The sequence below is a fragment of the Suncus etruscus genome, chromosome 4, assembly GCF_024139225.1.
Source record: "Suncus etruscus isolate mSunEtr1 chromosome 4, mSunEtr1.pri.cur, whole genome shotgun sequence".
Classification (NCBI taxonomy): domain Eukaryota; kingdom Metazoa; phylum Chordata; class Mammalia; order Eulipotyphla; family Soricidae; genus Suncus; species Suncus etruscus.
The window spans coordinates 80,720,954-80,822,827 of record NC_064851.1 but is presented as its reverse complement, the minus strand read 5'-3'; the positions used below and the strand labels follow the sequence as shown (position 1 = coordinate 80,822,827).

Here is a 101,874-nt window from a genome sequence, read left to right as displayed (position 1 = left end):
AAGCCAGGTTCAAAGTATCAAGAAATAAGAGCGTCAACTGCCAGATATACTTCCTCTCTGTAACTATGTAACTCCAACCTAGGCCAGAAATTCTCTTCAAATAACAATGGTTGGTTCTGAAAAGCCTTCCTTAGGTGCTTTGCAAATAAAATAGGTTTCCTTGAGGGAAGATCTAGGGAGAAACATTTATGTTCTTTAGTTGTTGTGAGTCACCCTCCAGCTCAGGAGTCTGTAGCTACAGGAATCTAATGCAGGACTATGCTCCAGCCAATCATTTTCAAAGTGTGACACAGCGAAGGAGAGATGGAATGGTAACAGCCTCAACACAGCTCAGGGTGGGAATAGGGGAAAGCACAATCTCTGTTTGCTTTTTAGCAAACAGTGGATTTTCAGGGACCTAGAGCAATAATTCTTCTTAAAAGATGGTAGTTAAGAGAATAAGTTTGAGCCAAAGTGGTAGCACAGCGTAAGGTGTTTGCCTTGCACAAGGCCAACCAAGGACAGAACCAGGTTCAATTCCCAGCATCCCATATGGTCCCCCGAGCCTGCCAGGAGTAACCCCTGAGTACCGCTGGGTGTGGCAAAGAAAGAAAAGAAAAGGGGCTGGAGACTTAGCATGAAGGTAATGTGTTTGCCTTTCATGCAGGAGGTCATCGGTTCGAATCCCGGTGTCCCATATGGTCCCCCGTGCCTGCCAGGAGCAATTTCTGAGCCTGGAGCCAGGAATAACCCCTGAGTACTGCCGGGTGTGACCCAAAAACCACAAAAGAAAAGAAAAGAAAAGAAAAGAAAAGAAAAGAAAAGAAAAGAAAAGAAAAGAAGAAAAGAAGGAAGGAAGGAAGGAAGGAAGGAAGGAAGGAAGGAAGGAAGGAAGGAAGGAAGGAAGGAAGGAAGGAAGGAAGGGTTTGAGGACCTCTGGTTCCCACAATTTGTGTTAGCCTCTAAGAAGTGAAATAACTTACCATAGTGAAAATAATGACACTCGAGGGGATAATAACTCAGAAATTTACTTTCAACTGGGTATTATAATGCTATTTATAGTTTATACAAATTAGAAAATGTTTGTGTAAGAAATTCTGAAATGACTGATGTGTGATAATTCTGTTAAATAACCAGAGTATAATAAAAAAGGCAGCTATTGGTTAAGTTCCATCAGTTTTGTTTAATTCGCTTTGACTTATTCTCCAGGTCTTCTGTTATCTTTTCTGCAGGTCGCTTCTTCAACCCTTTCATTTTCCTGGTTTGTAGTTTGCTTAGGTCTTGTTTCTGCATGTGAATCCTTCCGTAAGTTGTACCAAAAGTATCATGGGAGATATTTTTCTTCTTCTTTGGCTATGAAAAAAACAAGTCTCTATGATCATAAACTGGTAAAAAAAAAAACCCTAATATACAATTATCTTACTAAAAGTCTTCATTAATGAGCACCCCCCTTAAAGCTATCTAGCCTGTATGCAATAAAAGCCTTTCTTCTCAAGCTTAGTGTGCAAATGTATCACTTGCAACCTTTTAAAAGTAGGCTCTAATTCAATGAGTGGAGAATGGGACTGGAGATTCAGCATATTTAAGAATTCCCAGGCATACTGTCTGAGCATTTCTCAGAAGCAGCACCACCACTGCCATGAATGGAGAACAGTTCTGTGTTTAGTATAAAAAAAACTGTGGCTGTCATTTTCATCTCTATTGTCCCCCCCCCCCCCCCCCGTTTTTTGGCTACACCCAAGGGCGCTCAGGGGTTACTCCAGGCTCTTTGCTCAGAAATTGCTCATGGCAAGTCAGGGACTATGTGGGATACCAGGAATTGAACCTGGATCCATCCCGGGTTGGCCGAGTGTAAGGCAAATGCTCCAGTCCCAATCTCTGTTGGTATTTCCACTTGCTTTATAAAAGCCATTCAAAAGTTAAAACAACTTTTCTGTCAGTTATGAGTTATATATTCTTTGCTCAAAATCACTAGTGTTCACAATAATCAAGAAGATTCTTTTTTTTTTTTTTGGCTGAAAATTGGTAGCCTAGCTACCAGAAAGTTCTCACTTTAAGTCACACTTAAAGCCTGCCAGGTATCATGACTTTTATTGTCCTCTGCTACTGGCTCATTTGTTTCTTCCTCCTATTCATGGCTCCAAGAATCTAATTTTATCTATTCTTTTTATCTTTTTATATGTATGACCTTTAATGCAGTATACTGTATATCCTTTTTAGAAAGAAAAAAGGATATACAAGTAATATATACAAATAATATAAAAAAAATATACAAGTAACCATGGCACCAATCTGCATGTTACATACCTTGAGGGCTTTGGGGACTTTCATAGCTAATTTATAAAGGTCATCTGAAGCCAAATGTGTCCTCCTCAGAACTAAATCTAATGAGGGTCCCATCTCTTCTAGTTCAATTCGTGGTGTTTTGCATCCGGATTTCTTCAACAGCAACCTTTATGAAAGTGAAAAAGAAATGCTGCATTGACTTAGATAAAAGCCTTATCAACCAAAACATTTTATTTGCGTTAGGGCTATACCCAGCGGTGCTCAGATGCTCAGAAATCACTCCTGGCAGGCTCAGGGGACCATATGGGATGCCAGGAATCAAACCCGGATCCGTCCTGGGTTGGCTTCGTGCAAGGCAAATGCTGCATACAATACTATCACCCACTCTACTGTATCTCTGGCCCAACACATTCTACTTTCTGAGAAAGCTACTGATGATCAACCTTTTTCCATAGTACAGACATTAGCAGATCTCTATAGACTGGAATTAATTTAAAATCATAATAAAACCACAACTTTCTGGATACCATATGTCAAATTAGCTCTGAATATGGTAAATATATAAAGGATAGAATAGAGACAATGGAACCCTAACCCTAACCAAAAAAAAAAAAAGAATAGAGACAATGGCAAACTTGTTTGTGAGTGATACGACAAAACAGCTGGAAAGTCTAATGAGCTGAAAGACTCATTTATTTGAGTTGAAATTGTGTCAAAGTGGCTTGACAGTCAAATGGAAAAGGAAAAAAAAAAAAAAACCCGGGCGGAGCGGTGGCGCAGGCAGTAAGGCATTTGCCTTGCACGTGCTAATCTAAGACAGAGTTTGATCCCCCAGTGTCCCATATGGTCCTCTAAGCCAGGAGTGATTTCTGAGCGCATAGCCAGAAGTAACCCCTGAGCCTCACTGGGTGTGGCTCAAAAACAAAACAAAACAAAACAAACAAACCCCAAACAAAAACAACTGAACACTGAGCAAACAGTGTTTATAAAAGATCTGCCTTTCACACAAAACCTGAAGAGTGAGAGAGGTAACTGGTGATAAGAGAAGAGAAAGCAAAGTATGAAATACTTAAGAGCAACAAATACCAGAAAGCGGAAGTGAAAGGTATGCAAAAGCGCACTAATAGCTCTTTGGTGCCTGAGCATTTCACAGGCGGGTGGAAACCAACATGACTTTATCCACAGGATATAACCATACTGGTTGCAGAAAAGGCAGAGCAACAGACAGGCCATGAGACACATATACACAAATGAATAAAAGTTAAAAAAAAAAAAAGTAAAAGAAGTTTAATTTTTTTTGTTAGTTTGTTTGTTTTGAGTCACACCCGGCAGTGCTCAAGGGTTACTACTTCTGGCTCTACGCTCAGAAATAGCTCCTGGCAGGCTTGGGGGACCATGTGGGATCCCGGGATTCGAATCACGATCCTTCTGCATGCAAGGCAAACACCCTACCTTCATGCTATCTCGCCGGCCCCAGAAGTTTAATAATTTTTTAAGAAGTATTTCATTGGGGCCGAAGAGATAGCATGGAGGTAAGGCGTTTGCCTTTCATGCAGAAGGTCATCAGTTCGAATCCAGTGTCCCATATGGTCCACTGAGCCTGCCAGGAGCAATTTCTGAGCATGGAGCCAGGAGTTTCCCCTGAGCACTGCCGGGTGTGACCCAAAAACCACACACACAAAAAACCAAAACAAAGAAGTATTTCATTTGGGGGGGGGGGGGGTCGTCACACCCGGCAGCACTCAGGGCTTACTCCTGGCTCTATGCTCAGAAATCACTCCTGGCAGGCTCAGGGGACCTGCTCAGGGGATGCAGGGATTTTAACCACCGACCTTATGCATGAAAGGCAAATGCCTTACCTCCATGCTATCTTGCCGGCCTCAGTATTTCATTGTTTTAAATGCTAAAATAACAAAAAATAAGGGGTGGGGGGGGGCGATAGCACAGCGGTAGGGCATTTGCCTTGCACTTGGCCAAAGCAGGGCAGACCCTGGTTTTATTCCCAGCAACTCATGTGATCCCCCAAGCCTGATAGGAGCGATTTCTAAGCACAGAGCCAGGAGTAACCCCTGATCACTGCCAGGTGTGACCCAAACCAAGAAAGAAAAGAAAAGAAAACGAAGTGAAAGAAAGAAAAAAGAAAGAGGAAGGAAGGAAGGAAGGAAGGAAGGAAGGAAGGAAGGAAGGAAGGAAGGAAGGAAGGAAGGAAGGAAGGAAGGAAGGAAGGAAGGAAGGAAGGAAGGAAGGAAGGAAGGAAGGAAGGAAGGAAGGAGGGAAGGAAGGAAGGAGGGAAGGAGGAAAGGAGGGGAGGAGGGAAGGAGGGAAGGAGGGAGGGAGGGAAGGAGGGAGGGAGGGAGGGAGGAGGGAAGGAGGGAGGGAGGGAGGGAGGCTGGGGCTGGAGCCATAATAGTAGCTTGCCTTGTATGGAGCCAACCTGAATTCAATCCATGGTACCATATAATGTCCCCCAAGCCTACCAGGAGCGATTCCCTTGTATATAAGCAGGAGTAAGCCCTGATCACTGCTGGATGTGGCAAAAAAAAAAAAAAAATAGATAAGAGCCCTTTTGCGTCATATAGGAGGTATATGATTAAAGCACAAGCTTTTTTAGGGGTCTCCAGGCTGCCCCCCCTCCCTACTCTAGGGAGGAGGAGCAGAGGGAGGGGCCGGGCAGATAGCTGGCTTCCGGTGCTTTGATCCTGGAGGCTGGCTCTTCCCAGGTATGGGGTTAGGGGACACCCCAGACCGCAGGCATTTTCCCTAGCTTGGGGGGTGCTGGGAGGCTTGGCAGGCCTCCAGCTGTTCCCCTATTTCCTCCCCTACTCCAGGTCTTCCCTGGTTGCCGGCCCAGGCTTTCCCCCTTTCTCTCCCGACACTAAGTGGGGGACACATGGGGTGGATGGCGGGCCAATGCAGCACTGGTGTATGTCAGGACATTACGTTGTGACATTCACTGGTATTTTTTTTCTCATTGGTCTCCATTTCAAAAACCGCACAGGGGCACTGTACCACATATATTTAAAATAACATGGGAAGATGGACTTTTAGTTTGGGAAGAGACCATTTCAGGTGGGGGTACCATATATTTTCAAAATAAAAATGAGAGAATGGACTCTCAGGCTGGGAAGAGGCCAGTACTCTTTACCTACTTGTTTATTCTCAACGGCCTCTTGGCCTCTTCCTTCTTTTATTGTGTAACTGTTGTTGCTACCATACTAGGTTTCTGATTAGTTCCTATAAACGGTGATAATTGAGTCCACTGTCTTAAGCTAGATTGTTTATTTTCCCCACTCTTTATCTTTTCTACTCTTTGTGAACTGTTCAATAAGGTGTTTTTTTTTGGGGGGGGGGCCACACCCGGCGGTGCTCAGGGGTTACTTCTGGCTGTCTGCTCAGAAATAGCTCCTGGCAGGCACGGGGGACCATATGGGACATGGGACACCGGGATTTGAACCAACCACCTTTGGTCCTGGATCGGCTGCTTGCAAGGCAAACACCGCTGTGCTATCTCCCCGGGCCCTCAATAAGGTATTTTGGTGAAAGAGTCCCTCTCCATCTTTCCTTCCCTTTGTTATTTGTTAAATAAGGACGTTTGTAGAAGTGTCCCTCCATTTAATGTTTATATAAGAACCAAGTCAATTGGATTGTTGGACTTGTTCTAGCATCCCCATAGGCACCAATCTTGCCATGTGATACTGTTCTTCCTTTGCATAGGCACATTAAAATGGGAAATTATATATACAAATACGTTCTTATAGAGATGGGAACACACAAATTTTCTTAAACGGTGACAATTGTGTCCACTGTCTTAAGTTAGATTGTTTATTTTCCCCACTTTTTATCTTTTTTTCTCTTTGCTAACTGTTCAATAAGGAATGTTGGTGAAAGAGTACCTCAGTTTAATGCTTATGTTTGAACCAGGTCACGGGGATTGTTGGACTTGTTCCTGCGGCCCCCTTATGCGCTGGTAATGCCAGGTGGCATTATTCCTTGTTTGCATGGGCATATTAAAATGGAAAATACTATACATACAAATAAGTTCTTATCTAATAGAGATAGGAACACACAAATCTAGTGGTGCAATGGAACCTTACACCCTGAACATTGACATGATGACCTGGCACAGGTCTCAGAGGTTTGGGCATTTTCCAGTCACCCCTGAACCAGGGAAGCCATCTACGAAACACCCAAAGTTGTCTATGTCATCACCTGGAAGCAATTCTCTACCAGGGAAGACCCTAATGCTGCTCTGACATCGATTTACTCAAAAGAGTCTTCCCTTAACACTGAGAAGATTTATACAACAACAATGACCTGCGTACTGGACAGGGCTTTCTGCGTTGCCCTTTAATTCTGAGTTGAAATTAGATGCCACTCCGCACCATCCTGACTTCATTGTAGGATATACAGATTCCAGGACCTTCAATACAGAAACAGGATACCAACAACAGAGACTGTGAAGAATATAACTGTATGGGCACTACAGACAATGACCAGGATTGGACAAACTAGTTTGCCTGGAGCCTAGAAATGGTCTTATGTCAGGAAACTTCAGGGGTAAGGTCTCCTTGTAGTCAGGCCAAAAGTTATTCCTTTCCATGATCCCCATACTTTGGTGGGCCCATGCAAACGATAATTGCCACTCTAACATTGTTTATACAGTGCTCCTTTGACTCTAAACCTTTAAGAAACCACTAGTAAAAATATCTGGAACTGCAAAAAAAAAAAAAGGTTTACATTAGTGTTAACATATGCTCCTTTTAGTTAAACTAGCATTCTGGGGGATAAAGGAGGAATAAAGGGATATATGCTTGGGAACAGGGATGAAGGGAGGACAACACTGGGGGTGATGGATAGTCCCCCGATTCAATGTTAATATGTACCTAAATACTACTGTGAAAGATATGTAAGTCATTATGATAAAAAAAAAAATTGTGTTTTGGGCCCAGAGAGATAGCACAGCAGTGTTTGCCTTGCAAGCAGCTGATCCAGGACCAAAGGTGGTTGGTTCGAATCAAGATGTCCCATATGGTCCCCTGTGCCTGCCAGGAGCTATTTCTGAGCAGACAGCCAGGAGTGACCCCTGAGCACTGCCGGGTGTGGCCCAAAAACAAAACAAAAAAAATTGTGTTTTATTTAGAAATGTTCTTTGACTTACATGTATTATTATATTATATTAATTATATGTTGTTATGTTACTATATTATGTCAGTTTACCTCAATATGTTAATCAATTTTGTCTCTTGAATAAATTCTTACAACAAAAAAATAAACAAAAAAAAAGGAAAAATATGCATAAAACAAAAACAAAAACAAAAAACCAAAAAAAACACAAGCTTTGCACAAAGAAAGCCGGAGTTCAATTCCTGGAACCACATGGTCCCCCTGAACACCAGCAAGAACAACCCCCAGCAGAGTTGAAATAGCCCCTGAAAACTACTAGGTATGGTAAAAATCAAAATAAAACAAAGAACCCTAAGGATACTTTTTTTCACAGGGTGGGGGCACACTCGGCGGCACTCAGGGGTTGCTCCTAGTTCTGCTCTCAGAAATCGCTCCTGGCAGGCTCGGGGACCATATGGGGATGCTGGAAATCAAAACTGGGTCCATCCCAGGCAGGCTGCATGTAGGGCAAATGCCTTACTACTGTGCTACTGCTCCGGCCCCAAGGATACTCTTTTAATAGTGATAAGACTGACCTCTCACTCTATTTTAGAAGTTCAAGTTGGCTGTTATCAGGGTAGCTTCCCAAGAAGCTAACTGATGTTTTGATATGGGGACAGAGACCAACCGTCATATTAAGTGGTTGTACCCACATTTTCAAAACCTCCAAGTAAATTATAATGCTGAACTATATCAGGATCAATATTTTGAAAACACATTTAAAAATGTGTCTGAGAGTTCAGAGAAATAACCAAGTGGTATGTAACCATTTGGTTATGCTATAGGTTCAGGTCCCCAGCATCCTTCATGTGGCAACTATAATTCTAGCATCTCCATTCTGAGTGAGACTACCATCACAGGCAAATTCTGGCTGACCACAGCTCTGCATGCAAAAACTAAAGTCCAGTCCCTAGTACCACATGGTTCCCCAAAACACTACCTATAGTAAAACCTGAGCACTGAGCCAAGAGTGACTCCCCAAAAGGGGAGCATGGGGAGAGGAGAGGATGGATGAAAAAGTAATTTGGGTCCAAGCAGGATCCGAGCAGGACTTATTCCTTAAGGTGCTCAGGCATCATGTGGGGTGCCAGGTTCCAACTTGAGTTGACCAGCCACATAAAACAGTTTCTGGTGTACAATATGATTTAATACCTGTATACACTAGAAAACTATCAATATTTCTAGATACCATCCACACCATGAGTAATGGAGCTTGCTCAAAGGACCAGAACTCATACTTTACACATGCAATCCCCAGCACCATTAGGAGTGATGCCTGAGCACTAGCAGTATGACTCCAGATCCAAAAAATTCTGTCACCATGCTCATAAAATGCTTTTTTTGGGATATGTGGAGTGTCTCCCAAGACAGGCTCAGGAGTTATAGAGCCCCACAGTGGCCAGAGATACAGCACAGGAGTGCACTGGACCTACCCCAGTTGATCCTCAACACCACATAGGGAGAAAGCAACTCCAGGAATAATTCCGAGTAGAGAGCCAGGAGTAAGCCCCAAGCAACACCAGGTGTGGCCCCAAACAAACAAACAAACAACAACAAAATGATACATTTTGGCCCCACAAAATGCTGTTTGTTTGTTTGCTGTTTGGGGGCCAACAGAGCAGAGCTCAGGGGTTATTCCTGGCTTTGTACTCAGAAATCGCTCCTGGCAAACTCGGGGGACAATATGGGATGCTGGGGATCAAATCCAGGTCCATCCCAGATTGGCAAAGCAAAAGCCCTACATTGTACTATCACTCCCAGCCCCACAAAATGTTATTGTGATGAGAACATTTTTTGTTCTGTTTCTGATTATACCCTTTAGTGCTAGGAGTCAGTTGCTCATGGGATCAAGCATTACTAATCAACAAATCCGAAACTCTGGCACATGCAAAGCATGCACCACAAACCACTGAGCTATTCACTGTTTCCACATGATAAGAACTTTTTTTTTTTTTTGTTTTGTTTTGTTTTGTTTTGTTTTTTGTTTTTGGGGGGCCACACCCGGTAACGCTCAGGGGTTACTCCTGGCTATGCGCTCAGAAGTTGCTCCTGGCTTGGGGGACCATATGGGACGCCGGGGGATCGAACTGTGGTCCGTCCAAGGCTAGCGCAGGCAAGGCAGGCACCTTACCTCTTGCGCCACCGCCCGGCCCCATGATAAGAACTTTTAAGTTACTAGCTTAGTAACATTCAAATGTCTAATACAGTATTATTGGGAAGGGGGCACACCCAGCAGTGCTCAAGGCTTACTCCTGACCTCTATTCTCAGGGATCACTTCTAGAGGTCCTCAGGAGAACATATGAGGTATTGGAGCTCAAACCCAGATTGACCACATGCATGACAAGTGTCTTACCTGAAATACAATCTCTCTTGCCCTAAAATATTATATTATTAATTAAAGTTACCACGCTGTGTTTCCATGATATATGACATTTGTTTCTTTCTTTTTCTTTTCTTTTTTGTTTTTGGGTCACATTCGGTGGCGCTCACCTTGGCTCTGTGCTCCTGGCTCAGGGGACCAAATGAGACACTAGGGATTGAATCCAGGTCCGTCCTGGGTTAGCTGCATGCAAGGCAAATACCCTACCACTGTGCTATCACTCCAACTAAGACATTCGTTTTCTATCTGGGAATTTATGTCTTCTGACCAATTTGTATTACTCCCCATAAAAATTATGATTCATTTTATTTCTTGTTCTCTAATAGGGATCACTTATTTGGGAATATATTTTCCCCTCCCAGTGTCATACTGTAGCCCAGATTTCTACACCGTCACATATCAGGTATGTGCTTTATTACTGGAACCATGTCCTTAGCCCTCTAAGACATTCTTAAAGTTCCTACAAATGGGGCTGGAAGAGAAATTTCAATGGGCCGAGTATGTGGGAAGAAAAAGCCCAATATCAAGTTTGAAAATTCAAACAGACTAAAGAAGGAACTTTTTTATTTTTTTTGGGGGGGGGGGGTTTGGGCCACACCCGGCGGTGCTCAGGGATTACTCCTGGCTGTCTGCTCAGAAATAGCTCCTGGCAGGCACGGGGGACCATATGGGACACCAGGATTCGAACCAACCACCTTTGGTCCTGGATCGGCTGCTTGCAAGGCAAACGCCGCTGTGCTATCTCTCCGGGCCCCTAAAGAAGGAACTTTTATTTGTTCCATGGATAATGCTCTCACAAGCATGTAAACTGTTCTTAAAAAACTGCCAGATTTTTTGTTTGTTTTTGTTTTCATGTTTTGGGGCCACACTGGTGACACTCAGGGGTTACTCCTAGATATGCGCTCAGAAATCGCTCCTGGCTCAGGGAACCATATGGGACACCGGGGATTGAACCCAGGTCAGTCCTGGGTCACCTATGTGCAAGGCAAATGCCCTACTACTATGCTATTGCTCCATCCCCTAACCTGCCAGACTTTTTAAAATGGGGAGCGAGGGGTTGGTAATGGGTAACTATACGTGGTTGAACCTAGGTTGGCTGCGTGCTACCACTGTACTATCTCTCTAGCCCTGGCAGACTTTCTTTCTTTTCTATTTGGTTTTTGGTTCACACCTGGCAGTGCTCAGGGGTTACTCCTGGCTCTACACTCAGAAGTCATTCCTGGCAGGTTTGGTGGCCAATATGGGAGGCCAGGATTCGAACCAGGATCTGTCCTGTATTGGTGGTGTGCAAGGCAAATGCTCTACCACCGTGCTATAGCTCTGGTCCAACTGGCAGACTTTCTATAAGAAACGTGGCAACTGTTAACCCTCACAAAGGGGCACACAAAAAAAACAAAACAAAACAAAACAAAAAACAAAACAAAAAAAACACCAAGAATTCACTGTATGTACAAGGAAAGTGGACTCATAACAGGATATAAATGGTTATGGAGGTCAGACTATGCCAATTTTCCAGAAAGGGCTGAAACTGCAAATATTGTGCTGAGGCTAGGATGTGTTGAGCTCAATTGCTATTTTTAAGAGAATGCTGATGATGAAAAGATGTAAGCAGGGGCCAAAGAGATAATACAGAGGTTAACATATTTGCCTTACATCCATCCATCCATCCATCCAGCAGACTCTGGTTCAATTCCTAGAACTTCTTGATCCTCCCAAACACAGAGCCAGGAGTAGCCTAAGAGAACTGCTAAGTGTGGTCAAACATCGCCCCACCTCCAACACTAAAAAAAAAAAACCCAAACCACAGTGGGAGGGCTGGAGTGGTGGCGCAAGCATTAAGGCATCTGCTTGCTTTACAAATGCCTTACTTGAGTTCAACCCCCAGTGTCCCATATAATCCCCTGAGTAGAGCCAGAAATAAACCCTGAGTATGATTGGTTATAACTATAAAAGCAAACACCCCCCTCAAAGGGTACTTTGTGAGAGTCACAAAATCCTAGGAAAAAAAGATATATATATTTCCTAGAAAAGTGCAGGTTCTAGTGGCCAGAAGATAGTACAGAGGTTAAGGCACTTGTCTTGCACGCCACCAAACAGAACTGAGTACCCGATACCACATATGTATCCTGAACACTGCCAGGGGTCACTACTGAACACAGAGCCATGAACGGACCCTGAGTACCCAGATGTGACCCTAACCAACCCCCTCAAAAAATAAAGAAGACAGGCTCTAGCAATAGAATACTTTTTGGAGTTTTTTGTGGGGGAGGGGGCACACCAAGCACTGCTTAAGGGGTAACCCAGCTTGGTATTACAGGGTCACTCCCAAAGATGACTATGAGTTACTGGGGATTAAACCCATGGTGCTTGCATACAACAGTTTTAGATTTGCGCAGGACAGGGGACAGATCCAGAGGTGCTCAGGTGACACTTCCAGTGACTCAGGGGATTTTGTGGTGCAGAATCAAGATTCCTACATGCAAAGCATGCCAGTACAGCTCAGTGAGCTATCCCTGCAGTCCAATACTTTTATTTCTAAGAAGAAAAAAGCTATGCTTACCTCAAAAGACACAATTCTACCATGTGATTAGTAATGCTTTTAAAATCAACACAAATCAGCTGGTTTGACTTAACATTAGGCTGTGGTGAGGTATAGCTAGAAATCTTAGGTTGGAGCAAGAGACTTGTAAAAGGAATCTAGTTACTGAATCTTCTTCCTCCTTTCAGATTAAAGATTCTTAGAGCCTTGAAATTTGCTTCGGCTAACCTAATTAAAACTTGTGGCTTGGTGCTCAAAATCTAGTCAAGAAAAGTAAGGATCTACTCTATGAAAACAGGGAAAGTGAAGCCAAAAGCAGTGTCACAGCTCAGAAGGCGGCGGTGGCACTCACCGACATAGTAAAGCAGGGCTTTCAAAGCAGAGTCAGCAGAGGAATTATGACAGACTTGAGGACTGGCATAAAGCTGCTGCCACTACAATCCTGCAAACCCTACAAACAACTGTTGGCCAAACACCAATTCTGAGTCTGAATCCTATACAAAGTCACAATGAAGTGCTAGCCCAGAGGATTATCAAAAACATGCCAAGAAATGCACTTACTTATAGCTTCGAAAGTAAATCTTTCCATTCAGCGCAGTGAAGTGCAGAACATACTCTAAACCAGCCAGCCGGATATTTGAAACAGTGGGGCCTCTGAAGAAATCTAAAAGCACATATGAGATGGTTTAAAAAAAAAAAAGTCTTGTAAGCCTTAAAATTCAATACACAGAAAATTTAAGCTGGAAAAAAAACATTTACAGAAGTCATATTCTATATGTTCCCATTATGTACCAAAACTTGTCTGAAGAGTGAAATAACCCAAGATCTATGACCGAGAACTGTATGAAAGCTGTATTTCCACATCATTTAATCTGTGATCTTATTACTAGGGTTTTTATTATTATTATTATTATTATTATTATTATGGTTCCCACCATAATGCTTAGCAAAGATACACCATGTTCTCAGGGAATAAAATTTTAAACTCAAAGACAGGTGTTTTATCTATCTATCTATCTATCTATCTATCTATCTATCTATCTATCTATCTATCTATCTATCTATCTATCAATCTTGGGCCACACCAGGCCGTGCTCAGAGGTCACTCCTGGTTCTGTGCTCAGAAATCATTCCTGGCAGACTCGGGGACCAAATGGGATGCTGAGACTTGAACCCGGGTCTGTCCTGGGTCGGCTGCATGCGAGGCAAATGCCCTACCGCTGTGCTATCACTCTGGTTCCTCAAAGACAGGTTTAGATGCAAATATCAAAAAAAAAAAAAGTGGGCCAGAGAGATAGTACAATGGGTAGGGCTCTTGCCTTGCAAATTGGTGACCCAGGTTTGATCCCCAATATCCAATAAGGCCCCCCTAAACTCTACCAGTACAGGTGTCAGAATTAGGCGTAACCCCTGAGCATTACCAGATGTGACCCAAAAACTACCCCCCAAAAGGAGTTGTTCAAGTTAGAAAACTGGGGGTAGTAGAATGAGAGGCAGCAAACCTGGCAATTCTCAGGGATCACTCATTCTTGGTGGGGCTTATAGGATGTGGCACAGGGATGGAACAAAAAGTAAAGCACATGCAAGGTAAGTGCTTACCTGTACTGTCTTTCCATCCTGAAGCTTAGACTATTTAACCAAACTACCTTTGTTTTATGGGAAGGTTAACAATGCAAGAAAATTTTACAAGAAATCTTAAGTATCTAAGTAAAAAATAACAAGCTTTATAAATTAATAAAGAATGGAATCACTGAAGTGATTAAGTAGACTATTTACCCAGTATGCAAACCATACCCTAGCGACAAAAAATTTTAAATTATATGCAGTCATGATTACTGTGTCCTTTTTAACGTTTTTATACACTATTTTCCACAAGACATAGTTTCCTTGTAAAAATGAGTCAACTTAGGAACTGAAAGGGATAAAGATCATGCATGTTATAGACGCTGGCTCAATCCCAGCATTACAGGGTCCCCCAAGAATCACCAGGAACAACCCTAGAACCCCCTGTCCCCAGCACCCCCAGGGTGACCTAGGTAAATGACACCATGGGGCCCAAGCAACAGAGGATCCTTGAGCACCAGCACTGAAATGTTGGCCAAGCTGGCCAAGGATCAGTGGGAAGGGACCCTGGGTCTCTGAGGACCACTTAACGATTTCCCAAGCCCAAGGAGTCAAGAGAAAAATCTTGTGATCAACACTATGATTACTAAATAAACTTGCTTAAAATTAGGAAGACAACCCCCCCCCCCCACACACACACACAAAAAGCAGGGAACTAATGAAGTTAAGGACTTGCTTTGCTTATGGCTGCAAGCTCTAGTGGGAGCAACCCCCAAGCACAGAACCAAAAGTAGCTCCTGAGCACTGCCTAGTGTAGTCCAATTGTCCAAAGAAAAATAACAAGTGAAATCAGTTTGAGGATGCAGCAATTGAGTTTGAGCCCCTCAATCTGTAACTAAAAAATATGAACCCCAATGAGACAAGTGGAAATACAAGAATACTTGGCTGAGAAAAAGGGCCGGAGTGAAGTACAACGGGTAGGCCATTTTTATGCCTTGCATGTGGCCAACTAGGATCTATCCCTGGCATCAATATGGCCCCAAACCTACCAGGAGTAACCCCTGAGTTCTGCTGAGTGTGGTCCAAAAAACAAAACCAAAAACCGAAAAGGGTACATGATACCAGAGCAATAGCATAGTTGGTAGGGTACTTGTCTTGAATGCAGCTCACTCAAGTTAGATTCCCCAGTACCCCATAAGGACCTCCAAGCCCCAACAAGAGTATCTCTAACTTTCAAGTAAGATTTGAACACTACTAGATGGAACAAAAAAACAGAAGCAAAAATAAAAATTGAAAAATTAAGTAAACCTGCATACTGAGCTGGAGACATAATCATACCAAAAAAAGAACTGTTTGAAGTCACTTCAAAGCAGTCATTTCTATCCTAACAGGATATAACTACAAAGAACTACAAGAACAAATTATGTTGAGAGTCATGGAGGAAAAGAGCCTTTGTCATAAGTCTGAATTAATAGTTCAATAGGAGCCCAAGAAATAATATGATGTTGAATTTAAGTATGTCCATCAAGTATGCTATGTCACTGAGTACAGTACTACCTGGAAATAAGTATTAAGATCAGGCTAATAGTGGCAAAGAAAGAAACTTATATCATATCCTGATATTGATATTATCAGTCCCTCCTATAAGCAAGTTATTTAATGGAAATCAATTTCTTTATTAACAACATCTTTATTAACAACGTCTTTATTATTTCCTATAACACAGGAATATTATCACAGTATTGTAAATGTTAGTGCCCTCCACATTTCTTTTTTTCTTTTTTTTTTTTTTCTTTTTGGCTTTTGGGTCACACCTGGCTGCGCTCTGGGGCTCCTCCTGGCTCTATGCTCAAAAATCGCTTCTGGCAGGCTTGGGGGACCATATGGGATGCTGGGATTCGAACCACTGTACTTCTGCATGCAAGGCAAACACCCTACTTCCATGCTATCTCTCCAGCCCCCTCCTTTCACATTTCTCAAATTCCTATGTTAACAAGGCCTATAGTCCCTAGTAAGTCTTTGTTTGAGATAATACCTCCTAAAAAAAATTACAGTTAAATGAGATGCTATAAGGATGAGTCCTCTAATCCCATAGAATTAAAGGGCTGTGTTGGAAGAGATACTACTGGGGCTGGAGAGAAAGCACAGATGAAGGCATTGAAGGTGGGCCAATCTAGATTCAATCCCTTGCATCCCACTCGATCTTCCTGAGTCCTGCCAAGAATAAACTCTGAGCCTTACCAGCCTTACCATAATCAAACTATTAGAAAAAAATCTTTTTTTTTTTTTTTGATCCCTCTACTTCTACTTGAAAAAGAAAAGCCTTATGTGCACACAGAAAAAAGAGAAGAGCCTTCTTGGTTAACTGGGCCTCGTCTTGCAATTCAAGTACCCAAGAATGCAGTGCTGTTTGGGCCCTGTGATGGCAGGAATTACCCAGTGCAACCCAACAGTGCTGGGAGTATCCAAAGCCATACTCTAGGGTACTTTGGCGGTCTCCAGAACTGCACTCGAGAATGCTGAGGAAGACCAGTTGGTGCCAAGAACCAAATCCAGGTCAACTTGCCTCACATGAACTCTAACTGCCATACTATCTCCTAGCCTCTTCACCAGAAAACTTAATCTTGGGATTTAAACCATCAAATCAGTAACAAAATAAGTTTGTTATTTAAGCTATCTGATATTTTGATATGACAACCCAAGAAGACTAATGTAATTGACTTTGTAGAGCTCTAGAAGGGATTGATTTAATATTATACAACCTAATCTAGGAGTTATTTTTATTAATTTATATATATATTTTTGGTTTTTGGTTCACACCCAACAGCACTCAGGGGTCACTCCTGGCAGGCTCGGGGGACCATATGGGATGCCGGGATTCAAACCACCGTCCTTCTGCATGCAAGGCAAATGCCCTACCACTGTGTATCTCTCCAGCCTATTTTATATTTCTTTTTTTTTTTTTTTTAATTTTTTTTTTTGGTTTTTGGGTCACACCCGGCGGTGCTCAGAGGTCACTCCTCGCTGTCTGCTCAGAATAGCTCCTGGCAGGCACGGGGGACCATATGGGACACCGGGATTCGAACCAACCACCTTTGGTCCTGGATCAGCTGCTTGCAAGGCAAACACCGCTGTGCTGTCTCTCCGGGCCCTATTTTATATATCTTAAGAAGAGTAAGAATTAGGGACCAGAGGGTGATGCAAGCAGTAAAGTGGCTGCTTGCCCACGCTAGCCTAGGACAGACCACAGTTCGATCCCCTGGCGTCCCATATGGTCCCCCAAGCCAGGAGAGATTTCTGAGCGCATAGTCAGGAGTAACCCCTTAGCATCACCAGGTGTGTGGACCAAAATCCAAAAAAAAAAAAAAGAGTAAGAATTAGAAAGTAAGGTTTAAAAAAGTAAAGCAATGAGGTTGGGGAGACCACAGAAGGGTCAGGACACCCTGATTCATTTAGCAGCACTGCACAGTACAAGGACTAAGATAGAATTATGGAGGCTGGTGTGAATCTGGTGGTGAATTTGTTGGTGGGTCCTAATATGGCAGTAAACAAGAATCATATATTGACTGTCTGGAGTGTTCCTCCTAACCCCTACTTCCTGATGCATTCTTGAGAGACCTACCCACTGCCCAAATAAAGAACAATGACCGCTACCATTAATAAAAGTCGTGGAGAAAATAACCCTGTGGACAGTTAAATTTTGGGCAGGCCTTAAAAGGAATATTTACAACTAATCTATAACTGACTAGTAACTTGGTCATATAAGATAATGTATATAAATATGTATAAAATATAAATATAAAATATAAAATATGTGGGGCCGGAGAGGTGGCGCTAGAGGTAAGGTGTCTGCCTTACAAGCGCTAGCCAAGGAAGGACCGCGGTTGGATCCCCCGGCGTCCCATAATGTCCCCCCAAGCCAGGGGCAATTTCTGAGTGCTTAGCCAGGAGTAACCCCTGAGCATCAAATGGGTGTGGTCCAAAAAACCAAAAAAAAAAAAAAATATATATATATATATGTATGTATCTGGCAATAAATACAGAAGTAAAGGAAACTAACTTTTCTTTTAGATCTTGAGGGTATTTTGTTAGTTTTGGGGCCACACCTGGTAGTGCTTAAAGATTACTCCCGGCTCTGTTCTCAGGGGACAGATGGAATGCTGAAGATCGAACCTGAGTTGGTCATATCCAAGGCAAATGTCCTAACCACTCTGAGCCCTTTCTGATGAATGTAAAAGAAAAACCTTTCTAGAAGAAAAAATTGTCCCTGTTGTTTAAATTCTCTTTCCTGGGGCCATAGAAATTAATTGTACAGTGGTTAGTGTGTATGTCTTGCATGCAGTCTACTGTTAAAAATCTCTTTCCCAGGCGGGAGAGATAGCATGGAGTAACCCCTGAGCGCTGCCAGGTGTGACCCCCCCCCCCAAAAAAAATTTTTTTCTTTCCCGATGAACAGACATGTCCTAAAATAAAAGAAATACAGATGGCCAAAAGGCACATAAAATTTTTTTCACATCATTAATCATAAGGAATATGCAAACCAAAACTACGAGGGGCTGGAGCAATACACACTGGGTAGAGTGTTTGCCTCCAATGTGTCTGACCCAAATTCAATCCCAGACATCTCATATGCCTGCCAGAGTAATTTCTTTTTTTTGTTTGTTTTGGTATGTAAAAGCCTACCTGGAGTAAAGGACCTACCCCCACCCTAGTGGGTGGGGTTATGGCCTTGGAGCTGGAGATTGAGCACTTGGCAGAGAATGAGCACAGGGCAGAGAAACGCCATAAGGCAAAGAGCAGACAAATGAAACTTTAACTGGGCAGCCTTATCCAACTCATGGATTATATATTTTTATTTTTATTTTACAGAGCGTCATGGATGTGGCCCCCAAAACACACAAACAAAAAACCTACAAAGGGAAAAAAAAAACATAATGAGATATCAATTCACACCAGTGATTGTCACACATCAAGAAGAATAAGATAGGGGCCGGAGAGATAGCATGGAGAATGCATGCAGAATGTTGATGGTTAGAATCCTGGCACACCATATGGTCCCCTGAGCCTGCCAGGAGCGATTTCTGAGCATTGAGCCAGGAGTAACCCCTGAGCACTGCCGGGTGTGACTCAAAAAAAAAAAAGAAGATAGGTGCTGGCATGGATGAAGGGAGAAAGGGACTCTCATTCACTGTGCGTAGGAATTTAGACTGGTCCAACCCTTTTGGAAAATAATTATGGATATTCTTCAAAAAACTGAAACTGGGCCAGAGAGATAGCACAGTGGTAGGGCATTTGCCTTGCACGCAGCCAACCTGAGATGGTCCCCAGGACCCCACATGGTCCCCCAAGCCTGTCATGAGTGATTTCTGAACCCAGAGGCAAGAGTAACCCCTGAGCACTGCTGGATGTGACCAAAACAAAAACAAAAACAAAAAAAACCTAGAAACTGAACTTCTATATAACCCAGTAATAATGCTCCTGGAAATATACCCTAGGGGCCTAAAAATGTAGAAAAGGCATCTGCACTCCTATGTTCACTACAGCACTATTCACACAGAATCTGAAAACAACCAAAGCACCTGAAAATAGATGAATGGATAAAGAAATTGATACATCTACACAATGGAACATCATAAGCTAGTAGGAAAAATAAAGTCATGAAATTAGCTTATACATGGATGAATATGAAGAATATTATATTGAATGAAATGAATCAAAGGATCAGGATAGAGAATTCTTGTGGAATATATATAAAAATATGTTAATATTACCCAAAGACAATAAAGATGATGACCAGGGAGACTGGTCCATGATAGAAAGCCTGCCACAAAAATTAGGGAGTGCAATTAGGACAGAGAAGGGACCACTATGAGAGTAATAGTTAGGAATAATCTATCACACTGGAAAGAATTGGGGGCTGAAAGAAGGTAAATTGATAAACATGATACTCCCTCAGTAACCATATTGCAAACCAGTGTTTAAAAAGGAAAAAAAGGAGAGGGAGAGAGGGAGAGGGAAAGGGGGAGGGAGAGGGGGACAGAGAGAGAGAGAGAGAGAGAGAGAGAGAGAGAGAGAGAGAGAGAGAGAGAGAGAGAGAGAGAGAGAGAGAGAGAGAGAGAGAGAGAGAGAGAGAGAGAGAGAGAGAGAGAGAGGGAGAGGGAGAGAGAGAGAGAGAAGAAAAATATCTGCCATATGTAAGAGGGGGAAAGAAGCAAACTGGAGACACTGGAGGCAGGAAATATAACTAGTGAAGGAATGGGTGTTGGATACTGTATGACTGAAACTCAAGCATGAACAACTTTGTAACTATCTCACAATGATTCAAAATTCAAAAAGAAAAAAGAAAGATTCTCAGGGCCAGAGTAATAGCACAGGGAATAGGGCATTTGCCTTGCATGCAGCTGATTTGGGTTAGATCCCTCGCATTCTATATAATACTCCAAGCCTGCCAGGTATGATTTTTGAGAACAGAGCCAGGAGTAAGGCCTCAGCACTACCAGATGTGGACCAAAAACAAACAAAAAATTTATCTTTTCCTGGGACTAGAGACATAGTATAGTGGATAGGGCATTTGCTTTACATATGGCTAACCTAGGTTTGATCATCAGCAGCCCATATAGACCCCTGAGCCTTCCAGGAATGATTCCTGGATACAAAGCTAGGAGTAATCCCTGAGCACTGCTAGGTGTGGCTCCAAAACAAAACAATAAAAATTTTCTATTTTACTACATTTCAAGACATCATGGGAATTAAAAAGCCTGCCACTAAATTTATAATGAGAAGATTAGGCTTCTTTTGCTGTCCAACAATCTCTATTTTTCTTTTGTCCCTAAACTGCTTTTTCCTTTTTCACTACTTTACTCCTCATTATTGCATTATGTGGTTATACTGCCATCTAGTGGAAGCAAAATAAATAAAATGAAAATATAATAATAAAAACTGTTCAGATGGTGCTCGCTTTGGCAGCACATATACTAAAATTTGGACCGATACAGAGATTAGCATGGCCCCTGTGCAAGGATGACACGCAAATTCATGAAGCGTTCCATATTTAAAAAAAAAAAAAATAACTGGGGCCGAGAGGTGGCGCCTGAGATAAGACGTCTGCCTTGCCTGTACTAGCCGAAGATGGACCGCGGTTCAATCCCCCGGCATCCCATATGGTCCCCCAAGCCAGAAGTGATTTCTGAGTGCGTAGCCAGGAGTAACTCCTGAGCGTCACTGGGTATGGCCCAAAAAAATCAAAGGGGGAAAAAAAACTGTTCAGATGGAGCATTAGTACAGCAGGTAGGTTGCCTTGCATGCAGCTAACTCAGGTTCAATCCCTGAAATCCCTGAAATATGGTCTCTCGAGCCTGCCAGGAGTAACCCTGAGCACAGCAGGGTTTGGCCCCAAACCCAAAAAAATCAAACAAACCAACATTTACGTTTTGGAGTCACAGTACAGTGGGTAGGGCACTTGCCTCACACATAGCTAACCCATGGTCCACTAAGCACCATTAGGACTAACTAAGCACCATCACTGCTGACTGCAAAGCCAGGAGTAACCCCTGAGTAAGACCAGGTGTGTTTCAAACTCCCCAAATTTTAGCTTTTTGTCTCTTCAAGATGTCAAAGCATTGACAAGGTAAGTCCTCTGGTACAAAATTCCAGATTTCCTTGGGTCGTGATCAACTATGCAGACAACACAAGAGCTAAAGATCTGTACATTATCTCTGTGCAAGGGACCCAGGAACAGACTTCCTGCAGCCAGTGTGGGTGACATGGATTGATGGCTATGGTCAAGAAAGGTAGGAAGAAGATTCATCCACCAGTGATAATTCAATAAGAAAGTCAAACCACAAAAAAGATAGCATCTTGTTCTGAAATAATATGGAGTCATAGTAAGAAATAAAAATGAAACGAGAGGTTCTGTTGTCACTGGAACAGTTAGTTGCAAAGAAGTGGGCCACGACTGTTTCCAAAATGAGTATCGTTGCATGATTCTTTAGTGTTTGTACTTGTTAAAAAGAATCCACTAAAAAAAAAAAAAAAAATAGTTTCCAGGCCAGGTATTTGGTTCAAGAGATTCAATCCCTATTACTAAAAAATAAGATAAAATAAAAATGCTGCCCATTCCCAAAAAAGTATGTAAAGGCCCAAAACATATGAGAGCTGGACTTACCCTCCAAATTTCTTGAATAGAATCATTAAATAATGTATGAATACCTCTCTCACTAACAGTAACTATGTGGAATAAATAAGGAGTAAGAGACAGGACATCTGGGGCCGGTCCGGTGGTGCAGGCGGTAGGGCATTTGCCTTGCATGCGCTAAACTAGGATGGACCGTTATTCGATCCCCCGGTGTCCCATGTGGTCTCCCAAGTCAGAGGCAATTTCTGAGCGCATAGCCAGCAGTAATTAACCCCTAAGTGTCACTGAGTATGGCCTACCCCCCCAAATAATTATAATTATAATAAAAAAAAAAAAGACAGGACATCTGGGTCAATGGAATACAATAAAAATCACAGGCCAGAGAGATAGCACAGCGATAGGGCATTTGCCTTGCATGCGGCTGACCCGGGAGGAACCTGGTTCGATTCCCAACATCCAGTGTGGTCCCCAGCCTGCCAGGGGTGATTTCTTTTTTTTTTTTTTGGTTTTTGGGCCATACCCGGCGGTGCTCAGGGGTTACTCCTGGCTGTGTGCTCAGAAATAGCTCCTGGCAGGCACGGGGGACCATATGGGACACCGGGATTCGAACCAACCACCTTTGGTCCTGGATCGGCTGCTTGCAAGGCAAATGCCGCTGTGCTATCTCTCTGGGCCCCCAGGGGTGATTTCTAAGTGCAGAGTCAGGAGTAACCCCTGAGCACGACTGGCGGTGCCCCCCCAAAAAATCAAAAAACAACAACAAAAGAGAGATGGGGGGGGCTATAGCGATAGCACAGTGGATAGGGTTTTTGCCTTGCACTTGGTTGACACAGGTTTGATCCACACATCCTATATGGTCCCCAAGTCTGCCAGGAGTAATTTCTGAGCAGAGTCAAGAGTAACCGGAATGTTGCCGGTGTGGTCTAAAAACATAAACAAACACTGGGGACTAGAGAGTATAGTAGGTAATGTGTTTGCCTTGCATGTAACTGGCCTGGATTCAATCTCCAGTATCCTTCATGGTCCCCCGAGCACAGCCAAGAGTTGAATAGCCCCCAACATAAAGGAAAGAAGTTGTTGATTCATTAGCTTCTAAGGAATTTGTTTGTTTGGTAAATATTCTTTTTTTTGGGGGGTGGGGTCTCTTTTTTTAACCATACCCAGCGGTGCTCAGGGGCTACTCCTAACTTTTTTCAGTCAGCCTTCCTGGCATGTGCAGGGGACCATATGGGATGTTGGTGACTGAACTCACGTCAAGCGTGTGCAAGGCAAGTGCCCTACCCACTGTTCTATCACTCCGGCCCCTGTCTGGTATTCTATCTATAAAACCTTCAGAGCAGACATGGGTGATTTCTGTGTTTTGGGGCGTTTTTCTGCTGATCTAGAGATAGCGCAAGGGTTATATCATAGACAAATTTTGGGTCAGGTCAGATTTATGATACATATATATTATAAAATGTTTTACATATATTATAAATTAATGTTTAACACATACATTACTAATGGGGTTGGGCATCTGGAACTCTATCCAGCAGTGCTTAGGAATCACTCCTGAAAGTGCTCATGGAACCACATAGAGTACTGGCAGTCAAGGCATGATATGTAAGGCAAGCACCCGAACCCCTGGAAATTATGTAAGCACCATGGCTTACAACTAAGGAATCTGATATCTCAGCAGACATAGCTGCACCTGACCAGCTTCATACTCACTCTGTTTGCAAGGAAATGTAAACCAAACCATGAAAAATTAAGGGTACAAAGGCCACAGATGAAAACTAGCAATCTGCACTGGTGAAGGGGGGTGTTCTTTACATGACTGTAATCATACAACTACAATTTATATTTGTAATCACAGTGTTTAAATAAAGATAATTTATAAAAAGAAAAGAAAAGAAAACTAGCAATCTAGGGAGAGCAGGTCAAGTCCTCACCCTGCCAAAACCATTTCTGAGCATCCATCACCCACAATTGATGCTTCTCCATCAATCTGACCAAAAACTCCAGGTATTTGGGCTGATATCACCAAGACTTTTTTTTTGAGTGAGTGTGGGTACCCTTCCCCTGCCTTCTCTTACCTCTGAAAGACCTACGGCCAAAATATTGCCCCACAAAAGCCACAGTATCAGTAACAGTGCTTTGAATTCCTGGACCACAGGGCCACATTCCCAGCTATGCAACAACTATTTTTAATACTGCCATCACTGTAGGAACATAATTTAAATGCCAATATGTTTCTAAAGCCACGTAATATTTAGAAACAAATGAAGTAACAGAACAGTCAACTAGCAACAAGAGCTCACTAAACCTGACAATGACTCAATGACCTCACTGGAGATACAATAATTGTCACAAATTTGGTTGTTGCTATACCCTCACTTTCTTCCTTCCTGGCAGAAATAGGGATAATATGCGATGCCGGGATTTGAACCACCATCTGTCCTGGATTAGCCCTACCACTATGCTATCTCTCTGGACCTCTTTTTTAATAATTTCTCTCCCACTTGGAAACAAATATATTATGATATATGCAAGCACTGAAACTTAAGAAGTGCAATACCCATGAGCAAAGTGACATATATGTAAGCACCACTTGCTATAAACCCCACCCCCCAGAACAACTCAACAAATATCTGTATGACTCTCACATCCAAGGTAATAAGAAATGAGACCAGAGAGAAAGCTTGCCTTGTATCCGAGCAACCTTGATTCAATCCCTCACACTTCCAGGCAAGATAACCATGTACAGAACCAGCTATAACCCAGAGCACCACTGGGTATGCACTGACTTGGGTATTGGGTATACCCCCCAGATTTTCTGAAATAAGGATCTATACTAAAGAGTGTAACATCCTCTTTTTTTTTTTTGGTTTTGGGCCACACCCATTTGATGCTCAGGGGTTACTCCTGGGTATGAGCTCAGAAATCGCTCCTGGCTTGGGGGAACCATATGGGACGCTGGGGAGATTGAACCGCGGTCCTTCCTACGCTAGCGCTTGCAAGACAGACACCTTACCTCTAGTGCCACCTTCCCGGCCCCAGTGTAACATTCTTTTGACTTACTCCATTGCAATAGGAAATAAAGAAAATAATAGAAAGGGAAAAAATGAAAGTGGAGAATTATACACCTGGAATGCCATGACAAAGTAGCACAAATAGCTATGTTCTATTATCTATCTAAGTTACCCCACTAGTAAGAAGTATTAACATTAAACTAAGAAGCTTCCTCTTTGCAAAAGAAACAAACAGAATAAAAAGACATGCTACAGACTGGGAGAAAATATTTTCCTTTTTTTTTTTTTTTTTTTTTTTGGTTTTGGTTTTTGGGTCACACCTGCAGCGCTCAGGGGTTACTCCTGGCCCTATGCTCAGAAATCACTCCTGCCAGGCTTGGGGGACCATATGTGATGCCAGAACTCGAACCATCGACATTCTGCATGCAAGGCAAATGCCTTACCTCCATGCTATCTCTCCAGCCCCGAGAAAATATTTTCATATCACTAATCTGACAAAGGGTTAATATCCAAAACACATAAAGCACTTTTAAAATATAACAGGAAAAAGTAAAAGTCAAATTGGGGAGAGGTAATGAGCAGACACTTTGTCAAAGAAAATACACAGGGGCTGGAGCAATAGCACAATGGGTAGGGTATTTGCCTTGCACACAGTCAACCCAGATTTGATCTGTTATCCCATGTGGTTCCGAGTCTGGTGGGAGTGATTTCTGAGCACAGAGCCAGGAGTAACCCCTGAGCACAGCCATCTGTGACACAGAAAAACAAAGAAAAAGAAGAAGAAACATAGATGGCCTTAAGTATATAAAAAATATACACTGGGCAAAAACCAAAACCAAAAAATAAAATAAAAAATTTAAAATAATCTGTATCACTGATAAGCAAGGAAATACAAATCAAAACAAGGGACTATCACCTCACACTAGTAAGACTGGAAGACATCCCAAAGAACAAAAACTACCAGTTTGGGGGTAGATGTGGGAAAAACTACCAGTGTTTGACTGCTAGTGAGAATTTGAATGGTCCAATCTTTCAGAAAACAAAATGGACAATTCTCAAATTGAGCCTCAAATTCCAGTTCTTGGGGGCCGGGCGGTGGCGCTAAAGGTAAGGTGCCTGCCTTGCCAGCACTAGCCTTGGACGGACCGCGGTTCGATCCCCCGGTGTCCCATATGGTCCCCCAAGCCAGGAGCAACTTCTGAGCGCACAGCCAGGAGTAACCCCTGAGCGTTACCGGGTGTAGCCCAAAAACCAAAAAAAAAAAAAAAAAAAAAAAAAAAATTCCAGTTCTTAGCTTCTATGCCAAGGGCCCCAAAATTCTATTCAGAAAAGACATTTACCACGTAGCCAAAATCTGGAAAAAAACCAAGGGTTGAAAAATAGTTAACTGGATAAAGAAATGGATATACATATAGATATATAGATATATATAGGCTTTATATATTTATATATGTATGTATGTATGTATATATATATATAAGTTTGATCCCCAGCATCCTGTATGGTCCTCTGAGCCTACCAGGAGCAATTTCTCAGTGCAGAGCTAGGAGTAATTTCCTCAGCACTTCTGGGTGTGTTCCGCACCCCACCCCCAAAATAAACAGATAAAATCATGCAAACTGCTGCTATGTAGGTGGATCTAGAGAATATCAGTCTGAATAAAAATTTCTGAAGGAGAAGGACAGATACAGAATAATCTTTCCTATTTGTGGATATAAAGAAATGAAAAAAGGTACTGAAAAACACAACCCAAGAACTGGTCTTAGGAAGGAAATAAGATGAGGGGGAGAAGAACACTGGAAAAATGGGAAAGGGAAGCAAACACTGGTGGTGCAGGAACCTGTGGTGCTAAGACATTATGCACTTGCCTTGCATACTATTAACTATTTTTTTTTTTTTTGGGCCACACCCGGTAACGCTCAGGGGTTACTCCTGGCTATGCGCTCAGAAGTCGCTCCTGGCTTGGGGGACCATATGGGACGCCGGGGGATCGAACCGCGGTCCGTCTCCTAGGCTAGCGCAGGTAAGGCAGGCACCTTACCTCCAGCGCCACCGCCCGGCCCCATACTATTAACTATTAACTGTACTTTAAGTCAGGTATCTAAAGTTAAAAAAGTACTTTAAAAAAATAAACTTTCAATGCTCTTACCAGTAAGCAGATTTTTTAACCTTCGGTAGTCTTCTGTTACATCAAAATCATCACCAGCAAATATTAGCATGGGCTTTGTTCCTTCAGGACATTTACTATTCTACAAAGTGAAAATATCAAAATATAATGATCAAGAATGAAAACTGTTCATAAGCTAATTTTTAAATATTCAATACTTAATATACACGTACTTGTTTTTGTTGTTTCTGGGTCACATTGAACAGTACTTAGCTGGTGGTACTCAAGAGTGTACAAAATGCTGAGGGCTGAACCAGATCAGTTGTGTGCAAGACAAGCATTCTACCCACTTTCATATTTTTCTCATAGCGCAAAACTATGTTCGCAAATATTACCTTTAGAGTTAAAACAAAAGTTGTCACTGTCAAATGGGTAAAGTTTTTAGTTTATATTAAAAGTAATTTTGGGGGGCCAGAGCGGTGCACAGCGAGCAGTAGGGCGTTTGCCTTGAACACGGCTGACCTAGGACGAACCACGGTTTGATACCCCAGCGTCCCATATGGTTCCCCAAGCCAGGAGCAATTTCTGAGCGCATAGCCAGGAGTACCAGGTATGGTCCAACCCCCCCAAAGTAATTTTTCATGGATTTCATAAAACAGTACAGTGAGTAGGACACTTGCCTTGTAAGAGGCAAACCAAGGTCTCATCTCCAGAAGCCCAAACGGTCGTCCCAAGCCTCACCAGGAGTGATCAATGAGCACAAGAGTCAGTCAGGTGCAGATGCTGAGCACAGTCAGGTGTAAAAAACAGGCAGCCAAAACCCACCCACCAAAATCTGTTTTTTCATTCCACTTCCTTACATTTCCAGGTTAGATTTCTAGGGTTGCTCAGTGTCTTTTTTGTTCCAGAAAAGAAGACAGAAGGGCTCCTATACAGAGCCAGGGATCAAATCAGGATTGACTATGAGCAAGGCAAGCACTATAAGTTCTGAACTATCTTGCTGGTCCTTAAAATGATGCTTAAATGTAGCTTATCTTTTTTTTTTTTTTTTTTTTTGGTTTTTGGATCACACCTGGCTGCACTTAGGGATTACTCCTGGCTCTATGCTCTGAAATCACTCCTGGCAGCTCAGGGACCATATGGGATGCCGGGATTCGAGCCACTGTCCTTCTGCATGCAAGGCAAATGCCCTACCTTCATGCTATCTCTTTGGCCCCCAAATGTAGCTTATCTTAGGGCTGGAGCAATAGCACAGCAGTAAGGGCATTTACACTGCTCATGGCAAAACCGGTTTTGACCCCCAGCATCCCATATGGTCCCCCGAGCCTGCCAGGAGTGATTTTTGAATGCAGATCCAGGAGTAAACCCTAAAAGCTGCTGGGTGTGACCCCAAAACCAAAAATCAATAAAAGTAGCTTATCTTTCTTTACTTACTTGGTTTTGGGGACATACTCAAGAGTGCTCAGAGCTTCCTCCAGAATTATTCCTCAGGGAATAATTCTTTTTTTTGGTTTTTTTTTTTTTGTTTTTTTGGGGTCACACCTGGCGGTGCTCAGGGGTTACTCCTGGCTGTCTGCTCAGAAATAGCTCCTGGCAGGCACGGGGGACCATATGGGACACCGGGATTCGAACCAACCACCTTTGGTCTTGGATCGGCTGCTTGCAAGGCAAACACCGCTGTGCTATCTCTCCGGGCCCGGAATAATTCTTGGTAGTGTTCAGGGACCCATATGTGGACTTGGGAATCAAACGTGGGTTAGACATGAAAGCAAGAGCCCTATCTACTGTATTATCTCTCTGCCCAAATCCTCAATACTAAAAGTTTTACCAACTACAGTGAGAACGCCTGGCAGATAGGAAGGTGTTTGTCCACTGAATCACATCCTCATATCACAGTTCTTATTTTCACATTGGTTTAGTATCTCTTTGAAATCAGTACAGATTATACAAATCCAGTAAAAGAAAATCCAACATGTATATCCACGATTCAGAACCACACAGCTCACCTAGTTCTCCATGAGTGTCTCACTGATGTTGATACTCTGCCTCCAAACCAGGAATATTGATCTGTCTCCACTTAGGAGACATGCCTAAGATCTATCACCTGACTGTGGACCCAAAAATGGGGCCAGAGCAAAAGCACAACAGATAGGGTATTTGCCTTGCACACAGCCTACCAGAGTTCGATCCCCAAAATTCTATATAGTCTCCAAGCTAGCCAGGAGTAATTTCTGAGCACAGAACCAGGAGTGCCAACAACAACAACAACAAAATGGACCTTCCAAATAATAAGCTTTCCAAATTCAGTAATTCTTCTGTGCTCTCCTGATGCTCATCACTGTACCTCTAGATCTTTATATGCTATTTAAGTACAGCAATTAAGGAAGTGTGAGAAGCCAACTGACTTCAACTGTGGCTCTCAAATAATCCTGACAGGGCTAGGGCTGGGGCTGGGGCTGGGGTGCAACTCAGCAACCAAGGACAGGACTTGCATATGTGGAGGCTTTGGATTCCGTTCCTGGCACTGGAGGAAAGAAAATCCACCCTGAACACAATGCATATAAATAAAAAATACTACTTTAAAGTCATGATCTAGACTGCAAATCAAATACATCAAATTACATAAACGTTCTTAGTATGTAGTCACAATGTTCATTCCAGCAAGATTCAAAATACAATTCAAAATACAGGGCCAGAGCGGTGGCACAGCAGTAGGGCATTTGCCTTGAACGTGGCTGACCCAGGACAAACCCTGGTTCGATCCCCAGGTGTCCCATATGGTCCCCCAAGTCAGGAGAGATTTCTGAACACACAGCCAGGAGTAACTAACCCCTGAACGTCAGCGAGTGTGGCCCCAAAACAAAAACAAACAATAACAAAAAATCAAAATACTCTAGTATGCAGTATATTAAAATATAAACATGTAGATAGCTTAGCCGTGTTTGCCTTGCAAGCAGCCAATCCAGGACCTAAGGTGGTTGGTTCAAATCCCGGCCCCAAAACAAACAAACAAACAAACAAAAAAAAAAATATATATATATATATAAACATGTAGACATCTTCAAGGAGGACACATCACTCTCCAAACAAGTGGAAGCAGAGATAAACAGATGGGACTATATTAAGCTCAGAAGCTTCTGCATCTCAAAGGAAATAGTACCCAGGATACAAGAGTCACCCACAGAATAGGAGAAACTATTTACCCAATACCCATCAGATAAGGGGCTAATTTTGAAGCTACACAAGGTACTGACAGAACTTAACAAGAAAAAAAACATCTAACCCCATCAAAAAATAGAGAAGGGGCCGGAGAGATAGCATGGAGGTAGGGTGTTTGCCTTGCATGCAGAAGTACGGTGGTTCAAATCCCGGCATCCCATATGGTCCCTGAGCCTGCCAGGAGTGATTTCTGAGCAGAGAGCCAGGAATAACCCAAGCACTGCTGGGTGTGAGCCAAAAACAAAAACAACAAAAAAAGGGGGTGGGGGTGGGGAAATGAACAGACACTTCCTCAAAGAAGAAATACAAATGGCCAAAAGGCACACAAATAAATGCTCCACATCACTAATCATCAGGAAGGTGCAAATCAAAACAACTATGAGGTACCATCTCACACCACAGAGACTGGCACACATCACAAAGAACAAGAACAACCTGTGCTAGTAGGGATGTGGGGAGAAAGAAACTCTCATTCACTGTTGGTGGGAATGCTGCCTAGTCCAGCCTTTATGGAAAACAATATGGAGATTCTGCAAAAAAACAAACAAAAAAAACCTGGAAATTAAGCTCCCATACAATCCACCTATACCACTCCTAGGGATATACCTTAGAAACATAAAAATACAATTCAAAAATCCCTTCCTCACACCTATATTCATTGCAGCGCTATTTACAATAGCCAGACTCTGGAAACAACCAAGATGCCCTCTTCAACAGACGAGTGGCTAAAGAAACTGTGGTACATATACACAATAGAATATTATGCAGCCATCAGGAGAGATCAAGTCCTGAAATTTTCCTATACATGGAATCTATTATGTTGAGTGAAATAAGTCAGAGGGAGAGAGATAGACACAGAATAGTCTCATTCATCTATGAGTTTTAAGAAAAATTAAGGCCATTATTGTAATAATCCCCAGAGACAATAGAGATGAGGGCTAGAAGAACCAGCTCACAATATGAAGCTCACCACAAAGAGTAGTTGTGCAGTTAGGGAAAAAAACTACACTAACAACTATCATGATAATCTAGATGAGTGAGAGAAGTTGAATGCCTGTCTCAAATACAGGCAGGGGTTGGGAAGGAAGGATGGGGGGCATTGGTGGTGGGAATGTTGCACTGATGAAGAAGGATGTTCTATTTAGGACTGAACCCTAACTACAATCATGCTTGTAATCATGGTGCTTAATATATATATTATATATATTAAAATATACATATAAACATGTGAAGTAATCTTTACAAGGAGAAAATTTATATATTTATATAACTATATGTGTGTGTATGTATGTGTACATGCAAGGCAAAAGCCTAACCCACTGTACCATTAATAGTCCCTGAACACATTCAGTCTTGCCTGACCCTAGAAGGCTTACTACATAAAGAATGAGATTCCCCAAAGTTTCACTGTCCTAGAAAACAGGCTCCTTAAAATGATCTGTTAAATTTTTTTAAAGCAGAGAATTTATTAAAGCAATAATAAAATCTCTTAATTTTCTGCAAGTCAGTAATTTGCTGCTTAAGAGTTACCAACAATTGGGCCTGGAGAGATAGCACATCGGCGTTTGCCTTGCAAGCAGCCGATCCAGAACCAAAGGTGGTTGGTTCGAATCCCGGTGTCCCATATGGTCCCCCGTGCCTGCCAGGAGCTATTTCTGAGCAGGCAGCTAGGAGTAACCCCTGAGCACTGCCGGGTGTGGCCCAAAAACAAAAAAACAAAAAAACAAAGAGTTACCAACAAAAAGGGAAAATGCTACAGCTTAGCAACAGAGAAACAGAGCCTTGGGAAGGGGGAAAGTGGGAAGGGAAAAAGAAGTGGAAGGTGGGGACGTGAAGAGACAGCACAGAGGTAAAGCATTTGACTTGCACGCAGCCAACACAAGACAGACCTCATTTCCCATATGGTCCTCTGAGACTGCCAGGAGCAACTTCTGAGCGCATAGCCAGGAGTAACCCTTGAGCGCTGCCAGATGTGACCCAAAACTACCATCACCTTCTCCAAAAAAAGAAGTGAAAGGGAAGAAAAAGAAGAAATAGCTATCAGAGAGACAGACAGCTGAAGAAATAGTTCAACCAGCTGAAAGCATGCTCTACATACAAGAGGGGAAAAAAATGAATTTCTGGCACTAGATGGTCTCCTGAGCACTATTAGGGTGGCCTATGAGCTTAGAGTTAGGTAGCCCGTAGCACTGCCAAATGTCCCCAATCTCCACGAAATAAGTAAATAAAAATTTAAAAATAAAAGGGAGGGAGAGCAAGAGGGTTGGTTCAAAGATTGGAGTTGCATGCTTTGTATTCAAGAGTGCCATATTTAAGTCCCAGTACTACAGAGTCCCCTGAGGAGTCAGTATTGCCCTCTATGGGCCAAGTCAGAAGTAGATCCTGAATAAGTCTGAATAGAGCCCAAAACTGAACACCAAATCAAAAAAGGTACCAGAGTAATGAGGCCTGGCAACAGAAGCAGGAAAAAAGTTACATACCTGAGGAAGATGACTTTATAAAGAAAACACTCTCATTTATTTCAGAATATTTCTCAAATATATATATATATATGATTATAACTTTTTTTTCTTTTTTGGTTTTTGGGTCACACCTGGCGGTGCTTAGGTGTTACTCCTAGCTCTGTGCTCAGAAATCGCTCAAGGGACCATATGGGATGCCAGGATTCAAACCACCATCCATCCTGTGTTAGCCATGTGCAAGGCAAACACCTTACCACTGTGCTATGTCTCCAGCCTTGGATTATAACTTTTATTTTGACATTCAAATGAAGATACACTAGGGCCACACCCAGCTGATGTTTAGGGGTTACTACTAGCTCTGCATGCAGGAATCACTTTGGCAGTGCTCAGGGAGCCATATGGAATGCCAAGGATTGAACCTGAGTATATCACATACAAGGCAAGCATCCTGCCCACTGTGCTAATTGCTACAACTCTCCAAATATTTCTTGTATTTATTTATTTTTAGTTTTTGAGTCACACCTGGCATTGCTTGGGGGTTACTCTTGGCTCTATGCTCAGAAATTGCTTCTGGCAGGCTCAGGGGACCATATGGGATGCCGGGATTCAAACCACCGACCTTCTGAATGCGAGGCAAACACCTTACCTCCATGCTATTTATGTTAGGAATCTTTCTTACCTTAATATCATTTAAAGAGGAAAACTTCTCAATTCCTAATTCGATCATATCCAGCACATGGTAGTCATACATACGACCTAGAAGAAAATTACATTTTAAGTTTGTTTTTTTGTTTTTAGGCCACTCCCAGCAGCACTCAGAAATCACTCCTGGGGCCGGAGAAATATCAGGAAGGTAGGGTGTTTGCCTTAGATGCAGAAGGACGGTGGTTCCAATCCCGGCATCCCATATGGTCCCCTGAGCCTGCCAGGAGCGATTTATGAGCATAGAGCCAGGAGTAACCCCTGAACGCTGCCGGGTGTGACCCAAAAACAAAACAAACAAACAAACAAACAAAAAAATCACTCCTCAGGGCTCAGGGGACTATATGGATGCTGGGGATCAAACGTAGGTCTGACCCGGTCAGCAGCATGTAAGGCAAATGGCTACTTAATGTACTATCAGTTTTATCACTACAGCCCTAAACTTTGTTTTGTTTTGGGGGTCACACTCAGCAGTGTTCAGGGCTTACTACTGGCTGTGCTCAGGAATCACTCTTAGTGGGCTCAAAGGAACACATAGACTACTAGGGGTCAAACGCAAGTCAGTCATCTGCAAGGCAAACACCCTACCAGATGTACTATCATTCTAGCCCCAGAAATACATTTTTTAATCATTTATTTTCCACAGATCTAATCTATTTACAAACTAGATCCTACTACGTGGCTCTTTTCTTTTCCCTTCTACTTCCAATTATCAAACCACCTTTCTTAAATTTTATTTGTCTATTTTTCATTTTTGGAGGAAAGTCATACCTGGTAGCTCAGGGCTTCTCTTGATGCAATGGTTGAGGGACTGTGCAATTGAAGCCAGGCAGTTAGCATGCGAAGTGTTCTGTACAGCTCATTCAACTATCGATCTAGTCCTTAATTTTTTTTTTTTTTTTTTTGGTTTTTGGGCCACACCCGGAGGTGCTCAGGGGTTACTCCTGGCCATCTGCTTAGAAATAGCCCCTGGCAGGCACGGGGGACCATATGGGACACAGGGATTCGAACCAACCACCTTAGGTCCTGAGTCGGCTGCTTGCAAGGCAAACGCCACTGTGCTATCTCTCCTGCCCCCTAGTCCTTAAATTTTAAGATGTACTAGAAAAGACTGTTTTAAGATCAATATTGAAAAAATCGTAGAGATCAGGGCCCGGAGAGATAGCACTGTGGCGTTTGCCTTGCAAGCAGCCGATCCAGGACCAAAGGTGGTTGGTTTGAATCCCGGTGTCCCATATGGTCCCCCATGCCTGCCAGGAGCTATTTCTGAGCAGACAGCAAGAAGTAACCCCTGAGCACTGCTGAGTGTGACCCAAAAATAAAAATAAAATTAAAAAAGTACCTACAACTTGAACTAAGATATTTACGTGTCATTATTTACCTGGGGGCAGGTGAATAACATTTTATTCAAATTTACAAGGAAAATAAAGGAAAGAAATAAGCTGAAGGCCAGAACATGGCTCAAATGGCATAGCAACATGCCAAAGGTCTTTGGTTTGATCCTGGCACATAAGAACCCCTGAGCACAGTAACAAAAACCAAAAAAAGATTAATTTGTTTAGAGTTTACTGGTTACTTCTGAATCCTCAACATCACTCCCCCCCCCCCCCAAAAGATGGGGGATAAGGTCTGTGTGTCTTATGGAGCGAATGCTGCTGGAGCTGAAGTCTGAGTGCAGGGGAGGAAAGCATACATATACTAACCATTTGACATCCATCCACAGTGTTACGCCCCTTTATTGTGCAGACATACCACATAGTAAGAGCAATCATCAGGTTAATGCAATTTCACTGACACATATACAGCTTTTGCTTAAGACTATTTGATCACTGCTGCGACTTTTATTTATTTTTGAGGGTTTTTGGTTTTTGGGTCACACCCGGCAGCACTCAGGGGTTACTCCTGGCTCTAAGCTCAGACATTGCTCCTGGTAGGCTCGAGGGATGGGATTCGATGCCACCGTCATTCTGCATGCAAGGCAAATGCCTTACCTCTATGCTATCTTTCTGGCCCTGATTTTTATTTTTTTATATTAACAAAAACGTATTTTAAAAATGTGGGGTTTTTTTTGGGGGGGGCAGCATGGAGGTAGGCTGTTTGCCTTGCATGCAGAAGGGCGGTGGTTCGAATCCCGGCATCCCATACTGTCCCCCGAGCCTGCCAAGAGCGATTTCTGAGTATAGAGCCAGGAGGAACCCCTGAGCGCTGCCGGGTGTGACCCAAAAAAAAAGAAAGAAAAGAGTGTTTTTTGTTTTTTTTTAATTTTCTGATGTAAAAAATAAAATTAGGTAAATCTTTAGCCAGCTGTGGACCAGCACATTGTAAATATACTTCAGCATCGCAGGCTAGTAGTTCCCAGCACTGTAGTCTAATGGCATCTTGTGTTGCACCATTTGCTTTAGAATTTGTTTTGTTTTTTGGGGGGTCACACCCAGTAGCGCTCAGGGGTTACTCCTGGCACTACACTCAGAAATTGCTCCTAGCAGGCTCAGGGGACCATATGGGATTCTGGGATTCGAACCACTGTCCTTGTACATGCAAGGCATGTACCTACCTTCATGCTATCTCTCCAGCCCCTAGAATTTTTTGTGTGTTTTTTTTTCTCGTCTAAAACCTATGTGCGCCTTTTTTTTTTATTATTATATGGAATGCTTCACGAAATTGCGTGTCATCCTTGCGCAGGGGTCATACTAATCTTCTCTGTATCGTTCCAATTTTAGTGTATGTGCTGTCGAAGCAAGCACCAGTGTGCATCTTATAGAGCAAAAAATACGGTAATTTGAATCACAGAGCTGACACCATAAGTAAGTTTTTAATTTTTGATTATGCTGTGCAGAGAACATGATGCTGGGACCAATCCACTGCTCCCACTTACAAAGCATGTGCTCTTACCCTTTGAGCAATATCTCAAGCTCTATAAATAAAAAAGTTTCTGTTTAGGGGCCACACCTGATAGTACTCATGGGTCACTCTTGATTATGCACTGAGGCATCATTCCTGGCAAGGCTTGGGGAACTATACAAGATGCCAGGGATCAAATCCAGGTCGGCACCTCTTGCTCTGCACTCAGTAATGACACCTGGCAGATCTTGAGCTTGGGCGACCATATGTGATGCCAGGGATCAAACCCAGGTCGGCTGGGTACAAGGCAAGTGTCCTACTCACAGTACTATCTCTCCAGACCCTAAATATATTTTCAGAAAGGTGAAACCAGGACAATAGCACAGCTGATAGTGCATTTGCCTTGCACATGAATAACTCAAGTTCAATCCCCTGATCCCATATTTCTGAATGCAGAGCCAGAAGTAACCTGAGTGCCGCTGGGTATAGCTTCCAAACAAAACAGCAACAACAACAAAATATATATATATATTCATTTATTTTTTAAGAAAACAATACATACCTATTACCAGGTTATTTGGTCGCTTCTTATTGTGGGAACCAAACATAAATAAAGAACAATCTGACTTCTTTGAAAAGAATTCCTATAATGCCAAAGAAATTCCATTTAATCATTGCATAAATATAAGAACCATAGAATTATAGCTCTGAATAGTCTGGAGAGATAGTACAGTGGGTAAGGCATTTATCTTGCATTTTACTGACACAAGTTCAAAACCCTGGCACTACACATGGTCACGAGTAGCATCAGGTGTCACTCCATAACACAGTCAGGACAAATCATTAGGTGTGGTTCAACCTCCCATTTGCCAAATAAAATGTCATGGTTCCAGCCTTGCTTTAGTTAGGCCACACCCAGGGATCACTCCTGGTGGACTGGTGGATTAAGGGGACCATATAGAGTACCAGGGATCAAAATGAGGTCTACTGCATACAAGACAAGCACCTTACTATTGTACTATAGCTCCAACCTTACAAATTTTCTACTTTTCTTTTCTTTTTTTTTTTTTTTTTTTTTGGTTTTTGGGTCACACCCAGTAGCGCTCAGGGGTTACTCCTGGCTCTGTGCTCAGAAATTGATCCTGGCAGGCTCAAGGGACCATATGGGATGCCAAGACTCAAACCACTATCCTTCTGCATACAAGACAAACGCCCCACCTCCATGCTATCTCTCCAGACCCTAGATTTTTGTTGTTGTTGTTGTTGTTAATGGCAGTGCTAGGAATTGAATCCAGGGTCTCTCACATACAAGTATGCTACTACAGTGCCACATCCCCAGCCTGATTAACTTTTCCTTTTTAAAATCCATAGGGTGAAGCTGGAGAGATAGCACAGGGGGAAGTGCATTCTCTTTGGATGGTACTAATCTGGGTTCAATCCCCAGAATCCTATATGGTTCCCAAAGACTACCAAGAGTAATCATGAATCACTGATGCTATATTTCCACCCACCCAGAGAAAGCGGGTCTAGAGCAAGGGTCACCACAGGAAATATGAGAGAGAAAGAGAAAGAAGAAGGACAGAAGGCCTATCCTGAGGCAGTCCTACCCAGGTTTGCTTGATTCATGCAAGTCAGGAAAATCTCTGTTTTGGGTAAAACCAAGTTGTAAACAGTTACAAAGAAACCAGGGATGATCTCTGTTTTGGGTGGAACCAAGTTGTAAGCCAATAAATCATATTACAATCACATTGTAATTAAAACCATATGTTCTCGGGACAGAGAGCACAGTATTGCACAGTACAGCAGGTAAGGCACTTGCATTACAAGCCAGTAACCATAGTTCTATCCCTGTTCTCAAGATCCACCAGGAGAGATCCCTGAGTGGGAACTAAGAATAAGTCTTTGAGCAGAGTGGCTCAAAAAACATCCTCCCCATCAAGTAAATAAAAATAATATGCACAAAAAATTTCTTTATACTTACCAGTGATGTCTGATCTTCAAATGGTCTTGTAATATTTTTTCTAAGATATTAAAAGAGATGGATTTAATTTTAATACCAAGTAATACATCCAGGAGCCAGAGAGAGAGCTCAAAGGCCTGAAAATACATACCCACAATTTGTTTCTTAGCACTGAATGGCTAAAAATACTATTATTATGTACCCGACTGCCCATGGCACTGTTGAGAACCTAAAGTAAAAATTAAAATAACTCATCCAATAACAAGTTAAGTAATATACTTAAGATATGTTTATGTCCAGATGATTATCCCAGATGGTCGGAGGATTTTCAACCAAGTATCTATTAGTTTCTAAAATGTGCAAAGAACTGTTCCATGTCTCAAGGATACTTTAATATTATGTCAAACAAGAGCTTTATTTTTAGGGAGCTCATGCTTGAGCGCCACTGGGTATGGCCAAAAACAAAATAAAATAAAACAGAACAAAAAAAAAAGAGGAAGCAGAGGTACAGTCCAGTGGGTAGGGCAGTTGCTGACAAGCTGAGCACCATTAGATGTGGCTCCAAATAAAATAGTTTCAAAAAGAGTAACTGTTGGGGCCGGGTAGGTGGCGCTGGAGGTAAGGTGTCTGCCTTGCAAGCGCTAGCCAAGGAAGGACCGCGGTTCGATCCCCCGGCGTCCCATATGGTCCCCCCCAAGCCAGGGGCGATTTCTGAGCACATAGCCAGGAGTAACCCCTGAGCGTCAAACGGGTGTGGCCCAAAAACCAAAAAAAAAAAAAAAAAAAAAGAGTAACTGTTGGGGCTGGAGCAGTGGCGCCAAGTAGTAGGGCATTTGCCTTTTTACATGCTAACCTAAGTCCCCCAAGTCAGGCGAATTTCTGAGCACATAGCTAGGAGTAACCCCTGAGCATCACCAGGTGAGGCCCAAAAACCAAAAACCCAAAAAAAAAAGAGCAACTGTTATGATAAATAAATATTTTTAAGTGGGGCAAAGAGATTAAGACCTCTGAAGTTAAGGTCTTGGTCAACCCAGGGTTCAATCACTAACGATGCACATGAACCCTGAGCACTGCCAGGACTGATCACTGAGCACAGACCAGAAATATGTTAAGAACCTCCAAAATTTTTTTTTCTTTGAGTTTTGGGACATAGTGGCAGCACTCAGAAATTACTCCTAGAATGCTCAGGGGACCACATTGGATGCCAGGAATCTAACCCAGGTTGGCCAGCCACATGCAAGGCAAACGCCCAATCCATTGTGTTGTTGCTCTGGCCCATCCAACTTTTTTAAAATCATGTATTTTGCTTAATATGAATGGCAGAAAATGAGTAGCTCAGAAAAATCTAGTAAGTTAGTTAGCCAGGGAAAACATTTAAAGTTAGGTATATCCTAAGAGGGAACAGAATAAGCTGGTTCTGCAATTAAAGAGAACATAGACTATACCAAGAAACAAAAAGCAAGTGTCATTGGTGCTTAGAAAATAAAAAGGGGGACCAAAGATAGTATGGAGGTAAGGCATTTGTTTGCCTTTCATGCAGAAAGATGGTGGTTCGAATCCCAGCATACCATATGGTCCTTTGTGCCTGCTGGGGCGATTTCTGAGCCTAGAGCCAGGAGTAACCCCTGAGCACTGCCGGGTGTGGGAGGGAGGGAGGGACGGAAGGGAGGGAAGAAGGGAGGGAGGGAGGGAGGGAGGGAGGGAGGGAGGGAGGGAGGGAGGAAGGAAGGAAGGAAGGAAGGAAGGAAGGAAGGAAGGAAGGAAGGAAGGAAGGAAGGAAGGAAGGAAGGAAGGAAGGAAGGAAGGAAGGAAGGAAGGAAATAAAAAGGGTTTAAGGGCAAACACACAAAAACTAGCTAAGTTATACAGGGCTTCACTGGTCAAGGTAAGGAATATAGAGATTATAAGAGTAGAAAGGGGCCAGAGCCACAGTACAGAGGGTAGGGCGCTTGCCTTGCACACAGCTGACCCAGATTTGATCCTCAGCATCCTATATAGTCCTTGAGCACTGGCAGGAGTAATTCCTAAAGTGCAGAGCCAGAAGTAGTAACTTCTGAGCACCGTTGGGTGTGGTCCAAAAATAAAAATAAAAAAGAGTAGCAGGAAGCACTGTAGTATTTTAAGCATGACAGTGAGAGGATCAGATTTACATTTCCCTTTTTTTTTTGGGGGGGGGGGTTGGGTCACAGCCGGCAGCACTCAGGGATTACCCCAGGCTCTATGCTCAGAAATTGCTCCTGGCAGGCTCGGGGAATCATATAGGATGTCGGGATTTGAACCACCATCCTTCTGCATGCAAGGCAAACACCTTACCTCTATGCTATCTCTCCGGCCCAGATTGAAATTTTCTTTTGAAGGACTGTTCTATGGTTATACAAGGTGTAGCACTAGGAGAAACTGGGTGAAAGAAATTGGAAATACTATTTGGCAACTTCCCTATAGGTTTGTAATCATTCCCAAGTTTTACACACACACACGTTACAATGTGAAAAAAGTTAATATAAATGATTTTAAAATATTATTATATTGGAAACCAGAAAGATGATTCAAACAGACTAGAGTATATGCTTCACATATGGAAGGACTAGTTCAAACTTATGGCACCACATATCCCCTCAAGCAATGTCAGAAGCAACCTCCAAACACTGCAGAGGGAGTAGCCCAAACCAACTCCCCACAAAAATAAAAATTAAATTAAAAATACTAATAGCAGGGCCCGAAGAGATAGCACAACGGCGTTTGCCTTGCAAGCAGCCGATCCAGGACCAAAGGTGGTTGGTTTGAATCCCGGTGTCCCATATGGTCCCCCCTGCTTGCCAGGAGCTATTTCTGAGCAGACAGCCAGGAGTAACCCCTGAGCACCGCCGGGTGTGGGCCCCCCCCCCAAAATACTAATAGCTGGGGCTTGAGTTGTAGCGCAGGCAGAAGGACATTTGACTTGCACATGCTAACCTAGGACAGACCACAGTTAAATCCTAGCATCCCATATGGTCCTGCAAGGCAGGAGTGATTTCTGAGTGCATAGCCAGGAGCCCGAGTGTCAAGGGTATAGCCCAAAAACAAAACAACAACAACAACAACAACAACAAGTGCTTATTTTTTACTTTTAAAATGGAACAGATAATTTAAAGAAAAAAATTTACTTACTTTTTATACAAAACACCATATGGCTTTTTCAGAGCATACTGTAAAACAGAATTTATTATTCCAAAACACATTTTGAAAAGCAGAGTAAAATAAAGCAGTATAGCAGTAATCATACATTACTATGTAAGATTTTAAATCCTATTCTGATCTTAGATTCTTATCAATCACTTTCAACTTGAAACACAAACATAATCATCTAACTTAAAGTGAACTTTCTGGGCCCGAGACATAGCACAGCAGTATGCCGTTTGCCTTGCATGCGGCCAACCTGGGAGGGACTCAGTTGGATTCTCATCCCATATGGTCCCCTGAGCCGACCAGGGGCAACTGCTGAGCACAGAGACAGGAATTAATCCCTGAGCAGTATGGCCCCCAAACCAATCAAATCAATAAAGTTTAAAATAAATAAAATAAAGTGGACTTTCCTAAGCAAAAGTTTTCGGCATGCCCTGAATAACCCAATCAACTTAAATTATTCTCTTCATATTTTTGTTTGTTTTTGTTTTTGGGTCACACCCGGCAGCACTCAGGGGTTACTCCTGGCTCTATGCTCAGAAATAGCTCCTGGTAGGCTCGGGGGACCATATGGGATGCCGGGATTCGAACCACTGTCCTTCTGCATGCAAGGCAAATGCCCTACCTCCATGCTATCTCTCCGGCCCCTCATTCTCTTCAATTCTTCTTTTTTTTTTTTCGTTTTGTTTTATGGGTCACACCCGGCAGAATTTAGGGGTTACTCCTGGCTCTAAGCTCGAAATCGCTCCTGGCAGGCTCAGGGGACCATATGGGATGCTGGGATTCAAACCACCATCCTTCTGCATGCAAGGCAAACACCTTACCTCCGTGCTATCTCTCCAGCCCCGAAAGTTGTTTTTTTCTTTTCTTTTTTTTTTTTTTTTTGGTTTTTGGGTCATACCCAGCAGTGCTCAGGGGTTACTCCTGGCTCTATGCTCAGAAATTGCCCCTGGTAGGCACGGGGGACCATATGGGATGCCAGGATTTGAACCAATGACCTTCTGCATGAAAGGCAAACGCCCCACCTCCATGCTATCTCTCCGGCCCCAAGTTGTCTTTTTCTAATTAAATATTTTAAATAAATAAGAAGCCAAAGTGATAGTACAACAGGAAGGACATTTGCCTTACACGTGGTGAACCTAGGATGCATGGCATCCCATATGGTCACCAAGCACTGCCAGGAATAATTCCTGTGAAGAAACAGAAGTAACCCCTGAGGACTGTTAGTTGTGTCCCCGCAAGCAATGAAAAAATAATTAGAAATAAATAAACAGACAGGGAACAAGAGTGATAATACTGCAGGTATGGTGTTTGCTTGCATGTGGCCAACTGGGGTTCAGCCCCCAGCATCCCATATGATTCCTCTTGCATAACAGAAATAATTCCTAAATGCAGAGACAAGAGTACACCCTGAGCTTCGTCAGGTATGCCCCCCACCCCATACAGTTATAGAAATAGCGCAACAAGCATGGCATTTGCCCTGCCTGGGGCCAACCCAGGTTGAAACCCTTGCACCATTTAAGGTCCCATAAGCACTACCAGGACTGATTCTTGTGCATAGGTGATATGGCCCGGAAAAAAAAAAAATTGTTCTGACATGCTAGAGATGTGAAATGAAACAACACTTGCTTACATGAATGAAGCCCTCAGTTCAATCCTGGTACTGCCAAAAACAAAGCAAAACAATTTAATATAGACCAGGCTGTAGAGATAGTATAGAAGATTGAGCACTTGTCTTGCAATCCCATTTGGGCTTCTGAGCACTATCAAGAATAATTCCTGGGGCCAGAGACATAGCACGGAGGTAGAGCATTTGCCTTTCATGCAGAAGAATGGTGATTCGAATCCCGGCATCCCATATTGTCCCCCAAGCTTGCCAGGAGTGATTTCTGAGCATAGAGCCAGGAGTAGCTAGGAGCACTGCCGGGTGTGACCCAAAAATAAAAACAAAACAAAACAAAAAGAAGAGTAATTCCTGAGGCCGGAGAGATAGCAAAGAGATACCCAGGACCATGGGGCCGGAGAGATAGCATGGAGGTAAGGCGTTTGCCTCTCATGCAGGAGGTCATCGGTTCGAATCCCGGCGTCCCATATATGGTCCTCCCGTGCCTGCCAGGAGCAATTTCTGAGCCTGGAGCCAGGAATAACCCCTGAGCACTGCCGGGTGTGACCCAAAAACCACAAAAAAAAAAAAAAAAAAAAAAAAAAGAGAGATACCCAGGACCAATGGAGGTTCTAATCCAGGCATCCCATATGGTCCCCCATGCTAGCCAGGAGCTATTTCTGAGCATAGAGCCAGGAGTAAGCCATGAGCGCTCTACCAGGTGTGGCCCAAAAACAAACAAAAAACCCCACAGAGTAATTCCTGAGGGCAGAACCAGGAGTTAACCTCTGAGAATCATTGGGTGTAGTACACACAGACACACAGACACAGACACACACAAACAAACAAACAACTCATATTCTGATCCAGAGAAATAGCTCAACAGATCTGAGTTCTTGCTTTATATGCAGGAGACCTGATTCAGGTCCTTATACCACATGGTCCCAGCACCACCAGGAATCTTAGCAAGGCAGTATCGCCAACTTGAGTTCTTCTCTAAGACTGGCCATTCTTTGTTTTTGATTCCCCTCACCTTGGAGTTAGTGGTGTTGGGGCCCTCCAGACACTACCAGCAATTCTCAACCACCAAAACTGAGATTCCAACACAAGGGTCAAAGGATACAGAGCTATTTGGGATCTAATGTGCCAGAGAACACCTGAGATACCCCAGCAGTTATCAGGGCTACAAAATGTTAAGAGCTGAAGACCATGTGGTGCTGGGACTAAAACTCCAACATCCCAGCCACAAAGTTGGCAGTTCTTTTTTTTTTTTTTTTTTGGGGGGGGGCCACACCTGGCGGTTTTCAGGGGTTACTCCTGGCTATCTGCTCAGAAATAGCTCCTGGCAGGCACGGGGGACCATATGGGACACCAGGATTCGAACCAACCACCTTTGGTCCTGGATCGGCTGCTTGTAAGGCAAACACCGCTGTGCTATCTCTCCGGGCCCAAAGTTGGCAGTTCTTAAAGCAAGCTTATTCCTTCGACTACAAAACTTTCCAAAAATGATTCCAGAATCATTTTTATAAATTAGGGACATATATGTATATATACATACCATATCTCTAAGTACTTGGGTTACTGTTAAACTTGCATTTCCTCCTTTAATCAGCATGGCATTTTTAATATTTTCATTGAGCTTTGGTTCTCTCTTCTCAAGAAATCTTTTGGCTCTTTTTGTTTTTGGTTTCCTGGTAAGAAAAATTACAATTCAGAACAACTTAAAACATTCTACTTATATTATACAAATCATGACTTACATGCAATTCTTGAATTTATTTAAAGACATTAATATTTTTCAGTTAGGATGCTACCACAAAATAAATCTCATTTTTATTTATTTATTTATTTTTGGTTTTTGAGTCACACCCCGTGACGTTCAGGGGTTACTCCTGGCTCTGCACTCCGAAATCGGCCCCTGGCAAGTTGGGGGACCATATGGGACGCCGGGGATTGAACAGAGGTTCACCCTGGATCAGCAGCATGAAAGGCAAATGCCCTACCACTGTGCTATTGCTCCGGCCCATAAATCTCATTTTTAAGGATGCTATTAGTTAAGATATATATAACTACTGCATTAAATAAGTGTTCATTTTTTACTAACTTTAGGGTTTAAGGCTTTCATTTAATTCTTAGCATTCTTTTTTGGGGGGTTCACACCCAGTAGCACTCAGGGGATTATTCCTGGTTCTGCACTCAGAAATTATTCCTTATAGGCTCAGGGGACCATATGAAATGCTTTGGAATGAACCCTGGTTGGCTGTGTGCTTTTCTATTGCTCCAGTCCCCCAGCATTCTTTTATTGGCGGTTTCTTTCCCTTTTTATTTTTAGTTTTGGGGCCACACACAATGACACTCAGGGGTTACTCCTGGCTATGCACTCAGAAATTGCTCCTGGCTTGGGGGACCATATAGGATGCCGAGGGATCGTGGTCCGCTCTAGATTAGTGCGCGCAAGGCAAACACTCTACTGCTTACGCCACCGCTCAGGCCCTGTTTTATTGGAGGGTTATTTAAAAAAAAAAGAAAGTTAAGTAGATAAGAGTACTTTCCTTGCTCCTGGTTGTCACAGCAGGTTCAATCCTCAGCACCTAAGCCCAACCAGAGGCAGCCAGCCAGCCTTCCTTCCTTCCTTCCCTCTCTTTTTCTTTCTTTCTCTCTCCCTCCCTCCATCCTTTCTTCTTTCTTTCCTTCCTCTCTTTCTCCCCTCTCCCTTCTCTCCCCTTCTCCCTCTTCTTTTTTTGGTTTTTGGGTCACACCCGGCAGTGCTCAGGTGATACTCCTGGCTCTGCGCTCAGAAGATGCTCCTGGCAGGCACGGGGGACCATATGGGATGCAGGGATTCGAAACACTGTCTATCTTGAATTGGCTGCATGCAAGGTAAACTCCCTTCCACTGTGCTCTCTCCAGCCCAAAAATTATTTTTATCTTTAAAAAAAAAATCATGAGATAGTATAGTAAGTAGGGCACTTGTTTGGCATGCCAAAGCCCTAGCCAAAGCCCTAGCATCCCATATGGTTCTTTGAGCCCACCAGGAGTTATTCCTGAGTGCAGAACCAGGAGAAACCCTTAAGCACAGCTGGTGTGGGTCGGAAACAAAAGCAAAAAATCATAAATGGAGGTTGGGGGAGTTCACATCCTGAAACACATACTTTTTATACACTATCACACAGAACTAGAAATAGCCCCTGAAGACTAAAGAGTGACACCCCCCCCTACACACACACACACACACACACACACACACACAATAAAAAGAGCTTCAATTGGGCCAGAGAAATAGGATAAGTAAGGCATTAGCCTTGACATACCTGATCCCTGAAACCTAATATGATCCCCCGAGCCAGTCAGAAGTGATCCTGGAGCACAAACCCAAAAGTAAGCCCTGAGCATAGCTAGATGTGTCTCTCCCATTCACCCTAAATAATAAAATAGCTCAGTTATGGAACCAAGGAGCTAGCACAAAGGGCTAGGATTAGGTAAATGCACAGCAGGTTGAAGGCCCAGGTTCAATTCCTAGTACCACAGTCTCCTGAGCATCACAGAGGGCAAACCAGGAGCAAAGCTTGAACATATGTGTGATTAAAAAAAAAACAAAACCCTGAAATAATCACTCTAGCTATTTACCCCATTATTTTCCCCTCAATTCTTTCATAAAGCAGGACATTAATACAAGCGTCCACTAACCCAAACAAGTACACAGGAACCGCTGATAAACCTGTGAGCATCTGCTAAACACAAGAGGATATTATGATTATTATCCAGGTGTAAGATGGCAATGCCTGTCAGGAAGCCTGATTTCCCTTTCCCACAGCACTGAGCTCTAGCCAAAATTTTCTGTCCCTAAGGAATGCAGTATGACACTTTTATTATTTTTTGTTGTTGTTGTTTTTGGGTCACACCTGGCAGCGCTCAGGAGTTACTCCTGGCTCTACGGTCAGGAATCGCTCCTGGCAGGCTCGGGGGATCATATGAGATGCAGGGATTCGAACCACCATCATTCTGCATGCAAGGCCAACAGCCTACCTCCATGCTATCTTTCCGGCCCAAAGTCACTCTAATAGAGTGACTTAATGTTAAGGCTTATACAAAGACCCTACAAGACAGGGACAATTTTGTTTTTCCTATAAACATCAAGAAGAACAAATACTGCAAGTAGCAATGTTTCAACCACACAATTTTGCTTCAGTGTTTGGTCCAGACGTGAAAAGACAGGTAGAGTTCTCTTTAGAGCAGAGACAACTGAGGCCAATGAGGAACTTGTCTCTTGCCCAAGGTCATTCAGTTTTTTGTTTTTTGTGTTTTTTTGTTTTGTTTTTGGGCCACACCCGGCGGTGCTCAGGGGTTACTCCAGGCTGTCTGCTCAGAAATAACTCCTGGCAGGCACAGGGGACCATATGGGACGCCGGGATTCGAACCAACCACCTTAGGTCCTGGATCAGCTGTTTGCAAGGCAAACACCGCTGTGCTATCTCTCCAGGCCCAGGTCATTCAGTTTTTAAGCCAATGTTGGAAAAGGGCTATGTTAAACCCATCTATACCAATCACCACACAAAACATAAAGAAAAAGCAAGTCAATCATTCTGATTTTATAATGGGACAGCAGGAGGGACTGTTCCTATTTATTTGTCCAGAAAAGGCTCTTCAGCCCTGTTTCACTGCCTTTCCAAGAGTTCCCAAATGTTGTTTAAATATATATGTTAATGAGTCCTAGAGTTGGTGTGGAAGGTAAACAAAGTATTTAGAAAATTCTCCAAAGTTTAAAAAAAAAAGAGAAAAACTTTCCTTTCAGATAAAATGACAACATTCATATAACTTCAGATCACTGACTGCTACAGATATACATTAAAGTCAAAGCAAGAAAAATGTAGTGTCTATTCCAAGTACTTTGTTACTTTTTACTAAAGAGTAACAAATGCAAACATAAACAATCCCTTTGGTGTTTCATCAATTTCTTTTCTGCCTCTGCCCGACCATACCTCGTTTGCAAGAAATCCCTATACCAAAAGGTTTACAGTTGGAATATATAAATCAGCAGGTGGGTGGGCATCAAAAAACTTAAACCAAGACACATTTTTAACACATTAAAAACAGACATCTCACTAAAATCAGAAGCGCACGTAGCTGAGAGGCCAAGAAAAAGCCAACGAGCCTTTGGTACTTGTTGTCAAAAGACTTGATCACCCATCCTCGAGAATAAATCCCCCCCCACACACACACACACGTTCTGGAAGAAGGTGATGCTGCAGAGTGAGGGGAGACTGGAGGACGAGTCGATCTGTCAGATTTCAGCGACCAGAGCGACGATGCATTTCAGTTTTGGTTTTGGGGTCACACCCGGCGGCGCTCAATTAGGGGTCCCTCCTGGCTTTGCGCTCAGAAATCGCTCCTGGCAGGCTCAGGGGACCATATGGGATGCCGGGAGTCGAACCACCGTCCTCCTGCATGCCAGGCAAACGCCCTGCCGCCATGCTCTCTCCGGGCCCCCTCCTCGCATCTCAACTCCCATCTCAGCAGCCAGGTCGCTTCTACTCGCTCTGATACGGTAAAGCCTCCGCCAGCGGGACACCCAGACTTCCGGGTGCCGGAGCGTGGCATCGCGAATGACAGACAACCAGGAGCAGAAAGCGGAGGGAGACGCTGCCACCCACGCAACTGCCTCCCCTCGAAGCTCCCTCCCCACGGCAGCGGCGACCGGCGAGCGCACTTACACGACTCGGTCCAAAGCGTCCATGGCCGGCAGCAGGCGATGCAGAGTGGCCAGGGGACGAGACACGTGCCTCTCGCGAGCCCGGCGCCGCAGAGGCGGAACCGGAAGTCCCGGACTGACGTCACTTCCTGGCGCCACGGCGCCGTCCCAGCGGCGGGGCCGGCCGCCATTTTGGTGGCGTGCCGCCGTTTCCTGGTTACGGGATCTTTGTTTTCAAGCGTGCTGTCTGATGTTCTCTTGCCAGTTCTGATGAAGGGATCTTTGTCTTGACTACCCGAGATTTACAGAAGTAGCGCCGTCACCTCAAGAAAGCTGCTGTGCAATCCTGTCTGCTGACTCGGAAGCACTGTTCTTCTGAGGTTTCCCCCAGAATGTTAGAGATGTCGCTGGCAGTCACTTGATAGTTTGATCAAGTTTGATCAAGGTGAGACGCCATGCACGGCCATGGAATTGTGAGAGCTCAATGAAGTTAACAGCTGCCACAGCGTTTAGCAAATAAGAGGTGGAGGAAATACAAATTGTCTTGACATTTACCCAACTTTCTTTAAAAAAAAAAAAACAACTTTATATTGTTTTGGGGGCCACACCCAGATCTCAGGGGTTTCTCCTGGCTCTGCACTCCGAAATCGGCCCCTGGCAAGTTGGGGGACCATATGGGATGCCGGGATTCGAACCGGGTCCCTTCCCGGTCGCCTGCTTTCAAGGCAAACGCCCTACCGCTGTGCTATCTCTCCGGCCCCTTATTTCCTCAACTTTAAAACTGCCATATACTTAGCATCATAAATTCTACCCCTCTAAAATGTACCTTTCAAATATTTTTTCAAATGCTTTTCAATGTTTCAAAGACATCAGTAATCTCTTAAACATTTTGTTTGTATCACCCCCAAAGGAAACAGCTCCTAGGAGGCTGAGTGATAGGGTTGGGCATTTTCCTCGCACCCAAATTTGCAAACCAAATCCCAGAGGCTGCCAAGAATAATCACTGGGGGCCGGGGAGATAGCATGGAGGTAGGGCGTTTGCCTTGCATGCAGAAGAATGGTGGTTCGAATCCCAACGTCCCTTATGGTCCCCCAAGCCTGCCAGGAACAATTTCTTGAGTGTAGAGCTAGGAGTAACCCCTGAGGGCTACTGGGTGTGACTCCCCCCCAAAAAAAAACCCAGTATGATCACTGAGTGCAGAACCAAGAGTAAGCCCTGAGCATAGCCAGAGTGCCCCCTGCCCCCCACAAATGGAATGGGAATTTAACTCAATAAGTTGTTTCAATTAGGTAGACTCAGTTAATCCCAGCATTGTAAGATTTCCACAATCACTGCCAGGAATAACTCCAGACACTTTACTGGGAATCATTCACTGAGCAACATGGAGTGTGGCTCAGTAACCAAAAAAATAGAAACTAGAATGGTATATTTGGATTTACCTAGAAATGCCATTTATCAAGATGTTTTCCAGGCCCGGAGAGATAGCACAGTGGCGTTTGTCTTGCAAGCAGCCGATCCAGGACCAAAGGTGGTTGGTTCGAATCCCGGTATCCCATATGGTCCCCCATGCCTGTCAGGAGTAAACCCTGAGCACTGCCGGGTGTGACTCCCCCCCCCCCAAAAAAAAAAAGATGTTTTCCAATAAATAGTAAAACACTGTGAAATGAAGTTTTATAATTGTACATGTTTTAGTTGATTGTTCCATATTATGGGGGGGGGGAAGTCATTGGAATTTTAATGGCTATTGCATTGAGTCCGTGTAGTATTTTGGGTAAGATTTATTTTGGGGTCAGAATATAGCAGGTAAGGCGTTTGCCTGGCCAACCTGGGTTTGATTCCTGACATCCCATATGGTCCCCTGAGCTTGCCAGGAGTAATTTTTTTGAGTACAGAGCCAGCACTGCTGGGGGTGTCCACCCCCACTCCCCAAAGAGTCATTTTATTTTTTTACTTTTCAATATTTGGGTTACATCCAATGCTCAAAGGCTGACTCCTAGCTCTGCACTCATGGACCACTTCTGGTAGGCTCAAGGAAGCATATGGGACCAAACTTGGGTTGACTGTGCAAGGCAAGCATCCTACCCACTCAACTGTCAATCCAGCATTTAACAATGCAGATTCTTCCTATCCATCAACTCAGGAAATGACTTCCCATGTCACTTGAAATTGTGAGACTAACCAGGTGAAGACAATATAGTCCGAACAACATTTTAAAAACAGAATTAAGATGATAAAAAAAAGGCAGGCGATTCAAAGAGCTAGAGTTTGCTGGCCCTGAAGGGGATCATAGCCATGGAAAACAAGAAATGTAGAAGCAGAACATAACCACCAGCCACAGACAAATAAATAGGACTTAGATCCTTTGAGTAAAAAAATTTTAATTCTGTCAAGTAAATGAACAAGGAAATGGGAAACCTGTTACACCAGCCCCTCATACTGCAGAAAAGAATAAAATCCTGCAACACCACATGGCAGCTCAAATGAGACACTACCAAATGCTAGGACAATATTTCAAGATTTATGTTTGAATTTTGTTTTTATTCCCTCCCACGCCCTTTTCATCACAGAAACAAGGTAGGGAATGAAGTTGCTTGCACACTCAGCGCTGGAGTTTGCACAACTGTAGCTGTGGTGCTTATATGCCTGCTTAGAACCCTTGCAGTTGATGCAGTGTTGGCTGTAATGCTCACACCATGCTCACCACAGGTGAGCCTTGGTTCTGATATTCTTAGTTTGGGTTCTTAACAGGGTTATACCTCATTACTCTATTCCTCAAGGCCTGGCACTTGTATTGGTGTAAGTCATTACATCTGTGGTCATTTGTGACAGTTTCAAAAGAAAATATATACCTCCCTCAGTGTTTAAAGAACTCAGAAAGGACTTCTGATAATAAAACATTAATACCTGGGGCCGGAGAGATAGCATGGAGGTAAGGTGTTTGCCTTTCATGCAGAAGGATGGTGGTTCGAATCCCGGCATCCCATATGGTCCCCTGAGTCTGCCAGGGGCGATTTCTGAGCATAGAGCCAGGAGAAACCCCTGAGCACTGCTGGGTGTGACCCAAACACAAAACAAAACAAAACAAACAAAAAAAAGCCAAAAAGCAATACCTATTTATCTGGTCCTTAATGATATAGGTATACTAAGTTGTGCTATAAACAGAAATATGAATATAATCAACAAAACAGTAATGAGAAATTAAGAGAAAGCTACAAGTAATTCTTCTACATAAAAACTAAAAAGGTGGGGCCAGAGGGTGGCGCGGAGCGGTAAGGCATCTGCCTTGCCAGCACTAGCCTAGGACTGTGCTGTTTGATCCCCCAGTGTCCCATATGGTTTCCCCAAGCCAGGAGCAATTTCTGAACGCATAGCCAGGAGTAACCCCTGAGTGTCACCGAGTGTGGGCCCAAAAACAAAAACAAAAAAACTAAAAAGGTGGGCGAGAGCAACAGAAAGTACAATGGGTAGGGAATTTGCCTTGTATGTAGCTGACCCAAGTTCGATCCCTGGCATCCTATTTGGTACCCCAAGCCCTCCAGGAGTAATTACTAAGCACTGCCAGGTGTGGCCTAAAATGAAATCAACACAAAAAACTCTAAAAAGTTATGAGTCTTATGAAAACATTTCATCTTGGGGTGATTTCTAAGGCAGTACCATGAGTTTCCATAGAAACAGAAGCGTCTGTCTCAGAAGACAGAGCAGTAAGAGGACCAGAATCTTCCATTTCCAAGTTCGATGGTTTTCCCTGTTCATAATCCAGGTTTGAATCATCTTTCATTTGAGTCTCTTGCTCCTCCAATTCGAAAGATTTATCTGAGGTGGGAATTACAACTTCTTCAGCTTCATTTTCATGCAAAAAACTACAAATCATATTGGGTCTATAGGAGAAGTTATTTTCCTTGATTTGGAGCCATTCCGCGACACCTAATGGAAGAGAAGTGAAGGTAAACCACAAAGGAGTATCAGTTCCTTTATTCATGTTTGTTTGTTTGGGGCAGGGTTATGGCCCAAATGGTCGAGCACATGCTTAGTATGATCAAGCTCTTAAATTTTGAGCCCTCTACTACATGCACCCTTCCCCTTCTCCAAACTGTCACAACGACTAGGTATAGCACCAGTAAACCTCATTTGTACAGAGACCAAAAATAAAGACTGAGGACCAACTATTGTAGTTCTAGAGTCCTTCCCCCACTTCTCACACATAAACTCAATTTCTTCCAGTTTTGAGCTTCTATGCAGCAGTTGCTACGAGTGCCCAAGACCACCTCTGAGACTATACACCTTGGCCTACTATTATTTTGAAGTTTCTTTGGATTTTGAGCTACACCTGACAGTGCTCAGGGTTTATTCCTGGTTCTACACTCAAGGATGACTCCAGGAGGGCCTTGGAGGGCCAAAAGTGATGGTAGAGATTGAACCCAGGTTGGCTGCATGCAAGGCAAGCACCTCCATTTTACTATTGCTTATTTTTTACTATTACTATTTACTATTTTAAACCTTAAATTTTAAAGTTTTTACTTTAATAAAAAAGTGGCGAGACCGGAGAGATAGCATGGAGGTAAGGCATTTGCCTTGCATGCAGAAGGACGGTGATTCGAATCCTAGCATCCTATATGGTCCCCCGAGCCTGCCAGGAGCGATTTCTGAGTGTCGAGCTGGGAGTAACCCCTGAGCGCTGCCAGGTGTGACCCGAAAACCAAAAAAAAAAGGGGGGGGGGAGGGGACTAAAGAAATAGTACAAGACATTTGCTTAGCAAGCAGTTTATCCTAATTCATTACCTCAAGCACCACTAAGAATGAGTGGCCCTTAAATTCAGAGTGAGGAATAAACCCTGAGCACAGCTGAGTGTGGTACAGAAACAAACAGGAGGGACCGGAGCAATAGCACAGAGGTGGGGAATTTCCTTGCACATGGCTGACCTGGGACAAACTTGGGGTTCCTTCCCTGGTACCCCATATGGTCCCCCAAGCCTTCCAGGAGCAATTGCTGAGTACAGAGCCAGGAGTAACCAGAGTGCTGCAGGTATGGCCCTCCCCCCCCCAAAAAAAAGGGAGGGACTGAAGAGATAACACAGCGGTAGGATGTTAGCCTTGCATGTGGCGATCCAGGACAGACCTTGGTTCGATCCCCGGTGTCCCATATTGTCCCGAGCCAGGAGCGATTTCTGAGCGCATAGCCAGGAGTAACATATGAGCATCACCAAATGTGGCCCAAATTAAAACACACACACACACACACACACACACACACACACACACACACACACACACACAAAGAAACAAACAGGGAAAAAACAAAAACAAAAAAACAGAAAAAAAAGTGCTGACTGAAACTAAGGTTTAGAAGTCATACTAAGTTCCTCTGCAACCCCCCCACACTTAGCTCAAATGCAGAGGAGACAGAGATTCTACTATGTCCTAATACCCTCCACTTATAAGAATGAATAAAATTCCAATTAATTTTAAATTATTTGGTTCTCTTCATAGAGCACTCTCAATTCAACATATTTCACACTTTTAAAAATATATTTTCAATATATTTAACAGTTTTTCTTTCAGAATAAAAGGAAACTCTTAGCAGCGATGCTACTGGTAAAATCAATACTGAATCATCTATTTTCCTTTTTTTTTTTTTTTAGGCCACATCCGGCAGCACTCAAGGGTTACTCCTGGCTCCGCAATCAGAAATCACTCCTGGCAGGCTCAGGGGACCATATGGGATTCCAGGGATTGAACCCGGGTTCTTCCTGGGTTGTCTGCATGTACAAGGCATACACCCTACCACTGTGCTAGCGCTCAGACCCCTGAATCATCTGTTTTCAAAGAATTACATGTTTTCTCACCTATGTTTTCTTCTCCTTCCTTCTTTTCTGTCAGAAGAGTTCTTGTCATGCTGAGCTTCTTCATTGTGTGGCATTTATATTTTAATACTGTTTTATTGCAGCCTTCTGCATCTACTAAAATATAAAATGAAATCCATTATCTTGTGGATTTTTTTTTTTTTTTTGGTTTTTGGGTCACACCCGGTAATGCTCAGGGGTTACTCCTGGCCGTCTGCTCAGAAATAGCTCCTGGCAGGCACGGGGGACCATATGGGACACTGGGATTCGAACCAACCACCTTTGGTCCTGGATTGGCTGCTTGCAAGGCAAACACCGCTTTGCTATCTCTCCGGGCCCATCTTGTGGATTTTTTGTTTTGTTTTGGGCCAGACCCGGCAGCATTCAGGGCTTACTCCTGGCTCTACACTCAGAAATCGCTCCTGGCAGGCTCAGGGATGCTGAGGATCAAACCCAGGTTGGCCACGTGCTATTATAACACAGGCCCCTGAAATCAATTATTATAATGCTTAACACTACAAAATAAAATAATCATGTTAAGTTTCAATAATTCCAGTTTAGTGAGTTAAATTAAACCACTTCCTATCAAGAAAGTATTATTAAAGGCCAAAGCAGATAGGACAGTAGAAAGGACACTTGCCTGGTCACTTGCCAACCTAAGTTAGATCCCTGACACCCATATGGTTCCCTCAGCACCACCAGATTCACCCAACGAAAAATTGTATTAAGTACAAAACTGAACTCTCTCTCCTGCTGCAAATACCATAAATGACAAGCAAAATACATGAGTGAAATGCATATGGACTCAAAACTTCAGAAGAAAGAAATACAAAGTTATGAGTATTCTCAGCTCTGTGCTCAGTAAGGCCAATAACTACAGGACCAGCAATTACTGGTAAAAAAAAAAAATCATGGGCCCGGAGAGATAGCACAGCGGTGTTTGCCTTGTAAGCGGCCGATCCAGGACTAAAGGTGGTTGGTTCGAATCCCGGTGTCCCATATGCCCGTGCCTGCCAGGAGCTATTTCTGAGCAGACAGCCGGGAGTAACCCCTGAGCATCCCCGGGTGTGGCCCAAAAACCAAAACAAAAAAAAAAAAATCATTTCCTGGAGTCAGAGCAAAAGCATAGTGGGTAGGCTGCTTACCTTGTATGCAGCCGACTCAGGTTCACTACCCAGCATCCCATATGGTCCCCAGAGACTGCTATCTCTCCCACCAAAGGGAATAAATTTGAAGAAAGGGAATAAAGATTTGAAATGTATCTGGAATGTTTCATTATATTTCTTTCTTAGGCCACAGCAGGCAGTGCTCAAGGGCTACTCCCAGGATTACAAGGAGCTTTGTAGACCCAAGAACTGAATCCACATCTCCCACACACAGAACACTGGCACTAACCCTTTCCAGTATCTATCCAGCCCTAATATCTGAAATGATTCTTACCTATGTGGCAATCCTAGACAGATAGGTACACAAGATGTTTAACTTTTTTTTGGGGGGAGCACACCTGGTGACACTCAGGGGTTACTCCTGGCTATGCGCTCAGAAATCGCTCCTGGCTTGGAGGACCATATAGGATGCTGAGGATTGAACCGAGGTCCATCCTGGATCAGCCGCGTGCAAGGCAAATGTCCTAAGGCTATACTATCGCTCCAGCCCTGATGTTTAACTTTCTATTCTTTTCGGGTTTTTTTTTTGGGGGGGGGGGGTTTGGGTCACACCTGGCAGTACTCAGGAGTTACTCCTGGCTCTATGCTCAGAAATCCCCCCACCCCGGCAGGCTTGGGCAACCAAATAGGATGCCGGAATTCGAACCACTGACCTGCATGCAAGGCAAATGCCTTACCTCCATGCTATCTCTCCAGCCCCTCTATTCTTTTTTTTTTTTTTTTTTTTTTTTTTACCACACTGGGCCATGCTCAGGAACTATTACTGGTTCTGTGTTCAGGAATGATGCTAGCAATTCTCAGTGACACTGACCATATACACGTGATGCTAAAGATTCTAACCAGATCCAGTTACAAGCAAGCAGCACTTTACTCCCTATACTAATTCTTCTGCCCAAGATGTTTAATTGTAATGTTAACTGTTCTCAAGTGTTTGAAATTATAGTGAGGGACTGGAGTGACAATACAGTGGATAAGGCATTTGGCTAGCAAGTGGCTGATGCCCAGATTGATCCCCAAAATCCCATATGATCCCCTGAGTCTATTAGTCACTAGGAGTTATTCCTGAGATCAGAGCTAGGAGTAATCCCTGAGCAGGGGTGTGACCCAAAAACAAATCCAAAACCAAAGGAGAAATGGTAATAAAATACATAAAGCGGTTAATTTAGGGCTAGGACTGTTGGGAATGTGGCTCAGAGCAATTACTTTGTGTGTACGAGTACACAAGCCTTATGTTTGATTCCTCACACACACACACACACACACACACACACACACACACGTGTCAATTTATCATTGTAATTACTTACCATGTTCAACGTCTTCTTCAAATATAACACAGGTCCCAAGTGCATCTACAGGAAAATTTGAAGGTAGCTTATTAAAAAAATACAGAGCTGGGGCCAGAGCGGTGGCACACGCAGTAGGGTATTTGCCTTGCACATGCTAACCTAGGACAGACCATGGTTCGATACCCTGGTGTCCCACATGGTCCCCCAAGCCAGGAGCCATTTCTGAGCGCATAGCCAGAAGTAACCCTGAGCATCACCAAGTGTAGCCCAAAAAGAAAAAAAAAACAACAACAACAGAGCACTTTCTATGAAAATCTTAATTTGGGAATGAGGGCTGGGGCCTTAACTGGTGATATAAGGCTATTTCCTGGCTCTGTTCTTGGGAGCCATTCCTGGCAGTACTCAGAAGACCAAGTAGTGCCGGGGGTCAAAGTCCTGCTAGACAAGTGTCTTAACTTCCATACTAATTCTTCAACCCTAAAAAGCTAGGGTATACCTACCTACCCATACATACCTTATCTATATATACCTAGCCATGCTCAGGGGCTATTACTATGTATTTTTATATATAGTATACGTATGTTATAAAACATACTTGTTATATATTTAAAAAATATAAATATGTATTTTCTTTGTTTTCAGGCAACAGTGGTGCTCAGAGCTTACTCCTAACATTACTCATACAATCATATATGGTGTCAAAGATCTAATCTAGGTCAGCCACATGCAAAGAAAGCACCCTATCTGCTGTACTATATCCCCAGGTCCCTCAAAAACTCTTTTTTTTCTTCTTCTTCTTTTTGGACCATACTTAGTGACTGCATTCAGAATTACTACAGAATTACTCCTGCTGGTGCTTCGGAGACCATACAGGAAATGGAATATTAGGGATCAATCTCAGGTTGACATGTTCAAGGTAAATGCCCTACCCACTATACTACCACTCCATCTCCTGAAAAGATTATTTTTAAATTGGTGTAAGGACATGATTTGCATGCAGGAGACCCAGTTACTATTACCAGCACCACATGATCCCCTAAACTCCAGGAGCAACCCCAGAACACAGAACCAGGGGTAGTCTTTTAGCACCATCAAGTACAACCCAAAAGCAAAAAACAAAACATTATTTTCAGTGCCAAAGACAAAGTACAGCAGGTAAGGCACTTAACTTACACACAACTGACCCAGCATCCTATATAGTGCTCTGAGCATAATCATAAACACTGACTTGTGTGACCTCCAAAGAAATTTTTTATTTTTGTTTTTGGGTCACACCATGGCAGCGCTCAGGGGTTACTCCTGGCTCCATGCTCAGAAATCGCTCCTGGCAGGCTCGGGGAATCATATGGGATGCTGGGATTTGGACCAATGACCTTCTGCATGAAAGGCAAATGCCTTACCTCCATGCTATCTCTCCAGCCCCCCAAAGAAATTTTTGATAACCATTTACCTTCATACTCTCCAGCAAAGATATAGTTATCCACTTGCAGAATGGGCCTCTCTGTATCAATTCCCTAAAAAATAAAAAATTATAAGATGGGATGTGATTCAGCTAATAAAACACATATTTCTTTCTCCTCTCTCCTCTCTCTTCTCCCTCCCTCCCCAGAAAAGTGATTTCTCCATGAAACCTTGCTACCAAAAAGACAACTCTCTCCAAAACCTGGGACCAAGTGCATTATTCTCACAACTACCATATGTTTCAACTTCTCTGTATCTGTAATCTACAAATTAACAAGATCTGTTTCAATCAACTTCCTCTTCGGAAGTGTGTCAACAAAAATTTGAGGAGAGGGATTTTTTGGGTCACATACAGAGATGCTCAGAGATCACTCCTGTCTCTGCACCAGAAATTACTCCTGGCAGGTTTGGGGGACCATGTGGGATACTAAGGATTGAACTCAAGTCGCTATGTGCAAGGCAAACATTCTCCCCATTGGACTATAGCTCCAACCTCCATATATATAAAAATATATAAAATATATAAATATATTTTGCTTTTAGGGCCACACCCGGTGATGCTCAGGGTTTACTCCTGGCTATGCGCTCAGAAATCGCTCCTGGCTTGGGGAACCAAACGGGACACCAGGGGATGGAACCGCGGTCTGTCCTAGATTAGCACATGCAAGGCAGGCAGGCACCCTACCGCTTGCACCATTGCTCCAGCCCCTATATCTTTTGTTTTGTTTGGGGGCCACATCCCACAGTGCTCAAGGCTTATTCCAAGTTCTGTGCTTAGGGATCACTCCTGATGGTCCTCAGGGACCATATGGGGTGCCGGGGACTGGATTCTGGTTGACCACAGACAAGACAGTTACCATTGTACTATCTTTATCTGGTATCTCTCTAGGAGGGCAAGATTTCTTAAATTATATAACTCATGATACCACAGCTTCAGTGTAGTAATGCAGTGGATACTGAGAGAGTAAGGTCCTGGAGCCTGACTGTTCACCTCTCTCCATCCTTCTACCTTCCCCTCTAGAGATCTAGGTTGGCTTTTCCCATTCGCTTCATGTTTCTTTCCCTCTTACTTTCTCCAGTTTTTCAAACAAAATCTATCATACTATTTCCTATGAAATATAGGAAAATAGGGACTATTTTCTATATATAGTACTATATAGCTGTACTATATAGTACAGCTATATAGCACAGTGGGTGTGTTTGCCTTGCATGTGGCAGGCTTGGGCTCAATTCCCAGAAACCCATATGGTCCCTGAGCCCACCTGGAGAGATTCCTGAGTTTCAGCATCACCGGGTGTGACCCCACCAAAATAAACATACATATATATGAAAATATTACCTATAGGGACACAGAAATAACACAGCAGGTAAGCCTTAACCCCCACACCCAAAAAAGACAGACTACTTCTTCCGAATCTTTTCCATTCCTCTCTTACCCACACAGACTCAAACATTTAGAAGTGTTAAGTCTCCCCACCTGAGCAGGTGTTGGATGCTCTTTACTGCTTTGTAACTAACTGGGCTTATGTCAATATCTGGGGCGAGGTACTTCTCGAGTTTGCCTGGCAAGCAGCCGATCCAGGACCAAAGGTGGTTGGTTCGAATCCCGGTGTCCCATATGGTCCCCCGTGCCTGCCAGGAGCTATTTCTGAGCAGACAGCCAGGAGTAACCCCTGAGCAACGCTGGGTGTGGCCCAAACAAACAAAAAACAAAAAAAAAAAAAGAAGTCGCTCCTGGCTTGGGGGACCATATGGGACACCGGGGGATCGAACCACGGTCCGTCCTAGCCTAGCGAAGGCAAGGCAGGCACCTTACCTCTAGCGCCACCGCCCGGCCCCCCCCCCTTTTTTTTTTTTTGTCGATTCACTCTTAGGTTAAATTCTGCACCCATCTGCAAATCGAGGACTCACCAGAATCTTGCATTTATTTTCACATTTTGAAAGAAAATCCGAATCAATAATTCCTGACAGTTCCACCAGAACCAACTGCTCCTAGGAGGAAAAGTGAAAGAAACTAGCAATTAACACAGGCCTCAAATCCCCCATGCCACAGAGCCCACCTTGGTTAAAAAAAAAAATGGGTGCTGCTTCTAAAGACAAGCGATCGCCTTGGATAGTTTCCTTTTTTTAGTTTGATTTTGGTTTTGGGGTCACACCCTGCTGCGATGAGGGGTTCCTCCTGGCTCTGCGCTCAGAAATCGCTCCTGGCGGGCTCAGGGGACCATCTGGGATGCTGGACTGCCTCCCTCCCGCCGGGCTCCCGCCTTCCAGCTTCACCCGCCCGCCTCCAGCTAGCCGCCTGGGCATAGCGGCGCAGGCTTTCCGAGTAGCATTCACAACCTCCTCCTCTTCCTCCGGACCCTCACTGCTCGGGGCCAACTCCGCCGTCGCCATGATCGGCAAGCTGCGCGGGGCTGGCGCGTCATTGACCACGCCCACGCGGGGGCCTCCATGTTGGATCCGGGCGGTAGCGCGGCCGGCGGTGCAAAAAATTTTTTTGCCCTTACGGAAGTGACGTAACACGCCCGCGTCCGCTTCTCGCGCAGGATTTTGCCCGTCTCCTCTCTTTTTACCTGTGCGCAGCTAAGAGGGCCTGGCTTCGCCGGGTTCGATTCCCCCGGCGTCCCATATGGGCCCCCAAGCCAGGAGCGATTCTGAGCGCATCGCTCAAAGTAACAAAAAATACAGATCATGGGGCTGGAGAGATAGCATGGAGGTAAGGCGTTTGCCTTTCATGCAGGAGGTCATCGGTTCGAATCCCAGCGTCCCATATGGTCCCCCGTGCCTGCAAGGAGCAATTTCTGAGCCTGGAGCCAGGAATAACCCCTGAGCACTGCCGGGTGTGACCCAAAAAAAAAAAAAAAAAAAAAAAAAAAATACAGATCATCTTGTTGACTCAAATGCTGTAAAACAATCTTGACAGGGACAAGAAGTTAATGAGTTTCTTATTGCTACACTTTTCCAAGGCCAGCTTAAATCTATAATTCAGTGCTTTATCTGCCACCAAGAATCTCAGACATCAGAGATCTTTACTCATTTATCCTTGCCTTTGAAATCTACTGATAAATGCAGGTTGCAAATTTGCCTTAAAGTGCTTTTTAAAGAAGAACTTAAAGACAAGGGTTTATTGCACACACTAACACACAGCAGGATTCCTTAAAAAAGACAGAAATTTGGAAAGTACCACCTGTGCTCTTAATACATTTGAAACCGCTTTTTCTATGATGGCAAGAATATGAATAGGGCCGGAGCGGTGGCACAGTGGTAGGGCATTTGCCTTGCATTTGGCTGACCTAGGACGGGTCTCGGTTCTATCCCCTGGCATCCCATATGGTCCCCTGAGCCAGGATCTATTTCTGAGCGGATAGCCAGGAGTAACCCCCTGAGCGTCAGTGGGGTGGCTCAAAATGACAAAATAAATAAATAAATAAATAAATAAATAAATAAATAAAGTGTTTTGTGGGAAATTATCTGAGACTGAGATTATTTTTATTAGTAATTTATTTCACAAGGAACCAGTTCTGGGTCATAGTTCTGGGTCATCTCCCTGCCCTTAAGGATAAGAATTTCAGAAGGAGAGACTGGAATGATAGTACAAGGGAGTAGGACGATTGCCTTACACCTGGCTGACCGGGGTTTCATCACTGACACACCCTATGGTTCCCAGAGCCTTCCAGGAGTGATTTCTGAGCGCAGAACAAAAGTGCAGAATTGATCCCCCAATAATTCATTTCACACAAGTTGGCTATGGTGTAATCAATCAGAACTTTGAGTGACTATTGTGCCCCCATTCCTTCCTGACAAAGGGATACTGGGATCAAAGAGGCAAAAAGCTGGGGACATATGCCAAAGCCCTCCCTAGAAGACTTTTTTCTCTTTTTTGGGGGGAGGGGAAGGGGTTGGGCTCCATCTGGCTGTATTCAGGGGTTACTCCTGACTCTGCACTCAAGGATTACTCCTGGTGGGCTTGTAGGACCATTTGGGATGCCAGCCATCACACCCTGGTTGGCTGCTTACAAGGAAAGTGCTTTCTTTACCTGCTGTACTATTTCTCCAACCTAGATATAGCTCCTGTCTTTTTTGTTTTGTTTTGGAGCCACACCCGTTGACTCTCAGGGGTTATTCCTGGCTATGCGCTCAGAAATCGCTCCTGGCTTGGGGGGGACCATATAGGATGCGGGGGGATCGAACCGCGATTCGTCCTAGGCTAGCACGGGCAAGGCAGGCACCTTACCGCTTGCACCACCACTCCGGCCCCATTCTTTTGGTTTTGATTGAAAAGACTTACAATATGTAGTTCTGATGAGGACACCAGGCCATTGTTTAAGCAGAACTAGTCCGCAGAGACAGACAGGAGAGCTATGAAACTCTCCTTGACCTCTCTCCTCAACAATATAACCCCAAATTCACCCCAGTGACCCTTCTCTGCCATTTTGTGTACAGTCGATACATAATTACATATATTCATTCTGTTGCAAACACTTAGTTACCCCCCATCCTCCCAGAGTGTACTTTTTGGGAAATAATAAAGTAATAAGTCACCTGGCTTGCATGTGAAATAATAAAATAACAAAATTAAAGATAATGCCTAGCCCTAAAGTAACCCAAAGGCATGACTCATCCTTTTCACACTTAAAAAATACTAAACTAGGGGCCGGTATGGTGGCGCTAGAGGTAAGGTGTCTGCCTTGCCAGCGCTAGTCTAGGACGGACCGCGGTTCGATCCCCCGGCGTCCCATCTGGTCCCCCAAGCCAGGAGGGACTTCTGAGCGCATAGCCAGGAGTAACCCCTGAGCATCACCGGGTGTGGCCCAAAAACCAAAAAAAAAAAAAAAAAAAAGAAAAAGAAAAAAAATATTAAACTTTTTAGAGAAGAGAAACTAAGACACTAGACACAATCCAAGTCCCTACCAGAGACTTCATGTTGCCTCCTAACCACTGTATTTTGCTTGCTGTCTGTTTCTTTCCTTGCATATTTTTACTCTGGCAGAAGCCTGTGATCTCTCTTAAACATATTTCCCCTCTTGCATCTTTGGGGGGGGTTGGGTCACACCCAGATGAAATGCCATGTTCATTCTGGATCAGCTGAGTGCAAGGCAAAAGCCCTACCACTTCTGTCCCCTCTTACATCTCTAAGCATCTATTAAAAATTACTTTACTAGCTTAGCTTAGGACATTTGCCTTGCACACAGACAACCTGGGACGGATCTGGGTTCAATCTCTGGTATCCCATATTGTCCCCTAAGCCTGCCAGGAGCAATTTCTGAGTGCAGAGCCAGGAGTAACTCCTGAGCATCACCAGGGTGACCCCCCCCCCAAAAAAAAAAAACTACTGGAGCAATAGATAGTACAGCTGGTAGGATGCTTGCCTTGCACGCAGTCTACCCAGGTTCCATGGGCAACATTCCTTAAGGTTCCCTGAGCTCACCAGGAGTGATTCCTGATCTTAGAGCCAGGAGTAACCCCTGAGCACCGCTAGATGTGGCCCAAAATTAAAAAAATAAATAAAACTTGGGGGTTAGAGCAATAGAACAGCAAGCAGTAGGGCGTTTGTCTTGAATGCAGCGGATCCAGGACAGCCCTAGTTCAATCCGCAGCGTCCCATATGCACCCCCATTTCTGAGTGCCTAGCCAGGAGTAACCCCTGAGCGTCACTGGGTGTGGCCCAAAAACAAAACAAAACAAACAAAACAAAATACCAACCACTATCACCCCCCAAAACTACCTTACTGGTGGGGCCTCATGATAATACAGTGGGTAGAGTATTTGCTGGGTTTGCGAGGTTCAATACCTGGAATCCAGGTCTGACCCCAAGTGTAGAACCTGAGCCCTTCTGGGTGTGGTCTAAAAACCAAAAAAGAAAAGAGAAACTACCTTGCTTCATTATTCTGATTCTTCCTGTTTTTTTAGGTATTTTTGTTTGTTTGCTTTGAGGCCACAACCGACAGTGCTCAGGGGTTACTCCTAGTTTTACTCAATAATTACTCTTGGCTGACTTGAGAGGGACTATATAGGATGCTCAGGATCAAACCAGGTCAGCTTTGTGGAAAGCAAGTGTCCTATCTGCTGTACTATTTCTTCAGCTCCTCCTCCTGAAATTCTTATACTTGAGGGCAAGGAAATGACCCAGAACTCTAGTGCTTGGGTTAAGACTAATTAACTTTCCTGCAAAGAACAATCCCCTGGTCAAGCCTGAGTCCACGGACACCTGAGTCATTGGTTGACAGAAACTATCTTCCATGTCATGCAGAGAACAAGAAGACTCAGGTGCAGCTGACTCTTGCCATATTGGGCTGGTAAAATGTAAAATTTCTGGTTCTTCCCCCCCCCCCCTCTTTTTACCCTGTAGGTTCTTACAGATGACTTACGAGTTCTGGCCCAAGCCAGGCACTTCCTGGAGAACTGGTGGCTGAGTGAACTGGCGGCTTGTGGTTGGGTCAAGAGGTGAAGGCACTCTTGAGTGTAGCTCCCTCACTCCCCACTTTATGAGCCACTGGCAATAGAAGCAGGTATCCCAGTTTGAACCTTTTGCAACAAATATGGTCCAAAGAGCACCTCCAGGTATCATTCCTGAGCACAATCAGGTATCATTCCTCCAGTAAATAATAAAAATAAAGCAGGGGCCAGAGAGAGCGAGAGAGCATGGAGGTAGGGCATTTGCCTTGCATGCAGAAGGACAATGGTTTGAATCCTGGCATCCCATATGGTCCCCTCAGCCTGCCAAAAGCGATTTTTGAGAGTAAAGCTAGGAGTAAACCTGAGTGCTGCCGGGTGTGACCAAGAAAGAAAGAAAGCAAGAAAAGGAAGGAAGGAAGGAAGGAAGGAAGGAAGGAAGGAAGGAAGGAAGGAAGGAAGGAAGGAAGGAAGGAAGGAAGGAAGGAAGGAAGGAAGGAAGGAAGGAAGGAAGGAGGGGAAGGAGGGAAAGGAGGGAGGGAGGGAGGGAAGGAAGGAAGGGAAGGAGGAAGGGAGGGAAGGAGGAAGGGAGGGAGGGAGGGAGGAAGGAAGGAAGGAAGGAAGAAAGGAAGGAAAGGAAGGAAGGAAGGAAGGAGGAAGGAAGGAAGAAAGAAAGGAAAGAAAGAAAGAAAGAAAGAAAGAAAGAAAGAAAGAAAGAAAGAAAGAAAGAAAGAAAGAAAGAAAGAAAGAAAGAAAGAAAGAAAGAAAGAAAGAAAGAAAGAAAGAAAGAAAGAAAGAAGAAAGAAAGAAAGAAGAAAGAAAGAAAGAAAGAAGAAAGAAAGAAGAAAGAAAGAAGAAAGAAAGAAAGAAAGAAAGAAAGAAAGAAAGAAAGAAAGAAAGAAAGAAAGAAAGAAAGAAAGAAAGAAAGAAAGAAAGAAAGAAAGAAAGAAAGAAAGAAAGAAAGAAAGAAAGAAAGAAAGAAAGAAAAGAGGAAGAAAGGAAGGAAGAAAGGAAGAAAGGAAGGAAGGGAGGGAGGGAAAGGAGGGAGGGAGGGAGGGAAGGAAGAAAGGAAGGAAGGGAGGGAGGGAGGGAGGGAGGGAAAGGAGGGAGGGAGGGAGGGAAGGAAGGAAGGAAGGAAGGAAGGGAAGGAGGGAGGAAGGGAGGGAGGGAGGAAGGAAGGAAGGAAGGAAAGGAAGGAAGGAAGGAGGAAGGAGGAAGGAAGAAAGAAAGGAAAGAAAGAAAGAGAGAGAAAGAAAGAAAGAAAGAAAGAAAGAAAGAAAGAAAGAAAGAAAGAAAGAAAGAAAGAAAGAAAGAAAGAAAGAAAGAAAGAAAGAAAGAAAGAAAGAAAGAAAGAAAGAAGAAAGAAAGAAAGAAAGAAAGAAAGAAAGAAAGAAAGAAAGAAAAGAGGAAGAAAGGAAGGAAGAAAGGAAGAAAGGAAGGGAGGGAAGGAGGGAGGGAGGGAAGGAAGAAAGGAAGAAAGGAAGGAAGGGAAGGAGGAAGGGAGGGAGGGAGGAAGGGAGGGAGAGAGGGAGGAAGGAAGGAAGGAAAGGAAGGAAGGAAGGAAAGGAAGGAAGGAAGGAAGGGAGGGAGGGAGGGAGGGAGGGAGGGAGGAAAAGGAGGGAGGGAGGGAAGGAAGAAAGGAAGGAAGGAAGGGAGGGAGGGAGGGAGGGAGGGAGGGAAAGGAGAGAGGGAGGAGGGAAGGAAGGAAGGAAGGGAAGGAGGAAGGGAGGGAGGGAGGAAGGGAGGGAGGAAGGAAGGAAGGAAGGAAGGAAGGAAAGGAAGGAAGAAAGGAAGAAAGAAAGAAAGGAAGGAAGGAAGGAAGAAAGGAAGGAAGAATGAAAGAAAGAAAGAAAGAAAGAAAGAAAGAAAGAAAGAAAGAAAGAAAGAAAGAAAGAAAGAAAGAAAGAAAGAAAGAAAGAAAGAAAGAAAGAAAGAAAGAAAGAAAAGAGGAAGAAAGGAAGGAAGAAAGGAAGAAAAGAGGAAGAAAGGAAGGAAGAAAGGAAGAAAGGAAGGGAGGGAGGGAGGGAGGGAAAGGAGGGAGGGATGGAGGGAGGGAAGGAAGAAAGGAAGGAAAGGAAGGAAGGGAAGGAGGAAGGGAGGGAGGGAGGAAGGGAGGGAGAGAGGGAGGAAGGAAGGAAAGGAAGGAAGGAAAGGAAGGAAGGAAGGGAGGGAGGGAGGAAAAGGAGGGAGGGAGGGAAGGAAGAAAGGAAGGAAGGAAGGAAGGGAGGGAGGGAGGGAGGGAGGGAGGGAAAGGAGAGAGGGAGGGAGGGAAGGAAGGAAGGAAGGGAAGGAGGAAGGGAGGGAGGGAGGAAGGGAGGGAGGAAGGAAGGAAGGAAGGAAAGGAAGGAAGGAAGGAAGGAAGAAAGAAAGAAAGAAAGAAAGAAAGAAAGAAAGAAAGAAAGAAAGAAAGAAAGAAAGAAAGAAAGAAAGAAAGAAAGAAAGAAAGAAAGAAAGAAAGAAAGAAAGAAAGAAAGAAAGAAAGAAAGAAAGAAAAGAGGAAGAAAGGAAGGAAGGAAGGAAGGAAAGAAAGAAAGGAAGGAAGGAAGGAAGGAAGGAAGAAAGAAAAAAAGAAAGGAAGAAAGGAAGGAAGGAAGGAAGGAAGGAAGAAAGAAAAAAAGAAAGGAAGAAAGGAAGGAAGGAATGGAAGGAAGGAGAAGGAAAGAAGGAAGGAAGGAAAAAAAGAAGGAAGGAAGAAGGAAAAAGAAAGGAAGAAGGAAGGAAGGGAGAAGAAGGAAGGAAGGAAGAAGAAAAAGAAAGAGAGAGAAAGAGAGAGAGGAAAAAGAAAAAGAAAAAAAATGCCTCAAAATTTAAAGAAGAGGGCCGGGCGGTGGCGCTAAAGGTAAGGTGCCTGCCTTACCTGCGCTAGCCTAGGACGGACCGCGGTTCGATCCCCCGGCGTCCCATATGGTCCCCCAAGCCAGGAGCGACTTCTGAGCGCATACCCAGGAGTAACCCCTGAGCGTCACCGGGTGCGGCCCAAAAACCAAAAAAAATATATATATATATATATTAAAAAAATTTAAAGAAGAGAGACCGAGCAGGTTGTAGAAAGTCAGTACCGGGAGTAAATCACTTGGCTTGCATGTGAGAGTATTCCTGAATCAGTTCTTAGCATCACACAACCCTCTGAACATTGCCAGGCATGACTCCCAACCCAAATACAGATCCAGACACTACTATATGTTGTTCCCCTGAAAAATATAAAGCAGAATGGGGCAGAGAGATAATACAGGGCTTAACCTGTTGCCTTCCATGTGCAGATCCCAGTTTGATCCTGGTTCAATTCCTGGCACCAAAAATAACCCTAGGATCAAACCAGGGAAATAGTTTAAGAGGAAAAACATTAAGAAAACTGATCAGGGAATAGCCCCAGCACTAATAAGTGTGACCTCCAAAACAAATAAAATATAATTAAAAATTAAAATATACTATATACAATGGAATCTTATTTAGCAATATAAAGTAATGAGGCACAGATACATGCTACAAAATGGGCAAATTTGAATGAATGCCAGAGCCTTGGAGCAAGGGACTGCACACTACTGCTGGATATTTTTTTCAGGAATGATGAAAATATTCAGGAATTAGTCATGGTAATCACAAACCTAAGTGGCAATACTAAACACCACTAAATCATACATTTTAACTCTCTTTTAGAGGGTGAATTTTACAGTATGTAGAATTGTAAGTGCTGTGCCCGTGCTATTTGAAAGCCTCCAAGGCTGCATACTGGGGGTGCTGGCAGACGTCATGTGGACTGGGGATCACACCTCAAGCAACCTGGAAAATGTGAGACATGTACTCTACACTTAAGCTACATCTCTGACCTATAAGTTTTATTTGGTGGTGGTGAGGGGGTATCTCTTTTGGACCATACCCATGGTCTATTCCTGTTTCTGTGCTCAGGAGCAAACCTTGAAGGTACTCATGGGATCATGTGCAGTGGGAGAGAAAAAAAGTGGATTCTGTTCCTGAAGGGCAAGCTCCTTATCCACTTTACCATCTTTTGAGCCTTGTGGACATTATTTTAATAAGACTATTGCTATCTATTCTGTTTTGTTTTAAGTCCACATCCAGTGGTACTCAGGTGTTGTATATGAAAACATTTCCATAAGATTATTCTTTGCCTGTTGTCCCACCTTGACCTTCCAGGTGGGGGTGCTGTTGAGAGCCGAATAAATAGTTTGGGAGCGAGGTGTTCAGGGTCTTTTGCCAGAGTTTACTGGCTGGCTCCAGGTGTTTTTTGGAGCTGGTAGTAGGCTGACAAAGGACTCTCTGTGCCCAACCTTTTTACCCCTTTACCCTCCTGTGGATTATTTGCTATGGATAAATATTACCAAGATCTCTCCCACTAGGGGATAAGGGAATGGGAATCAATTTCTCATTCTGGGAGCTCTTTGAGGATACCCAAATAACCAATAAAGGAGTAAACGGGACCCAACACTCAGAAACTACTCCTAGTTCTGTGCTCAGAGGTTGCTCTTTTTTGATGGTCAGAGAACCATATTGGCTACAAGGGATTGAACCTTATACCTTGGCTAAACAGGGTCAGCCACACACAAAGCAAGTTTCTTAACCCCAGTGCTATCTCTCCAGTTCCAAAGTTATTATTAAAAACAAAAACAAGGGGCCGGAGAGATAGCACAGCGGCGTTTGCCTTGCAAACAGCCAATCCAGGACCCAAGGTGGTTGGTTCGTTCGAATCCCGGTGTCCCTATGGTCCCCCGGGCCTGCCAAGAGCTATTTCTGAGCAGGTAGCCAGGAGTAACCCCTGAGCATTGCCGGGTGTGGCCCAAAAACCAGAAAGGGGGCGGGGCTGGAGCAACAGCATAGTGATAGGGCATTCGCCTTGTATGCAGCAGATTCAAGATCCACCTGGGACCCAACCGAGTTTGATCCCTGGCATCTCATGTAGTCCCCTGAGTCTGCCAGGAGTGCCGCCCAGATGTGGGCCCCTCCCCCCAATAAAAGAAACAGATAATATTTTGTTTGTTTTGCCAAATATGTACACATCTCCCAAAAGAAAATTGCTTGAGGTGACTGTGGAAAATTTTTTTGTTTGTTTGTTTTTTGGGTCACACAGAAGTGCTCAGGGGTTACTCCTGGCTCTATGCTCAGTAATCACCCCCGGCAGGCTCGGGGGACCATATGGGATGCCGGGATTCGAACCACTGTCCTTCTGCATGCAAGGCAAATGCCCTATCTCCATACTATCTCTCTGGCCCTGGAAAAAAATTTTTGAATGAGCTAAATGATTTCTGGTTTACATTTATTACTTATTTTCTTTTATTCTTTTTTTTTTTTTTTTTTTTTTTGTGATTTTTTGGGTCACACCCGGCAGTGCTCAGGGGTTATTTCTGGCTCCAGGCTCAGAAATTGCTCCTGGCAGGCACAGGGGACCATATGGGACACCGGGATTCGAACCGATGACCTCCTGCATGAAAGGCAAACGCCTTACCTCCATGCTATCTCTCCGGCCCCATTTTCTTTTATTCTTTTTTTTTTTTTTTTTTTTTTTTTTTGTGGTTTTTGGGTCACACCCGGCAGTGCTCAGGGGTTACTCCTGGCTCCATGCTCAGAAATTGCTCCTGGCAGGCACGGGGGACCATATGGGACGCTGGGATTCGAACCGATGACCTCTTGCATGAAAGGCAAATGCCTTACCTCCATGCTATCTCTCCAGCCCCTTTTTTCTTTTATTCTTTACTTAGTTTTTAGAATACACCCAATAGTGCATGGGATATACTCCTAGTTCTTTGTACAGGTATCACTCCTGGTGGTGCTGGAGGGCCATTTGTGGTGCCTGAGAGCAAACCTAGGTTGACCAAATGCTGAGCAAATGACTTAAACCCTGTGGCTTATTTGACTTAACTGGCTCCTAATTTATTTGATTTAACATGATGCCTGCCAGTTCCTTTTTCTTTGACTTAACTAGCTCCTGGCTTAATTCGATTTAACTTCCAGTTCCTTCTAACCCAAAAACCACAAAAAAAAAAAAATAGCATGATTGCCAAAAAACAAAAACATACACAACAAACAACTTTGGGGGCCAGAGCAAGGGATTGAACCTTGTACCTTGGCTAACCAGGGTCAGCCACACACGAAGCAAGTTTCTTTTTTTTTTTTTTTTTTTTTTGGTTTTTGGGCCACACCCGTTTGACGCTCAGGGGTTACTCCTGGCTATGTGCTCAGAAATCGCCCCTGGCTTGGGGGGGACCATATGGGACGCCGGGGGATCGAACCGCGGTCCTTCCTTGGCTAGCGCTTGCAAGGCAGACACCTTACCTCCAGCGCCACCTACCCAGCCCCCGAAGCAAGTTTCTTAACCCTAGTGCTACCTCTCCAATTCCAAAGTTATTATTTAAAAAAAAAAAAAACAACAACAACACAGGGCTGGAGTAACAGCACAGCAGGTAGGACTTTTGCCTTGCATGCAATAAACCCAGTTAAACCCCAGTATCCCCTATGGTCCTCCAAGTCTGCCAGGAGCAATTCCTTTTTTTGATTGTTTTTTGGTTTTGGGTTTTTTTGTTTGGGGGGGGGGATTACACCTGGCAGCGCTCAGGGGTTACTCCTGGCTCTGTGCTCAGAAATCGCTTCTGGCAGGCACAGGGGACCATAAGGGATGCCAGAATTCGAACCACCGTCCGTCCTGATTGCGTGCAAGGCAAATGCTATACTGCTGCGCTATCTCTCCGGCCCCCAGGAACAATTTCTGATTGTAGAGCCAGAAGTAACCTCTAAGCACAGCTGGGTGTGGCCCAAAATCAAAAACAAAAAAAGCATAGTTTAATATTTTCTTATAGCTGTATAGTATTCCATTGTGTATAATGCCGTAACTCCTTTATCCTTTCATCTGTAATTGGACATTTCGGTTCCTTCCATATCCTGACTGTTGTTCTAAGCATCACAATGAACATAGATGTGAATTTATCTTTTTGTGTGTGTTTTTTGGTTCTTGGGTCACATCCGGCGGTGCTCAGGAGTTACTCCTAGCTCTATGCTCAGAAACTGCTCCTGGCAGGCTCGGGGGACCATATGGGACACTGAGATTCGAACCACCATCCTTCTGCATGCAAGGCAAATGCCCTACCTCCATACTATCTCTCCGGCCCCAGAGATTTGTTCTTAATGCTATAACAACTCTCCATGATTTTTACCATAGAATTCAGTGGTTACCAGTGAGATTCCTGTGATTGAAGGACCCATGAAACATAGGGATTCCATTTTGCAAAGTATGGGGTCCCTTGATGTTTAGAGGCCCCTCCTTTCTAAATCAAGCTAAGAACTGGGCATTTCTGCAGAATATTGCTATGAGAGTAACACTCTAACTTACACTCCTCTGATTTAGGAAATCTTCATTCTCTCCGGTGTTGTGTTTTGGTTTGGGGGCTATTCCTAGTTGTGCTCAGGGCTTCTTCCTGACTCTGTTCTCAGGGATCAGTCCATTGTATTCCTGGAGGACCATATTCAGTGTCAAGGGTTTGATTCCTGGATTGTTGCATGCAAGGCAAGTACTTTAACCCCTGTACCTCTCCAGCCCTCTCCTCCAGTATTTAATGAAAAAACTCCTTCCCTGTACCCTTGTAGACATCTAACATCATTCCTTCAAATGCCCTCAGACTCTTTTAACAACAGGCAGGAAAGGGCATGGTTTTCAAATAGTTCAGCTTCCCATTCTTTTAGCTGCTCACACAAAGAAATACAAAGGGCCTGGCTCCCTGCTTGGCAAGGATAATGGGAAAGCACAGGATGTTACTATTTCCATAAATTATCCTGCAGATCAATAAAATTGGAGAGGTGTGTGGCCAAACCTTGTCTTGTAAGTTTCTAGAGCAGGAGTTGGCTCCCATCCTAAGTCACTGTACCTGGGAACCAGAAGGCTTAAGGTGCTCATTCAAAGGAGATTTAGAAAAAAGAAAAAACAAATTGAGAACAAACTCAAAAAACACACAGGAGAATTGGTGGCAGCAGCTATCCAATACCCTGGAAGCTTTATGTGATTCCTGAGCCATTGTGAATAATCCGAGAGCATGGGTGGATGACATAAACAGCAGGTGCTGTTGAAATCTGATAAAAGAAGAAAACAGGGACCGGATAGACAGCCGACCCAGGACCTAAGGTAGTTGGTTCGAATCCCGGTGTCCCAAATGGTCCCCTGTGCCTGCCCCTGAGCACTGCTGGGTGTAGCCCAAAAACAAAAACAAAAGCAAAAAAATAAAAATAAAAGAAGAAAACACATTTCACAGTGCTCTGAGGTTTAAAATGCCTTGCATGTATGGCACCTGAGTTTGAGCCCTAAATCCATGTGCCCCCTCAACCAAGTACTGCCAGCTATAGCCCCCTCTCCACCTTTCTTGCTGCAACAACTTTTAAATGTCTTCTAAGTAATAAAGTCGATATTTTGTTTTGTTTTGTTTTGTTTTGGGTTTTGGGTTACACCTGGCAGCGCTCAGGGGTTACTCCTGGCTCTATGCTCAGAAACCACTCCTGGCAGGCACGGGGGACCATATGGGATGCCAGGATTTGAACCACCGTCCTTCTGCATGCAAGGCAAATGTCCTACCACTCCATGCTATCTCTCTGGCCCTGATGTTGATCTTTTGTTGTTACTGTTGTTAGTTTTTGTTTTTGCTTTGCTTTTCTTGGTTTGGGACTACACGTGGCTGAGCTCAGGACTTATTCCTGACTCTGCGCCCACGGATCACTGCTGATGGAGATCAAGAGACCATTTGAGATGCTGGGTATCAAACTAGGGTTAACTGCATGAGAGTCAAGTGTACTTAACCCTGTGCTATTTCTCTAGTTTTGAAGTTGTTCCTCTAGGAAGTTAGAGATAACAAATGAGAAATGTTTCACAAGTTAGTTTAAAATGATCTGTACTAAAAAAATAACTAATAATAAAATGGTCTGAACTTACCGGTATAAGAGACAAATTTTGCAGCCACAATTGGAGATATTTGTGGGGAGATAGATTTTTGTTATTTGAGAAAAGTTGATTTTGATTGTAAGTAGTAAGAGGAAATCATGAAAAATATTTAAAATATAGTTGCTGAGAAATGGAAATGGGAATATTCGGTTTAGTTTTTAAAAGCCTACCACTAGGAGGAGACAAATGAATTTTAAAAGTTTAATTCTGTTCTTCAAAACACATTTTCCAAATTAAGATTAAAGAGTCTATATTAGAAATAATTTAGCGGGGCCAGAGTCCCAGTGAATAAGGAGCTTGCCTTGCATTTGGCTGACCAGGTTTGATTTCCAGCATCCCAAATGGTCTCCTAAGCACTACCAGGAGTGATTCCTGAGTTGAGAGTCAAGAGTAACCTCTGAACATCGCCACTGTGGTTCCCAAACCAAACCAAACCAAACCAAACCAAACCAAACCAAACCAAACCCACATTTAGTAACAGAACTCTTGTAAAAGAATATTTCTAGGTTTGCTCTGTGTGTGTGTGTGTGTGTGTGTGTGTGTGTGTTACTGTATTGAACCCAGGGTCTCACATATGTGAGGCCAGTGCTCTACCACTGAGCCATAAAAGAGTATTTAATATACTGGAAAGATAGATGCACTCCAATGTTCAGTGCAGCACTTCTGGAAATAATAGCCACAATCTGGAAATAATCCAAAAGTCTAAGAACTAATGAGTGGATAAAGAAACAATGGTATGGGGGCAGAGCAATAGTACAGCAGGTAGGCCTTGCACGCGGCCAACTCGGGTTCTATCCCTGGCAACCATATGATCTCCTGCATTGCTCAGGAGTGATTCTTTTGCACAGAGCCAGTAGTAACCCCTGAGTAACTGCTGGTGTGATGGAAAATCAAACCAAGCAAACAAATAAAGAAAACAACAACAAAGAAATATAAACACAATGAAAAACTACTTAACTAGAAGAAAAGACAAAATCTTACATTTTTATCTCTATATGGGTGAAACTAGAGTGTAAATCTGAGTGAAATCAGCCGGAAGGAGAGGAACAGTCAAAATGATCTCTCATGTGTGGGATATAAAGAAACCCAGTAAGGGGTATTATAGGATGCCTGTGTGCGAGGTAAATGTTTTACCTTCTGAAAAATTTTTAAATGGTAACATGTTTATTAAAAATGAATATTTTAGGGGCTGTAGCAATAGCACAGTGGTAGGATGGACCTTGGTTTGATCCCTGGCGTCCCATATGGTCAAGAGCAATTTCTGAGCACTTAGCCAGAAAGTAACCTCTGAGCATTACAGGGTGTGGCCCCCAAAGCAAAATAAAATAAAATAAAATAAATGAATATTTTACATTTTTATAACAGTTTGTATTCTAGTAAGGCCTTTTAAAATGTATATTTTGGGGATTGGAGAAATAGCACAGCGGTAGGGCATTTGCCTTGCAAGCAGCCGATCCAGGATGGATGGTGGTTTGAATCCCGGCATCTTATATAGTCCCCTGTGCATGCCAGGAGCGATTTCTAAGCTCAGGGCCAGGAGTAACCCCTGAGTGCTGCTGGGTGTGACCCAAAATAAAAATAAAAATAAAAATAAATGCATATCTTGGTCCAGAGAGAGAGAGTACAGAGATCAAGGCACTAGTATTTTGACCCTGGATTAAATCCTTGAATTATTTATGTTTCTTCTGAGCACCACCAATGAGGCATCCAACACAGAGTTAGGTGTGGGCCCTGAGCACCACAGGTGTGTCTCTCTGCCAAAAAAATAATGATAAAGGGCCGGGCGGTGGCGCTGGAGGTAAGGTGCCTGCCTTGCCTGCGCTAGCCTAGGACGGACCGCGGTTCGATCCCCCGGCATCCCATATGGTCCCCCAAGAAGCCAGGAGCAACTTCTGAGCGCATAGCCAGGAGTAACCCCTGAGCCTCACAGGATGTGGCCCAAAAACCAAAAACCAAAAAAAAAAAAAAATAATGATAAAAATGCATATCTGGGAGCTAGAGAAACAGTACAGCATTTAGGGCATTTGCCCTGCACACAAACAACCCAGATTTGAGTCCTGACATCCCATATAGTTCTTGGAGCCCAAAGAAATGATACCTGAGCACAGAGCCAGGAGTAAGCTCTGAGCATATCCAGTTGTGCCTTGCCCCTCCACAAAAATGCATATCTACGACCAAAGAGATAATACAGGTGGTAAAATGTTTGCTTTGCATGCAGCCACCCCCACTTTTATTACAGGCACTATAGATGGTACCCTGAGCACCTCCAGGGGTCACTATTGAACATAGTACCAGGAATGGACCCGTAGCACCTCAGTGTGACCCAACTTGTCCCCAAATACATATCCTGGAAACAACCCAAAGGTCCACTGAAAGATGAATGAATAAAGAATTTGTGGCATAGGGTAGGAGCAATAGGATACCTAGTAGAGCACTTGCCTTGTATGCAGTCAATCCAGGTTTGATTCTTACCAACCCATATGGTCCTGCAAGCACCACTAGAAGTAATTGGTTTTGTTTGTTTGTTTGTTTGTTTGTTTGTTTTTTGTGATGAGGTGCAGTAACTACTTCAAAACCATAAACACTATTGTAAACATGTTACCTAAACTATAATAATTTACCACCTCTCCCATTTTTGTTTTGTTTTGGAGGCACACCTGCCGATGCTCAGGGGTCACTCCTGGCTCTGCACTCAGGAATCACTCCTGAAAGTGTTCAGAAGACCATATGCCAGGGATCAAATCAAATATGGCTTGGCTAAGTGCAAGGCTAGCACCCTACTCACCATATTGTCTCTATGACTCCTAACAAAAAATATTTCAATCATATCTTACCCTATTTCAGATGTAAAAAAAAAATAAACACTAGTCACTGGCTCTTAACTTTAGTTGCTTCAAAGCACTTGGAAGCTGCTCAGCCCAGATAGCAATACTGACTCAGTGGGTCTGTATGAATCAGGAAGGAAATTAACATTTCAAGGGAATAGGGAACTTGCCTTGCAAGGGCTCACCCAGGTTTGATCCTGAAAACTTCATATGGTTCCCCTAGCATACCCAGGAGTGATCTATGGGCACAGAGTGGGAAAAGCCCTGAAGAATGCTGGGTGTGTCCATAACCCTCTCCCACGCCCAATAGCAATAAAAGTAACATAAAACCTCCTATTATGAGCTTCAGCGCTATTTCACTCTTAGAATTGAGGGGACATCAGTTAGGCCACAGCTGCATTGTCCAAATGGATGCGAGATGGATCAAGCAGGCCAGTGGGCTTCAAGTGTGTGCCCTCGGCCAGCATGACCTGGAATTTGGTTACAAATGCAGATTCCCAGGCCCTGCCATCAGCACTGAGTCAGAAACACTGGGCAAGGGGCTCAACAACCTGTAGCTGCAACTAGCTCTCCAGGTGATTCTCCCACACACCTGCAGCTGAAAACTGAGCTAAGCAAAGTTGTTGTTTTCTTTTCCCTTGAGAATTTGAACTGGGAAGCACAGTAAGCAATGATCTGTTATTATGGGGAGGGAATTTAGGAGTTGGTCATAAACAATGAATAAAACCAATTGCTGAGTAAGTGGACACTGTAGCTAGAGAAGGTTGCTGAACCCCCGCATTTTTGACCTATGGTCGTGGAACCCCTGTCTTGTGCCTTCCAGCACTTCCACCTGCATCTATGTGTGTGGGGAAGTGTCCCATTCAGGGCTCTTTGGCTTCCTGGCCAAGCCCACTGCTATTCTTAGGTACCTGTGATATTATTATCATGTTTATTGTCATGTGTGTCCTTTAAATAGACTTTCCATTACTTGAGTCAAGCTGTGTTCCAAAAATATAAAAGCTGAAATAACTTCAAAGTAGACTTGAGTCAAAATTCAGGTGAATAAAAGGAAGATCTTTTTAAAGATCGGCTTCTATTTCTTATTCTTTTTAGAAAATAAAATGTACCAAAATCACTATTTTTTGTTCGTTTGGGAGGTCACACCCGGCAGTGCTCAGGGCTTATGCCTAGCTCTGTGCTCAGTGATCACTCCTGGTTGGATTCATAGGACCACATGTGTCAAGGAGCAAACTTAGGTCATACAAGGCAAGTGTCTAAATGTCTTTACTTAAAAAAAAGTCTTTACTATATATCTGGCCTTGTAACTGTTTTAAATGAATGTCCTTGATCTCTTCTCTCATCACCCTCAACTACTGCCCTCATACACTAAATTCTATCCACTTGCATTTTGTTTTTCAAGGAAGGGTGGAAAATCATCCCGGCAATGCTCAGGGTTTACTTCTGGATTTGTATTCAGGGATCATTACTGGCTTGGGGGAACCATATGGGAGGCCAGGAATTGAACTTGGAAGAGGCCAACCTTGCAATTATGTGCAGCCAACATTGCATTATCACTCTGGCTCAACATAAACTAATTATTCTGATGTGAACTGCTCAAGATCTGAAGAGAGGTACAAGTGTTAAGGGCTCACCTTGAATACTGCTCATTCGGTCCAATTCCAAGCACCACACATGACTACCAGGCACTCCCAGGAGTCCTCCCTGAGCACAGAGCCAAGAGTAAGCCCTGAATATTGCTGGGCGTGGTCCAAAAACAAAATAAAGGAGCCAGAGAGATAGCATGAAGGTAGGGCATTTGCCTTGCATGCAGACGGATGTTAGTTCAAATCCCGACATCCCATATGGTCCCCCGAGCCTGCCAGGAGCGATTTCTGAGCAGAGAGCCAGGAGTAACCTCTGAGTGCTGCCGGGTGTGACCCAAAAACCAAAAAAATAAAATAAAATAAATTAAAAAAAAATATTTCAGAAAGGGGCCGAGAGATAGCATGGAGGTAAGGTGCTTGCCTTGCATGCAGAAGGATGGTGGTTCGAATCCCAGCATACCATATGGTCCCCTGAGCCTGCCAGGAGCAATTTTTGAACATAGAGCCAGGAGTAACCCCTGAGTGCTGCTGGGTGTGACCCAAAAACAAGCAAACAAAAAATATTTCAGAAAAATAAGTCAACTTTTGGGGCTAAAGCGATAGCACAATGGGTAGGGCACTTGCCTCGCATGCAGGTGAATCACGTCCAATCTCTGGCATCCCATATAGTCCCCTGAGCCTGCCAGGCGTAATTTCTGAGTACAGTGCCAAGATTAACCCCTAAGCAGTGCCATGTGTGGCCCCAAAACAAACAAACACAGACAAAAATAAGTCAACTTATTTATATATATACATATATATATATTTAAACAGCTTGATTACAAATATGATTGTAGTTAGATTTTAGTCATGCAAAGAACACTCCCCTTCACCAGTGTGAAGACAAAACTAAGACAAAACTGTTCCACTTAGGAGTTGCAAATATTTTAATTTGTCATGACATTTCTCCTGGTCCTGGTATCAGAATTTACTGAAACTTATCAGACCTCACACTCTTCCTTCTCTTCCTTTTCACCCACCAACCAACCCTTTTGCTTCAATAAGACAATCTGCAGAAATTCTTTATCTCATTTTTTCTCCCATTTGGCCACTAAACTTTTGCTAGTCATCTGCTCCACCAGGCTGACTTTGGTATCAGTCCATACCAAAAACTTTTCTTACTCAAGAAATGTTTCCTGAATAGCCTCTTGTACTTTTCTTTCATTCTTTCAACCTGATCTACCCAGGATTTTTTATTTGCCTGAAGCTCCTTCCATTTAAACAATAAACTCCCATAAACAACTTTACATCAAATTGTGCATTTACTTTGGATTTGCTACTTCACATGTATGTGTGACAGTTCATTTCTTAATCTTTCTGGGTATATATCTTTAATAAGGTCATCAAATGAATGAAAGAATGAGTGTAAAACTAGTATAACTTAAAGGAACCTGAGGGGAAACAGAATTTAGAAGCCATTCTTAGTTCATATTTATGGACTATGGTGTAGTTTAGTGTTTCCCAACCTGGGTGATATCACACTCTGGCAGGGCACGGGAATGATGCTGAGCAGATAATTTGAGTGCAATTGTAAGATTCTTTATGCTTGGTCACTTATAGAATGTGGATTTCTAGGGGATTGCTAATTTTTTTCTGAAAATGGGGAAATAACCCAATAAATTTAGGAACTTCTGAATGCATTGCATGGCCCAATATACTGAATGCTTCATTCCTCCAGACCTACTTTATAACAAATCACTCGTTTTTGACACTCATTCACAGATATATTCAATTTGCTTTTCTTTTTTTTTTTTTTTTTTTTTTTGGTTTTTTTGGGCCACACCCGTTTGATGCTCAGGGGTTACTCCTGGCTATGTGCTCAGAAATTGCCCCTGGCTTGGGGGGACCATATGGGATGCCGGGGGATCGAACCGCGGTCCGTTCCTTGGTAGCACTTACAAGGCAGACACCTTATCTCCAGCGCCACCTTCCCGGCCCCTCAATTTGCTTTTCTAAAGCAGTGAATTGATCTAAAGATTCACACATGTTAATCATTCAAAAAGTGATAGTTAAATTATTTATTTATTTATTTATTTTGGTTTTTGGGCCACACCCGGCATTGTTCAGGGGTTAGTCCTGGCTGTCTGCTCAGAAATAGCTCCTGGCAGGCACGGGGGACCATATGGGACACCGGGATTTGAACCAACCACCTTTGGTCCTGGATCTGGTGCTTGCAAGGCAAATGACGCTGTGCTATCTCTATGGGCCCAATAGTTAAATTATTAAAAAAAATTAGTGTGTATTATGTTTAGCTTTTCTAATAAGTATGGCAGGAGCCATACTTGTAACATGTAAACAGGCTTTAGAATTAATACAATTCTGAATGTACAGGAAGGTGCTTTATTAGCAAATACTTCATGAAGATGGTGAATAAATTGCCAAGAAATATGCTTTTCTCTTAGATGAATCTTCTTTCCCTGTTTATTTCTTCTTCCTCTTCCTCCTTCTCTTCTTCTTTCTTCTTCTTCCTCTTCTTCCTCTTCCTCTCCTTCCTCCTCCTTATTCTTTTCTTCTTCCTCCTCCTCTTCTTTTATCTTCTTCTCCTTCTTCCTCTTCTTCCTTCTTCTTTCTTTTCTTCCTCTTCATCTTCCTCCTCCTCCTTCTCCTCCTCTTCTTTTTATTGTTTGGACACACCCAGTTGTGCTCAGAAATTACTCCTGGTGGTGAGCAGACCAAATGGGATGCTGGGGAACAAACCTGGGTTGGTTGTATCAAGGCAAACACCTTACTATTATTCTATCACTTCAGTCCCTACCTTCAGTATTTCTTATTGTGGGCTGGACTCCTTTTATTTTATTAACAATTTGATTCTGGGGCCCGGAGAGATAGCACAGCAGCGTTTGCCTTGCAAGCAGCGGATCCAGGACCAAAGGTGGTTGGTTCGAATCCCGGTGTCCCATATGGTCCCCCGTGCCTGCCAGGAGCTATTTCTGAGCAGACAGCCAGGAGTAACCCCTGAGCACCGCTGGGTGTGACCCAAAAACTAAAAACAAACAAACAAAAAACAATTTGATTCTTCAGTGGATAAAGATACAGCAAATAAGGCCCTTGCCTTGCATGTAACCAGCCCTGGTTCTATCTTCAGTACCACATACAGTCTCCCAAGCACTGCCAGGAATAAGTCCTGAGCCAAACAAGCCAAAACAAACATACATACAATTTTTTTTTTTATCTTTGGGTCAGACCCGGCAGTGCTTAGGGGTTACTCCTAGCTTTATGCTCCTGGCAGGCTCAGGGGACCATAGAGGTTGCTGGGATTCGAACCACTGTCCTTCTGCATGCAAGGCAAACACCTTACCTCCATGCTATCTCTCCGGCCCCAAACATACATACAAATTTTTATAAGGCACTTGCCTTGTATGTAGCCAACTGTTCAATCCCTGGCATGCTAGGAGGGGGATATATATGTATATTATACATACATATATATATGTATATAGTGCTAGAAGCAACCTGAAGGTATAAAAGCTATGTATATGCTTGTCATTAGTAGAATTAGTAGAATTCTAAGTCTCCACTTTCCAACAAAAATAATCTTTCTATATAAAGCCTGTCTGTTGTAAGCCACTAAACCCATCCAGTTTGTCCTTTTGTCCATTCCGCTTTACCCAACTGGGTGCCTTATTTTAAGAGAAACAGGCATGCTGAAAGCTTGGCTCTTTTACCACCTGCTGATGAGCCAGTAGCAATCACTACTCAACCTGCTCCATAATTAAAATCACATAAAAAGGGCAGGAATTCGAATGAGTCTAACATGTTTTCTCACTCAGCCAGCAAGTGGGCAGCCACGGAGGCGCCCAAACACAATGTCTATTGTAGTAACGATCAGATGACCAAATCCTCTCCTGCCCCAAGTATCCACACAGTCTGGACGTCAGGGTGGTGCCTTTCCCCCTGCCTCCGGGAGGTGAGCTAGAAAGAAGTGGACTCTGGAAAACAAGAGCATGGGTTCTTGCCTTTACAGACTGAGAGGAGCTGGGCCGTGTTTCTACAAAGGACTCCTTGTCTGCATCTGTACCCACACTGAATATGATTCATGGATTTTTAACTGGATACTTTCACTTTATCATATGACTTCTAAAAAGTGACTTGAGATTAAACATTTTATTTCCTTATTTGCAAAAAGAAATACAGTAAATTTTGGTGCTAAAAGGAACTTTAAAAACAATTTGGTACAATTCTTTAAATTTTGATAAAGGCATATTTAAGCCAGAGAGTAAGTGGTGGGTCAGGAATAAAACTTGAGGGTTTGGCTATTAACAGGATAAAGAAGAGACCAAAGTGATTGTATAGTATGCCTTGCATGTGGCTAACCCAGGTTTGATCATCAGCACCCCACATGCTCTTCTGAGCTCTGCCATGATGATCCTGAGCACAGAACTTGGAGTAAGCCCTAGGCACAGCCAGGCGTGGCCCAAAAACAACAGCAGCAAAAACCAAACCAAACAAAACAATGGAATTGGAGCGGTGGCGCAAGCGGTAAGGCGTTTGCCTTGCATGCGGCTAACCTAGGATGGACTGCGGTTTGATCCCCTGGCGTCCCACATGTTCCCCCAAGCCAGGAGCAAATGATTTCTGAGCACATAGCCAGGAATAACCCCTGAGCATCAGTGAGTGTGGCCCAAAAGCCAAACCAAATCAAAACAAAAACCCAGCAGCAACAACAAAGAGACAATACAAAGATTGGTGGATGAGGATGGGGCTTTGCTTACATTTATTTTATGTATTTATTTTTGTGTTGGGGGCTGAGGGACAACCAAATCCAACAGTATTCAGAGGACCATTTTGCTGGGGCTGGAACTTGGATCTCCTGCCTGCAAACATTCACGCTAGCACTTTGAGCCTTCCCTGCATCTTTTTTTTTTCTTTTTTCCCCCCGCTTTTGTTTTTGGTTACACCCACTAGTGTTCAGGGCTTACTCCTGGCTCTCTGCTTAGAAATTACTACTGGCAGGGCTTTGGGGACCATCTTTGTTGCTAGGAATTGAATCTATGTTGGCTGTATATAAGGGAAGTGAAGTTTTTTTTGTTTTATTTTGTTTGTTTTGTGGGCCATACCCAGTGGTGTTCAGAGGTTATTTATTCCTGCCTCTGCACTCAAGAATCATTCCTGGCAGGTTCAAGGCACCAGATGGGATCCTGGGGCTTGAACTATGATCAGCCACATGCAAAGCAAGCACCCTACCAATTCTACTCTCAATCTAGCCCCTAATTAAAAATTTTGAAAAACAAAATATTGAGGAGGAGCTGAGAAACACCGAGCGTAATTCCCCTCACACAAAAAAATATAAGGTTAGGGATGTAGCTTTGTGGTAGAATACTAGTTATACATGTTTGAGATTTGGGTCAATCCACAGCACCACTAAGCCAAAATAAATTTTTTTTTCGGTCACACCCAGCAATGCTCAGGGGTTACTCCTGGCTCTACACTCAGATATCGCTCCTGGCAGGCTCGTGGGACCTCATGGGATGCCAGGATTCGAACCACTGTCCTTCTATATGCGAGGCAAATGCCTTACCTCCATGCTATCTCTCTGGCCCCCAAAATAATTTTTAACTAAATTAAATTAAACTATGATATCAAATACCAGAAAAGTTGCAAGAGTTATGCAGAGAATCTCATCTTAACAGTATACATTAAATATAAAGCTGGGCATATGAATCATTATTACTATTTTTTTGCTGAGCCATTTAAGAGGAAGTTGCAGACATGATGCCTTTATTACCTTAGCTCCTAGTTGGAAACAAATACGCTGTACACAATAGCTGTAAAGTAATCTAGCACTGGTCTTTTCAGCAACACCCACTCAGACACATAGTAATCAGCATTGAGAGCATCACTTTCAAATTCTAGCATCATCTCATCTGGCTTGGAAAAGGGTAGATAAAAATCTAAGTTTAAGAACAATTTATAGGGGCCAGAGAGATAGCACAGCTGGAGGACGTTTGTCTTGCAAGAGGCTAATCCAGGATGAACAGTGGTTCAGATCCTGGCATCCCATATGGTCCCCTGTGCCTGCCAGGAGAGATTTCTGAGCGCAAAGCCTGAAGTAAACCTGAGTGCTGAGGGGTGTGACCCCCCAAAAAAAATTCCAAACAAACAAAAAGAACACTTAATATACTTTTTCCCTACTTCAATAAGTATTTATTAAAAAATAGTCTAGTTTTGGGCCGGAGAGATAGCATGGAGGTAGGGCTTTTGCCTTGCATGCAGAAGGATGATGGTTTGAATCCTGGGATCCTGTATGGTTTCCTGAGTCTGCCAGGAGCGATTTCTGAGTGTAGGTCAGGAATAACCCTGAGAGCTGGGTGTGACCCCCCCCCCACCAAAAAAAAAAAAAAAAAACCCAAAATAGTCTAGTTCAAGAGACAATAGAGATGAGGGTCAGGAGGAACAATCTGTGATAGGAAGACTGCCACAAATAGTAGAGCAGTGCTGTTAGGTTAGAGAAGGAGCCGCTATGGCAATGATAGTAGGAACCGATAACTGGACAGAGTGATTGCTTGACAGAGATAAAGTGATATGCATGGTACCCCCTCATTAACAATAGTGCAAAACACAGTGTCTAAAAGGGAAAAAATGGTGGTGGTGGGAAAAGAGAGAGAGGAAGAAGACAAAGAGGAGTATAATGCCTGCCCTATAGGCAGTGAGGCGAGGGGGAGGGAAACTGGGGGCATTGGTGGTAGGAAATGTTCATAAGCGAAGGGTGATGTACATTGTCAGACTGAAACTCAATCATGAACAACTTTGTAACCATGGTGTTTAAATACAAAGAAAAAATAAATTTAAATTAAATTTTAAAATACCCCACCCCCAATCAAAGTAGTCTGGTTAGAAACCGGGCAGGTAGGCTGTTTGCTTGCACACATCTAACCTGAGTTTGGATCACCGACATCCCACATGGTCTACCAGCACCACCTGAGGTAATTCGTGAGTGCAGAGCCAGAAGTCAACCTTGAGCATTGCCAAGTTTGACCCCAAAACAAAACAAAACAAAACAAAACAAAAAAGACTGGTTTGTTTTTCAAAACCACATGATCCCTGAGGATCACTAAAAGCAGCTCCTGAGCACTGAGCCAGGAGTAGCTCCTTAGAACCATCAGGTGTGACCTCAAAACAAAATAACAAACGCTTATTCACTGCTGGTGGGAATGCTGTCTAATCCACCCTTTAGGGAAAACAATATGGAGATTCTGCAAAAAACTGAAAATTGAACTCCTATATGATCCAACTATACCACTCCTAGGGATATACCCTAGGAACACAAAATACAATCCAAAAATCCCCTCCTCACATCTATATTCATTTCAGTGCTATTTACAATAGCCAAACTCTGGAAACAACCAAGATGCCCTTCAACAGATGAATGGCTAAAGAAACTGTGGTACATATACACAATGGAATATTATGCAGCTGTTAGAAGAGATAAAGTCATGAAATTTTCCTATACATGGATGTACATGGAACCTATTATGTTAAGTAAAATAAATCAGAGAGAGAGAGAGATAGACACAGAATAGTTTCACTCATCTGTTGGTTTTAAGAAAAATCAAACACATTATTTCAATACGGCTCAGAGACAATAGAGTTAAGGGTTGGAAGGACTGGCTCACAATTTGAAGCTCACCACAAAGAGTGGTGAACTTTGTTAGGGAAATAACTACACTAACAGCTAACATGACAATGTTAAAGAATGAGAGAAGTAGAATACCTGTTGCGAATACAGGCAGGGGTAGGGAGGAGGCAGGGTATTGGTGGTGGGAATGTTGTACTAGTGATGTGGGGTGTTCTATTTATAACTGAAACTCAGGGCCAGAGAGATAGCATGGAGGTAAGGCATTTGCCTTTCATGCAGAAGGTCTTTGGTTCAAACCCGGCATCCCATATGGTCCCCTGAGCCTGCCAGGAGTGATTTCTGAGCATGGAGCCAGGAGTAACCCCTGAGAGCTGCCGAGTGTGACCCAAAAACAAAAACAAACAAACAAACAAAAAAAAACAAGAAACAAGGGCCCGGAGAGATAGCACAGCGGCGTTTGCCTTGCAAGCAGCCGATCCAGGACCAAAGGTGGTTGGTTCGAATCCCGGTGTCCCATGTGGTCCCCTGTGCCTGCCAGGAGCTATTTCTGAGCAGACAGCCAGGAGTAACCCCTGAGCAATGCCGGGTGTGACCCAAAAACCAAACCAAAACAAAACAAAAAAAACAAGAAACAAGCAAACAAACAAACAAACAAAAAACAGAAACCCAACTACAAACATGCTTGTAATCATGGTGCTTAAATACAGATTTATATTAAAAATAAATAAAATAAAATAAAATTAGAAAAAACAAAGCAACAATAGAAGTAAGCTGATGTCCTACTAGGTGTTTGAAAATTTATAAAAATGCACTCATACTTTCTTTATTTGAGAATTGCTGAACTCAACAAAGTTTCACTTTACCCCCTGTCTTCCTTTCTTTCTCTCCCTATATTCTACCTTATACCCTGAGTTATTTTCTTTTAGAGTAAGGAGAAGACTTAAAATAAAGGTGCAGGGGCCCAAGTGATAGCACTTTGGGTAGGGAGTTTGCCTTGCATGTGGCTGACCTGGGATGGATGTGGGTTTGATCCCAGCATCCCATATGGTCCCTTTAGCCTGCCAGGAGTGATTTCTGAGCACAGAGCTTAGAGTAACCCCTAGAAGCTACTGGGTGTGGCCCAAAATCCAAAAATAAAATTAAATAAATTAGTAAAGTGTAGGGCTGGAGTGATAGCAGAATGAGTTGGATACTTGTCTTGCATGTGGCTCCCAGCACTGCATATGGATTCCTAAGCACCTTCAATAGTGATCCCAATCATAGACACAGTAATTAACTCTGAGCATTGCTTGGTGTGGCCTATAAAACAAAAATAAAATAAAGGTGCAGATAAAAATCTATAACTCGGGGCCCGGAGAGATAGCACAGCAGCGTTTGCCTTGCAAGCAGCCAATCCAGGACCAAAGGTGGTTGGTTCGAATCCCGGTGTCCCATATGGTCCCCCGTGCCTGCCAGGAGCTATTTCTGAGCAGACAGCCAGGAGTAACCCCTGAGCACTGCCGGGTGTGGCCCCAAAACAAAACAAAACAAAACAAAAATCTATAACTCAAGGAGCTGGGGACACACTTTGTATTCTGGGGCTTAGATAAGTTACCTAGTACCACAAGATCTCCTGAGCACTGCTGAAGCAGCCCCTAAGCAGAACTGACAGCAACCTCCAGTCAGTGGCACCCACCCTACTCTACCCCCATCATTAAGTAAATAAATAAATAAATAAAATTAAGTTACATGCATTTGCTTAGAGACAAAAGATTGTTTTTGGTGTGTTTTTTGTTGTTTGTTTGTTTTTGTTTTGTGGTCACACCCGGTGATGCTCAGGGGTTACTCCTGGCTATGTGCTCAGAAATCACTCCAGGCTTGGGGGATCATATGGGATGCCAGGGATCAAACTTTCGTCTGTCCTAGGCTAGTGCAGGTAAGGCAGATGCTTTATTGCTCTGACAAAAGATTGATGAAACAAATCAGAGATCTAAAGAGACCAGCTTGGGGCAGAGGGGATAGTTTAGTGATGAAGCACTTGCCTTGCATGTATAAGTCCTGGATTCAGAGACAAAAAAAAAAAAAAAAAAAAGATAAAATAACCAATTTTGCTCTTGTCAAGATTCAGTTTTTTTCTTCTCTAGTTTCTTTACTATGTGAGCTGTTTGTTTTTCTTTGCTGGAGTTAAAATAGAATCCATGGAAGTGGGAGGGGGGTTGTCAAATTGGTCCAGAACTCTTTCCTGTGCCTATTGTCTCCAAATAAGGAAACAGTCCTGAAATACACCAAATATTCAATTCAGCACTTGTGTACAATTCTTTTTTGGGGCGGAGTGGGGGTTGTTTGTTTTTTTGTTGTTTGGTTGGTAGTTTTGAGCACCCAGCAGTGAACAGGAATTACTAATGGGTTTGCATTCAGAAATCACTTCTGACAGACTTGGGGGATCATATGAGATGCTGGGAATCAAATCTGGGTTGGCCATGTGCAAGGCAAATGCCCTACTGCTGTGCTATTGCTCAGGCCCCCCCCCCCCCCTCTCTCTCTCTCTCTCTCTCTCTCTCTCTCTCTCTCTCTCTCTTTCTCTTTCTCTGTTTTGTTTTGGGGCCATACCCAAGAGGTCTCTGGGTTACTCCTGGCTCTGCACTCATGAATTTCTCCTGGCAGTGCTCCAGGAATCATGAGATGCCACGGATTGAACCTAGGTTGGCCCTGTACAAGGTAAGCTCCCTGCCTGCTGTACTATGATTCCGATCCGTATCAGCCTTTTATTCACCTGATGTCACGCCCATAGAGGACATTTTTCCTAGCTTCCCAGGACAGGGTCTTGCTACATGCTAGAGATAGACTGCAGAGTGTGGCTGGCAAGAAAGAAGCTTCTAGCTCAGCATTCTAACATTTGCCTGTTATTAGCTAGGTATTACAAGGTATTATTTTATTACATTCGCCATTATGCTAGAATCCTTTAAAGGGTAGGCATCACCCTCCCTCACAACCTCGTTCATTTTTTGTTGTTGTTTTTGGGTCATACCCAGCGGCATTCAGAAATCGCTCCTGGTAGGCTCGGGGGGGGGGGGGGGGGACCATATAGGATGGGATGCTGGAAACTGAACCACCGTCTGTCAGCCGCAAGACAAATGCCTTACTGTTGTGCTATCTCTCCGGCCCCTTACCACCTCATTTATTACTTTAGCTTTACTCTATTTTTCTACAGTGAGGTGCAGATAGTAAGTACTTAATAAATGACATTTGAGTAAACTCTGTAAATTGGGGGGGGGGGGGAATTTAACCACACTCAGCAGTACTCAGGGCTTATTCCTGGCTCTCAATCATTCCTGGTGGTGCTTCAGGGATCTTGTGGGTGCCAGGGATTGAACATGGGTCTCACAGAAGAAAATGTCATAGGAGTTGAGCAGCTTGTTGGATCTTACTGAGCCAGCCACTCTTTTAGCTCTCTGCTGCTTTCCCTGCCACTTTTATTAGCCAGAGTTTAACATAAATTATCTGAGGGTAAGAGTTAACATAATTAAGGATACTTGTGCTAATTACCTCAAAAAAAGGTGAAAGGAATAAACAGTGATTTTACAGGTGTATGACAAGTCCACATCTGGCAGTGCTTGGGATTTCTCCACTAGGGAACACTCCTGGTGGACTGAGAACTATATAGAATGCTTTTAAAAACAGCTTTATGGGGCCCAGAGAGATGGCACAGTGGCGTTTGCCTTGCAAGCAGCCAATCCAGGACCAAAGGTGGTTGGTTCGAATCCCGGTGTCCCATATGGTCCCCCGTGCCTGCCAGGAGCTATTTCTGAGCAGACAGCCAGGAGTAACCCCTGAGCACCGCTGGGTGTGACCCAAAAACTAAAAAAAAAAAAAAAAAAAAAAACAGCTTCATGAAAAAAATAACAGCTTCATGGGGGGGCCGGAGAGATAGCATGGAGGTACACCGTTTGCCTTGCATGCAGGACAGTGGTTCGAATCCCAGTATCTCATATGGTCCCCTGAGCTTGCCAGGAGTGATTTCTGAGCACAGAGGCAGGAGTAACCCCTAAGCACTGCCGGGTGTGACCCAAAAGAACCAAAAAAAAGAAAAAAAACAACCCACAAAAAACAAAAACAGCTTCATTGAAGTATAATTATTCACAAAATAATACAAATAATACAAAATACAAAAAAAATAAAAATAATATACAAAATCATATACTTGGAGACATGTATACCTATCACCACAGTCAAGAAAATGAACATGCCCTTCATCTAAACAATTTTTCACACCCTTTCATTATTCTTCCCTTCTGCCTCTCCTAGGCAGTTACTCGTCTGATCTCTATCATTCTACAATCATTTACATTTTGTAGAATTTTCTTTAAGTAGGGCCCGGAGAGATAGCACAGTGGTGTTTGCCCTGCAAACAGCCGATCCAGGACCAAAGGTGGTTGGTTCGAATCCCGGTGTCCCATATGGTCCCCCGTGCCTGCCAGGAGCTAATTCTGAGCAGACAGCCAGGAGTAACCCCTGAGCACCGCCGGGTGTGGCCCAAAAACCTAAAAAAAAAAAAAAAAAAGAATTTTCTTTAAGTAGAAGAAATCATAGTATGCATTACTTTTTTCTTATAGTCAGCACATTTATTTAGTGTTCTTTCTATTTTCCTGTGCCATATATATAAAAAAATATCTCATCCCCGTTAAAATTCTTTACCCAGTGAAAAAATAATATGTATGTATTTTGGTATTTGGGCTATACTTGGAGGTGCTCAGGGGGTTACTCCTGACTCTGCACTCAGAAATCGCTCCTGGCAAGATTGGGGGACCATATAGAGTGCCAGGGATGAAACTGGGGTCCATCCTGGGTCGGCTGTGTGCAAAGCAAATGCTCTACCACTGTGCTATCGCTCTGGACCCCCAGTGAAAAAAAAATTTTTTTTTTTTTTTTGGTTTTTGGGCCACACCTGGCGGTGCTCAGGGGTTACTCCTGGCTGTCTGCTCAGAAATAGCTCCTGGCAGGCATGAGGGACCATATGGGACACCGGGATTCGAACCAAGCACCTTTGGTCCTGGATCGCCTGCTTGAAAGGCAAACGCAGCTGTGCTATCTTTCCGGGCCCCTATATTTTTTTAAAACACTTAGTGAAGAGCCAGGATGTGACTCAGTGATAGAACACTTCTTTGCAAATGGGTTTAATCCCTGCAACACAAAAATGAAACAAAACAGGGACTAGAAAGATAAAACAATGGGTAAGCTCCTTACATTACATGTAGCAGACCTGTGTTTAGTCCCTGGCAAACCATATGGTCAGAGTTAAATTAATCCTGAGCTTATCCTCACTGCCAGGTGAGTCCATTCCAAACAAAACAAAAATAGACATACACCATTATTAATCATTTGGAAATCTCCAACTTTATAAGAAACATGAGTTGTTTTAAAATTTATTTCTATAATGTAATTTATAATTCACATTGGAAATAATTAAGATTATACCTTGGAGAACTTTAATTATTGGGTTTAGGAGATCGTGTGGTTCTGGGAATCATGTATGCCCAAGAATCTTAAATCCCACATTAAATTTTCAGCCTATCCAAGGCTACTTTATTAATGCTCAAATCATGCCTAATAATGTATTCATGCACTCAGGTTTCAGACATAATTGGCAATAAAAGATGGCAGAAAATTTCAGAGAACATAACTTTTCTCTTACTAATCGAACAGTAGTTAATGCTCCATCCTAGTCTATACCTCTCTCCTTAAAATTTATCTACCAATTTTTTTGGAGGGGGTTCACACCCGGCAGCGCTCAGGGGTTATTCCTGACTCTATGCTCAGAAATCGCTCCTGGCAGGCACGGGGGACCATACAGAATGACGGGATTTGAACCACCGTCCTTCTGCATGCAAGGGAAATGCCCTACCTCCATGCTATCTCTCTGGCCCCAAATTTAACTACTTTCTTTTAGCCTGAGAAACTATTGTTTTGAGTTAAGTGACAATAGCCCTAAGAAATTCCAATGATATCCGCCATGCCAAAGGCCTCTGTAACCAGACCTAGGAAGGGGTGCGGGACATGGGTCACCCCAGCACCTCTCTACCTCCTTCCTCCAGTACTCTAGGGCTTTGCCTGGCCACATGGATGGGCAAGGCAGGGAGGTGGGAATAGCAGCACAATAGGTTCTGGCATTAGGATTTACCAGGGTATTTTTTTTTTCTTTTTTCGGTTTTTGGGCCATACCCGGCGGTGCTCAGGAGTTACTCCTGGCTGTCTGCTCAGAAATAGCTCCTGGCAGGCACGGGGGACCCTATGGGACACCGGGATTCTAACCAACCACCTTAGGTCCTGGATCGGCTGCTTGCAAGGCAAACACCGCTGTGCTATCTCTCCGGGCCCGGATTGCATATCTTTCACAGTAATTTTTTTGGTGGAGTTTGAAGCTTCTGCAGGCAACGCGTCACTGCAAGGTTCCATGCTGTAGGCTTTTTGGCCAAGATAAGGTGAAGATGCAGCCTCGGCTGCCCCTCACAGCCTTTTCTCTTCTTCCTCCTCGTTTCCAGGGTTATTCCTGGACAACTGATCAGGGTCCCAGCAAGTGGGATCCAGTGAGGTGCAATTTAAAAGAGACCCCAGGCTTCCTTGTTCCTGCAAGGGGCTGGGAAGGGACTGCTGAACTTTCAACTTCCGGCAATTAGGAAGCAAACGCCTCTCGGGGAGTCAGAAGCTTCAGCAGGCAACAAGGGGAGGGCATGGCTCCATGCTCTCCTCGCTTGTCCAAATCACAGACCAAAGTGGTGTCTCGGAAACACCCCCATTCCTCTTGACTATTTTTTTTTTATAATTTTTATTTTGATCATAGTGGCTTACATTTTTTTTTTTTGTGGTTTTTGGGTCACACCGGCAGTGCTCAGGGGTTTTTCCTGGCTCCATGCTCAGAAATTGCTCCTGGCAGGCACGGGGGACCATATGGGACGCCGGGATTCGAACCGATGACCTTCTGCATGAAAGGTAAACGCCTTACCTCCATGCTATCTCTCCGGCCCCAGCTTACATATTGTTGACAATAATATTTTAGGTACATATTTACATAAAATCAGGGGGGATTCCCATCACCAAATTGTCCTCCCCACACCTCCGTTTTTGTCCTACCTCCCATTTCCTCTTCCCTCACCCCAGGGCGGCTAGAATATGTGGTCCCCTCTGTATCTAACATACTACTTAGTAGTCTTGCACCTGTTTGGTCTTGATGCCTCCCTTATTTCCCCCTCTAACTGGAGGCAGGACTATCTAGTTCAAGTTGCGTGGTTTTGTTTGAAAAAGAGAAAAGTAATAAACTGGGGTAAGAGTCTAATACACCGAAAATGGGCAGAATCCTTCTAGAGGCTCTCATCATCGATTTGAGCTCTTGACTATTTTTAAAACATAAAAGGGTCACGTGTATCTCCTTTGTATATCTCAGATGTATTCCCTTTACATCTATAATTCTTTTCGAATATCCTCATATAGTGATAATTTTGCCTACTGAATTTGTTATTTGATTGTTTGATTTTCCCCCTTTGAGATCTGTTTTATAAGCAATACTGGTAGAAGAGTATCGCTATATAAATTTCATGTATGTACCAAGTTATGGGGAATGTTGGACTTTATTCGTTGGCCCCCAGATGCACCATCAATATCTTGTGGCATTGCTTCTCTTTTGCATAGGCACATTAAAATGGGAAAATAATACATATGCAAACAAGTTCTTATCTAATAGAAATGGGAACACAAATTTGGTAATGTAATTAGGCCTTTTACCCTGAACATTGGCATAATGATTTGGCTCAGGCCTCAGAAGAATGGGCATCGCCCACACACACCTGAACAATGGATACCATTTATGGAAACAATCACAATTGTCTATAACATTACCAGGATCCAAGCCTCTACCAGGGAAGACCTACCACTGCTTTGACATTGACTTACTCCAAAGAGTGCTCCCAGACGACTCAGCAACAGTCTGCATGCAGGGCAGATCGCTCCACATTGAATGGTATGCTGAAACTAGAGGATGCTCCTCATCAGCCCGACATCGATGAAAGAAATGCACAGAATTCAGAGTCTTTAAATATAAGAATCTGATACCAGGGCCCAGAGAGATAGCACAGCGTCGTTTGCCTTGCAAGCAGCTGATCCAGGACCAAAGGTGCTTGGTTTGAATCCCGGTGTCCCATATGGTACCCCGTGCCTGCATGGAGCTATTTCTGAGCAGACAGCCAGTAGTAACCCCTGAGCACCGCCGGGTGTGGCCCAAAAACAAAAAAAAGAATCTGATACCAACAATTGCTAAAGTGTGAAAAAGTTTCACCCGGACCTTGAGAATGACTGGAGTTGGATGGACTGGTATGCCTGGAACCCAGAGTCGGTCTTATGCCAATAAACTTCTGTGGTGAGGCCTTTTTGTAATCAGGTCGATTTTTTTCCATTTTCCTCATTTTTCTGGACCTATGCAAACAACAGCGATTGCCACTATCACACCTTTATTATATTTTTTTACTCTTATTCTTTTTTTTTTTTTTTTTTTTTGGTTTTTGGGCCACACCCGGTAACGCTCAGGGGTTACTCCTGGCTATGTGCTCAGAAGTTGCTCCTGGCTTGGGGGACCATATGGGACACCGGGGGATCGAACCGCGGTCCGTCCAAGGCTAGCGCAGGCAAGGCAGGCGCACCTTACCTTTAGCGCCACCGCCCGGCCCCTTTACTCTTATTCTTTAAGAAAAAAAATACAACTTACTGAACTTAAAAACAAATAACTGTAGTAGAATGCCTGTCTCGAATACAGGCAGGGGATGGGAAGGGGGGGAGGGGTAATGTTACACTGGTGAAGGGGGGAGGTGTTCTGGTTATGACTGTAACCCAATTATGATCATGTTACTTAAATAAAAAATATATTAAAAAAAAGGAATTCCGATGATAGTCATAATACTCTAGTTTTGTTCCTTCCTGGTTTTTTTTGTTTTGTTTTGTTTTGTTTTGTTTTTGGGTCACACCCGGCAGTGCTCAGGGGTTATTCCTGGCTCCAGGCTCAGAAATTGCTCCTGGCAGGCACAGGGGACCATATGGGGCGCCGGGATTCGAACCGATGACCTCCTGCATGAAAGGCAAACGCCTTACCTCCATGCTATCTCTCTGGCCCCTCCTTCCTGTTTTTTAAATGGCAACTCTGGGTAGTTCTTGATACTTGATAAATTAACTGTCTTACTACTCTCCAAGTTAGTTGCTTAAGTCCAATTTTCTCACAATTCCTTTGTTGTTGTTGTTGTTGTTTTTACAACAAAGAGGACTGGGGCATAACTGAAGTGTTAATGTGTGCAGTCTTTGCATGTGGGAGGCCTGGGTTATATCCCAAATACTGCAGAGTCCCAGCTCTGCAGGCTTTCACATCTGCATTCTTTCTTTACGCATATGTTTCTATTATGGGAATACTACAAATTTCCCATTGAAATCAGTGGGAAAACTCAATGTGCTAAGTAAGCAGCAGTCTTCTCTGAAACTACCACATGCATTTTTACCACATTAGGAGTAGTGCCTTTGAGCACTATAGGGTGTGGTTCTAAAACCAAAAAATAACAAAACAGGCTTGAGTATGTGCCCAGCAGTTGAAAATTAACTTATATACGTAAGGACCTGGGTTTAATTCCTGACACCCCAAAAAATAAAACAGGAAGGTCACAATATATCTTGTTGAGATATCTAAACATACAAAAAATAAAGTTGGCAAGTTGGACAGTATGGTAAGATATATAGCTGACCTAGGATAAATCCTTGGCAACACATATGATCCCTTGAACACTGGCAGTGATTCCTGATAAGGGACAAAAGGAGTAAACCCTGAACACTATGGATATGACCCCAAAACCAAAATAAAATTATGAAGTCGATGAGGGAGTAAGCAATAATAAATACTTGATATTTAATTTATTATTTAAATAAATAAATAGATACTAAAAAACCTTCCTGGACAGTTAGTGCAAGTATCTTGGTATAGAATTCTGCCCTGTTCTAGAAGAGGAAGGGGAAGGTAGTTAAGAGAACAGGAAGGAGAGGCCAGAGAGATAGCATTAGCCTTGCAAGCAGAAGGATGGTGGTTCGAATCCCGGCATCCCATATGGTCCTCCGCACTGCCGGGTGTGACCTAAAAACCAAAATCCAAAAAAAAATAAAGAGAGAGAGAGAGAGAGAGAGAGAGAGAGAACAGGAAGGGGACACCTAATGATTAATGTAGACTTTGGTTTGAAACTAAAATGGGGAACTAGTGAAAGACTCCCTTTCACTGCACTGCACTTGTGCTCAGCAAATATGTGGACTGCATTCAATAGAAACCATCTGTAACATGTGACAAACTGCTGAGGAGTCCGAGGCATACATTGGGCATGTTTTGAGGCAGAGGAAACATGGTGGAGTCTTCAGATTAAATAGCTAAAGCAATTTAGAAATACTTTTAAGGAAAAAAAAATTAAGATAATTCATTATGGGAAAATGTGACAAAAAAGTATTGCCACGCACGAGACCCAAGGCCTCCTATCTGAACTACGTATAGCAACTATCTTCAAAGATAACTTCATAACTTCCAATTAACAATTAACACCATTGTGTTCATTCTATTGAACAGGCTCTCTGATTTACTGAGCATACATGGCAGCTTTCTATTAAGTCCTTCATAAAATGAGCATCATTTAGTAATAAGTGCCTTTTCAGAGTTGAATTTGTTGTGAGAGGTTAGTGTGAAACTCCTTTAGGAGTCCTTATGCAATCTTGCCCCAGTATAGAAACAATTCAAGGGATGATATTCAACCAAGAATATTTGCTCTAGAAAGTAGCTGTTGTCACATTTCCAGATTACATGTCCTTTAAAGTTTAATAAAATCTAAAGATTTCTGCCTCAGAGTCCTTTTTTTGTTTTTGGGACACACTAGTGTGCTCAGGGGTTACTCTTGGTTCTTTTCTCAGGAATCACTCCTGGTGGGCTTGGGGGACCATATGGGAAGCCCAGATAGTATCTGATTAGGTGTATGCAAGGGAAGTGCCCTACATACTCTGGCCTCAGTGTTATCTTTCTTGGGATCACACCCAGTCACACTCACAGGTTGTGAGAGCGAACCTGGTCAGTGATGTGCAAGGCAAATGCTCTACCCTCTGTACTATCACACTGGCCACAGAGTGCCATCTTTGATAGGACCAGCACTCAAACTTTCTGAACAGTATGATCTAGAAGGCAGCACTAGCCCCAAATAGCACTTGAATTTTTTTTTTTTTTTTTTTTTGTGGCACCTAGGAACAAGTATATGGCTTCACATGTATGGCAGTTTGCACTAGGTCACAAACCTAGCCCTCAGTCCTTTTGGGGGTGCTATGAAGGACAAGGATCTGGACCACAACCTGTTGTACGCAGGCTATTCATGACAGCTCAGAAGTAGTGCAGTGCTTGAAAAACTCTATATGGTGCCAGAAACTAATCGGAGACAAGGCAATCAAGGCAAAGTATTTTATCTTCTGCTCTTCACCCCAAGGATCACTGCTTCAGTCAGGGATCACCTCAAGATAGGAAGACTCTCCTTTTCATTCCTTAAATTATGACTTTTGGGCCACAAGTGACTATGCAGTGGTGGGGATCAAGCATGCACCCAAGCCCTTCTAAATGTCTGAATGAAACTGGACATCCTTAAACCTATTTTGTTTTAAGGAGATCTTTTTTTTTTTTTTTTTTTTTTTTTTGCGGAGCAAATGAGGGGAGAGGAGGGGAGGAAGCTCCTTTTAAGATCTTGACCTCCATTCCACTTCACTGAGCCTGCTTCAAAAGCCCATTTTCTGCCCAGAGATTTTCCAACTCATTGTAAGGATTCCTTACTTGTAAGAATTGTGGTATCTGTCCATAATCAACACGATGCCCTTAGAACTTAGTTTTAATACATTTCATGTGCAATTTAAGCAATACTCTGCAGATATAGGTAAGAACAAAAAAATCATGAAAGGTGGGACTAGACATAGCAGCTGGCTTGGGTTCTAATCCTCCATATCCCATATGATCTCCAAGCCTGCCAGAAGAAACCTGATTGCTATTGGGTGTTGTCCCAAAACCAAACAAGAAATTACTAGCACTGTGGGGGAGCAGGGGGTGCCAAATGGGATATGGGAAATCAAACCTGGTGGTCCATGTGCTAGGCAAACACCCTATCCTCTGTATTATTGCCCAGCCTTTCACAAAACAGCTTAAAAGGGGGGAGGGGGCAATTTCTAAGCCTACTTATCCCCTCAAAGAACCTTCCAGCTTAATTCTGAGACATACCACTAATCGATGCCAGGTGTGACCCAGAAACCCGGCACTGATTAGTGGTTACTCCTGGCTCTGCTCAGAAATCGCTCCTGGCAGGCTCGGGATTAGAACCACTGTCCATCTTGGATTGAATGCGTGCAAGGCAAACACTCTCCCGTTGTGCTATCTCTTGGGCCCCCAGTAGGTTCTTTTACTTTTTCTTGTTGGTACTCCTTGTGCGGATGCCACACCAGGTAGCGTGCTGGGGTTATTTCTGGTTCTGCACTGAATTATTCCTGTTGTTCAGGGGACCATATAGTATGCCAGGGATCATACCTGGTTGACTGCATGGAAGTGCACTGCCCATTGTACTAGCTCTCCAGCCCTTTGATAGGGTTAACCCTACCTAGTTTCTTGCAATCCAACTGGTTTTCAGTAGCCAGCATCCCCACAAACCAGCTTTGATGGTCCAAGATTTGATCTTTTCAATTGTTTTGGAGCCACATCCAGCGATGCTTTGGAGGTACCAAATACTCACAGGGATTAAATTGGGTTCTATCTCATGCAAGGGCTTCCATTTCTGTACTGTGATCCTCATACAGCAATCTTTAGTTAATTCTAACCAGTTGCCAATTTCCCTGAAAAGGCAATCAAAACCAGTCTCCAAGGGCTGAAATCAACATAACCATAGCTCCATCTTCAGCTAATTTGTTGGTTCTGAAATTCAGTCACATATTAACATGTGTTCTACCTAAGTTATAACTTCAAACTGGCCGCAAGAGAATTTCAACAATTTGGAAGACAATTCACCCTGATCTCTGAAGATTATTTGGTTGTTTTTAAAAACCTCAAGCTAAATATTAGTCATAGGTAATCCCTAGGAACTATTTTTATGTTTTGTTTTTTTGGGCCACATCCGGTAGCGTTCAGGTGCTACTCCTGGCTATGCACTCAGAAATTGCTCCTGGCTTGGGGGATAAAACCATGGTCAGTCCTAAGCTAGCGCGGGCAAGGCAGACGCCTTACCACTGCCCCTCCCCCCCGGAACTATTTTTTATAAAGTGACAACGGCACAGGTTTTCACTGCTTTTTATTTTCCATGCCTAGAAAGCCTTTTAGGGCTGGTTAGGTCAACTGAATTTCCTTAGACCACAGGATCAAGGACTTTATGGAGCCAATGAAGGCTTCAACCTATTATCAAAAAGGATAAAGAAATACAGCTCATAGAAAGCATGCTATTTGTGCCAGCAGTTCCGTTTTCTCCGATACTGCAGTCATATGTCATCTCCTCACCCCCTCCCAAGTTTTGACATCAGCTGGTGTTCTACAGAGCAATTAACTCAAAAGGACTAACCTGAAACCCAAAACATACATTTGAGTATGTCTAATGCAGTGGTTCTCAAATAGTGGGGCACCCTGCCAGGGGGCAAGGCTCCATAAAGGGGGGCACATTTGACCTCGGCAACATTGTCATAACAAGCTAAGCCCCGGGTTTGTTTCTGGAGCTGAGTTGCTGTGTCCTGCTTCAAACCCCGCTTCAAAAAGCTATGCATTGCAAAACACGTTCATTGTAGCCATTAATCCATAGACATCACCTCTGATGATGAGCTCAAATTATTTTATATATTTTTGTTTTGTAGGTTAAATATTTTTAAAATAAAGATACTGTTTACAGTCGTGCAAGGGGTGCGAAAAATGTCTTCTTCCTCCTAGGGAGGCATGACAGAAAATAATTGAGAAGCACTGGTCTAAGGCAAGTCTTTAGAAAAAAATTTCAGCCTTCAGTTTGAAACTATTAGGATCTCAAATGGGGATGGGGACATTGGTGACAAGTGGCCACTGAAGAAAATGTTCCTGAATGCCTGAAATCTAGTCAAGAATAACTACTTTCAGGTGACTGTATATTACAAAAATCATTTTAAAATCCCTTTTCAGTCATTAAGATCTCAGTACCAAAACTTCCCACAGAACATTTTAACTTATGACCATAGTAACAGAAAAATAGAAGGGAAAAAAAAAAAATCACAGAAGGGGCTGAACACCCAACACCTGTTTGTAAGAAAAATACCACCATATAGAAAACTATGTCAAAGGCATCTATCTAGGAACTACACAATGAAGTAAGCAAACTTTTTATTGAAGCTTAAATTGTGGTACAGAATTACATTTCAACTGATTTAAGTCCAACACCATGAAGAGAAAATTTATGGCACCAGAAATTTCCCTCCTTGATCATACATAACCATACTAGAATTTTAAGACTATTCAATCTATAGTTTTCATTCTTCTAAGCTTTGTTCCATAAAAATCTGTGTAGTCTTAACATTAGATATAAATCTTAATTCTATTAAGAGAAAAAAATTAGACCTCATAGCCAACAATGTCATCAATTCAGCTGGGACACTGTCTTAAACAAAAATCCACTTTCAGCATTGGTCCTCAACAGTACCAAATTCGTGAGTACTGTGTACTAGTTATATAATCAAGCTCAAACTATTGATCAAAAGCTTCTTTAATGAAACTTTCCATCAACAATTTACTTAAAGCAAGCTCAAAGTGTACCACCACTTGATTTCACACCAAGTAGATTTTATGCTTAGAAACACTAAAAAAAAAGTGTTTCATTTAAAAATACGGAAGGAAAATACCATTGCATCAAATCCAGAAATATCAAATTCAGGTAACTCTACGTTTTCTCATTTGTTTAACCTCGGTATTTGCAAAAATACTTAAAAGTACCCGACCTTCAAATGCCTGTATTTCTAGTTATTTTCCATTGACCACTTGAACTTTTTAGGTTTTATAGACAGCATTGAGTAAACTGTGTATGTTGGAATAACATCAATAAATCCTCATTCTGGTCAATAATTAACTTAATTCTATGAACATGGTGAAGAAACACAACAACAGTCAGAAGAAAACTATCAAAAGAATCAAAGTCACAAGATGACAAAGAATGATCCTGCTTTAATCCAAAGTTTATATCGTTACTAATAGAAATTAGTTGAAATGGCTGCTAATGTGAATAACCTGTGCTGAGTTATTAAATAGAACCGTTCTCTTAAACCTCCCTAATGATAATTTTCTTACGTGTCAGAAATGAAACAGTATCTATAAAAGCTAGTATCTTTTCTAGGTGAGCACAGAATAGAATGTTTCCACACAGCTCTCACTGTAAATGAAAATCAAATCTGTCTTTCTTGCTAATCTATGATGATTTTCTGCTTTGTTTGCACTTTTGCTAGGTGGCCACACCCAGCTGAGGGCGTCACACCTAACTCTGAACTCAATGATTACTCCTAGTGGTGCAGGGGAATCCAATGCAGTACTGGAAAATGAACAAGGGTTGACCACCTGAAAGACAAGCACCCTACCTGCTGTACTATCATCTGGTAAATTTGTTTTGTACCAGCTTCCCAAAGAGTCAGTACCAATTAAAATAAAGTAAAAAAAAAAATCTCTTGACCTTGAAAATGAAGTTCAGATTCCAAGCCCTCCCCATCCTGGGTTGACATTAGTATATATCCACAGTGTAAAAGTGTATTGCTTTATTGGGGTGGAGGAGGGAAAAAGGAAAAGTGGTGGGGATAAAGAAGTCAAAGGAATACAAATATAGGAAGCAATGTTACAACAGTAATACACAATAGTCGGCAATCATTTTCTTAAGAGGACTCGATTCATGGAAAACTTTTAATTGCTGTTGCAAAAACATCTGTTT

The 101,874-nt window shown here is 43.2% G+C and overlaps 2 protein-coding genes and 2 non-coding genes across 4 annotated transcripts; 1 reads left to right on the top strand and 3 right to left on the bottom strand.

The window, feature by feature from the left end:
- Window positions 1-1,142: 1,142 nt before the first annotated feature.
- Window positions 1,143-48,906, bottom strand: RPF2 (ribosome production factor 2 homolog). The gene is made up of 10 exons (XM_049771215.1): window positions 48,824-48,906; window positions 44,671-44,803; window positions 41,495-41,532; window positions 38,369-38,408; window positions 36,950-37,031; window positions 33,524-33,600; window positions 27,206-27,305; window positions 12,910-13,012; window positions 2,287-2,431; window positions 1,143-1,332 (listed from the first exon to the last, which is right to left on the bottom strand). Exons 1-10 carry the CDS (start codon window positions 48,844-48,846, stop codon window positions 1,153-1,155), a joined length of 921 nt encoding a protein of 306 aa, XP_049627172.1. The 5' UTR covers window positions 48,847-48,906; the 3' UTR covers window positions 1,143-1,152.
- Window positions 20,862-20,966, top strand: LOC126007488 (U6 spliceosomal RNA). Its single transcript, XR_007495053.1, has one exon. It is a non-coding gene; the product is annotated as a U6 spliceosomal RNA (small nuclear RNA).
- On the bottom strand, window positions 36,184-36,290 carry LOC126008495 (U6 spliceosomal RNA). The gene has a single exon (XR_007495823.1). It is a non-coding gene; the product is annotated as a U6 spliceosomal RNA (small nuclear RNA).
- Window positions 48,907-52,405: 3,499 nt separating the features above from the next.
- GTF3C6 (general transcription factor IIIC subunit 6) lies at window positions 52,406-61,017 on the bottom strand. Its single transcript, XM_049771238.1, has 6 exons — window positions 60,896-61,017; window positions 60,470-60,550; window positions 58,548-58,611; window positions 57,116-57,160; window positions 54,646-54,759; window positions 52,406-52,726 (listed from the first exon to the last, which is right to left on the bottom strand). Exons 1-6 carry the CDS (start codon window positions 60,950-60,952, stop codon window positions 52,428-52,430), a joined length of 660 nt encoding a protein of 219 aa, XP_049627195.1. The 5' UTR covers window positions 60,953-61,017; the 3' UTR covers window positions 52,406-52,427.
- Between the last annotated feature and the right edge of the window lie 40,857 nt (window positions 61,018-101,874).

Coding starts and splice junctions, on each gene's coding strand:
- RPF2 (XM_049771215.1), bottom strand. CDS start 48,846: ATGGACGCTTTGGACCGAGTCGT. Junction 27,306..33,523: donor CCTCTTTAAATGATATTAAG/GTAAGAAAGATT, acceptor TTCACTTTGTAG/AATAGTAAATGTCCTGAAGG. Junction 1,333..2,286: donor AAGTCCCCAAAGCCCTCAAG/GTATGTAACATG, acceptor TTTTTTTCATAG/CCAAAGAAGAAGAAAAATAT.
- GTF3C6 (XM_049771238.1), bottom strand. CDS start 60,952: ATGGCGACGGCGGAGTTGGCCCCGAGCAGTGAGGGTCCGGAGGAAGAG. Junction 60,551..60,895: donor CGGAGGAAGAGGAGGAGGTT/GTGAATGCTACT, acceptor TTTTCCTCCTAG/GAGCAGTTGGTTCTGGTGGA. Junction 54,760..57,115: donor TGAAGAAGACGTTGAACATG/GTAAGTAATTAC, acceptor TTTATATTTTAG/TAGATGCAGAAGGCTGCAAT.